This window comes from Carcharhinus amblyrhynchos, chromosome 5 (genome assembly GCF_965287045.1).
Source record: "Carcharhinus amblyrhynchos chromosome 5, sCarAmb.v2.hapA, whole genome shotgun sequence".
NCBI classification, from domain to species: Eukaryota; Metazoa; Chordata; class Chondrichthyes; order Carcharhiniformes; family Carcharhinidae; genus Carcharhinus; species Carcharhinus amblyrhynchos.
Genome location: NC_137328.1, coordinates 100,119,433 through 100,263,611, shown reverse-complemented (window position 1 = coordinate 100,263,611; position 144,179 = coordinate 100,119,433). Strand labels below are relative to the sequence as shown.

The 144,179-nt window shown below is 43.2% G+C and overlaps 2 protein-coding genes across 2 annotated transcripts; both read right to left on the bottom strand.

The window, feature by feature from the left end:
- Positions 1–68,832: 68,832 nt before the first annotated feature.
- On the bottom strand, positions 68,833–95,839 carry crhbp (corticotropin releasing hormone binding protein). The gene is made up of 7 exons (XM_080189318.1): positions 95,541–95,839; positions 94,704–94,794; positions 93,195–93,352; positions 89,499–89,709; positions 84,331–84,473; positions 77,359–77,476; positions 68,833–70,673 (listed from the first exon to the last, which is right to left on the bottom strand). Exons 1-7 carry the CDS (start codon positions 95,619–95,621, stop codon positions 70,516–70,518), a joined length of 960 nt encoding a protein of 319 aa, XP_080045444.1. The 5' UTR covers positions 95,622–95,839; the 3' UTR covers positions 68,833–70,515.
- Positions 95,840–109,723: 13,884 nt separating this feature from the next.
- s100z (S100 calcium binding protein Z) lies at positions 109,724–136,413 on the bottom strand. Its single transcript, XM_080189729.1, has 2 exons — positions 136,270–136,413; positions 109,724–109,885 (listed from the first exon to the last, which is right to left on the bottom strand). The coding sequence occupies exons 1-2, from the start codon at positions 136,408–136,410 to the stop codon at positions 109,724–109,726; spliced, it is 303 nt and encodes a 100-aa protein (XP_080045855.1). The 5' UTR covers positions 136,411–136,413.
- Between the last annotated feature and the right edge of the window lie 7,766 nt (positions 136,414–144,179).

Below are 144,179 nucleotides of genomic sequence, written 5' to 3'. Positions count from 1 at the left end.
TGGCATGCTTGGTTTCATTGGTCAGAACATTAAATACAGGAGTTGGGATGTCTTGTTGAAGTTAGACAAGATGTTGGTAAGGCTACACTTGGAATATTGTATACAGTTCTTGTCACCCTATTATAAAAAGGATATTATTAAGCCAGGAAGAGTGCAGAAAAGATTTACTATGGTGTTACCCGGATTTGATGGTTTGAGTTATAGGAAGAGGCTGGACAGACTGGGACTTTTTTCCCTTGAGTGTAGGAGGCTTAGAGGTGATCTTATAGAGGTCTATGAATTAATGAGGAACACAAATAAGATAGATAGTCAACATCTTTTCCCAAAGGCAGGGGAGTCTAAAACTAGAGGGATAGGTTTAAAGTGAGAGGGAAGAGACACAAAAGGGTCCAGAGAGGCAACTTATTTTCACACAGAGGGTGGTGAGAGGCTGGAACAGGCTTTATTCCAATTAAATCAAATCAAGTCCAGTTCAGAGTTTCAACAAGTTGAGACATTCCCGATCCAAGCTGACAAGATAGGGCTTTCACCTCCTGTCTTGGGCTTGATCTACATGACAAGTCTCACAACACCACGTTCAAGTCCAACCAATTTATTTGATAGTAAACCCACAAGCTTTCAGGGTTTGCCCCTTCGTCAGGTGAGTGGAAAGTTCTGGCCTCAGACAGATGCTATCAAATAAATTGGTTGGATTTTAACCTGGTGTTGTGAGACTTCTTACTGTGTTTGCCACAGTCCAATGCTGGCATCTCCACATCTTGATCTACACAATCCAAGCTGATTGGAGTAGGCATAGCTCCTCCTCCAAGGCTAAAAGCCAAGATGACACTCTTAAAAATTGCTTCAAATGAAGCTAAAATGTAACTTAATGACTTTAACCAAATACAGTAGTCAATACTACACTCAATGTTAGCCAAAAGGCCAAGAGAGAATGAGATAGGAAGGGAAACACTGAAGTAGTGTTTGGAGTTTAACTGTCCTTTCACAGCAGCTCCCCCACAAACCACCTTCTGGCTGCAGTGACTGCACCTATGCAAATGTGACCTGCAACCACCAATCACATTCGCCGCGCTGCTCCCCTCACCTGGGGCATTTTAAATATCTTTTAAAATCATTTAGATAGTAAATGCATTTAGATATTTGCATGGGTAAGGTTTTTATAGAGGGATATGGGCCAAAAGCGGGCAATTGGGACTAGCTTAATGGTAAAAACTGGGCGGCATGGACAAGTTGGGCTAAAGGGCCTATTTCCATGCTGTAAACCTCACTGGCTCTATGACTCATTTTCTGCTTTCAGTTCAGATTTCTAGCATTTCCAGGAGTTTGGTTCTCTCTCTCTCCTCCTCCCCTTGTCTCCTCATACTCTCATCTGCACTGACACGGACACCATCTCCCTCTTCCTCTGCCTCCCATTCTTCCTCCTCTTCTCACTTTCCTCTCCCTTTCCTTCTACCTCTCCCTGTGACTCTTACTCTCCCTCTCCCTCTCCCCCTGCCTTTCCTTCTCCATCTCACTCTCCCCACCTCTCTCTCTCTTTCTTAACTCCTCATTTCCAATCTGCACTAACACTCAAATTAATCATTAACATCTCATACCCACCCCTCAAATGTTGGCATTCCAATTTTTCCACAAAATTCATTTCTAACACTTACAATTCTGAAAGAAGAGACACGCTACTGAAGCTTTTCATCCTGCACTCATTAGGACAGATTTACAAGAGCACCAAATCCCAACAGGAGCAACAATTTATACTGCATGAGAGGAAGGTGTTGATTGGTTGGTAAATGTGGTCTGATTGATAAAGATGCACCAGGGAATAGTGAACTGCCAAGTTTTTGTTTCAATTCAAGTCACTCAAATAAATCCTGATTGGTAAAAGCATTGCTATGGGGAATGAACCAGGGAAGGGTGTCCCCCAAGTTTTTGATTAGTTGAAAAGGTGCAATATGTGGACATGCTCCTTCTGTCAGGGTTTTATATATGAATATATATAGCTTCAGCATGGGAATATGAGTCATACTGTAGCCCTAATAATAATCTTAAATTATAATTCTCTGCTTATTATCTTTCCGGGAGAGGAGAGTGCAGAAAGTCAGAGCGTTACAGCTGGGAACTGGAAATGACCCTCCAATGTTAATCACTCTGACTCTGAAAAGGCGGAGAACTTTGGAGATCAGCAGCGAGGTAGATTGCATTGCCATTAGTGATGGAGTGGTGGAGATCTCCTAGATGCTCAGTGACAGAAGTGCCTCTCCTACTGCCACTTGATACAAAACAGTGTTCATGTTGCTTTGCAGTCTATTGTAACTGAAACACGAACAATTGCACAATAATGACTTTGAACCTTTCCTCCATTTCAGTTCTAACTCATATCTTTCATCGTCCACTGGATCCTCAACAATGGCAGAAGAATTGGAGCAGGAAGAAGACACAGATGAGGTTGTGCACTCTGAGAAAGCACCACTGGACAGCTCACGTGCACTCTTCACCAATGCACATATCTCAGTTGGGTTCCCAAAGGTATTAGCTACATTATTTTCTTTTTAGGATGTTCCTTGGGACAGGGGATGAGTTGCCTTCACTCTGGTTTGATAAGTTGTTAAGTCCAATGTCTGATCCGTAGATGTATGCTCAGTGGGCATGTTTGATTTCTTTAGGGATGATTTGAGGATATTCCTAAAGCAATCCTGCATCTCTCCAGGGAGTTTCCTGGCATGACTCATTTCAAGCAGAGCAGTTACTTCTGGAGCAACTGTAATTAAGATCATAATATGAGGCATATGAACAACCTCTCCCACACAATGGAGCTGGTCTGAGTGATTAACCCCTCAATAGTGGGCATGTTGGCTTGGGAGAGAATGCTACTGTTGGACTGATTTTCATGCCAATGGATTTGGAGGATCTTAAGAAGGCAGTGTTGGTGGTATATCTCCAGTTGCTGTTGGTTGTCCAAGTTTCAGAAGTGTGGGGATCACTGCTGCCTGGCAACCAAAACCTTAATCTTAGGTTTGAAACCTTGTCCTCTAATGCACTTTTTCTAAATCAGTTGAAGGGCAAGCTGGCTAGCTGGAGGCGATGATTGAATTAATCAATGTCTTCATTCAGAGAATGGAATTTGCAAGGTCCTAATTTTTCAGATTCTTGTCATTTACCTTATTTAATGGAAAAGAAAACAATTCCTATTTACTATGTTAGAATGGATAGACAGAAGTTTCATTAAAGAACCTTGTGAGTATGGATCCAATGTTTATTAATAGAACTTAATAACATATTTATTCATTTTAGTGATGGCGAAAGGTTGGAAAAGGTAGGATTGTTTCCTTTGGAACAGAGGAGGCTGAGGAGAGACCTAACTGATGTATACAAAATTATCAAGAGGTTTAATGGATAAAGAAGCCCAATTCTCTTTTTTATATACTGAAATTTATGCTGCATGACAGAAAGGTGTTGGTTGTTGGTAAGTGTGCTCTGATTGGTAAAGATGCACCAGGGAATAGTGAACTGCCAAGCTTTTATATCAATTCAAGTCACTCCAATAAATCCTGATTGGTAAAAGCATTACCATGGGGAATACACAGGGAATGGCTGTCCCCCTGTTGGGATTTGGTGTTCTTGTAAATCTGTCCTAATGAGTGTAGGATGAAAAGCTTCAACAGTGTGTCTCTTCTTTCAGAATTGTAAGTGTTAGAAACACAACTAGGGAGCATTGATTCAAAGAGAAATCCTTTCACTCAGAGGGTGGTAAAGATCTGGAAATCACTGTCCGAAAGGTTGGTAGAAGCAAAAATCTCGTAACATTGAAAAAGTACTTGGACATGCACTTGAAGTGCTGTAACCTACAAAGTTATGGAGCAAGAGCTGGATGGCTGCCTGTCAGCTGACACAGGCATATTGAGCAGGATTTCAAGGCCTCCTCATCCCAAAACCGTGAAATTCCACCCAAGGTCAAAGGACCTTCCTATGCTCTGCCCCTCATCTGCTCAGATGACCTCGGCAGCAGACTAGTAAAATTCTGGCCAATGGGCCGAATGGCCTCCTTCCTTGCTGTAAAGTCCTGTGATGCTATGATTTTAATTCTGGTCTGCATCAGGAATGGCTGGCGATATTTACAAATTGACAGAAGAGACAATGGGTTCAAAATCCCACAGGCAGCATCACATCACCTACAGCTGATATAATATGTAAAGAAATAGCTTGCCAGATGTCCCTGCAAGAATAGATTAAAATCTCAAGTAGTGATACCCCAGTGAATTCAGGGCAGATAATTATTTTAACTTCCTAAGCATCTGGTTCCCACCAAAGGATATAGCCAACATCACCCACATAAAGATTTTTGTTGGACAGGGAGCCTTCATGGTTCAAAAATCCACAACATCTCAAGTGCAGGTATTTAAGGTTATAAAAAATTCATAGAAATCTTTGATTTTACAATAGAAGCAGAGGTTCAAGAAAAAAGACTCATGAAATGTAAGTTAGCCTACTTTTAATTTTGGATGTTTTGTTACTTGGGGGTGGCACAGTGATTAGCACAGCTGCCTCACAGCTCCAGAGACCTGTGTCCAATTCCCAGCTTGGATCACTGTCTGTGTGGAGTTTGCACGTTCTCCCTGTGTCTGCGTAGGTTTCCTCCGGTAACTCTAGTTTCCTCTCAAAGTCCGAAAGATGTGTTGGTTAGGTGCATTGGCCATGCTAAATTTTCCCTTCGTGTACCCCAACAGGCGCCGGAGTGTGGCGACTAGGAGATTTTCACAGTAACTTCATTTCAGTGTTAAAGTAAGCTTACTTGTGACACTAATCAATAAACTTTTATGTTTATACTATTCAAAATAAGCTTAGGAATTTTGGGAAGAATAGTGTTACAATCATGAGGTTTGCAAGATGCTTAGGGACTTTAAGTTTAAATTCAGGGTAAATAAAGGGGGTTATGTAACTGGGTCTACAGTCTGCCTGACAGTAAGTCTGGATGGTTTGATTGTTAGCAATCAAAAGAAGGTTTAGATTCTTTAACTAGAAGATGGTGCAAGGTATTTATGCTTGGAAACAATTGCAGGGATTCTGAGTTTGACATGAGTGGTAGCCCCCAAAGTCCCCGAAAGGTGTTGTATACAATGGATTGTAAAAAGTTGTGTTGCAAAATTTCCATGTACATCTAAAATGAAAGGGAGTTGAAGTCAAGGCAAGCTAATTAGCATTTATACCTAGATATGAGGCTGATTTGTTTTAGATACCCAAATGGAAAGAGGGCAGAGGAAGCCATTTTTGAGGTTGGGTTACAGACTTCCCCACAAACCAATGACTATCACAGGCAGGCAAACGTTCTGTGTAGTCAGCAGAGACAAAAGACTAGTTGACTTTGTGAGGTATCACAGACTAGTATTGGCAGGAGATGGTCTCTAGTTGAAGAGATGCATCTTATAGCCAATTATAGGTTATGGAAGATTTGTTCTGGCATGGCCCAGAGGAAGAAAAATCATCGGAACAGGTTTCATTATTGGTGTTCAATTTAAAAAGCCCTGGAGGCAGTCAACCAAAATTATTCCTGGCTGCAGTGGGGAGAAGGGAATCCACAGGAGGCTGGAGAAACTATAAACTGTTCGCTAAAAGGACTGTAATTGTGGGGAAAATCCCTGTTGTGAACAAATCAGTTATTGATTAATTTAATTCAAGATGGAAAATCTAGTGTGGTTTGAAGATGTTAAAATGAGGAGCACCAAGCACAAAGCTAAAGCAAAATATGCGGCAATAATTTCAGCAACAAATTTTAAAATATGGTCCAGAAGTACGTACATTTCTATTCACCAATTTTTAGGGTCTTTAAAGATTCGCAACAATTTTTTTCCTCCTCCGTTTTTCAAGGGTCGCTGACACCCAACCCTATTTATGATCAACACAATGCAGAAAGTAAATTATGTTTATCAAAGTCGCTAAGAAAAGCAGCCTTGGTACATGTCACTGTTTTGAAGCTTCAGTCCTCGTGATGTTATTATCAGTGATAGCAAGGCTTTGTTGCAGGCTTGTTTCAATATTACTTAGTGTGAACGTAACATTCCCAGATTTAAAACTGAGACAAGCAGGAACCACTTCTTGCAGGGGTGGTGAGTTTGTGGAACTTGCTGCCTCATTGCGCAGTGGAATCTGAATCGTTGAATGGTTTCAAGAAGGAGATAGATATATTTGTAGTAAACAAAGGGAAAGAGGGATATAGGGAACAGCTGGGGAGGTGGATTTGAGACCAGGGAGAGATCAGCCATGATCTGATTGAATGGTGGAGCAGGCTCAAATGGTCGAATTCGCCTACTTCTGCTCTTAATTCTTATGTTCCAAACATTCAAAGGTTAAAGAAAGTCACTGGCCATTGTCGTAAAACCCCAGCACTTCTAACATTCGAAGGATCTGAGGGCAGTTTGCATACGCAGTGCAAAACAATAGGACTAGGGGGCACAGCCTCAAGATAAAGGGGAGGCGGTTTAGAACGGAGTTGAGGAAGAACTTCTTCACTCAAAGGGTGGTGAATCTCTGGAATTCTCTGCCCGTTGAAGTGGTGGAGGCTGCCTCGCTAAATATTTTTAAGATGTGGGTTGATGGGTTTTTGATAAGAGAGGGGATTAAGGGTTATGGGGAGAAAGCAGGAAAGTGGAACTGAGCAGCGACAGATCAGCCATGATCTTATTGAATGGCGGGGCAGGCTCGAGGGGCTGGATGGCCTACTCCTGCTCCTATTTCTTATGTTCTTATGTTATGAATAAAATCATCGTTTTACTTCTTTATAATACAATTGGTATTAGGGAGAAGAAAGATGAATGCTAGTGTATTCATTCTTGCATCAAGGTAATATTTATTCATGGGTTAAAGATTAAAGACTCCTTTACAGTGGCATTTTATAATCTGGTGATTTGCTTGTTTTCAATTTTATTCTTTTGTGCCCTTAATGCCATTCAGTCAATTTTCTATTACAGACATAATAGTGAAGAGAAATGAAGAACTGCAAATTTACAACACAAGTTCTTAACTGCTTCAGGCTATGGCAATAAAATAATTTAGATAGCTTTCCTCTTTCTTTTTTTTGATCTAGTTGCACTTTGCACCATCTTCTCAGTTAAAGAATCTAAACCTTCCTTTGATTGCTAACAAGCACACCATCCAGATTTACCGTCAGGCAAACTATAACCCCCTTTATTTCCCCTAAATTTAAATTATAGTCCCATAGCATCTGTTTTACTACATTCTGACCTTTTGAACAGACATGCTGGGACAATTGACTGTTCATCCTGATCCTCGATCAGTCTTATTTTAAAACTGGCAATAAAACATTTACTTCAAAATTTATTTTATTAACTTGAAGCTGATTGGAAAATCAAAGGTCAAAGCTAAACATTTCCTTAATAATAAACCTTCTGAGCTGCTCCATAATTTTTTATATTTAAGTCTTCGACATCCATATTGTGCAAAACAAATTGACCTACTTTCCTTCTTAAAGCTATTGTGGGTAGGATTTTCTGAGGTCCTGCTGAGGTCAGGGCCTGAAAATATCGCTATGGGGTGATTGGTCCCAACTCCGTTGCTGCCGTTTTGGGCAGGCAGGTTTGGGATCTGGTGAAGCTATGCCCCCATGAGGCAGCCAGCCAATTAGATTCATTAAGGGCCTTGTTAAGGCTACTTAATGGAGGCCAGCTAAGATTTCCCAGGGGCAGGCTGGGGTGCCAATGTTCCAGGTAGGCCTCAAGGCCCTCCCAGCCAGTTTGAATGGGGAAGCAGCCAAAGGATGTCTCAAAGAATGACTTCTCTCCCTGTATCCCACTATAGGTGTGGCCTGGCTGCTTTTTGTATTTTTTAAATTAAAAACTGTTGAGGGAACAGCTTCAGAAGTAAACACCCTCTCAGTTATTTACATTTTATGGCAGGCAAGTGCTCTTCTGAATCTGGAAGAATAAGTAGTCTCACAACACCAGCTTAAAGTCCAACAGGTTTATTTGGTAGGACAAACTTTCAGAGCACTGCTCCTTCATCAAGTGAGTGCCTCATCACCTGAGATGTGGGATAGGGATGTGGGTGGGGAGACAGAATGAGGCAGGGGGAGTGGTGTGGGTGGGGACAGGGGTGAGACAGGGCGAGGGGTGGGTGGGGGAGGGTATGAGGCAGAGGAGAGAAGGTGAGATGGGGGAAGAGGCGAGATGGAGGCTAATGAGGTGATTGGAGAGAGTACTCTCATCCCACAGGGATCCCCCACTCAGTATTCCAGTTCGCTCACAGTCATTATTAAAGCTCTCAGATGAAGAATGTCCACCATATGGAGTTCAGCTAGAGCCTGTGTCTAGAGCCAGCTGGAAATCATCACGATTTAGAGTTGGAGGGAAGAGATGAAAAATTAATAGACAGAATAGTTTTTCAATTGCTTGTTTTTTTCAAGTTTGTGGCTTCATTTTTACTTTTCGTTTTTAACCATTAAACTTCTTCGTTTTTAACCATTTAACTTCTTCACTACACTGTTGTTTTATAGATATATACAGATGAGAGAATGGGTAGAGGTTGGGGGCCTCTACTGAAAGCTTTGAAATATTCTTTTTTCCTATGGAAACAAGTTAAATACCAAATTCTAATCCCAATGTGATCCCACATGGAAATTCTAACTCTCTGAATAAAGAACCAGCTACCTAGTTTGGGTTTACTTTGAACTAGTAACATTTTGTGCATTGACACAGCAATTAGAGAAACCATTCTACAGTGTCTGTGCATTGTTATTTCCTCACCCAGTGTTTGTTTGCTGTTGACTTACTGCTCAGTTGAATGGATGTTAGCCACAAGAAAGCTAGGTGGCAGCACTAGCTGATAAATCTTCCCAGAAAGGGCACATCATGTACCTGATGCCTCGTGATGTTGGTACCTGTCCGAGTTTGATAAGGATGCTCCTGGAAGTTATTGGTCTGCATTGGTCAGTGGAAAACCATAAAAATGCTGACTCCTAACCCTGGTTCTTCTGGTTCCTGTGTCTTTAGGAAAAAACTAAGACTATTGATTTCACTATGGTATACTAGTAATTGTTAGAGATGAATATAAAATGTGGTTAACATAAAATTATGATTCAAGAAACAGAACTAGGATCTTGTGACTATACAACAGCAAACAGACATAGTTTAAGCAACACAGGATGGGGCAAGGATGAGGGGAGAATGAATGTTATCTCATGGATACAAACTAAGCAGGACAAAAACCTACGATTCGGCATATTGCCAAACCACATTATGGGAACAACTGTGGTTTTAGTCACAAACACAGAATATAAAATTCACTGATGCTAACAGAACTATGGTCAAGGACAGTGAAGAAACTGCCTATTGTGTAGGGATAACACCAGACGTGCAGTGTGAAGTAAGACATGTACACCACATCTTGTAGGAATGTAAAATGTCCAGATTGTGAGACAAATGGTAAGCAAGATGTGTTGTTTCTGCAACTGAGTATATTTTCTAACTATCGGGGGATAAAAGTCACTGAGATAGTAGGGACATCAGCAATTAAGTTAGCAGAAGACTGAATACAGCCGGTCTGACCTGGACTTGTTAACAGTTCTCCAGGGAACATTGGTAAGACAGATGAGTTCCCATGAGAACTAATCAAGTAAGGATATTGAAACAACCCTACAATATGCACTCTTGCAATAACAGGAAAATATGGTTAGAGGGGAGCAGAGGGGCTTGGGACATGAGCCAACATACAGCACAGCCTGTGGCTAGGGGCACCTTGAGCCAATAGGGGAATGACAACACATAAATGGGATAGGGACCACCAATTAGGGGAGAACAACGTACTGTGTAATTGATCAATATGCTTGTAAAAATAGTATAAAACCCCTGCTTAAACTCGATGTAAGGTGTGCCTATTTTTTTTGGACACCCGGTCTTGCAAGAACGTTAAATGAAATATCTCGCTCCTTCGGAACTTGACTCGACTAAATTGTTTGACTGTGAGCTGTGTTTCTCGCAACTGGGGGCTCGTCCGGGATCCTAACATCCCTGGTGGGACGGTCACCGGTGACGACTGGGAAGACGCGGCCTGTTCCTCATTGAACGGTCCCAAGTACTCGTCGGTGGGCCTCTCCGCCAGCGGACTGTTGAGAATCCTAGGAAGGTCGTTCCAAACGAGTAAGGGGGAGACGATAGGCACCATTGTGGTCGGGCAACTCTGTGCACGGACCAAGGTAAGAAAATTGACTTTTAAGTCTTGCCTTGGCAACCGGGTCATGGTAGGTAAACCATGGGAAGTGGGGGTAGTAGGACAAAGTCCCCCGGGAAAGTTGCCGGGAATCCACGGAGAAAGGGTGGGGCCCCAGGGAACATCCCTCCAGAAAGTCCTTTGGGATGGATGTTGGAAGATTGGGGTTATAACACTAGTACTAGGGATAAAGATAGGAAAACTATGATTGAATATTGTTGTTTTGTTTGGGTAAAGGAACCAATCCAAAGTCCGTCCGTCTGTCTTCTGGCCAAAGTATGGTTCGGATGAGGATTGGGTCTGCCAGACCCTTAACATATATGTGAGATGGAAGCAGCCGGCGTCCCAGAAAGAAATTGACTATGCAAGTTGCTGGGTAGGAGGAGGAGAATATTGGTTATATCCCATGGATATAATAAACAAGGAAAAAGAAAAGGATCCTCCCACTGCCCCTCCGCCATCATGAGACGTTCTGAACCACTTACCTCCACCTTACCCTCCTTTGGTGGATAACCAGAATCCACCGGACAATGATGTTAATTTAGTGGCTGAGGGGGAGGTCCAACAACACCTGTATAAGATGAGGGAGCAGAGGAAAGTAGAATAAGGGAGGTGCCCCTGGAGGCACTGGAGTTTGTGGATGGGTCACAAAGTATATAGATGGATCACCATGAATGGGATGGACCTACAATTGGTCCGAGCAGGAAGAGTAGAGGGAAGTATGTCAGCACAAGTGGCGGAACCGGTAACCCTGACATAGGCTTTTACTGAGGTGTGGGGAGAACGCTAATAGCAGTTATGTATTTGGAATTATGCATGACTATATGACTGTTTGAGGGAGAAAGGGATTTGTCACGACATGAGGCACCCGAATCAAACATGGTCAAATTTATTAGAGGCCAGTGAGCTCCCATCAGTAAAGGGTTAAAAAGAGACAAGCAGGCTGACTCTGTGTGGTACAGAGAGAGAGAGAGAGAGAGAGGGCTTAACTGTGTAATCGAGAGCCTCATGTGATGTAATAGGTGTAGCCAATCAAAGTGAATTGCTTCAAGTTTAATAAATTACGTAGGGATCGGACAGAGATTTGAGTTCTGCCAAGTGGGAAAGGTGGCATTACATTGCATCTTAAAGTTGTAAGGAGAGTTAACCATTTAGGCACACAGTAGATTTGATTTTGTACTTGCCTGTGTTGGTTACAAAGGCAGAGCTGTAGAAATAATTAATCATGTAGATTGCACATTAGAATGCTTTCAGTATTTCTTCGTGCATCTGTGCTCCAAGTGATAACATCCAGTTGTGTGCTCTTGTGGAATGTTTTGTTTTATTGTACCAGAATTGTAAGAATGTACAAGGATCTTAATTTAGTGGGGATGTTTAAAGGTGATAAAAATAAATCTTATTTTGGATTTTCTGAATCAGGCTTTTGTTAAATAAACTGCTGTACTTTGACTCACAATTAGTCTCAGAGGTATCATTACCTACAACAATTGGTGCCGAAACCCGGGATCTGTTTACGGGTCCGGTTGAATGGCCACAACCGGAGCTCCAGAATAGATTACCGAATTTAAGGGAATGAATCAAAGTGCAGTAGGTGCTCATTTGTGATGAAAGAGTGTGAGAGTGTGTAAGAGGTCTGAACTGAACACATACAGACAAGGAGGCATCTGTCTTTACACCCGGCCTTAGACCAGTTGTTAAGAGGGGTAGCCCCCCTACACGAAGGTCAGGAGTTTGAAGTGGGTGTAAAGGCTAGAAAAGGATGCCTGGGATGTGATGTTCAGATGTGAGTAAGAAAGAATCTGTCTGAGTGATCGCCGGAATAGAAGGAAAAGCCGGCTTAACAGTGTGAGCTTAAGGGTGTAATGCTCACGAGTGTAAGTGGTGGTACGGAAGGCACTGATCACCCCTGACAGGTATCACCGGACTGTGATAAGAGCGACCTAGGGGTGGGATCCATTTCACCCGCTAGATCAACAATGGAAATGATTGGAAAAAAAAGGACAGAACTAAGAAAATTGGAATTCTCTTAGTTTGAATTAATTAAACAGGTTTAAACCAGATTAATTGAACACATCTCAGTCTTGGGTAAAAAAAAAATGGGCTGACGACAAGGAGAGAATTAAAACGTCAGAATCACAGATTAGAGAGTTAGAAAAGAGAAACCAAACAAAGAAAATAGCAGTATTGTTAATACATCAGTTAACTGGACTAATTGAACAAGTAGTCACTTCCACTAAGAAGTGGAGGGAGGATAAAAAGATTAAGGAATCAGAATTCAGAGTATGGGAACTGGAGAAACAAAACCAAGTGTTAGAAGATTACTGCAGGGGGACATTACCTCCCTACCCTGGCAGTATGACCATGAAACTCACAGCGCCTGGGGGCGACTTTGATACTGAGGAGAAGGTCTGCAACCTTGCTCCGGTAACGAGGAGAGGAACAGTGAATAATCCATTGACCAATTTAAATCCTTCACACCAGGGAAAGACATCAGATCCTAGTGTCACTGGGAAAACTCCAGCCCTGGAGTTCAAATGCCAAATTTTGGTATTATCATTGTCCCACAAAGTATTTACAGTATTAGATATAGCTAACGAGTTCTCGTCCATCCCCTTGAACTTTAACTCACAGGATAAGTTTTTCTTCACAGTAGGCGATAAGCAATATACATGGACTCGATTCCATAATAGCCTGGCCATATTTCACCAAGCAATGAGTAACTTCTAGAACAGTTGGAACTCTCAAAAGGGAGCACAATCTTGCAGTATGTAGACAATATTTTGATAGCCTCTAAAACTCAAGTGGAACTTCACTTTAGACAGCATTATACTCGATCTTGAAGCACTTGGAAGATCAAGGGTTAAAGGCAAATCTGGAAAAGGTCCAAATAGGAAAGACACAGGTGTTATATTTGGGACATTTAATATCCCAAGGGATCAAGGAGATGCCCATGGACAGGCTAGCCAATGAAATAGCAAAAGAGGCAGCCCTAAACCCACAACCAATCAGGATGCAGGCCCTTATTCCCCTAATGCCCCGTGGATCGAATCCAATCTTTACAGAAGAGAAAAAAGAGGAGCTGACTGAGATGGGAGCTAGGGAAACTGAGGAAGGAAAATGGGTACTGCTGGATGGAACAAATAGTGCCTAGATATGGTTTGGTAGAGAATGTAGATTCTGATCAGGGAAGCCATTTTATATCAAAGGTGCTTCAGGGGATAATGAAAGGATTAGGAATATCATGGGATTTTCACACACCTTGGTATCCACCCTCCTCTGGACGAGTGGAAGAAATGAACCAGACCCTTAAAAAGCATTTATCTAAGCTAATAATAGAAATGAAACTCCCTTAGACCAAGTGCTTACCAATAGCACTTTTGCGTACTCGTACAGCTCCTTGAAAGGATTTGGGTTAATCCCCCTAAGAAATGCTGTTTGGACTGCCTTATATGGGAGCAGCTGGGGAGTTCCTGAAATGAATGATCAATTTGTAAAGAAATATATACTGGGTCTGTCCTCCTCTATATCCTCCCTTAGGAAACAAGGATTATTGTCGCAGCCTCCACCCCTCGACTTCACGGTACATACAATCCGACCAGGAGATTGGGTCCTGGTAAAGTCATGGAAAGAAACTAAGCTGCAACCGGAATGGGAGGGATCATATCAAGCACTCCTAACAACTGAGACAGTGATCAGGACTGCTGAGAAGGGGTGGACGCACCACACGAGAATCAAGGTAAAACCCCCGGACAATTCTACAACGTGGGCTGTCGAGCCTACTAGAGAACTTTTGAAGCTGAAGTTTAAGAGACTTTAAATAATTAACTGATTAGTAGCGACGCGAGCGCAGGAAAGAGAATTGTTTATAACTGTGTAACTGTGTTCTCCCCTGACAAGTTAAAATGGGTAGAAGAGATTGGTCAGTTTTTCTAACTCTCCTCATAATCCAGGGAGCCTTTACGAGCTTATATGGAGATACCCCTGATGAAATAATGGAGGCTAGCAGTACCCCTATATTTACAATTACGATCCCGGATCTCCCTACACCACAAGTAATGGAGACTGACCCATGTTTCCTGGTGCCTTGTGGGGACTTGGAAAGTCAACGACAGTACTCGATCGAATCCCTACAATATTATGTGGAAGGAAAATGTCCTAAGGGTGAACTCCCTTCCATAATATCCCTGCATCAGGAACGTATGAAACCAGGACCAGAATGCCTGGACAAGAAATGTAACCCTATATATATAACAATAAAGGGAACCAAGTGGACCGAACCATTAGGGAGTTATATGATAAATGAGACTGGGATACTAGAAGGAGTGGGGGGGGAGGAAATCCTTCACCAACAATTATATCAGGCAGTATTCGGAATCAGAGTAAAGAGTGAAGGGAAAAATAGTATACTGAGGTGTTGTTTTTGAATCAATGTGGATAAAAATCTGGAACAACCCACCCAAGAGGAAGGGGCTTCTCACCTCAACCCAGGGGTGGTAAAAATAGTAGAGGCAAAAGATCTGAGACAAACCCTGGGAATAGAGACTGGATATGAGGATACTAATGCCTGGGTAGAATGGGTTAAATACACTGAAAAAAGTTTAAATAAAAGCAATTGCTTTGCCTGCGCATCCGGAAGGCCGATAGCTCAAATAGTACCCTTTCCCCTAGGATGGAGACACGACGAAGCGGGTATGGAATGTATGTTGGCCCTATATCAAGAAAAAGTAGCAAGGGGCAACCCCAACTGCACATCTTTATCCCTAATGTTCCCTTCCATGGAAATAAAGAACTTGAAAACTCCTCCTCAGTTTCTCGCCGCCGTTGTGAACCAGGCTTCATGTGTGAACCGACAAGGGGCGGGGTTAACTCATAGTGTGGGGCAGTTAGAATCATGCCTAGAGACCAGAAGCATCACGGAAGACGGGACGGGAGGGAATTATTCATCACTAAATGTCCCTAGGGCAGATTTATGGTGGTATTGTGGGGGAAGGGTACTGAGACCAATTCTGCCCCCCCGGTGGAAGGGTACATGTGCAATTGTCCATTTGGCTATACCATTTACCCTGGCATTTGAAAGATCCAAGACAATTAGAAAAAACAAGAGGTCTGTAATGGGAACCTCTTTTGATGAGAAAATATACCTGGATCCCATAGGAGTACCCAAAGGAGACCCTGATGAATTCAAAGCTAGGAATCAGATTGCAGCTGGATTTGAGTCTCTACTTTGGTGGGTAACTGTTAATAAGAATGTGGATTGGATAAATTATATATATTGTAACCAACAGAGATTCATTAATTATACCAGAGATGCTATCCGGGGAGTGGCTGAGCAACTAGACGCCACTAGTAGAATGGCGTGGGAAAATTGAATGGCGTTAGACATGATATTAGCAGAAAAAGGAGGTGTGTGTGTGATGTTGGGAGGACGGTGCTGTACATTCATCCCGAATAATACGGCTCCTGATGGCTCAATAACACGAGCATTGCAGGGATTAACAACACTGGCAGAGGAAATAGCAGAAAATTCTGGGGCAAACAACATGTTCACTAACTGGTTGGAATCATGGTTTGGAAAAAGGAAAGGGATGGTAGTGTCTATATTAACTTCCTTGGTAATTGTGGCAGGAGTACTGGTAACGGTAGGATGTTGTATAATTCCTTGTGTGAGAGGTCTAGTCCAGCAACTTATAGAGACAACATTAACCAAGAAAATGTCAGTTGTAGACCATGGGGAAAAGATGAACTTATTGGAATTGGGAAACGAAAAGGACAGGTTGGAGGAGAAAATAGAGAAAATGCTCCAAGAATTCGAAGCATAAAGGAGTATGTTCACCACAAATTAGTATAAAGAAATAGGGGGGAATTGTTAGGGATGAATATAAAATGTGGTTAACATAAAATTATGATTCAAGAAACAGAACTAGAATCTTGTGACTATACAACAGCAAACAGACATAGTTTAAACAACACAGGATGGGGCAAGGATGAGGGGAGAATGAATGTTATCTCACGAGAACAAACTAAGCAGGACAAAAACCTACGATTCGGCATATTGCCAAACCACATTATGGGAACAACTGTGGTTTTAGTCACAAACACAGAATATAAAATTCACTGGTGCTAACAGAACTATGGTCAAGGACAGTGAAGAAACTGCCTATTGTGTAGGGATAACACCAGACGTGCAGTGTGAAGTAAGACATGTACACCACATCTTGTAGGAATGTAAAATGTCCAGATTGTGAGACAAATGGTAAGCAAGATGTGTTGTTTCTGCAACTGAGTATATTTTCTAACTACCGGGGGATAAAGGTCACTGAGATAGTAGGGACATCAGCGATTAAGTTAGCAGAAGACTGAATACAGCCGGTCTGACCTGGACTTGTTAACAGTTCTCCAGGGAACATTGGTAAGACGGATGAGTTCCCATGAGAACTAATCAAGTAAGGATATTGAAACAACCCTACAATATGCACTCTTGCAATAACAGGAAAATATGGTTAGAGGGGAGTAGAGGGGCTTGGGACATGAGCCAACATACAGCACAGCCTGTGGCTAGGGGCACCTTGAGCCAATGGGGGAATGACAACACATAAATGGGATAGGGACCACCAATTAGGGGAGAACAACGTACTGTGTAATTGATCAATATGCTTGTAAAAATAGTATAAAACCCCTGCTTAAACTCGATGCAAGGTGTGCCTTTTTTTTTTGGACACCCAGTCTTGCAAGAATGTTAAATAAAATATCTTGCTCCTTCGGAACTTGACTCGACTAAATTGTTTGACTGTGAGCTGTGTTTCTCACACTATGGTATACTAGTGATTCACTTCCACTTGGCAGAATGGATGTCAATAGGGTAGTACTTGCCTCAGAATGGGGCCAGTAGTAATACCGCCATGTATTTCTGCCATTCTTCCATTAGAGAACAAACAAAGAATCATTGAAGGGCAGCACAGTGGCACAGTGATTAGCACTGCTGCCTCACAGCACCAGGGAGCCAGGTTCGATTCCAGCATTGTGTGTCTGTCTGTGTGGAGTTTGCATGTTCTCCCTGTGTCTGTGTAGGTTTCCTCCAGGTGCTCCGGTTTCCTTCCACTCTCCAAAGATGTGTGGGTTGGCTGAATTAGCCATGCAAAATTGCCCCTTAGTGTCCAAAGATGAGTAGGTTCCATGGATTAGCCATAGTAAATGTGTGGAGTTACAAGGATAGGGAGGGGAGAGGACCTGGGGAAGATACTCTGTCAAAGAGTCGTTGCAGACTCAATGGGCCAAATGGCCTTTTCTGCACAGTTAGGATTCTATGATTCTATGTTACATCATAGAAGGAGATCTTTCAATCCATCGTGGATGTGTTGACACTCTGCAAAAGCAACTCACCTAGTGCTATTCCCTTGCCTTTTCCTTGTAGCCCTGTACCTTTTTCCCATTCAGATAATGATCTGATTCTCTTTTGATATCCTACCCTCAACAACACTTGGAGGCAGTGCAGTCCTATCACTTTTGCTTCTTTTGCTCATTATTTTAAATCTGTGCCCTCTGGTTTGCGATCCTTTTGCAAGCTCTCCCCTGTCTATTCTGGCTCCTCATGATTTTGCATACTCCCTCTCAGTCTTCTTCTTTTCCATGGAAAAGAATCCCAACTTCTCTAGTCTATCTTCATAAATGAAGCTTCTGGTAATGTCCTAGCTACATTAGGAGTTGTGGGTTTTAAACACAAAAGAAAAAGATGTGGTTGCACATGTAGATTCAAAATAACAACAGATTTATTGTAAGAGATGTTGCTTGTACAGAGTAGAAACGAAAGCAGGAGCTGTGAAACATCACTATCAAATCATGTGACCAGCTCTTAAAGCAATCATGCAGCCACTTATATATATAACATCTGGTCATATATATATAAGAACATAAGAACATAAGAAATAGGAGCAGGAGTAGGCCATCTAGCCCTTCGAGCCTGCCCCGCCATTCAATAAGATCATGGCTGATCTGTTGTGGCTCAGTTCCACTTTCCCGCCCTCTCCCCATAACCCTTAATCCCCTCTCTTATCAAGAACCCATCAACCCGCTTCTTAAAAATATTTAGCGAGGCAGCCTCCACCACTTCAACGGGCAGAGAATTCCAGAGATTCACCACCCTTTGAGTGAAGAAGTTCCTCCTCAACTCCGTTCTAAACCGCCTCCCCTTTATCTTGAGGCTGTGCCCCCTAGTCCTACTGTCTTTTTTGAGCGGGAAGAGTCTCTCCACCTCTATCCTATCCATCCCATTCATCATCTTATACGTCTCAATGAGATCTCCCCTCATTCTTCTAAACTCTAACGAGTACAAGCCTAGTTTATTCAGCCTCTCCTCATAGCTCAATCCCCTCAACTCCGGTATCAGCCTAGTAAACCTCCTCTGCACTCCCTCCAGGGCCAAAATATCCTTGCGCAGGTGCGGCGCCCAAAACTGCACACAGTACTCCAGCTGCGGCCTCACCAATGCCCTATACAGCTGCAGCAAGACCTCCCTACTTTTATATTCAATCCCCCTCGCTATGAAGGCCAGCATCCCATTCGCCTTCCTGACCACCTGCTGCACCTGCAAGCTGGGTTTTTGCGACTCATGCACAAGGACCCCGAGGTCCCTCTGCACCGTCGCCTGCTGCAGTTTTTCGCCCCGTAAGTAATAGTCCTTCCTACCATTCTTCCTACCAAAGTGGACCACCTCACACTTGCCAACATTAAATTCCATTTGCCATTTCCTGGCCCATTCGCCCAGCCTATCTAGATCCTTCTGCAGACTCTCCACACCCTCCGCACAATTTGCCTTTCCCCCAATCTTGACCTGGATGAGGAAGTAGAGGGATGGGTAAGTAAGTTCGCTGATGACACGAAGGTCGGTGGTGTTGTGGATGATCTGGAAGGATGGCAAAAGTTGCAGCAGGACATAGATAGGATGCAGGACTGGGCGGAGAAGTGGCAGATGGACTTCAACGCGGATAAATGTGTAGTCGTCCATTTTGGCAGAACCAACGGGATGAACGAGTACACTATCAAGGGCAGAAGTCTGAGTAGTGTTGAGGAGCAGAAGGATCTTGGGGTCCGGGTCCACAGGACTCTTAAATCGGCCTCGCAGGTGGAGGAGGTGGTCAAGAAGGCGTATGGTGTACTGGCCTTCATTAATCGAGGGATTGAGTTTAGGAGTCGGGAGGTAATGCTGGAACTTTATAAGACCCTTGTCAGGCCTCATTTGGAGTATTGTGCGCAGTTCTGGTCGCCTCACTATAGGAAAGATGTAGAAGCTATTGAAAGGGTGCAGAGGAGATTTACAAGGATGTTGCCTGGACTGGGAGGCATGCCTTATGAAGTTAGGTTGAGGGAGCTGGGACTCTTTTCCCTGGAGAGACGAAGGTTGAGAGGCGACCTGATAGAAGTTTACAAAATGTTGAGAGGAATAGATAGGGTGGACTCTCAGAGGCTATTTCCCCGGTTTGAAATGGTCGCTACGAGAGGACACAGATTTAAGGTGCGGGGAGGGAGGTTCAGAAGTGATGTTAGGGGTAAGTTTTTCACTCAGAGGGTGGTGAGTGAATGGAATCGGCTGCCGTCAGTGGTGGTGGAGGCGAACTCGCTGGGGTCTTTTAAAAGACTTCTGGATGAGTATATGGGGTTTAATGAGATTGAGGGTTATAGATAGGTCTGTAGGTTGGTAGGTGATGATGTGATCAGCGCAACTTGTGGGCCGAAGGGCCTGTTTGTGCTGTAGTGTTCTATGTTCTATGTTCTATCTCTTCTTTTACTTCTGCAGTCATGACAACAAATTACTATGAGGTTATACATGGGATCAATAATACTCCAGAGATAGTCCTATGCATTATTAATCATCAATAAGGAAGTTGATCAGTAGGACATCTATTCCTCTTCAGTTGTATAGGATGTTCAGGAATTTCACTGTCCTTGACCCTAGATATATGATTTTGGAACGTCAATAGACACTTCTTTTCTTGGAACTAATTCTGCATCATTCTCATGTAGTATAATAGCAAAAATACAATCATCAGGCAACTCAGATTCAACTAACTTTTCTGTCATAATATTCATAGAAACATAAAAACTAGATGCAGGGTTAGGCCATTCAGCCCATCAAGTCTGCTCCACCATTCGTGGCTGGTCATCAAATTCAATATCTGGATCTCCCATTCCCCCTTATCCCTTGACCCCTTTAGCCCCAAGAGCTATATCCAATTTTGACTTAAAATCAGACATTTTGGCCTCAACTACATTCTATGGTAGTGAATTCCACACATTCACCACCCTCTGGGTAAAGAAATTTATCCTCACCTTAGTCCTAAAAAGTTTACCCCTTATCCTTAAACTATGACCCCTTGTTCTGGACTCACCCACCATTGGAAACATTCTTTCTGAATCTAATCTGTCTAACTCTATTAGAATTTTAAATGTTTTGACAATATCCCCTCTCACTCTTCTAAACTCTAGTGAATATAATCCTAACAAATTTAGTCTCTCCTCATATGATGGACCTGCCATCCCAGTACTCAGTCTGATAAACCTTTGCTGTACTCTCTCTATAGCAAGGACATCCTTCCTCAGATAAAAACACCAAAACTGCACACAATACTCCAGGTGTGGCCTCACAAATGCCCTATACAATTGCAGCAAAACATCCCTATCCCTACACTCAAATTCTCTCGCTATGAAGGCCAACATACCATTTGCCTTCTTTACTGCCTGCTGTATCTGCGCATTTACTTTCAACGACTGATGCACAAGGACTCCAAAGTTTCATTGAGTATCCATCTCTCTCAATTTATACCCATTCATGTAATAATCTATCTTCATATGATTGCTACCAAAGTGGATAACCTCACATTTATCCATATTATACTGCATCTGCCATGCTGATGCCTACACACTCAGCCTATCCAAAATACGCTGAAGCATCTCTATATCCTCCTCACAACTCTCTCTCCCACCCAACATTGTATCATCTGCAAATTTGGAGATAATACATTTAGTTCCCTTTTTCAAATTATTACTATATAATGTGAACATTTGGGGTCTGAGCACAGATCCCTGCGGAACCCTACTAGTCACTGACTACTGACTGACTATTCACAACACTAGGGACTAAAGAAGTTGATTCTTCAGGAGATGATTCTGATAACTAATTTTGAGATGACAACAATTGTTCAGCATGGCACTGTCCCACTTTCCTTGAATGTGAGCATCCAGACCGGGCCACCAGAATTAGCTATGTGTTAATCCCTTCATCTGGACAATACCAGGATGTCCTTATATAGTTATTCAAGAACTCTTCCACTCAAACTGAGAGGAATGATCACTTGGATTCCCTACAATAGACACCCATGGACGGTCAACTCAAGTTTCCTTGAGGGTTTCAAATCAGAATGCATACGATACATTCCAGATATAGTTCCTTTCAATACCTTATCCATCACCTTCCCCATCATGGGTTCATTTCTGGTATGTTTCTGAGCTTGGGAAACTGTCACAGTCTACTCACAAAAAATAAAGAATATTAGCAAGGCTTGTTGTATCTGCTCAGTGGATAAAGATAAGTGTGATAATGCATCAGCATTAGCATGGTACTCTGATTGGCGATACTTCAAATTGTAGGAGTGTGCAGAAAACATCGGTGACCATCTCTGTAATTGACTAGCAGCTAAGAAAGACGTGCGTTTATACGGTCCAAAAATAATACTTAAGGGTTGATAATCAGTCAGTAACGTGACCATATAAATAATGATGAAATCTCTGTACACCAGAAATTGTACTCAATGCTTTTTCCTCTAGCTGAGCATAGCTAGATTCAACACCAGTCAGAGTACATAAAGCTGAAGCTATTGTCCATTCTTCCCGCACAGGCATAATATGTGAAACTACAGTCCGTACTCTGTAAGGTGAAGCATCGCAAGCATGCAGTAATAGTGGCTTCAGGTTAAAATGAACCACTTCTCATCCCCATAAACCTCTTCTGCACTCTCTCCAATGCCTTTACATTGCTAAATAGCATGCTGATAGCTGACAGGCAGGCAAATAACACCATGCAGGAGCCACAATGAAAAACAAATTTAAAAACTGATTTCCTCATTGAATTGTATCCATATTTTATAAATACCCACAGACACTGAATTATCCACTCCCCCACCCCTACAGTTTGTATTTTACCTCATAAAATATAGGATAAATTACCTTCTTCACTCAGCAATCTGTCTTACTTTAAACTATGAGATCAAAGGTTTATGTATGCAGTTGTTTGAATGATATCAACAAAGCTGAATCTTTTATGTAGTTCCTCAGACTCAGCCAGATTCACCCCCAATCTCATTATTTTAATCCACAGGAAAGCTATTGGTCTCGGTCACCTAGGCCCTCTATCTTTATTTAGTCAGGAGACTAAAAGGTTGCACATTCCCTGAATGATGCTCACAATGCCTACGCCTCTGATCACCCTCAAGCGCTGATCAGGTGCTTAGGAGAAAGGTCACAAGTTCCGACGTGCTGTTTTAAATCAAGCTGCATAATGAAAGACAAAGGAAAGGTAGGCCTTTCTTATACTCCTCTGTTCCCATGTTCAAAACTTCTGGCAATCAGAGGTTGGTTACTCCCTGCATGGTTTGTTCTTTGACTGGTCAAAGGCGATATATCAACATTGAATTCTACAGTGCGGAAGGAGGTCATTCAACCCTCAAGTCTGCACCGACCACAATCCCACCTGGGCCCTATCTCCATAACCTCATGCATTTACCCTAGCTAGTCTCCCTGACACTAAGGGGCAATTTAGCATGGCCAATCCATCTTTGGACTGTGGGAAGAAACTGGAGCACCCGGAGGAAACCTATGCAAACACGAGGAGATCTTGCAAACTCCACACAGACAGTGATCAAAGCCAGGAATTGAATCTGGGTCCCTGGCGCTGTGAGGCAGCAGTGCTAATCACTGTGCCACTGTGCCACGATGTCCTGTTTGACTGTTACAAGACCCCCAAACATTTCAAATGGCTGATAAGGATTACACAGGTGCATCTGCAGCTGCTTCAAGACCTCTTGCTCCTCTGACCACAGTGATAATCCCAGCAAATCAGAAAAAGTTTAAAGATTTCCTTAATGAGGTCCTGCTTTCTCTTGATCATCACAGATATTGGTTCCATTGAAATGTTTCCTGACTCCTTATCATTGTATGTTCTGAGTCATGTTGTTGCCTAACCAAGTCTACTTGAGGCAAATAATTTGGGTGTTGGCCATATCCTAACATGTGACCCTGTCCTGCTATACCTATCAGTTCAGAGAAAAGGGGATTGGGCTTCTGTATTTCTCAGGTTGGGGTAAACACAGTAAAAAGTCTGACAACACCAGTCCTTTTGGTATCTTGTCTGCTTTCTTGCATCTCTGTAAAAACTTGATGCCTGTGTCGATATGCGCAATCTTCTTGGAGATCTGTCTGCTTTCTTGCGTCTCTGTAAAAACTTGATGCCTGTGTCAATATGCGCAATCTTCTTGGAGATCAAGATCTCCAAGAAGATCTCCAAGAAGATTGATCTCCAAGAAGATTGCGCATATCGACACAGACATCAAGTTTTTACAGAGATGCAAGAAAGCAGGCACTGGTGTTGTCAGACTTTTTACTGTGTTTATCCCAGTCCAACGCCGGCATATCCACATCATTTCTCAGGTTGTACAGAACCAATCCTATTGTGTACGTATCCCTATTTCCCAGACAACAATCATGTTTCACCAGGTATACCTATACTAGCCCCCTCATTATACAAGTATTGATAGGTAGACATGCCCCTGAGATATTTGCCAATTACCCAAGAGAATTTCCCTTCTGAACTTTCTGAAGGTTTTCTTGGGCCTGTTCCACCAACCAAGAACCAGATGTCACATATACATCCTTTTCAACAGCTTCCATAGAGTTATCCTTTTACAATTTAATTTGTTTTGTGTACATGTTTTCCAATCCTCCCACCATGCCTTGTGAATGAGCAGTCATTACCAGATCTTTCTATAGTTCTCCCTATTGATCACTTCATATAATATTTTATTTAGTCTATTTCTAACATGTTTCAATGACTGGTCCCAAATAGACAAAGCTAAGCTATAAACAAGTGATGTCTAGTTGTTACAGTTGCAGCATCACAAACCTTATCCTACCCGCCAATGAGAATAATGGCGGGTGAAAGTGTAGAGGGTATGGTCACAAGTTGAGAGACATGGACAGTGCTTCAGAGGAATGAGGAGTGTGAAAAGAATAAGCTTAAAGGAGAGAGTTGGCAGAGGAATATAGTAAGTTACAAGAGGGAAGCTGTATGTTGCGAACCTGGGTTTGAAGAATTGAGGTTGGAATGCTCTGTCTCTTTGTGGGCCTGCCTGTGGCGAGCTGAGATTGCTGCTTGAGTTTTTATGAGCTGCAGTGAATAGTGTGATTGCATTTTCTTTTGTGTGAAAGCTGACAGGCCTTTTTTTTGTGCTTTGGGCTAAGAATGTTTTCGATGATCAGCCACAATTAAAATGAATGGTGGAACAGGCTCGAAGAGATAAATGGCCCATACCTGCTTCCAATTTCCCTGCTTCAATGTTAAAGTTTATTTATGAAAATTAATTTTTTTCTCTAGTTTTTGAATACTGGAGAGACAGCAATTGTTTTTATTTAAAGAAAGCATGTGCTATTTTCTTTGCTTGTCTGTGGAATTTTTGTAGATCACATTGTGTGTTTCAAGCTATAAGATGTTTTCTCCCCTAGAGTGTGATTTTGTGGTCATAGCATCTGCGGGTGTTTAATGAACATCAACAATGAGATTTGTGTGCATAAATTGAAAGGGAAGCGTGATTGATCAAGGAAATGTTTTAAATTATAATGCTCTAGTCGCAATTGCTGGCTGGAGTGACAACTCAAGAATATTTTAATAAACATGTGGGAGTTTCATTCCAGATTCAAATTCAGACATGTGAGAACAGGGCTAATTTTTCTAGTGTTTGATAGTATAACCTGGAATTTGGGATTTTTGAGGTTAATATTATTAATCTTGGGTTAGAAATATTTTATGATATGTTCTGCCTTAAATCTGGAAGAAGTGGGAACAAGTGTTTGGAAAAAAATAAAAACAGGTTGAACCTCATTTTGCTTTTCGTGGGCTATATTCCTCTCTTGGTTATAAAACAAGAAGATTTGGGACAAGAAAGGGGAAGTTGATGATGTCTGTTTGGGAGTTTTGCTCTGCTCCCTTTTAAACCTGCAGAGAAATTAGCCCTTTCTCCTCCAGCATCTTAGCTCACCACGCAAAATTTAATTTGTTGGAAATATATGTGTATTAGCTTATTAGGTTGTTCTTGCAGGCCTCACTTTGTCACCCTTACCCCTTGCCTGAGGTGTGGTGATCCTCAGATTAAATCACCACCAGTCAACTCTCCCCCTCAAAGGAAAGGGCAGCCTATGGTCATCTGGGACTATGGCCACTTTACCTTTTACATTAGGTACTGTGACAGGGAGAAATCCTAATAGGTTAGTAAAGATTTTCAAACCATTAGACATTAAGACACTGACAGAACTACCCGTATTGAGGTAAATTACTTTTAAACAAACTTACAAGCTAACAAGAAAGCAGTTTACAACATATGAAATACAATAAGAGATGTAAACAAGTAATTATGATTTTAAAACACATATGCTGAAATTTTGAATGCATTAATGTATTTTTAAGAATCATTGTTTACTTTTGCCAAAGGCAGATTGCTGCAAAGCATCATGGTAAAGGGTTTTAGGACAAAGCCATATTCTAAGGAATAATGAAACCTTGGAAATATGTAAGCTTTATCAGCAGAGTTTCTAATGGTGGAACATTCAGGGCAACTTTATTCACTGTTCAGATAAGATGGATGCATGCATGCCTGGACGTGGGATCATTTGACTTGACTGTAACCTGGAGGGAAATTTGTGGGAATGTTAACTTTGAACTTAGTGGCCAGGCATCTGATTATTATGGGACACAGGATGTTGAGTTAACCAAAATGGGAAGATACGTCCAGATTTTTTGACAAATGAAATACCATTATGCCAGAAGATCAGGTAAAATTGGTTGAAGTAAATGACTAGTATTATTGCTGATTTGTGTATAGTGAAGATGATTGATTCAAAACTAATGAAAGGGGGATGTATTTTATAAGAAAGTGTATAATTGATTTATCTTGAACTGTATACTTCAGAACTTATCAGAAATGTTCTGGCTACTCTGTGCCTGGAAGGGCCTAGGACTTTTCGATAATTTCTCCCTACGATCGTTGGTCAAATAAAGTTATATCTTTAAACTGAAATATTGGCTTCATGAGTCTTATATTGTCTGAAATTTCTGGCAGTACCTGACCACCTCGAAAACTCCACCAACAGGCACTATGAAATTTTAAATTACTGAATTGTCCAATATGCATAGGGAAATTAACCCATTCCATCCTGAGCAGAATGGATCTCTTTCTGTTGTTTACAAGTGACTGCAAGTACAACAAAGTTTCCAGCAGTTTCAAGAATTCTAGAATTTATCTGAAGCATAGCTATGGGCCAATAGCTTTGCCTTTTCAAAGAAACTAATCTTCATTCATTTAGTTCATTTGTTATTTCCCAAAACTAGGACAGAATTTTCCAGCCCTTCCCGCCTGCGTGATATTCAGGCTTACCAATATTGACCATCCCAACCTTGGCAGGTTTCCTGGCGTCCAGGTCAGCGAGCCATACAAATTGCTGCTGGCTGCGGTGGGACAGGAAGATCCTGCCGGTGGCCAATAGCTCGCTGTCTCTGCTGCTGGAAAACCCTTAGCGGGGGGCCTGGAAAATACCAACCAAAGCATTTGAGAAAAGGAGGTCTGATGTATACACATTAACCAATGAGTTTTAGATATTTCAAAGTTAACAAGGCTAAGAGAAGTAAATTGGAATTAAGGGATTAAATTCATGTGAGCCGAACACATAAGGAAAATTTAATGGAAATTTAGAGGAGTCTGAAAATGTTTTTAACAAGAAACAGTCTAGGTGGTTTATGCAAACAAAGCACAGAGTGAGATAAAGGGCAAAAATTTCCTAAAAAATAGCAGTGTCAGGTTGTGGCTGAAAACCAATGTGTTTCTCCCCAGAGAAACAGCTAGATTTTCTTTCCAGATCTTGTGACTCTTCATCAAAAAAAGCAGGAGGTTATGTTTTGCACTATCATTCTTGAGAGGCGGGGCCTAAAGATGCCAGCAAATTAAAGTAAAAAATTCCCTTATGTCCCCACCCATGGACATCACGACCCGTTGCAGAAAAGGGGAACATCCCCAACTCTCAACAACAGAGGGTCAACCTACCCCCCAACACTTAATGAATAGGCCATCCTCTCCATCGTTGCCAGCAGGCATCAGACCTCCATCCCGCACCCCCCCTCCCCAACAATCCTGACATACACCCTCCTCCGCCCTCCCCTCCACAGTTATGCAGGCACAACCTGTCCCCCAAATCCCACCATTGCTGCCCTCCCCTCCCACATAATGGGAAGCCTTGCTCCTTGCCCCGTCTCCAGACCCTGGCCCTTGGCAATGCCAATGTGGCAATGCCAAAATGGCACTCCCCCTGCCAGATTGGCACTGCCAGGGTGCCAGGGCACTGCCCAAACATGTCCCTGACCACTAGAGAGCTACATTGGCCTCCGCACCCCAAGCTTGGTCATCTCAACTGCTGGAGAGAAGCTGTGATTCCTGTCAGTGTGACATCCCAACAGAAGGGGGAGCATATCAGAGGTAACAGAATTAAGCTGTTTAAGAATATTTAGATTTTTCAAATCCATGGTAATCAGGGTCATACCCTCACTAGGGTGCGGGGGATGGGTGGTGGGGAGGAGGATATCTTTTTGAGACCTACCAGCCCAAATCCCGTTCTGGCCCTCTTATGAGAGTTTGCAGCCACAGCGGGATAAGCACTCATGGGAAACAGGCCCTGAAAATCTCCCCCAAAGTTAACTGAACACATTTGTCAGCTCACCAACTCTGTGTTATGACTAAGTGAGGAGGAATAATGACTCCTCCATCAGGCCACCCCAATTCTGACTGTAACAGCGTTTGTTGTGGGATTTAGAAGGATGAAAGGTTTGCGGTCAGTGTCTGTGGTTAACTGTTCATGTGCTGATTGCAAATAATTGAGTCTGACTGACATTCCTGAATTTTAAAACAAAATGGGCTTAACTTTTATTGAGTTCAAAACCCAATCAGATAAACAAAACTAAATATTTAAAAAGGGCAATTTTGAAGCCCACACACAGACAAGCATGGAAAATGTACATGTTATACACTAGGTCATTAGTTTCTTAGCTAAATTAAAGTTCAATGATAGAAATTTTAAAACAAGAGCTGACAGTTCATGAATCCTTTTCCAGTCACTGATGGCAGGGCAGGTTTGTCTTTAAATTCTAGGGTAGGAATGTTATGGCCGTTCAATGCTGGTGGGATGGAGTGAACGGAGATTTTGCTGGGTGCCAAATTCTCTGACCTTGCTAAGCGGGAGAGTGGCATGAACAGCAGGTAAGCTCACACCTTAGAAGATGAGTTGAAGCCCAATGGAACTGCAATTTGCTTTGAAAAGCGTAATACATCTCTTCCTGAAACGGTGATTTTTTTGCATCTGAGGTTCCTTTCAATGGAAATACGCTGGCCGGAATTCTCTGACCATCCACGCCGACGAGATTCTCCAGTCCTGCTGGCAGTGCACCCCCATCCATGGGCTTCCCACCAGCATGGGGTGACATCAGTGGGAATTCCCTTTGACAGTGGTGGGACGAGAGAATTCTGCTGCTAGCAAACAATGCGCCACCTCCCACTGGTGGGAAACATGCAGCTGGGAGGCCAGAGAATCTCACCCCTTATCTTTCTTGTGATTTTTTAAACTGGAAGATAAGGCCTTACTTTGGGAGAGGGGCAATGGGAGCTCCTTAACGGGGATGAGGAAATGGCTGAGGCCTTGAATAATTTTTTTGCTTCGGTCTTCACGGAGGAGGACGCGAATAGTTTGCCGGGTGTTAACGATGGAAAGATGGTAGGAGTGGAGGGCCTGAATGAGATCATTGCTACTAGAGAGGCGGTGCTTGACAGACTAGAGGGACTGATGGTGGACAAGTCCCCAGGACCGGATGGAATGCATCCAAGGGTTCTGAAGGAAATGGCAGAGGTGATAGTGGATGCCTTGGTGATTATTTTCCAAACATTACAGCACAGAACAGGCCTTTCGGCCCATGATGAACCTCGCTGGATTCCGGAGAAGTGCCGGAAGATTGGAAAACGGCTAATGTTACGCTGCTGTTTAAAAAGGGTAGCAGGCAAAAGGCGGGGAATTATAGGCTGGTTAGTTTAACGTCTGTTGTAGGAAAAATGCTTGAATCCGTAATCAAGGAGAAAATAGCGAGGCATCTTGAGAAGAATTGTTTGATAGAGCAGATGCAGCATGGTTTCGTTAAGGGGAAGTCGTGTCTGACGAATTTATTGGAATTCTATGAGGATGTGTCTAGTGCGGTGGATAGAGGGGAACTGGTGGATGTGGTGTTTCTCGATTTTTAGAAGGCGTTTGATAAGGTGCCGCACAAAAGGTTGTTACAGAAGGTTAGGGGGCATGGAGTTGGGGGTAGGGTGTTAGCGTGGATAGGGGATTGGCTGTCAAATAGGAGGCAGACAGTGGGGGTTAATGGGTGCTATTTGGATTGGCGGTTGGTGACTAGTGGAGTGCCCCAGGGATCGGTGCTGGGGCCTCAGCTATTTACCATTCATATAGATGATCTGGAGGAGGGAGCTGAGTGTAGGGTGTCGAAATTTGCTGATGACACAAAGATAACTGGAAAAGCAAATTGTGCGGAGGGTGTGGAAAGTCTGCAGAGGGATCTAAATAGGCTGAGCGAGTGGGCAAGGACCTGGCAGATGGAATACAATGTTGGCAAGTGCGAGGTTATCCACTTTGGTAGGAATAATAGTAGGAAGGACTACTACTTACAGGGCGAAAAACTGCAGCATGCTATGGTGCAGAGGGACCTGGGGATCCTTGTGCATGAGTCGCAAAAGCCCAGCCTGCAGGTGCAGCAGGTGGTCAGGAAGTCAAATGGGATGCTGTCCTTCATGGCGAGGGGGATTGAATATAAAAGTAGGGAGGTCTTGCTGCAACTGTACAGGGCACTGGTGAGGCCGCAGCTGGAGTACTGTGTGCAGTTTTGGTCGCCGCACTTGCGCAAGGATATTTTGGCCTTGGAGGGAGTGCAGAGGAGGTTTGCTAGGCTGATACCGGAGTTGAGGGGGTTGAGCTATGAGGAGAGGCTGAATAGACTTGGCTTGTACTCGTTAGAGTTTAGAAGGATGAGGGGATATCTCATTGAGACATATAAGATGATGAAAGGGATGGATAGGGTAGAGGTGGAGAGGTTCTTCCTGCTCAGAAAGGGCAGTAGGGCTAGAGGGCACAGCCTCAAGGGGGGAGCAGTTTAGAACAGAGTTGAGGAGGAACTTCTTCACTCAAAGGGTGGTGAATCTCTGGAATTCTCTGCCCGTTGAAGTGGTGGAGGCTACCTCGCTAAATATATTTAAGACACGGGTAGATAGGTTTTTGATAGGCAAGGGGATTAACGGTTATGGGAAGAAAGCGGGAAAGTGGAACTGAGCCACTTCAGATCAGCCATGATCTTGTTGAATGGCGGGGCAGGCTTGAAGGGCTAGATGGCCTACTCCTGCTCCTATTTCTTATGTTCTTATGTTCTTTATTGCTTCATTTGCAGCTTTTCCAGACTAGGTACTGTTTCTGTCTTTAGCAGCTCACGTTAAAGAGATTTTAAAATGATTACTTCATTCACATGAACTCTCTTAATTGGGATAGTCATTGTAAAGGGTTTGGAGGGGGCAGATTTCTTGAAACGTATCCAGGAGAACTTTTTATGTCAATATATAGAAGGTCCAGGAAGGAGTGGCGGTGTGCCTGATCTAATCCTAAGGGCAGAATTTTCCAGAAAAATGGCAAGGTGCGGTTCTGACTGAAAATCGACGTATGTGTAAGTTTTTCCTCCAGATTTTCTGACACTTGATCAAAAAGAAGCAGGAGGCCGTGTATTGCACCCTCATTCCGGAGGGGCAAGGCCTAAAGATGCTGGTAAGACCAATTCAATTTTAAAGGACACCCTGATTTCAAACCCCCTCCCCTCATCATCGCCAGCATCAGGGCATCAGAGCCCCCTTCCCCCTGTCGTACAATGTAGGCATCCCCTATCCCTTTCCCCCATGAAATGCAGGCATTCCCCCGTGCCCCAACCCACCCCGGCAACCTAGGTATCACTCCCTCCCTGCCCACCACTGCCGGCCCTCCCACCAAATAATGGGAATAGCCCCAGAGGCCCCGCCTCTGGGAGCGCCAGCCTGCCAGTGCTAACATGGCAATGTCAACCCAGCAGTACCAACCAGGGTGGGGGGTGTTTAATGATATTAAAATACATGCAAATGCATCTTCATTGATGGCAAAAGTGGGCTGAAGAATTTGCCCGGTGTCTTTTCTTATTTTAAAAAAAATCTCTTTTAAACACTTCAATGCACGTTTGATCAGCTGGTGAAATTAAAGATTGATGTCACTCATAATCACATTGTCATAATAACTGTTAATGCTTGGAATACAGCTTGAAAAAAACACTTCATGCAGGAATGGGTTTGGCCCTGGCTGAGGCCTTTTCATACTTGTGGCTCATTCATCAGGCCAGTAAGAGGCAAAGATGGCTCCACGGCCCACTGGTGAGTAGCTGCCAGGCTCCTGACAAAGCAGGAGGCCAATCTGATGCTGGTTCTGAAAATGACCCCTAAATGGACCTTAGACTCTGTCCAACTACTTGCAGTGGGATTCCCACGGCAACCTGCCCATGGGAAACTGGCCAGGGGGCAGGACAGAGCCTGGGGACAAATGAAACAAAGAATGAAGTGAATATCCATCCCCTAGCATGGTGACACAGTGGTTATCACTGCTGCCTCACAGCACCAGGAACCCAGGTTCGATTCCCAGCTTAGGTCACTGTTTGTGTGGAGTCTGCATGTTTTCCCTGTGTCTGCGTGGGTTTCCTCCAGGTGCTCCGGTTTCCTCCCACAGTCCGAAAGACGTACTGGTTAGCTGCATTGGCCATGCTAAATTCTCCCTCAATGGATGCCAGAGTGTGGCGACTCGGGATTTCACAGAAACTTCATTGCAATGTTAATGGAAGCCTGTTTGTGACAATAGTAAATAAACCCCCACACCACAACTGCCTCCATTTCTGCAGCAAAACTCAAGCTTTGGATTCCGTTCAATAAGATAGCAAAGGCACCAATATAAGTTTCCCTTTGAAATTAATGTGATGGTTAAAGGCTATTACCAGAATAAAAAATGTATTTCAACCATCATTTTATTAAAGTCATAAATGTTGTTTAAATTATCATCAGTCCCTTGGCTGCCTGGCAATTATTTTATCAGATCATTTTTAAAAAATACTCGAAATAGTTTCGAACATTGATAAATGGGATTTGGAGGTGGTAGCAATGTGAATGTAATTATGAGCTCCAGTATGTTGGAACTTGTACAGAAAGACACAACTTGTTTCTTCATTCTCACAAGATGTTACAATCTTGAGTATCAGAAAATTGCATGTTAAAATATGATATTACCACAGAGTAATGAGGCCCTTTTTACTGGAACGTTGCCACCAGTGTTTGGCTCAATCTGCTTCTGCTAAGACAGGCAATACATCAGCACAAACAGTTCAACAGTTGAAGCTGTGCAGATAGCAATTAATAAGTCCATTCCACATAGACAGTGAACCAAGGCCGGAATTGAATCCGGGTCCTTGATACTATGAGGCAGCAGTGTTAAATACTGTGCCACCGTGCCACCCCACTTGAGGAGGACCTATGTTTTACTAAGCTCGGTGGGAAGCAGCTCCGTTTAGCCCCTCTCTCTAGCAGTGTGACGAAGATGAAGAATTCACTGTGTGGAAAACCACAAAAGCAGACTCATTTTCTACCTTTCTGTGACATTGTCCAATCCCTGGTTCGTGACTGGAAGCTTCAGTGTTTTTGTTACACGATACCATTTGGGATTTCTGCAGGCACCCATTTGTGGAACCCTGCAAGCTCTTAAAGAGACGAAATGAATGTCAGATAAAAAAAACAATGTGAACAAATGGCAAAACACATTCCTCAATGTGATTTCAGTTGAGTTTGAAACCAATTTGAATCAAGTGGAAAATGCCATTTCCAGTAATTAAACTGGTGCAGGTGCACAACTAATGATCCTTTTGTTTTGCCAATTCCCTGAATGGTTGCTGCAGTACAATTAACCTCTTAATTAGCCAGGAACTGAAATGTTAGACTAATCATGAGGAGGAAATCATGGAGCCCTATTTTCCAAACACTAGTCTTTTTTTTACAGTGACTTAAACTACCTGTTGGAAAATAGGCTTTCCATCACGGTTTGTGGGAACCAAACATCATTGGGTGTCCTGGCCATTAATTATCCTTCAACTATCAGCATCCAACTAGATTATTTATTGGGTGGCATGGTAGCACAGTGGTTAGTATTGCTACCTCACAGCGCCAGGAACCTGAGTTTGATTCCTGGCTTGGGTGACTATCTGTGCGGAGTCTGCACGATCCCCCCGTGTCTGCATGGGTTTCCTCTGGGTGCTCCATGTTAAATTCTCTCTCAGTGTATCTGAACAGGCACCAGAGTTGGGGATTTTCACAGTAACTTCATTGCAGTGTTTATGTAAGCCAACTTGTGACACTAATAAATAAACTTTAAACTTATTTCAATTGCTGTTTATGGAATCTTTCTGTGTTAAAATTGACTACAATGTTTCCGAAGTTTAGAACACTGGCTACAGTTCCACTATTAGCTATCAAGAATTTTGATATGTCTCATGGTTGTGGAAAGCTCTATTTAAAATATGTTTATTTTCTCCTTCACAAAAACTTATTCCCAAAAATAGCTGTAATATTGCACTGTAGCAGCAAACAGAGTTGTGCGCAGATTACTTCTTGAATCTCCCTGGGAGAATTGGTTGCTCTCACCAGGAATACGGACCTCGCTACAGATAAATTGGCTGCCATGTCTCCTACACTACAGAAATAATTTATGAGTTGGCCCATGGTCTCTGCATTCCACACCACCCCACCTCCCAATTCCCTGGCTAAAAGTTATATGTTTATATAAGTTTATATCAAGGAGGAAATAAACATTTTATGTGACCTCGCCTTCAAACACATTAGTCGGGGAGCATAAAATCCAGTCCTATACTTCAAAAAACACTTCATTGACTGTAAAGCGCTTTGGGATATCCTGAGGTTGTTAAAAATGTTATATAAATATCTGTCTGTCCTTAATTCCCTCTTCTCTTCCACCAATTATTATACCATCAGATTAAAGCAACTCTATGCTTTTTTTATAATGTTATTTACACTGTAGATTATTCATTTAATTATTTCTGTCCTGCACCAGAGTATTCGGTCTTTCATCATGATGTTGGCAGCGTGCTAGGATTTCTGCTCACTGCTGGAATAATATGTCAAACAGTTATAGAGTGATTAAAACATTAATCTTGGTTTAGCGCTATAAGTTATTTTCTATGATCAAACAGCTAATGCCCTATCATCACATCAAAGATTTGACACATTGTTGAGAAACACTGAATGCTGAGATAAGGCTAAATGAGATTCGTTCGTCCCTGCCAAACTCTCCCCTCAGTGAACACAACATTCTCTTTGGATTTGATTAATGCCAAACCTTCAAGTATCTTGATAAATTAATCCCTTTTTTTTATTCATGGGATGTGGGCATCACAAGGCCATCATTTGTTACTCGTCTCTAATTGCCTTTGAACTGAATGGTTTGTTAGGCCATTTCAGGACACATTTAAGATTTAACCACTTTGCTGTGGGTCTGGCGTCATATGTAGGCCAGGCAATGATGACAGGTTTCCTCCCCCAAAAGGACATTACTGAACCAAATACGTTTTTACGACAGTGGTTTCTGGATTGCCATCAGACTTTTAATTCCAGGTTTATTTTTAATTGAATTCAAATTTCACCATCTACCGTGGTGGATTCAAACCTTGGTCCTCAGAGCATTACCTGGATCTCTAGGTTACCAGTCCAGTGACAATAACAAAACTCACCACCTCCCTTCGAGGTGTACTTCTGGCACTACATTGCCAAATTCAATGTGTGACTCAGAAGTTCACTGTGTCCATCATATTGGGTGAGGACTATTGAATTCCTGTTCTGTGGTTCCAATTATAATTGCTCCAGCATTGGTAGCTGTGCCCACGTCCCAATAATCAATTACAGGTCACTTCCTTTGAGTCGATTAGTTACCCATCCATTGACTCTTATTAACTAAAATTGAAAGTGTGTGAGTTTGAGGTGAATTTAGTTTCTTTTCCAGAGTTTTTTGCATTTCAGTACAACCCATCCATTTTTGGGAGTTAACAGTTACCACATACACTCTGCTAGCAAGGACATAATTAAACTGATTCTCAATAACACCAACAACTTATATTTTTTATGGTGCCTTTAACGTAATGAAACATCCAAGGCACTCCCAAGACATTATAAAAGAAAGTGTGAAATCCAGCCACATAAGGAAATATTAATTCAGGTTGACTTGGTCAAGCTTGGTCAAAGAGTTAGGCTTTAAGGAGAGTATTGAAGAAGGAAAGTGAGGTAGACAGGCAGACATGTGCAGGGAGGGAATTCCAGAGTTATGGACCTCAGCAACTGAAGACACAGTCGCCAATGATAGAGTAATTATAATTGAGATTGCATTGTAATTGGATTACATTCTGGAATTGGAGATTGACATTGGGGTTCCTGCCTGCTTTCTCCTCTATGCATGTCTGAGCTCGATAGCATCGATAATATGTGCAACTTATCACAGATCTCCGGCCTAGTTTCTACACAAAGGAATGAAGACAGACTTGGCTAAGAGTAGGCGGGGAAAAATACATTAAAAGGTAAAATGACAGATCAACAGTGGCAGACACTTAAAGATTTATTTCATAATTCTCAGCAAAAGTGTGTTGCATTGAGAAAGATGTAGGCTGAATCATTCATATGGTTAACTATGGAAGTAAAGGATGATATCAAATTTTAAGAAAAGAGATGCAATGTTAACGAAGATTAGTGGCAGGCCCGAGAATCGGGAACATATTAGAAAAAAATAGATAATGAATAATATAATGAAGTGGAGGAAAATAAATTAAATGAGAGTAAATTAGCAAGAAATTTTAAAACAGACAGTAAACTTCTACAAAAAGATTAAAATGGAGAAAGTACCTGAAGTAAATATTGCTGCCTTAGAGGATAGGAATTAATCACGGGAAACAAGGAAATTGCAGAGACTTTTGAACAAAAATGTACATCTGTCTTGAAGGTAGAAGACACTAAAAGCATCCCATTAAAAGATTAATGGAAAATCAAAGGAAAAAGAGAAGGAGGAACTTAAATCAATTATTATCACTAAAGAAAGGCAAACTAAGGGGCTAAAGGTTGACAAGTCCCCGAGATCTGATGGCTTGCAAAGTAGCTGTAAATTAAAGATTCATTGGTTGTTGCAGTGTGATGGGGAAGGTTAGACTAAAGGTCCCACAAAGGGTTAACTGTAATAGTAGATGATTTCATAGAAGGAAGTGACATATACTGATGTGATCTGAGAGTCTAGGAGAAAGCAGCATGGAAAGAAACTAGTGTAAGGGATGTTCTCATAACTATGTTACAATAAAGTTTGAGTTTTTTGTAGCTGTCAGTCTTTGAGAGTTGAAACAACTCCAAAGCAACAACACAATATAATTTAATAGCAAGCAGCACGAAGACGGTGATAGAAAAATCTCTGCCCCTGTCAAGTGTTAACATTTCCAAAAATACTTCACAGAACTCAGCGAGGCGCTACATTAGTTGTTATACCAAGACAATGAATGATGTTGAGAGGAAACACTTCAGAAGTTATTCAAAAAAAAATCAAGGAGGGGTTGACTTCAGCAGAGATATTAACACATTACAAACTGGAATTATCCATAATAAAGATGCAGACACATCCTGTACATAGCCGGACACTGTACTTCTTTGAGTAGAGATGGACAGCACAGACAGTCTGTTACACATCACCTTCATTAACGTATACAGCGAAGAGATACCATATGCTGGAATTCTACTGGCATGTCCAACCTGGAATCGGGGTGGGCGAGGTTCACAGAACAGAATTCTCCATTGACTTTGGGAGGGATCTTATGAGCCTCGAGCGGGTAAGGTGGTAAAATTCTGGTAACAGTGATCAAAAAGGAAATATTAATTGTCACATAGGCATGCAAGAAATTTGCTGATTACGTCTTGTAATAGAATCAGACCCTAAATTTTTAGGGACACAGTTGAATTCAAAAGAGCTTGCAGCAATGCCAGTCATAGAATCATAGAAACCCTACAGTACAGAAAGAGGCCATTCGGCCCATCGAGTCTGCACCAACCACAATCCCACTCAGACCCTACCTCCATATCCCTACATGTTTTACCCACTAATCCCTCTAACCTATGCATCTGAGGACACTAAGGGGCAATTTAACCTAACCCGCACATCTTTGGACCCCGTGGGAGGAAACCGGAGCACCCGAAGGAAACCCACGCAGACACAAGGAGAATGTGCAAACTCCACACAGACATTGATCCAAGCTGGGAATCGAACCCAGGTCGCTCGAGCTGTGAAGCAGCAGTACTAACCACAGTGCTACCGTGCCACCCAACTGTGCTACTGTGCCGCACAGGGAATAAGCAATCTCTGGAAATCACATGACTCTCTGAATCTTCCCCTCGGCACTCTGGAGGGAGCTGCTGTACAACCCTCTGCCATGTCGCACCAGTGATGGCCTGCCACACAGAGGTGGGCTAACTTACAAGGGGAAGAGTGATCAATTAACCAAATTCCAATGCTCCAATCCATACAACATGTAACTCCTCCTTCTTCGAGGAGGAGAACATCCATCACAATCAGAGAGGACATGAGAAGATGGGAAGGGAGTTACTATTTGTCTGATCTCAGATGGATTTGAAGAGTGGGCATCTGAGCTTGAAGGGGTGGAACAGAACAGAGACATTGGTGCTGGGAAGCTCAGCATTTGGCTTCAAACTAGTAAAGATTCATCCATTCATCAAACCTAAGGATCAAAAGTGCCTCCATGTTGGAGACAGTTGGTGTGTACCTTCCCATCTCACTTGTAGGCACACCCAGGAAGAAACCAAGGTCTTTGGAAGAGGATGAGGACTCCCTATCAGGCTTCAGCCACAGCCCAGAGATGAGCCAGGAATGGAAAAAGAGAGCTCCTATTGATTGCCATCTGTCACCTCACCCTAAGGACCCCTCCATATTCTTTCATTTGACCATTAACAAGAGGAATTCCTAAGGGATGCAAGGAAGCAAAATGGGCTCTACATAATTTTTTCAATGTTCATCCCAAAGGCTGGCTCAGTAACATCACTCTTACTGAGTTGCTGGGTCCCGAAGGACACAACTGCCAGACTGCATCATATGAGGAAGCAACCTACTTAATCTCATCCTTCGATGGTTGGCTGTTACAGAAAAGTCTGTTCGTGACGACCTTGATAAAAGCGACTGTTCTTACCACAGTTATCCAATAGAAATCACAGATGACCCACAGATGGCTAGGTTTTTATGAGTCACATATACTAAATTTAATTTTTAAAAATCCTACGTTCCCTTAGACAGCCCTTTATATAAGCATATCCATTTAAAAACCATCCACCACCATTCTGTAAGCAAGAAACTAAAGCACTTCACCTTTCCTCTTAACATTTTAGCAAAAAAAACTAAAAGGTCAAAGTGCACATGCAACCATTATATGAACGTGAGAATCAAAATCACATGGGCATTTTTATTTGTTAATCAGAAATGCAATTAACTACACATAATGTCTATAAAGTTAAAGTTCATTTATTAGTCACAAGTAAGGCTTGAACTGCGATGAAGTTACTGTGAAGTTCACCTAGTCACTGCACTCTGGCACCTATTCGGGTCAATGTACCTAACCAGCATATCTTTCAGAGTGGGAGAGGAAACTAGAGCACTTAGATGAAGCCCACACAGACATGGGGAGAACGTGCAAACTCCACAAGCATACTGGCCCAAACCAGGAATTGAACCTGGGTCCCTGGAGCTGTGAGGTAACAGGGCTAACCATTGCGCCACCATGCCACATCTGGATTTTTATTTAGTGGTTGTGGAAGATGGTGAAATGCAGCTAAACGTGACAAACTGTGACAGTAAAAAACAAAGAACAAAGGAAATTACAGCACAGGAACAGGCCCTTTAGCCCTCCAAGTCTGCACCAACCATACTGTCCAACTGAAAGCCCCCTACATTTCTGTGGACCATATCACTATATTCCCAATCTATTTATGTATTTATCGATAAGGCCCTTAGAAGTGTTGATTGTATCTGCTTCCACTACATCCCCCGGCAACAAGTTCCAGGCACCCACAATCCTCTGTGTTTTACTTGCCCCATACTTCTCCTTTAAACCTTACCTCTCGCACCTTAAACCTATGCCCCCTAGTAATTGACTCTCCCGCCCTGGGAAAAGGCTTCTGACTATTCACTCTGTCCATGCCTCTCATAATCTTGTAGACTTCTATCATGTCACCCCTCAAGCTCCGTCGTTCCAGTGACAACAACCCAAGTTTCTCCAACCTCTCCTCATAGCTAATGCCCTCCATACCAGGCAACATCTTGGTAAATCTTTTCTGTACCCTCTCCAAAGCCTCGACATCCTTCTAGTAGTGTGGCGACCAGAATTGAACACTATATTCCAAGTGTGGCCTAACTAAATCTGCAACATGACTTGCCAATCTTTAACTTCAATGCCCTGGCTGATGAAGGCAAGCATGTCGTATGCCTTCTTGACTACCATCTCAACTTGCATTGCCACTTTCATGACCTATTCACCTGTATACCCAGATCCCTTTGCCTATCAATACTGTTAAGGGCTTTGCCATTTACTGTATATTTCCAATCTGTATCAGACCTTCCAAAATGCATTACCTCACATTCATCCGGATTAAACTCCATCTGCCATCTCTCCACTCAAGTCTCCAACTGATCTATGTCCTCTGACGGTCCTCATTGTTATCCGCCGTTCCACTTTGTGTCATCCACCAATTTACTAATCAAACCAGTTATATTTTCCTCCAAATCATTTGTATATATTACAAAGAGCAAAGGTCCCTGAGAAATGCCACTTGTCACAGCCCTCCATTCAGAAAAACATCCTTCCACTGCGACACTCTGCCTTCTATGACCGAGCCAGTTCTGTATCCATCTTGCCAGCTCACTTCTGATCCCATGCAACTTCACCTTCTGTAACAATCTGCCATGAAGGAGCTTGTCAAAGGCCTTACTGAGGTCCATGTAGACAACATCCACTGCCCTACCCTCATCAATCATGCCTAGAAAAACTCAATCAAGTTAGTGAGATATGAACTTCCCTTCACAAAACCATTCTGCCTCTTGCTAATACATCCACTTATTTCCAAGTGGGAGTAAATCCTGTCTCAAAGAATCCTCGCCAATAATTTCCCTACCACTGACATAAGGCTCATCATAGTAGCAGATCTGCTGCTATGAGTAGCTACAGTCAGCAGTGGCAGGTCACTGGTTAACATACTGGACAACACAATCTATATATTGGTTGACGCCCTAAGGATGAAGGAGAAGTTTTGTGAAAATAGACTGAAGGCACAATTATCAGCCAAAAACTAGGCCTCTATGAGGTGATGTGAAGCATGCAAGAAATCACTGTATAATAACTTTATAAAACCCAAAGAACTTTATTGAGAGGATGTCTCCACGCATGGGAGAGTGTGGGACTGGAGGATATAGTTACAGAATAAGGAGGTGCTCATTTAAGATGAATTTGAGGAAATACTTCTTCTCTCAAAAAGGGGTGAATCTTTGCAATTCTTTACCTCAGGAAGCTGTGGGGGTCAAGTCCTTGAATCTTTTTAAGGCTGAAATCAATAAGGTTTTTAATCAAGAGGGGAATTAAGGGTTACGGAGTGAAGGCGGGAAAGTGGATTTAGTGAGTGTTAGGCCTTATTAAGTTGCGGAGTGGGCTCAAAGCCCTGAATGGCCGAAGCCCATTCCTATTTCTTATGGGCTTATGATCATATTAAATATCCTCTCTCTTCTAAAGAAAGCTCCCATTGTACCATTCTGGGCTGACAAGTGAAGGCTGTTAACTTGGCTAAGGGTATCTCTCAAGCACGAGGACAGAAACAAGATATTGCTAATCCTGATGAGGGGGAATGGGAGGTGACCTATAGAGCCATAAGATGACTCCATGCACTTCCAACAGAAATAGGAAGGATTGCTTTGAATATTTTAATGGACGATGGACAGCTGAATAAATGTAAATATTAACTTTGAAATGTTCTCTCCTGACTTCTTGAACTAACCAAGGCATTAGCTTGGAGCCAGCTTTGAATCACCTCAAGAAACTCTCTCCCATCCTAAGTGATTTTTCCCTCTGGAGGATCTGTTTATATATTTTGGCCGGAGTGAAAAGAGTAGCTTAGTTCTCAAGGGTGTTCTGGCCAATATTTATCCCATTCTGAAACTTAACATGGGCTATCTGCTCATTATTACATTGCTGTTCTTGGGATCTTGCTGTTACACATCAAAAGAGGTCAATTGGTTGAATCAAACTTTGGCAATGATTTCAAGTTGTGCAAGGTGCTATTAATAAATGCAGTTTTTCTTCAAATATTTTTTCTTAAATATTGATCAGAACACCCAAGAGAACTAAGGTTCTCTTCACTTAGAGAGATCTTTTACATTCCCCACCCACCCCAAGAGGACAGACTGGGGTTTCGGTTTAATACCTGATCTGAAATGCAACACTTCTTACAGTGCAGCATTCCCTCAGTACTGTACTGGATAGTAAACCTTGATGATGTGCACAAGACTCTGGAGGGTGGACCTACATCATAGCAAGAAACCCAAAGCAGGACATGTTCAACTACAGCAAGATCTGGACAATATCCAGGCTTGGGCTGACAAATACCAAGTAACATTCAAGTCACCCAAGTGCCAGGCAATGACCATTTCCAACAAGAGAGAACCTAACAATTGCTCCGTGACATTCAATGATATTACCATCACTGAATCCCTCAGTATCAACATCCTGTGGATTACCACTGCCCAGAAACTGAGCTAGACTAGCCATTTGAATATTGTGGCTACCAGAGCAGGTCAAAGGCTAGGAATCCTGTAGCAGGTAACTCCCCTCCTGACCCCCTAAATCTTGTTCACCATCTACAGGCACAAGTCAGGACTGAGATGGAATACTTTCCATTTATCCAGTTGAGTGCAGCTCCAACAATACTCAAGAAGCTCCTCAGCATCCAGGACAAAGCAGCCCGCTTGATTATTACCCCTTTTACAAACATTCAATCCCTCATAGAGTTGTACAGCACAGAAATGTTTCTTTGGCCCATCGAGTCTATGCTGACAATAACTACCACTAAAGTTGTGCTAATTCCATTTTCCAGCATTTGTCCCATATCCCTTCTTGCAGTGCATTCAAAAGCTAGGAATCCTGTGGTGAGTAACTCACTTGACTCCCCAAAGCCTGTCCACAATCCACAAGGCACAGATCAGGAGTGAAATGGAATACCCTTCACTTGCCTGAATGATTGCAGCTCCTACAACAAACAAGAAGCTTGACACATCCAGGACATGCAGGCCACTTGATTGCTACTCCTTCCACAAACATTCAATGCGCCCATCATTGATGAACAGCGGCAGCAATATGTATCATCTACAAGATATGCTACAGGCAATTATCAATGCTCCTTAGGAAGCAAATTCCAAACCCATGACCACTACCATCCAGAAGGACAAGAGGAGCAGATACCTGGGAACACCACCTCCTGGAGGTTCTCCCAAAGTCTCTCACTATCCTGACTTGGAAATGTATCACCATTCCTTCACTGTCACCAGTCAAAATCCAGGACCTCCCTCCCGAACAGCACTATTGGTGTACCTACACCTTTGGGACTGCAGCATTTCAAGAAGGCAGCTCACCACCACCTTCTCAAGTGCAACCAGGGATGGGCAATAAATGTTGGCTTAGATAGCAACACCCAAATCCCATAAATGAATAAAAAAAGCTGGAGCACTTTAGGACTGGGGTCTCCAGAGGACACCTGCCCAGATCATCAAAGGCAATAGGGGTTCGCAGTCTGCAAGCTGCCTCTAACTCTGCTCCAAGCATCAGGGCTGCACCTGGGTGTAGTAGTTGGAGTGAGAAAAATTAATGTGTGAGATCACTATGGGTGGCATAGGTTTTCACTCACTGTAGATACCATGCTCCTTTGTTAAAATATTTATTACTCATGACAATGGTCTCATAATTCTAATGTGTTGTGCACATTCATTATGTGGTCTCTTACTGCAAGGATGACCCAAGCTCCCAGCCCATGATTGCCTCCCTTTGTAAGTCTCAGATTCACATAATGTTCAGCAGACTCATGTTAGTTCCTCACCCCTTATGTAAGGTCAGGAAGACATGATGTCAAGCTCTTTCATGAAAGTGGCTACACACTGAGTTTTGAAATTTGGAGATTTGCAACTCACCATAGAGTTATGTGGGCTCATGTGACTTGGAGGGTTTCAAGCTATGTTGAGCTGTACTCATTGTGAGTGTAAAAGCGCATGAACTGCCCCTGTACAACCTCCACAACTCTATGGTTGTACAAAGTGTCTCCGTCAGGTGGCAGCCACTACACATTATGCAGCTGATGCAGAGAGTGTGTTGGTGTGCTGTCTTTCACTTTCCACAGCAGCTGCTTCCAGCTTTAGCTGCTGACTTTTGCAAAGTTTAGGGCTTTCTGATCCCTAAGGGAGGTGATGGCCTAGTGGTATTATTACTAGATTATTAATCCAGTGACTCAGCTAATGTTCTGGAGGCCTTGGTTTGAATCCCAACATGGCAGATGATGGAAATTGAATTCAATAAAAAAAGTCTGGAATTACATATCTACTAATGACCATGAAACCATTGTCAGAAAAACCCATCTGGTTCACTAATGTCCTTTAGGGAAGGAAATCTGCCATCCTTACCTTGTCTGGTCTACATGTGACTCCAGAACCACAGCAATGTGGTTAATTCTCAACTGCCCCCCCAAGAGCAACTAGACATAGGTAATGAATGCTGACCCAACCAGTGACACCCATGTCCCATGAATGAACTTTAAAAAAAAGCCCTCGCGGGTTTGATGTCTGTGGCCAAATACTGAGCTTGGTTATGATGTTACTGGTTGTAAAGGCCTTTCCAATCACTGGCATGGCACCAAAGGGCAGGAGAAGTATGGGTGGGTACTTTGCCTCAATCTTACTCCTGCTGGAATCCTGTGGCTACTAGTGTGTCCTGGACATATTCTCTGCATCATGATATTCCAGTAATACATAACCTACATGGTTAGGTCGTGCATCCAATAAAAACATCTCAGTAAAGTTTCCATGAGTTCTATCAGCTGAACCTTCATCTCCATATTGAGAAGCTAATGAATACCAAGGTATCCCCTGAAAGGACGCTGGAGTTCAGCCATGGTCTCCTCTCACATTGCCACACACCAGAAACATTGGCCAGAATTTTAGGTGTTTTGAGCGGGAGGGTGCCCGATTTGACAATTTGTGAAATTGTACAAGAACCCGGCAGGCATGCAGTCTGACATCATCACACACTTGCACGATAGTTCACTTAGTTGGCACACTCAGGAGACCCAAGTATGCCCACCAACAATTAAGCAGGCAATTAAACCCATTAAGGAGTCAAATTAAATTGATTTTATGTGGTCCATCCATGTTTATGGAGGGCGGGTCAATCAGCCAGGCAGCCGTTACCTTTTCACTTCTACATCGATCCAGGGTGGAATGAAATGTCTGGGATGCAAGTTAATTCAAAAAGCATTTGGGCACCGAATACTGAAGCCAGGTATTGGACTGTGCTGCACAGACACACAATTTGCTGCTGTTTTTTAATCACTGTTTAATGTAGAGGCCTGCAGCTCACTGAGACAGTTTCACGGCAGCTGTCCACCTTGAAGGAACGCAACAATAGTGCCAGGCAATGCCTTCCCTTTTCCCGACACTTGCCTTCTTCCCACCCTTCCCTTTCTCAGACCGTGTTTCACTTTGGCTGCCTGTTAATTGACCAAACAGTGTGAGATGGCATTGTCGGGTCGATCATAGCCAGCAGAACGACCTTATCCTGGCCTGTCCAGTGTGCACGCAAACTTCAGTTCTTTGTTCCAGTTTCACTTTTAAGCTCCATTGTTGATTCAGGGTCTCAAGATGGTCATGTGGCATTTTGACTTCCAGTTCACCTTTGATCCTCCCCCTGTAATCGTTCATGTTCTTTTGATCATTCTGGAAGCCGACAATGGGCAGATAGACTTCTGTCCTATTATTCTCCAGTCTCCCCCGGTGACCCTGGAGTCCGTAGTTATTGTTGCAGACATTCCTGCCCTCCCACTGAACCCATCACTGTTGATGTCCCCATGCCTCAGGTGAACTTTGCCCCTCCCCATCTTAAAATGAGGTGCACGGTCACATGTAGAGGCACCCCACCCACCAAGAGAGATTTGAGTGTCCCCATTTGATTACATTTTCTCCATTTGCTGGTTGCAAATATTGCAGATGCCTCCCCTGAACATGCTTATTCCATCAGCTGCCATGTAACAAGCAAGCCATCCCCAGGGCCACCATGTGTGAGGCACTGACCAGACCTTGTACACCATGCTGTGCACAGTCCCTATTGAGTACATAGGCTTTGCCCCTTCCTGGAGTGGGACTATGACATGAGTGCCATATATAGCTTGTAGCATTGTGCCCCCAGGACTGACATGAATTTCTCAACCTATTTGTCCTCAGTTCCTGTGCTGAAGAGTTTTAATTATGAAGACAGATTGGATGGACTGTTTTCCTTGGAGCAGAAAGGCCTGAGAGGAGACATGATTGAGATATATAAAATTATAAGGAGCTTGGATAGAGTAAACAGGAAGAAACTTTTCTCCTTGATGGTAGGATTGATGTCTTGGGGGAATAGATTTAAGATAGGGGGTTTATAGGGGGAATGCAAGGAAAAACTTGTCACCCGAAGGGTGGTGGAAGTCTGGAACTCACTGCCTGAAAGGTTGGTGGAGGCAGAGACCCTCATAACATTTAAGAAGTATTTAGATGTGCACTTGTGCTGTCAAGATATATAAGGCTATGGGCAAGTACTGGAAAATGAGATTTGAATTGTTGGGCGGCTTGTCTTTGACAAGTGCAGGCATGATGGGCCAAAGGGCCTTTTTCTGTGCTGTACAACTCTACACCTCTGTGTCTCTATGATGGAGGCCTCCATGACAATGACAGTCTGACACTCAGCCTCCTATTTCCTTCAGGAGTGCACACAGCATCCCTTGCACCTTGCACCCCTTCCATCCATGGGTCTCTGTGTAACATTTCCCTCTTGGCAAACCTTGCCAACTCCCTCGTCATGAGTCTGAGTGCAATTCTTCCCTTTTCTATTACCCTAACGCCTCCACTTTCCCTAATCTTGGATCTGCAAGGAACCTCTTCCTCTCACACTGTACGAAGCATACTCATTCCCCTCCCAAGTCTGCCTTCACATCAGCCTCCAGCTCCCCCCTTTCCAGTCATCCCTCTGCCTGCCATCTATCTACTCCAAAGCTCCTCAGTTCCCTTCACCCTAATGTCAATGTCAACACCCTCCTCAGCCCCATGCTGGTCTCTGTTGGTAGAGGGCAGTCCTTTCTGCAAATGCCACCCCCCCACCCATGAACTTATAAATTAGGAGCGGGAGTAGGCCACGTGGCCCTTCAAGCCTGAAGGCTGATCTGATTGTAACCTCAACCCCACATTCCCTTCTACCCCAGATAACCCTTCACCCCTTGCTTACCGAGGATCTATGTAGCTCTGTCTTAGAAATATTCAAAGACTTTGCTCCCACTGCCTTCCTGAGAAAGACAGTTCCAGAGACTTACAACCCCGAGGGAAAAAATTTCTCCTCATCTCTGTCTTAAATGGGAGGCACCTAGTTCTAGACTTTTCCTCTAAAAGAAACATCTTCTCCACATCCATCTTGTCAGGACCCCTCAGGATCTTATGAAAACATAGAAACTAGAAGCAGGAGAAGGCTGTTTGGCCCTTCGAGCCAGTTCCACCATTCATTTTGACCATGGCTAATCATTGAATTCAATATCCTAATCCTACCTTCCCCCCATATCCCTTGCTCCCTTTAACCCCTCGAGCTATATCTAATTTCTTCCTGAAATCAGGTAACATTTTGGCCTCAACTACTCTCTGTGGTAGTGAATTTCACACATTTGCCACTCTCTGAGTGAAGAAATTGTTCCTCACTTCAATCTTAAAAGCTTAACCTTTATCCTCAAACTATGGCCCCTAGTTCTGGACTCCCCCCACCAATGAGAACATTGGCTGCGATTCTCCCAAAAGCGCTGAATTGGCAGGATAATTGTTCCAGATCCCGATTGTTTTGTCAGTTCAGCTTCTCACCTGAATCTCCACACTCTGTGCACTGCAGAGGTCTTACTTGTGAATATTGTTAAAAACCCCGTGTGGGGGGGTGGGCTTATTCGCACCGGAGTCTGACAGTTCTGGAACTCCGCGCACGCGCAGTGGCCCCGATCTGTCAGTCGCCCCATTTGCTGGCCTGCTCAATTGCTGGCCAGCCTGGGACTCCTGCAGCGCTGCCCCTCCAACCCCACCCCATGGCCCAATCGTGGACCCCCCTTCCCAGGAATTCCCAGGCCAGCCCTGACTCTCCACATCCTGGAGCGCCCCAATGTACAGACCACCCCTCACCCTCCCAGCAGTGGTGATCCCTCCACACCTCCCCCATCTGGAAGACACCGCCCTGCTGATCCCCTCAGGATCAGATCCCCCCGCCCCGGAGGCAGGGCCCAGGCCCCATCCCCCAGCAGACCAACCGCTCCACCACCCCCCCAGTCCATTCCAATCACTCCCTCCCTCCATTCCAGACCAATCCTGTCTGCAGGACCCCCCACCTCACCGATTGCCCCAGGCTTTGCCCACAATAGGCCCCGCTCACCTTGGCAGTGCCTGATACCTGATGAGCAGTGCCATGGTGCCCCCGGGAAGGGGCACTTTGCCCTTTGGGCACTGCCAAGGGGCACAGGCTGGCACTGTCGGGGGCACTGCAGCCCCACTTCCCAACCCCTGGGGGACTCTGATTGTACCCCCTTTATTCCAGTGGAGTCTCCAGCTAGTTCCCTGAACGTGGGGAGCTGGCATGAACCCTGCCGGAATGAATTCCTCCTGGCAGGGTGGGAGATTCAATCAGGACCTGAAAATTCCAGATAATTAGATTAAAAAGATATTCAGAACAGAATTAAGTTACTTACCTGTCTTCCCATCGGTTTGCAGCATGGTCTGACCAACCACTGTTCTCCGGCTCTGGGAGATGCACATGCATTCCTGGCACATACGCAAATCCTGGTTCAACGCCAGAGACGCACAACTTCTACCCTGACCTGCCAGAAAAGTTGTAGGTCGCGATGGGAGAGTTGTGGCCATTCTTTCTGAATCTACCCTGTCTAACTCTGTAAGAGCTTAAAAGATTCTATGAGATCCCCTCTCGCTCTTTTAAACTCCAGTGAATACAATCCTAACTGATTTAGTCTCTCCTCATATGACAGACTTGCCACCCCAGGAATTAGCCTGGTAAACCTGCGCTGCACTCCCTCTGTAGCAAGGGCATCCTTTTTCAGATTTGCTATTTTCCAATCCAATGGAACCTTCCCTAAATCTAGGGAATTTTGGAAAATTAAATCCAATGCATCAATCATCTCCCTCGCTGTTTCTTTTTACGATCCCAGGATGAAGTCCATCAGCCCCAGGGACCTGTCCGCCCAGACCACCAACTATTTACTCAGTGCCACTTTGATGGTGACTGTAATTTTCTTCCTTTCCATTACCTGATTTTCAACTATTTCTGGGATGTTACCTGTATCCTCGGCAGTGAAGATCGAGGCAAAATACCTGTGCAATTCATCTACCATCTCCTTATTTTCTATTATTAGTTCCCTACACAGTGAACGGACCTGTCCCGAGACTCACAGCACCCACTGCGAGCTCCCTGCTTATCACCAACAGCACCCACCGGGAGCTCCCTGCCTGTGACCCACAGCACCCACCGGGGGGTCCCTGCCTGTGACCCACAGCACCCACCAGGAGCTCCCTGCCTGTGACCCACAGCACCCACTGGGAGCTCCCTGCCTGTGACCCACAGCACCCACTGGGAGCTCCCTGCCTGTGACCCACAGCACCCACCGGGAGCTCCCTGCCTGTGACCCACAGCACCCACTGGGAGCTCCCTGCCTGTGACCCACAGCACCCGCTGGGAGCTCCCTGCCTGTGACCCACAGCACCCACTGTGAGTTCCCTGCCTGTGACCCACAGCACCCACTGGGAGCTCCCTGCCTGTGACCCACAGCACCCACTGGGAGCTCCCTGCCTGTGACCCACAGCACCCACTGTGAGTTCCCTGCCTGTGACCCACAGCACCCACTGGGAGCTCCCTGCCTGTGACCCACAGAACCCACTGCGACTTCCCTGCCTGTGACCCACAGCACACACTGGGAGCTCTCTGCCTGTGACCCACAGCACCCATTGGCTGCTCCCTGCCTGTGACCCACAACACCCACCGGGGGGTCCCTGCCTGTGACCCACAACACCCACCGGGGGGTCCCTGCCTGTGACCCACAGCACCCACTGCGACTTCCCTGCCTGTGACCCACAGCACCCACTGCGACTTCCCTACCTGTGACCCACAGCACCCATTGCGAGCTCCGTGCTTATCACCAACACCATGCACTGGAAGCTCCCTGCCTGTGATCCACAGCACGCACTGCGAACTCTGCTTATCACCCACTGCACCCACTGGGAGCACACTACCTGTGACCCTGTAGCACCCACTGGGAGCACTCTGCCTGTGACTCACAGCATCCACTGTTAACAAGCAGCTCTTGTGACCCAAAGCACCCTCTGGGAGCACCCTGCCTGTGACCCACAGCTGGTAATGTGAGCACATTGCCTGTGACCCATAGCACCCACTGGGAACACTCTGAGTGGGATCCACAGCACCCACTAGGAGCACACTGCCAGTGGCCCACAACAGTCTTAGCTAACTCAGCAACTTTGTCATTGCTCATGAGATGAAGCTTTGTTGTTACAGATAATCACTGACCAGACGGAGTATTACTGTTTCAGGTAATCGCTGACCAGATGGAGTATTACTGTTACAGGTAATCACTGACCAGATGGAGTATTACTGTTTCACGTAATTGCTGACCAGGCAGAGTATTACTGTTACAGGTAATCACTGACCAGACAGAGTATTGCTGTTTCAGGTAATCGCTGACCAGACGGAGTATTACTGTTACAGGTAATCACTGACCAGACGGAGTATTACTGTTACAGGTAATCACTGACCAGACGGAGTATTACTGTTACAGGTAATCACTGACCAGACGGAGTATTACTGTTACAGGTAATCACTGACCAGACGGAGTATTACTGTTACAGGTAATCACTGACCAGACGGAGTATTACTGTTACAGGTAATCACTGACCAGATGGAGTATTACTGTTACAGGTAATCACTGACCAAACGGAGTATTACTGTTACAGGTAATCACTGACCAGACGGAGTATTACTGTTACAGGTAATCACTGACCAGACGGAGTATTACTGTTACAGGTAATCACTGACCAGACGGAGTATTACTGTTACAGGTAATCACTGACCAGATGGAGTATTACTGTTGCAGGTAATCACTGACCAGATGGAGTATTACTGTTACAGGTAATCACTGACCAGACGGAGTATTACTGTTACAGGTAATCATTGACCAGACGGAGTATTACTGTTACAGGTAATCATTGACCAGACGGAGTATTACTGTTACAGGTATTCACTGACCAGATGGAGTATTACTGTTACAGGTAATCACTGACCAGATGGAGTATTACTGTTACAGGTAATCATTGACCAGACGGAGTATTACTGTTACAGGTAATCACTGACCAGATGGAGTATTACTGTTACAGGTAATCACTGACCAGATGGAGTATTACTGTTGCAGGTAATCACTGACCAGATGGAGTATTACTGTTACAGATAATCACTGACCAGATGGAGTATTACTGTTACAGGTAATCATTGACCAGACTGAGTATTACTGTTACAGGTAATCACTGACCAGATGGAGTATTACTGTTACAGGTAATCACTGACCAGATGGAGTATTACTGTTACAGGTAATCACTGACCAGATGGAGTATTACTGTTACAGGTAATCACTGACCAGATGGAGTATTACTGTTACAGGTAATCATTGACCAGATGGAGTATTACTGTTACAGGTAATCACTGACCAGATGGAGTATTACTGTTACAGGTAATCACTGATCAGATGGAGTATTACTGTTACAGGTAATCGCTGATCAGACGGAGTATTACTGTTACAGATAATTGCTGATCAGATGGAGTATTACTGTTACAGGTAATTGCTGACCAGACAGGGCATTACTGTTTCAGGTAATCAAAGAACAAAGAAATTTACAACACAGGAACAGGCCCTTTGGCCCTCCAAGCCTGCACCGGCCACGCTGCCCAACTTAACTAAAACCCCCTACCCTTCCGGGGACCATATTCCTCTATTCCCATCCTTTTCATGTACTTGTCAAGATGCCCCTTAAAAGTCACTACCGTACCTGCTTCTACTACCTCCCCCGGCAACGGGTTCCAATCACCCACCACTCTGTGTAAAAAACCTGCCTCGTACAACTCCTTTAAACCTTGCCCCTCGCACTTAAACCTATGCCCCCTAGTAATTGACTCTTCCACCCTGGGAAAAAGCTTCTGATTATCCACTCTGTCCATGCCTCTCATAATCTTGTAGGTTTCTATCAGGTCGCCCCTCAACCTCTGTTGTTCCAGTGAGATCAAACCAAGTTTCTCCAACCTCTCCTCATAGCTAATGCTCTCCATACCAAGCAACATCTGGTAAATCTTTTCTGTACCCTCTCCAAAGCCTCCACATCCTTCTGGTAGTGTGGCAACCAGAATTGAACACTATATTCCAAGTATGGCCTAACTAAGATTCTATAAAGCTGCAACATGACTTGCTAATTTTTAAACTCAATGCCCAGCTGATGAAGGCAAGCATGCCATATGCCTTCTTGGCTACCTTCTCCACCTGCATTGCCTCTTTCAGTGACTTGTGTATTTGTACATCCAAATCCCTTTGCCTATCAATACTCTTAAGGGTTCTGCCATTTACAGTATATTCCCTGTCTGTATTAGACCTTCCAAAATGCATTACCTCACATTTTTCTGAATTAAACTCCATCTGCCATCTTTCCGCCCAAGTCTCCAACTGATCTACATCCTGCTGTATCCTCTGATGGTCCTCATCACTATCCACAAATCTACCAATCTTTGTGTCAGCTGCAAACTTACTAACCAATCCAGTTACATTTTCCTCCAAATCATTTATATATATTACAAACAGCAAAGGTCCCAGCGCTGATCCCTGAGGAACACCACTTGTCACAGCCCTCCATTCAGAAACAACCCTTCCACTGCTACCTTCTGTCATCTTTGACTGAGCCAGTTTTATATCCATCTTGCCAGCTCACCTATGATCCCATGTGACTTCACCTTCTGCACCAGTCTGCCATGAGGGACCTTGTCAAAGGCCTTACTGAAGTCCATGTGGACAACATCCACTGCCCTACCCTCATCAATCATCTTTGTCACTTCCTTGAAAAACTCGATCAAGTTTGTGAGACACGACCTCCCCTTCACAAAACAATGTTGCCTCTCACTTGGAAATAACACTTATTTCCAAGTGAGAATAAATCCTGTCTCAAAAAATCCTCTCCAATAATTTCTCTACCACTGATTGAAGCTCACTGACCTATAATTACCTGGATTATTCTTGCTACCCTTCTTAAACAAAGGAACAAAGATTTCTGTCAGGTCCCAGAAATTTCCTCCCTTGCCTCTTTTAGCATTGCAGTGTATATCCCATCAGGCCCTGGGGACTTGTCTACATGAATGCTTTTCAAGAACTCCAATACCTCTTCCTTTTTGATCTCAACATGACCCAAACTATCTACACATTCTTTCCCAGATTCATCATTCACCACGTCCTTCTCTTTGATGAATACTGACACAAAGTACTTATTTAATATCTCACCCATTTCTTCTGGTTCCATGCATAGATCCTCCCTTATCCTTGAATGGGCTAACCCTCTCCCTGGCTATCCCCTTGCTCTTTATAAATGTATAAAAAGCCTTGGGATTTTCCTTAATCGTGCTGCCAATGTTTCTTCTCTTTGGCCCTTCTTACTCCTTGCTTAAGTTTCTTTCTACTTTCTTTGTATTCCACACTTGCCCCATGTGTTCCCAGCCTCTGACCAGATGGAACATTACTGTTACAGGTAATCATTGACCAGATGAAGTATTACTGTTACAGGTAATCGCTGATGAGACGGAATATTACTGTTATAGGTAATCGCTGACCAGACAAAGTATTACTGTTACAGGTAATCGCTAACCAGGAAGCGTATTACTGTTACAGGTAATCGCTGACCAGACAAAGTATTACTGTTACAGGTAATCGCTAACCAGAAAGAGTACTACTGTTACAGATAATCGCTGACCAGACAAAGTATTACTGTTACAGGTAATCGCTGACCAGACAAATTATTACTGTTACAGGTAATTGCTAACCAGGAAGAATATTACTGTTACAAGTAATCGCTAACCAGGAAGAGTATTACTGTTACAGGTAATCGCTAACCAGAAAGAGTATTACTGTTACAGGTAATTGCTAACCAGGAAGAATATTACTGTTACAAGTAATCACTAACCAGAAAGAGTATTACTGTTACAGATAATCGCTGACCAGGCAAAGTATTACTGTTACAGGTAATCGCTGACCAGACAAATTATTAGTGTTACAGGTAATTGCTAACCAGGAAGAGTATTACTGTTACAGGTAATCGCTAACCAGAAAGAGTATTACTGTTACAGATAATCGCTGACCAGGCAAAGTATTACTGTTACAGGTAATCGCTGACCAGACAAATTATTAGTGTTACAGGTAATTGCTAACCAGGAAGAGTATTACTGTTACAGGTAATCGCTAACCAGGAAGAGTATTACTGTTACAGGTAATCGCTGACCAGACAAATTATTAGTGTTACAGTTGGACTTTGTTCCAGCTTTCAGAATTTCACTGCTGTGATTTGCTTTTGAGAGCAAGCACAGGGAACATCACTGATTGTTCTTGAATCAATCACTTGTTAACGGCCCTTAACTGACTTAATGAGCCATCAAAACACCTCACAGGATGAGAAAATTGGAGAATTATAATCATTATGTTGACATTACCGTTCGTTTAATTTGAAAGGAAGCTCTTACGTGTACAAGATGGCTTCAGGCTGGAATAAAAGGTCAATTTAAAGATTGAAAACGATCAATGACTTGCGAATAAGAATCTTCTCCTGATTTCCAGGCCTTGCATGTCCATTCCAAACCATGACCACCCCAGCTATACTGAATGCACAATTTGTCCCCTAGGGTCCTGCAACCATTGTTCCAATTTTTTTTTGAGAAAAAAATTAGTAGCTTATTTTAATGATCTTATTTCCTCCATCTTGTCTGAACTGCCATTTTGGAATGAGTACTGCAAGCAGCTATTCATTTCCTGTGACCCTTTTGTAATAGTGCAACAATCACCAATGTTTGTTTTAAAAGAAATAATAAAGTTTATTCTCACCACTGAGTCCCTGTTCTGCTGTATATTGATTTTAAAATCATCACCCTTGTTACTCTTTTCCTGCCTGCCTCTGTGATCTTCTCCGACCTTATTCCTGGTTTATAATCCCGGTTCCATGTGTGCCATTCCTTCTGCCACCTTCCACCCCATTAGCAATCAAAACTACAATCATTAGTCTCCATATCCCAGAAGCCCAGCGTTGCCCCATATTTTGGGCATATTATTTCAAGTTGTTATTTTTGCAAAAATACATTTTAATAAAGCTATTAGATTTGGGGTGGGATGGCGATGCTGTTGTTAGCACTGCTGCCTCACAGCGCCAGGGACCTAGGTTTAATTCCAGCCCCGGATCACTGCCTGTATGGAGTTTACACTTTCTCCCTGTGTCTGCGTGGGTTTCCTCCGGGTGCTTCGGTTTCTTCCCACAGTCTAAAGATGTGCTGGTTGGGTGGATTGGCCACGATAAATTGACCCTAGTGTCAGGAGGATTAGCGGGGTAAATGAGGAATAGGAATAGAGCCTGGGTGGGATTGTGATTGGTATAGACTCGATGGGCTGAATGGCCTCCTTCTATACTGTAGGGATTATATGTCTTCTTATTACAGCTCTCTCCGCCTTCATGAGCCTCCTCTAAACCTTGCTCTATAGCCTTTCATAGCCCTGCTTTCCAGCGCCTGCTCTTGTGGCCTGTCATCTTTCTAAAGCACCTTGAGATTTTGTGCTATATAAATTAGGTGCTATATAAATGCATTTGCTGCTGACAGAAATAATTCATGACCTGCATTTATGTATATGGCAGGTGGTGTAATTTGAATTCAATAAAAAAAACTTGGAATTAAGAATCTACTGATGGCCGTGAAACTAGTGTAGATTATTGTAAAAGACCATCTAGCTCACTGGTGCCCTTTAGGGAAGGAAATCTGTCATCCTTACCTGGTCTGGCCTACGTGTGACTCCAGACCTACAGCAATGTGGTTGACTCACAGCTGCCCTTGGGCAACTAGTGATGGGCAATAAATGCTAGCCAGCTAGTGACACCCATGTCCCATGAATGAATAAAAGAATATATACATATGTACAAATGACTTAAAATGTAGTTCATTTCTGAGGTGAATACCAGATAGTGAAGTGATGGCTGATTAGATCAATGCAAAAGGTTTTGTTAGGACAGCAGACTGTTCTTCTTCCGGTGGTTAATATAGACTGTAGCATTTAACATGTCCCCTAGGAGTCGCCTTCGAGAGTGCCCCCAATAACGGCAGCATCATCAACCAGGTGGGATAGGAGAAAGTACAAACTCACAATCTCCCCACTGTGTGCTCCTTCATTAATTCACCTCCTGTTTACAAGTGCCAACTTGTTCCTCTATCTGCATTCCATTTGACTTAAAAATACATTTTGCTAATAGCAGAATCAAGCAGTGACTAAAATACTTGTGACGCCTGAGACTCACTCTCTACACGCTGACTTTGAAAGCCCTTTTATCACTCAACAACAAGCGGTTATTTCCTCGTACTGATTTGCAGACAGGAATCCACACTCAGCACTAGCAAGCATATTTTGATTCCATTCGATTACAGCGTGTGAGAAACAATATTTTTTTCCAGTTTACTGGAAACAAGCCGCTACAAATTGTTTTGGAAAATGGAAGTAATGGTAACACTATTCCCCAGCTGTAGCAGATTCCCTTTTGGAAGAATGGATAATTACTGCAGCATAAGGATTAGTTCCTTTTCAACTTGGGGGTACGAAGTTATAATATTATCAGAAGAACTACAAAGAAATGTTAAAGAAAGTCCCTCCAAATATTTCTGACTTTGTTTCTTCAGAAGGACCTGACAATGGCTGACGTTAGTCCCTCTTTTGAAAAATCAAACACACTCTGGAATTAGAATTCTATCTTTCATTTAAACCAAGTGGATTTGAATATTGGTTGAAAAATCTGATCATAGAATCCTTACAGTGCAGAAAGAGGCCATTTGGCCCATGAGTCTGCACCGACAACAATCCCACCCAGGCTCTCTTCCCTAACCCCATGTATTTACCCTGCTAGCCACACTGACACTAAGGGACAATTTAGCATGGCCAGTCAACCTAACCCACACATCTTCAGACTGTGCAAGGAGACTGAAAAACCTGGAGGAAACCCACACAGACATGGGGAGAATGTGCAGACTCTACAATATAGTGACCCAAGCTGGGAATCGAATCTGGGTGTCTGGCGCTGTGAGGCAGCAGTGCTAACCACTATGTCACCCATTGTTGTGGTAAAATGTATATGTGCTGAATAACATCCCCAAGTGCTGGTTTGCATGATTGCAGTTTAAATGTTACATATTAGGGTGCCTAACTAATCTCTCCTCATAGCTCAAATGCACTGACAAAGGGTCATCCAGACTCAAGATATTGGCTCTATTCTCTCTCCACAGATGCTGTCAGACCTGCTGAGATTTTCCAGCATTTTCTGTTTTTGTTTCAGATTCCAGCATCTGCAGTAATTTGCTTTTATCTTAATGAGATGCTTATTTGGTTGTAAATACACTGCAATCTCTCCAGTCTGGAATTATATTGGGCAGCATTTTATGGTTCCCTCACTGGTGAGTTTGTAAGGGGGTGGGGTCCACACCCCACCTCCCAGCCAACCCCCACCTCTCCACAGAATGATAATTTGAGCTGTAAGGAGAGACTTGGATTGTTTTCTTCAGAGCAGAGAAGTTTGAGGGGGACAGTGGCACAGTGGTTAGCACTGCTGCCTCATACTACCAGGGATTTTGGCCTCCAGTCACTGTCTGTGTGGAGTTTGCACATTCTCCCCATGTCTGCATAGGTTTCCTCTGGGTGCTCTGGTTTCCTCCCATAGTCTAAAGATGTGCAGATTTGGTGGATTGGCCATGCTAAATTGCCCCTTAATGTTCAAAGATGTGTAGGTTAGATGGATTAGGCATGGTAAATGTGTGATTTGGAATTCTCCCAGAAACCTTCTAACTGCCAAATTAGTGAAAAAACTGGAGTAAAAATCCAGCTGTTTTTTCAGTGGGACTTTCAAAATGAAGCTCGCACACTCTGAGCGTCATAAAGAGTCTGAGCGTGAGTCACGCTAAAGATCAGTGAATGGGGCCTATTCCTGCTGGAGAGGCCAGCAGCATATCTCTGAGTGGACCACTGCGCATGCACCGACCCGTCAGCGGTGGGATTGGCACATGCGCGGTAGACCCACATGGCTGGCCTCCTATCACTGGTCAGCCTTGTGACACTGCACCGTTGCCTCACTGATCCTCCTCATGGCCCATTTGCTGGCCTTCTGGATGTGTCTGGGCCAGGCCCAGCCCCGTCCGCCTCGATGCCACTCCCCCACTAGTCTTGATCTCTTAACCACCTCCCCCCCACCCCATCTCCCCCCCCCCCCCCCCCCCCCCCCCCACCAAGTGGTCCTAATCTCTCGATTCCACCCCCACTGGCAGCCCTGACCCCTCTCACCCCACAACCCCAACGCCCCCCCTGCAGATCTGACCTCCCCATCAGTCCCAGCCTGCCCCCATCCCGATCGCTGTCCTCCCTTCCTCTATCACCACCGACTGCAGGGTGGCAGCGGCACCGCCCCATCCTCCTCGCACTGCCTGATGCTCGGTGGGCAGTGCCAAGGTACCCCCTGGGTTTTTGCCACTTTGCCCAATGGGCAGTGCTGGGAGCTAGACTCGCACTGCCAAGCTGGCACTCACCTGACGAAGGAACGGCGTTCCGAAAGCTTGTGGCATTTATTACCAAATAAACCTGTTGGGCTTTAACCTGGTGTTGTGAGACTTCTTGCTGTGTTTACCCCAGTCCAATGCCAACATCTCCACATCAAGCTGGCAATGCCCAGAGGGCAACCACTTTATTCCCAACCTCCTGGGGGGGAGGGGGGGCCCCACAGCACCCCACTCCCTCCCCCTGCCCCCCCCACCCCCCACCCCCAGCTTCGCTCCAGCGGGGTTGGACCACCAGTTCGCCACTAGTGGGGAGCTATTATAAACCCCGCTGGAGTGAAACACTCCTGGCCAAGGGTGGGGGAGCAGGGGGTGCGGGGAGAGGCTAGTGGGCCTGGAGGCTTCAGTCCTGAGCCCGCTGATAAGATCTAAATGAGAATCTGCATAATTTATTCAGCTCTGTGCTGATTTCTGAAACCAGGCAGCCGGAGATGTGCAGAGGCCATGGCGCCTGGTGGGAAGGTCGCTACATGGCCTCTGCTTAGGTCTCCCGGCCCACTGCACTACAAATACAGCATAGCTGGAAGAATCATCCCCTTGGGGTTACAGGGAAAGGGCAGGGGAGAGGGCCTGGGTAAAATACTCTTTCAGAGAGTCAGTGCAGACCCGATGGGAGCAACACAGCATGGGAAACAGGCCCTTCGGCTCAACGAGCCCGCGCCACCATTTCAACATTGTGAGTCCCCTCTCCACCCATGACCCTTGTCTATGCTTATGGCACTCCACATTGGAAACCAGATTGAGGGGAGAGTAATTTAGGGGCAATTTGTTACACCAATCAGCCTAAGAGCACATCTTTGGGGTGTGGGAGGAAACTGGAGCACCCGGAGAAAACCCACGCAAGCACGGGGAGAATGCGCAAACTCCCGCAGACACTGGCCCAAATCCACGTATCTGCACGGCAAACAGTGATAGTCACTGAGCTGTCGTCTTGCCCAGCATCTGGTCCAGTTTAAGCGTACACTAACGACATGAAGCACTAGGCTACTCTCGAAACATCCAAGAGCAGCCCACGCACAACCCACCGTGTGTATGCCCCTCGTTAGACAACAAGGCGGACCAAAGCACCTGTGGATTAAAAGAGAAAAACATCAATAACATGCACATCTTAAGCAAACATTCAAGGGAATCCCCAGAAGCTCAAAAGTAAAACAAGTGAGCCAGAAAATATGTTGGAAGGTCCATAGGAATCAATTGATTCCCAGGGACGTCCCAAGGCTCCTGATCCTTATTTAAAACAGTCTCCTATATCCCGCCATCTCCAACCCGCTCATGTGCCTGTCTAAGTATCTCTTAAACAACTCCAGCATGCCTGCCTCCACCACCTTGCTTGGCAGAGCATTCCATACCCCCACAACCCTCTGTGTGAAAAACCTCCCTCTAACATCCGAATTATACCTCGCCCCCCCCTCACCCTAAGCCCATGATCCCTCGTAATGTGTGTTTCCAATCTAGGAAAAAGCTTATCACTATCTACTCTATCTATACTCCTCATAATCTTATATACCTCTATTAGATCTCCCCTCAGTCTCCGTCTTTCTAGGGAAAACAGCCCCAATTTGCCCAATCTTTCCGCATAACCCAGTCCTTCCATACCAGGCAGCACCCTGGTAAACCTCCTCTGCACTCTCTCCAGGGTCTCCATGTCTTTCCGGTAGTAAGGCGACCAGGACTGGACGCAGTACTCCAAATGCGGCCTAACCAACGTTCTATACAACTGCAACATTAGACACCAGCTCTTGTACTCTATACCCCTTCCTATAAAGGCTAACATACCATAAGCTTTCTTCACAACCTTCTCCACCTGTACTGCCACCTTCAAAGACTTGTGCATTTGCACCCCCAGGTCCCTCTGCATTTCTATAGTCTTAATAGGTCTACCCCTTATTATATAACTCCCCCCTACATTATTTCTCCCAAAATGCATCACCTCACATTTATCAGGATTAAATTCCACCTGCCATTTATCTGCCCAATATACCAGCCTATTTATATCCTGTTGTATTGCCTGACACTGCTCCTTAGTGTCTGCCAGTCCAGCCATCTTAGTGTCATCTGCAAACTTGCTGATCACACCATGTACTCCCTCTTCCAAGTCATTTATGTATATTACAAATAGAAGAGGTCCCAGTACTGAGCCCTGAGGCACACCACTAGTGACAGGCCTCCAGCTAGAAAAAGACCCTTCCACTACTACTCTCCGTCTCCTATTACCAAGCCAGTTATCAATCCATCTAGATACCTGTCCTTGTATTCCATGAGCCTTAACCTTATCAACCAACCTACCATGAGGGATTTTGTCAAACACCTTACTAAAATCCATATAGACGACATCAACGGCTCATCCTTTGTTGACCGCTTTTGTCACCTCCTCAAAAAAATTCTACCAGATTCGTAAGGCAAGACTTCCCCTTAACAAAGCCATGCTGCGTATCCCTAATCAGATCGCAACGCTCTAAATGCTCATACATCCTATCCCTAAGAATCCTCTCCAACGACTTCCCTACCACTGACGTCAAACTCACCGGCCTATAATTACCAGGGTTATCCTTACCACCCTTTTTAAACAATGGTACCACGTTCGCTATCCTCCAGTCCTCTGGGACCTCACCTGTGTCCAAAGAAGAGACAAAGATTTGCGTCAGAGGCCCAGCAATTTCATCTCTCGCCTCCCTAAGCAGCCTAGGATAAATGCCATCAGGCCCCGGAGATTTATCAGTTTTAATGCTACCTAAAAGCTCTAACACTTCCTCCCTCATAAAGGATACCCTTAGGACAGCACTCATCTTTTTCCATTAATTTCCTAAAGTAGACAGAGTTGTGGTCACTGTTAGCCACATGTTCACCTAGTGCAACCTCAACCACCTGACCCGGCTCATTGCCCAGAACTAAATCTAGTATAGCCCCCTCTCTAGTCGGGCTATCTATATACTGCTCCAAGGACCCTTCCAGTATACATTTTACAAAATCCTCCCCGTCCGAACCCTCAGTTCTAGGCACCTTCCAATCCACCCAGGGAGATTAAAATCTCCCACTACAACAACCCTATTCTTCCTACACCTATCCAAAATGTCTCTACATATACCTTCTTCCACTGCCCGCGGGCTGTTGGGTGGTCTATAGTACACCCCTAGCATAGTAATCGCTCCCTTCCTATTCCTCAACTCCACCCACAGCAACTCAATTCCTAACTCCTCTATATCATCCTCCCTCTGCACCGCTGTGATATGCCCTCTAACTAACAACGCCACTCCCCCACCTCTTTTCGACCCTCCTCTGTCACGCCTAAAACACTTATACCCAGGAATATTTAGCGGCCATTGCTGCCCTTCCTTTAACCACGTCTCTGTCACTGCCACCACATCTAAATTCCTTGCGAACATTAAGGCCTTAAGTTCATCCGTTTTACCTGTCACGCTCCTCACATTAAAACAGACCTCCCTCTACACTGTCGGGATTCTCTGATTAGATTCAGAGCTTTTCTTTTAACTCAGTAGGTGGTGGGAATCTGGAATGCATTGACTGGAAAGGGAGTGGAGATCTGAAACCTTACAACCTTTAAAAAGTATTTGGATGAGCACTTGAAATATTATAACTTTCAAGGATATGGGACAAGCACTGGAAAATGGGATTAGCCCTACTTCAGTGGCAGTTATTGTCAGTGCAGAGTTGATGGGCCGACTCTATGACTCCATGACCATTGGACAGCACACCCACTCTCTCCCCAATTGAGGCCCTTAAGTGATAATTATCACTTCTTTCCTGGCCTCAATTTTCAGGCTATCAGGAGGAGTTTCGAGGCAGTGGGAAAATCTGGCGTCACCCTGCTTGGGCCTCAGGTGGGAAATTAGTGGGGGCGCGGGTAGGAAAGCATGTGGAGGGGCACCTCTCTCACGGGCACCATTACCTCCACCATACACGTGTTCTCACCCAATGCAGCCTCTTCATCAAGACCCCCAAAACCCTTACTTCCCAGGGGCCCTCCCCTCCTCTCCTTGCTGTGAGTCCCCTCCCACCAGATGATCCCCTCTTACCTGGTCCTGCACTTTGGGACTCAGAACCTGAATAAGGATGTGACCCCTGCTGATTCTTTGGATGACTCAACCATCTGAAAAATCACACCCTTTGTTTGGAGACACAAGTAGTCAAGAAATGTTTGAAACAAATCCACAAGCAATTTGTGGATTGGTTTTAATACAGTGCTTTAAGAGCAAATCCTGGAAAGTACAGCTTTTGCATAAACAAAACACTTTTTATTATTGTTTAATGGTATTTTGCCACTATGCTTCAAGTAAATATTTGTGTCTGTGATGGTTCTTAGGTTCACACACATTAATCTGTAATCTAGAAAATTACAAAATCCAAAAGTGAGTTGTTCCCAAGAATTCCAGAGAGGTTACAGTGTTCTGTAATTTTTTTTGATATTATGGGTAAAAGAATGGTATCTTATAAATTCTTGCTCATCAAATTCTGCTGACCAGTATTTTATTGGAGGGTTCAATCCATTTATTTTAGACAGTTCAATATCTCTGTCAAAATGGGAATGAGACATAATTGATTTGGACACATTGAACCTTCACAACATAACATTGCCAACAGTAATTTTGACCAATATATTGTAAGTGTACCTTGTGAAGCATTTGTTTTCTTCGAAAGAAAGGCCAAACAAATTAACTGTTGCTGATTTGAATTCTTGAGATTTTCTGTAGATCCCTCATGGCCCTTATAAAAGAAAACATTATTTTCTCCTTGGAATCGATTGAGAAAATGCTTCTGTACAAGTGACTGCATTCGTCATACAACTGACATTTAGTAACAACGGAGGAATTATTAAATGGCTTGTGAGGATGTGATTAAAGTTAATTACAACCAGCAAATGTAGGATATTGTTCTTGATTTTTATGACTTAGCCTTACTGTCTCCCATATGTTAACTGAAAAATATCTCACTGGCTGGTATCTGGCATCTCTTAGTGTTATTAATGGGATTCAGTCATGGAATCATAAAGTCATACAGCACAGATATAGGCCCTTTGGCTCACCATGTCTATGCCAACCTTCAAATACCAATCTACACAAATTCCATTTATCAGCTCCTAGTCCATAGTCCACTATGCCTTGGTGATTTAAGTGCTTATCCAGATGCTTCTTAAATGTTGCGAGAGTAGCTGCCTCCATCATCCTCTCAGGCAGCACGTTCCATTTTCCATCAGGCTCTGGGTGAAAGAACTTTTCCTCAGGTTCCCTCTAAACCATTTACTCCTCACCGTTAACCTATGCCGTCTGGTGTTAGACATCTCTGACGCTGGGAAAAAATTTTTACCATCCACCCTATCTATGCCTCTCATAATTCTGTACACCTCTATCAAATCCCCCCTCAGCCTCCTCTGCCCCACAGAAAACAAACCCAGCCTCCCTTCATAGCTGAAACTTGCCATCCCAGGCAACATCCTGGTGAATCTCCTTTGCACCATCTCCAGTCCAATCATGCCTTCTACATGTGGTGACCAGAACTGCACATAATCCTCCATCTGTGCCCTAACCAATGTTTTACAAAGTTATACCAAGACCTCCCTGCTCCTATCTTCTATGCCCCAACTAATGAAAGCAAACATTCAGCATGCCTTTGTCATTACCCTATCTACCTGTGCTGCCACCTTCAGAGTTCTATGGACTTGTACATAGAACATAGAACATAGAGCACAATACAGGCCCTTCAGCCCTCGATGTTGTGCCAAGCTATGTACGAACCCAAGATCAAGATACCCAACTCCTTATCATTCTGGTGTGTTCCGTGTGCCTATCCAATAGCTGCTTGAAAGTTCCTAAAGTGTCCGACTGCACTATTACAGCAGGCAATGCATTCCACACCCCAACCACTCCCTGAGTAAAGAATCTACCTTGGACATCCCTTCTATATCTCTCACCATGAACCTTATAGTTATGCCTCCTAATAACAGCTACATCCACCTGAGGAAATAGTCTCTGCACGTCCACTCTATCTATTCCCCTCATCATCTTATAAACCTCTGTTAAGTCGCCTCTCATCCTCCTCCGCTCTAAAGGGAAAAGCCCCAGCTCCCTCGACCTTTCCTCATAAGACCTACCCTCCAAACCAGGCAGCATCCTGGTAAATCTCCTCTGCACTCTCTCCAATGCTTCCACATCCTTCTTATAGTGAGGTGACCAGAACTGCACACAATATTCCAAATGTCGTTATACCAAGGTCCTATATAGTTGCAGCATAACCCCACAGCTCTTAAACTCAAACCCCCTGTTAATAAACGCTAACACACTATAAGCCTTCTTTATGGCTCTGTCCACTTGACTGGCAACGTCCAGAGATCTGTGGACATGAACCCCAAGATCTCTTTGTTCCTCCACATTTCTCAGAACTCTGCCGCATTCAAGTTTGTCCTACCAAAATGAATCACTTCCATTTATCAGGGTTAAACTCCATCTGCCACTTTTCGGCCTAGTTCTGCATCCTATCAATGTCTCTTTGCAACCTACAAAAGCCCTCCACCTCACCCACTACTCCGCCAATCTTGGTGTCATCGGCAAGATCACTTTGTTCCCCAATACTCCCCAGGGGCCTATCACTCATTATGTATATCCTACTCTCATTACACCTCCCAAAATGCATCACCTTACATTTATCAGGATTTCTCTGTAGAAGAAAGGAAGAGTCAATCTCAGGAATGTCTCTCTGGATGAAATCTTGTACTCACCCCCATGGCAAGTTTGGTGGTAGGAGGGCATTTAATCAGGTGCAGAGGTGTCAAGCTGGGACTCTAAACTCCTGCCTCCACCCCAAATAAATCCAACATGGGAAGACTATGTGGACAATTTATGCCCCCTTGAGGGTCTTGTTTGGCTGCTGTTGGTATTAACCCAGTGGCAGGTAAGGAGCTCAGCATGTGACCAACATAACAGGTAAACCCAGGCAGGTTTGCTTCCCTGGGGAAATTCCTTGTTCAAAAGCATTCAGTGGCCTGATCGAGGAACCCAGGAAGTGGAGTTGAGGCGGTGCCTGCTGAAAGCCACCTCCTGCCCCTACTGTTCTGGTATTGCCACTGGATTAGTAAATTTGCAGATCTAAAGTAATGCTCTGGAGATACTGCGGGAGTGGAGGGGGTGGTGGGGGCTGGGGGTGGTTGGTGGCAGGTGGTAGAGGAGCGTGGGCGGTGTCCTGGGAGGTCAGGAGGAAGTGATCTCAGTATCGGGGCTAAACCGGGACCGGTGGGATGGCGTACAGGAGAGTTGGAACTCCCAGGTCCCTAATGGGGGGCGTGCAACCAAGTCTGAAAGGGCCTTCAGATTGAGGAACCCTGTCACCCCACTTCCCACCCGGGAACAACTTTTCAGTTTCCCACCATCAAGGCACCCGCCCGTATAAAAATTGAGGCTGACGGGATAAGACCCTCAAGTGGCTATTAAGAGGCATGGGTGGCCTTCCTGTCTGGGCTTGGCCCACTCTACCATAAAATCGCTTCTGGGTCAAGATTAGTCAGGGTAAATTTGTGGGGATACTTGGATAGTGTAGGCAGGCGGGCGGGCCGGGGGGGTGGTGGTGGGAGATTGCGAGGGAGGAAGAGCCTCATTCTGTACTGCAATGATTCTATGGTTTTATGAATTTTTAGCGTTCAGTATGAACAACCTAACAGTGCAAATGAGATGGGGTGGAGATCAATGAATGTGGGTTTTGTGAGAACAACAGGGCAATAATGTCATAATATTGAGTGATTTGAATTATTGCAAGATAATGTACATGAACAAAGTAGGAAGCACTCTTCTGATCAGTCACAGAATAGTAGTAAATGGTCCCATGTTACTTTAAAAGACCGCTTGATAAATCAGTATGTCTAATAAATAATTATTAGCTTTAGTCTGAGAAATTAGCATTTCGATATCACTTAGAAATGTCTAAATTAATGAAGGACAGCCAGTACAAATTTGTTCAAGGCAAGTCATGTTCAACTATTTTAACATAGTCCAGAATTTTCTGACCCCTGATCCCAGTGGTGGGTTTTCCAATGATGGAAGCAGCTCACTGTCGGCTGCTGGCAGGGTCTTCTGGTTCTGCCGAAATCAATGGCCATTCGCATCATTCAATGGCCGCACTACCGTGGGACCTGTCTGGGAGAGGGGGCATTACCTTTAGAAAACCTGGGGATACCCCTGGCAGGAAGAGCTGGAAAAACCAATCCAGAGTTTTTTTGAAGGAGTAACGGATTGAATAGCAGCTGTAATGTCTCTAGCTGTTAGAAGCTGTTTGGTATGATTCAGGTGGGATTTTACGACCTTGCTTGTCCCGAGACTGTAAAATTCCACCCAAGGTCAATGGACCTTTCTATGGTCCGCCCCTCGCCTGCTCCGATTCCCGTGGCGGGTTAGTGATGGTAAAATTCCGACCAATGCCTCACAAGACACTCATAAACATTCACGCATTGGGTATAAGGGGAAATGCAGCTGCATGGATAGGAAGTTGACTAACAGACAAGAAACATAATTGCTTGGGGAATGAATAACACGCAGATTGGAGAAAGAATGGAATGGTGCATGCCACGGGTCAATATTGAGGTCGTTTTTGTTTTTAGTATATTTACATGATTTGGATTTGGGTGTAAGAGGTCCAATTTTCCCTCAAAATGCTAAATACATATTTGGGCTACAGAGCGTGAAATTGCCATGTTACTATTATATGGATATGCATGTGTTCAGCATTTCAACCAGGGAAGGGAACAGCGGGGAGGGTTGGTGGGGGTGGGCTGGATTGTTTACTTTGAGTTCGGAATCTTTGCAATAACACTCTGCAATGTAATTTCAATGTTAAATTGATCTGGTGATACAAGTACAGAAGGGCAACTCTCTTCCACATGATACACATTCTCTGCACTTTTTTTGAATAAAACTTTCATATTAATGACGGGACTATTGGAAACAAATTGAGATCTGCATTAATCGCCTACTGGCTAATGAACTTTCCAAAACTAAATGTTGCGAAATCCATCAAATAAAACATGCAGGGTTGCAGCTCAAGATATTATAGCGTGACCTGAGAGCAGTAATGTAAGTGTGAATTACAGGAAATTAAGACAAAGTCACGGCTAATGATACCTGTTGTCAACAAAACAGTACATTTGAAAAAAATTACATGATCTATAATATTTTATTTTGTCTTTGGATTAAATATAGATGATTAAACTTCAATACACAGATTCTCATGTCACTAAAATATTTATTGAAAGGATTTAATTATGACAACATACTAAGTAATGATATAGAAACATAGAACATAGAACATAGAACATTACAGTGCAGAACAGGCCCTTCGGCCCACGATGTTGTGCCGACCAGTTAAAAAACAATGACCCACTAACCTAAACCAATCCCTTTTCGTCCATAAACCTATCCACGGATCTCTTAAACGCCCCCAAACTAGGCGCATTTACAACCGCAGCAGGCAGGGCATTCCAATCCCTCACCACCCTCTGGGTAAAGAACCTACCCCTGACATCCGTCCTATAACTACCACCCCTTAATTTAAAGCCATGCCCCCTCGTGCTAGCTTTCTCCATCCGAGGAAAAAGGCTATCACTGTCCACCCTATCTAAACCTCTAATCATCTTATATGTTTCAATAAGATCCCCTCTTAGCCGCGTTCTTTCCAGCGAAAACAACCCCAAATCCCTCAGTCTCTCCTCATAGGACCTCCCCTCCATACCAGGCAACATCCTGGTAAACCTCCTCTGCACCCTCTCCAAAGCCTCCACGTCCTTCCTGTAATGTGGGGACCAGAACTGCACACAGTACTCCAAGTGCGGCCGCACCAGAGTTGTGTACAGTTGCAACATGACGCTGCGACTCCTAAATTCAATCCCCCTACCAATAAACGCCAAGACACCGTATGCCTTCTTAACAACCCTATCTACTTGATTCCCAACTTTCAGGGATCTATGTACACATACACCTAGATCCCTCTGTTCATCCACACTATTCAAAGTCCTCCCGTTAGCCCTATACTCAACACATATGACTAAATAATATTAAAATAGCTAATTAGAAATGCTGTATTGGTTAGTTTAAGGGAGAAGGAACTATCCTTTCACTCTTTTTGAATGAGTAGTTTTCACTTAGTAGCATACAGAATGGGTGGGATAGTGGTCTGGTAGTCTAGGGAAACCCAGAGTCTTTGTTTCCTCATATATATTGGAGCTTTAACACACTGGATACATTCTAGTCAGCCAGATGTGGAGGCCAGGGGACCAGGTAGGTCCAGTCTTTGGCAGGGGAAGTTTCTGATCCAAGGCATCAGACCCTAGAGGGGGAAATTTGTTTCCTGACCCTGACGAGGGAGAAGTCTGAACCTTGACCCAGGGGGACCCAACTGAAGTGCAGCCTGATCTCCAATAATGGGAGAGTTCCAATCTCTCAGACTGGTAGGGTGAGGGGTGACTGGTCATACAGTGGTTTCAATTCCCTGAGCCAAGGAATATCTGATTCCAAAAGGATTCTGAATGCAATCTCCATCCCAGAGTAGTCTAACCCCGTCCCAGGTGAGGGGATGTGGGAATCTGATCCTCAAACTGCATAGGGTTCTAACCCAGGGAACATTTGTTTGGAGATGGTGGGGATGTGATAGTTGGTGGGAGTTTGTCAAGGTTGGGGTGTGGCAGGGGAAGAGAGGAAGCAGTACATATTTAAAGTGTTTATCTTCCTTCTGGGAGGGGATTGGTTGCCAACCTCTTCCGGCCATAATGAAATCCAGAATTTGTCGAGTTGGAGCCAGCGTTCTAGCGCAGTGGGAATTTTTGCCTATCTCACCCATGAACTATTACCCAATCCCATCCTTTTACCTGGGTTAAAATGAGACACTTGGCCTTTGAAGTCAATAGCCTGAATGTGAATGTCTTTTGCTTTTGAAATTTTAATTTAAGTTTGATCTCTGAACAAAATAAGTTGCTACCTCATTATTATTAACCAATGCGGTGTCTTTGACACAATTGTTGAGGGACTGGTGACCCTTCCTCTGAAGGATTTTAACACTATCCAAGTATATACTGAGTTTACAATTTCCACCAGAACAAAACAAAATGACCACTCCAGCATAGCGCAGAATAATGATATTGCTGTCAATTAATTATCTTTATTTATACAATATTTGATCACCTCACAAAAATGTTTTATACAGTGCTGGTGGTCTGGTGTGACAGAATCATTTCTAAACAATAAATATAAAATAAATGTAATTTGATTTCACAATTGAAATAAGTAGAAGCTTTAGCAAGCGAGGGAACACTTTTCTGTTGGCCCTGACCACTCCAGCTGCTGCTCTTACTAAACATTTACTGACTAATTGACTGGCAACACCTCAGGAATCCACCACAGGATTAATCAATCAATCAATGAGGGAGATAGCTCAGCAGCTAACTGGCAAAGTTCTAAATAAATGAATTCACAAAGTAGTAACAGATGTCCACTACAGATCCCAAAATGTATTTTTGACAGAATTACAGCGTCAACACAGCTTTGCTCCCTCAATGAGAGAGTGGGAGGAATCCGGACAGAGGAACGCACTCAATCAGCAGCGTAGCAAAAATCCTCAACCCCGTTTTCATTCTGTTTGTCCAGTTCATGCTGTCCCAGCTGACGGTACTCAAATGTTAGGCGATTTATGTACTTGCCACTGGACACAACACGCACCACCGTGTTGTCACAGCCGATCTTCACCTGGGCTGTAATGAAAAATTAAATTACTTTCAACTGGTCCTCAAAAGAATCAAAGGCAACCGCTATGAATCTGACTGCAGTGGCCAATTATAAAAATTCAAGGCAACCAGGCAGAGTTAACAAGGTTGTGTGAAGGAGAAATCATGTTTAACCAAGTTATTGGAGTTCTTTGCAGGAGTCACATGTGCCATGGATAAAGTGGAACCAGTCGATATGCTGATTTCCAGAAGGCATTTGATAAGGCGCTGCATCATTATTGTGGAAACTAAAAGCTCATGGCGTAGGGGCTAACAATTTGGCATGGATTGAAGATTAGTTCACATCTGCACAAAGGCAATTTGCATGCCTGGGTAGCTGATTATTGTGGCAAAGTCAATGAAATTAAGACAATAGGTTCTCTTCTCCAGACACAAAGATCATCAGTCACCTCCCCTATTCAACAGCAGAATATCTTTATTTATACAATATTTGATCACCTCACAAAAATGTTTTATACAGTGCTAGTGGTCTGGTGTGACAGAATCATTTCTAAACAACAAATATAAAGTAAATATAATTTGATTTCACAATTGAAACAAATAGAAGTGAACTGGAAGTTGTTCCTGTGGAGCAGGACGGAGAGGCAGCGATTTGGGCGTGCGTGGAGGTCGTGATTAAGGTAATTTTAAAAAAAAAATTTTAACTTTTTCTTTATAGTTTAAAGTTGCGAGCAGCGGTGGGGTTTTTTTTCTTTTTTTAAGTTAGCTAGAAACCGGAAGTCGTCATTAGGAGGCTTACCGGTAGTTGTAGTTTTTTTTTAACTTTATAAGGACTTACCTCTGAGTATCGGCCTCATTGTTCCTGTGGAGCAGGACGGAGAGGCAGCGATTTGGGCGTGTGTGGAGGTCGCGATTAAGGTAATTTAAAAAAATTTTTAAACTTTTTCTTTATAGTTTAAAGTTGCGAGCAGTGGTGGGTTTTTTTAAGTTAGCTAGAAACCGGAAGTCGTCATTAGGAGGCTTACCGGTAGTTGTAGTTTTTTTTGTCCCTCTGACCCTATAAATTGGTACAGAGAGGATACCCGATCCTCTACGCAGGTAGAGTATCCCACCCTCCCCCCTCCTCTAACCTAATAATAAGTGTGTGGGAAGTTTTTTTCCCCTCCTGGAAATTGTATCACAGATGGCAGTTCAGGCAGTACGCTGCACCTCCTGCGGTATGTACGAGGTGAGGGACACCAGTAGTGTTCCTGCTGATTTTACCTGCAGGAAGTGTGTACACTTGCAGCTTCTGGAGGATCGTGTTAAGGAGCTGGAGCTAGAATTGGAGGAACTCCGGATAATTCGGGAGGTTGAGGCGGACATTGATAGGAGTTACAAAGAGATAGTCACTCCTAAAAATGAGTCTTGGGTAACTGCTAGGAAGAGGGGTAAGAAGCAATCGGGGAGACAATCCCCTAGGGCTGTTCCCCTCCAAAATAAGTTTTCTGTCCTGGAGGCTACAGTTGAGGAAGAATCAACTGGAGATAGCCAAAGGGAGCAGGTCTCTGGAGGTGAGCCTGCTGTGAAGGCTCAGGTGGGTAGGGGAAGTAAAAGATTGGGCCTGGTGATTGGGGACTCCATAGTTAGGGCGACAGATAGGAGGGTCAACAGTAATGGAAGGGACTCAGGGCTGGTGTGTTGCCTCCCAGGGGCTGGGGTCTGGGATGTTTCAGAGTGGGTGTTTAAGACTCTTAAGGGAGAGGGGAGTCAGCCCCAAGTTCATGTGGGGTTACTGTGTGCAGTTTTGGGCGCCGTACTTACGCAAGGATATTTTGGCCTTGGAGGGAGTGCAGAGGAGGTTTACTAGGCTGATGCCAGAGTTGAGGGGGTTGAGCTATGAGGAGAGGCTGAATAAACTAGGCTTGTACTCGTTGGAGTTTAGAAGAATGAGGGGAGATCTCATTGAGATGTATAAGATGATGAATGGGATGGATAGGATAGAGGTGGAGAGACTCTTCCTGCTCAGAAAGGACAGTAGGACTAGGGGGCACAGCCTCAAGATAAAGGGGGGGTGGTTTAGAACGGAGTTGAGGAAGAACTTCTTCACTCAAAGGGTGGTGAATCTCTGGAATTCTCTGCCCATTGAAGTGGTGGAGGCTACCTCGCTAAATATTTTTAAGATGCGGGTTGATGGGTTTTTGATAAGAGAGGGGATTAAGGGTTATGGGGAGAGGGCGGGAATGTGGAACTGAGCCACGACAGATCAGCCATGATCTTATTGAATGGCGGGGCAGGCTCGAGGGGCCAGATGGCCTACTCCTGCTCCTATTTCTTATGTTCTTATTATGTTCTTATGACACATGACATAGGGAGGATAAGGGAAGGGGCTATTAAACAGAAATTTATGGAGTTGGGGTGGAAACTTAGGGCCAAATCAAACAGAGTGGTTATCTTGGGACTCTTGCCTGTGCCACGGGATAGTTTAGAGAAGAACAGAAAGAGGGAAAGTTTGAACTCGTGACTGAGGGGATGGTGCAGGAGGGAGGGGTTCAGGTTCTTGAACAATTGGGGCTCATTCTGGGGAAGTTGGGACCTCTACAAGAGTGATGGTCTACACCTGAATCAGAGGGGAACCAATATCTTGGGGGAAAATTTGCAAAGGTGGATCAGTACCCGGAACTTTGATGTTGTGGCCATTTCAGAGACGTGGATAGAGCAGGGACAGGAATGGTTGTTGCAGGTTCCGGGGTTCAAATGCTTTAGTCGGAGTAGAGAAGGAGGTAGAAGGGGGGGAGGAGTAGCTTTATCAGTCAAGGACTGTATCACAGTGACAGAAAAGAAGTTTGATGAGGACTTGTCTGTTGAGGTAGTATGGGCTGAGATTAGAAATAGGAGAGGAGAGGTCACCCTGTTGGGAGTCTTTTATAGACCTCCTAAAAGTTCTAGAGAGGTAGAGGAAAGGATTGCAGAGACGATCCTGGACAGGAGTGAAAGTAATAGGGTAATTGTTATGGGAGACTTTACTAATATTGATTGGAATAGCTATAGCTCTAGCTCGTTAGAGGGGTCAGTTTTTACACAAAGCGTGCAGGAAGGTTTTTTGACGCAGTATGTAGATAGGCCAACTAGAGGTGAGGCTATATTGGATTTGGTGCTGGGAAATGAGCCAGACCAGGTGTTAGACGTGGAAGTTGGTGAGCATTTTGGTGATAGTGACCACAATTTGGTTACGTTCACCTTAGTGATGGAAAGGGACAGGCATGAACCTCGGGGCAGTAGTTATAGCTGGGGTAAGGGTAATTATGAGGCTATTAGGAGAGAATTAGGGAGCGTAGGTTGGACTAGGAAACTACAGGGGCTGGGAACATCCGAAATGTGGAGTTTATTCAAGGAGCAGCTACTGCGAGTCCTTGATAAGTATGTCCCTGTCAGGCAAGGAGGAAATGGTCGAGCAAGGGAAGCGTGGTGCACTAAAAAAGCTGATTCGCTGGTTAAAAGGAAAAAGGAGGCTTATGTCAGGATGAGGCTTGAGGGCTCAGGTAGTGCACTGGAAAGCTATAGATTAGCCAGGAGGGAGTTAAAGAGTGAGTTAAGAAGAGCTAAAAGGGGACACGAGAAGACTTTGGCTGATAGGATTAAGGAGAATCCTAAGGCTTTCTTTAGATATGTTAAGAATAGAAGATTGGTTAGGGCAAGATTAGGGCCAGTCAGAGACAGCAGTGGGAAGTTATGTGTGGAACCGGAAGAGATTGGAGAGGCACTGAACAAATATTTCTCTTTGGTATTCACGCAGGGAGACGTAAATGTAGTTGTGGAGAACACTGGGTTACAGGGTTGTAAACTGGATAGTATTGCAATAGATAAGGAGGATGTGCTAGATATTCTTGAGGGTTTGAAAATAGATAAGTCCCCTGGGCCGGACGGGATTTACCCTAGGATTCTCTGGGAGGCAAGAGAGGCGATTGCAGAGCCTCTGGCTCTGATCTTCCGGTCGTCGTTGGTCACAGGTATAGTGCCAGAAGACTGGAGGATAGCGAATGTTGTCCCATTGTTTAAGAAGGGGAATAGAGACTTCCCCGGGAATTATAGACCGGTGAGTCTTACTTCTGTTGTGGGCAAAGTATTAGAAAAAATTATTAGGGATAGGATTTATAGTTATTTAGACAGTAATGAATTGATTGGAGATAGTCAGCACGGTTTTGTGAAGGGTAGGTCGTGCCTTACTAACCTTATTGAGTTTTTTGAAAAAGTGACCAAAGAGGTGGATGGGGGTAAGGCAGTTGACGTGGTATATATGGACTTCAGTAAGGCGTTTGATAAGGTTCACCAAGGAAGGCTTCTGCAGAAATTGCAGATGTATGGGATTGAGGGTGATTTAGTTAATTGGATCAGGAATTGGCTAGCTGATAGAAGACAGAGGGTGGTGGTTGATGGAAAGTATTCGTCATGGAGTTCGGTTACAAGTGGTGTGCCTCAGGGATCTGTTTTGGGGCCACTGCTGTTTGTAATTTTTATAAATGATCTGGATGAGGGTATAGGAGGATGGATTAGTAAATTTGCTGATGACACCAAAGTCGGAGGAGTGGTAGATAGTGAAGAGGGGTGTCATAGTTTACAGAGAGACTTGGATAAGTTGCAGAGCTGGGCCGAGAGGTGGCAGATGGAGTTTAATGCGGAAAAGTGTGAGGTAATTCACTTTGGCAGGAATAACAGATGTGTAGAGTATAGGGCTAACGGTAGGACTCTGAATAGTGTTGACGAACAGAGGGATCTAGGTGTATATGTGCATAGATCCCTGAAAGTTGGAAATCAAGTTGATAAGGTTGTTAGGAAGGCATACGGTGTCTTGGCGTTTATTGGTAGGGGGATTGAATTTAGGAGCCGCAACGTCATGTTGCAACTGTACAAAACTCTGGTGCGGCCGCACTTGGAGTATTGTGTACAATTCTGGTCCCCACATTATAGGAAGGATGTGGAGGCATTGGAGAGGGTGCAGAGGAGGTTTACCAGGATGTTGCCTGGTATGGAGGGAAGGTCCTATGAGGAGAGACTGAGGGATTTGAGGTTGTTTTTGTTAGAAAGAAGGCGGCTAAGAGGAGAGACCTTATTGAAACATACAAGATGATTAGAGGTTTAGATAGGGTGGACAGTGATAGCCTTTTTCCTTGGATGGAGAAAGCTAGCACGAGGGGGCATAGCTTTAAATTAAGGGGTGGTAGTTATAGGACGGATGTCAGATGTAGGTTCTTTACCCAGAGGGTGGTGGGGGAATGGAATGCCCTGCCTGCTGCAGTTGTAAATGCGCCTAGTTTGGGGGCGTTTAAGAGATCCGTGGATAGGTTTATGGATGGAAAGGGATTGGTTTAGGTTAGAGGGTCATTGCTTTTTTCTTAATTGGTCGGTGCAACATCGTGGGCCGAAGGGCCTGTTCTGCGCTGTAATGTTCTATGTTCTATGCTACAGATGTTGCCTGCTCCAGCTTGGAAAAGTCCTGACATAAAGAAATTCTGGGCCCACAGCCAGTATCAGAGGCTGCAGGTCTGCCTACAAGAGGTTGTAGATTCCCTTTTGTAAAATGGAGTCAATGCGCAAACTTCCTCTGGGTTAGGTTCAGGTAAGAGGAATGCTTCTGAGAAACCCTGGGTGGAGATGACCTTAAGAACAATTCCATCCCCACCTCCTCCTCCCTCAGAGAGCAACTTGTCTTCTGTTTTGCCTCTGCTCCATCTCTCTCACATGCTACAGTCCAAGAGGAATAGTAGCTACAGGACCCATGACTGAGAGCAAGTCTAACCAAGACACCAAGCCTTCATGGTGTGCAGCACCACTCCCTGTCACTGTCATCAACTTTAAACCACTCTGCAAACCACCAAACACTTCAACAAACTCATACCGAGTCAATTTAAATTATTCAGCAATTAGTGTGTGAGAATTGGATTAAAGTTATCAGACACTGATCTTCTATGCAGTGAACCAAAGTCATTTGACCTAGTTGTTAGATCAAAAATCTCCCTCATACTTCAGATTCATTGGGCAGGCATAAATTAACAAGAAATAAAATTCTGACAGCAAAGATTGGAATAAGACAAAATTTAACTAAAATTGTTGAGATTATAGAACCACAGCATCGAAGGAAACCCATCACACCTCTATGAAGGAGTTAACCAATTGCCCTACTCAACACAGTTGGCAAAGTGGCACAGTGGTTCGCACTGCTGTCTCACAGCACTCCAGGTTCAATTCTGGCCTTGGGTGACTGTGTGGAGTTTGCACATTCTCCCCGTGTCTGTGTGAGTTTCTTCTGGGTGCTCACGGTCCAAAGATATTGCAGCTTAGGTGGATTAGCCATGCTTAAATTATTCCTTGGTGTCAGTGGGATTAGCAGGCTAAATACCTGGGGTAACAGGGATAGGGCCTGGGTGGAATTTTTGTTGGTGCAGGCTCGATGGGCAAAATGGCCTCCTTCTGCACTGTAGGGATTCTATGATTCTATAGTTGTTCTTTCATGATCCAAATAAGTATCACAAATAATCAGCACAGCATTAATCTGCCAATTAATAAACTGCAATAAGTCTGTACATGTATATTCATGAACATGTATATTCCATACATATATATTTATTTCTTTTTAAGAAGTGTCTTTCCAGACATGGAAGTATCATTTTTAAAGTTGAAGCATCCTGTTAGCTCACCCGTGGATGGCTAGGTTTATGGAACTAATTTCGCTTACCTGGTCCACTGAAAGAGTAGCAAATGTCAGTCACTGGATGCATCCTGCTGGGGTCCAATCTATTCCCTCCTAGAAGCTGCACATAATCAGTTGCTCCACCACAGCTTTGAGCAGGTATCTAATGCAGATAACACAAGGAAATCTGTACAGCTCATTCATTCGTAGTACTCTACACAGGGTATAACCATAAAGCCGGAGAAAATGCTCTACTAAAGTCCACATTCGACGGGAGATAAAGACTTTGAGCATGTCAGTTTAGCTTGAATGTAAGTGTAAATTTTAGTCAAAAGGCATTATTTTGTTACAAAGAACAAAGAAAATTACAGCCCTTTGGCCCTCCAAGCCTGTGTTGACCATGCTGCCTGTCTGAACTGAAACGTTTTGGGGACCGTATCCCTCCATTCCCAACCTATTCATGTATTTGTCAAGACGCCCCTTAAAAGTCACTTTCGTATCTGCTTCCACTAACTCCCCTGGCAGTGAGTTCCAGGCATGCACCACCCTCTGTCTAAAAAAACTTGCCTCATGTCTCCTTTATCCTTTGCCCCTTGCACCTTAAACCTATGCCCCCAACTAATTGACTCTTCCACTCTGGGAAAAAGCCTCTGACTATCCACTCTGTCCATGCCCCTCATAATCTTGTAGACTTCTAACAGGTCTCCCCTCAACCTCCCTCGCTCCAGTGAGGACAAACCAAGTTTCTCCAACCTCTCCTCATAGCTAATGCCCTCCATACTAGGCGTCCATCCTGATAAATCTTTTCTGTACCCCCTCCAAAGCCTCCATGTCCTTCTGGTCGTGTGGCAACCAGAATTGAACACTATTCCAAGTATAGCTTAACAGGTTCTATAAAGCTGCAACATGATTTGCTAATTTTTAAACTCAGTGCCCTGGCCGATGAAGACAAGCATGCTGTATCCCTTCTTGACTATCATCTCAACCTACTTTGCCACTCTCAGTGACCTGTGTAACTGTACACCCAGGGCCCTGTGCTTATCAACGCTCTTAAAGATTCTGCCATTTACCGTATATTTCCTATCTGTATTAGATCTTCCAAAATGCATTACCTTACATTTGTCCAGATTAAACTCCATCTGCCATCTCTCTGCCCAAGTCTCCAACTAACTGATATATCGATATCCTGCTGTATCTTCTGACAGTCCTCATTACTATCCACAATTCCACCAACCTTTGTGTTGTCCGCAAACTTACGAATCAATTTTCCTCCAAATCATTTATTTATATTACAAACTAAAAGAGGTGCAAACAATGATCCCTGAGGAACGCCACTAATCACAGCCCTCCATTCAGAAACACACCCTTCCATTGCTACCCTCTGTCTTCTATGACCGAGCCAGTCCTGTATCCATCATGCCAGCTCACCTCTGATCCCACGCAGCTTCAAATTCTTCACCAGTCTGCTATGAGGGACCTTGTCAAAAGGCCTTACTGAAGTAGTCAAAATCCACAGCCCTGCCTTCATCAATAATCTTCGTCACTTCCTCAAAAAACTCAATCAAGTGAGACATGGTCTCCCCTTCACAAACCATGTTGCCTCTCGCTAATGTCCACTTATTTCCAAGTGGAAGTAAATCTTGTCCTGAAGAATCCTCTCCAATAATTTCCCTACCACTGATGCAAAGCTCATCCTTGCTACCCTCCTTAAACAAAGGAATGACATGATTCTGTAGAAACCAACAACTTGTAAAAATAAATTTGAATTTCTAGTGAATGGCTGAAAAGATCATATAACATAAATCCAAATGACTTTGATTGTAACATGCAAAATAAAAGCAACATTGAGTTAAACGCTATTTTAGTGGGCAACTTATGCTCTAAACCACATAATATCTCCATTTAACATGTAAAATGACTGAAAATCTCCCAGCTAATGACTTATATATTAATCAGTTTTTTTGTCCTGACATCTCATTCTCCAGGAACCAGTCCAAGGTGATTCTTAGCTCCTTTTTTCCTTTTCAAGTTGAATAATTGCTAATCCCCAAATTTTCAAGGTGTGGTTTACCCTGGAGATCCTTTCTTCCAGCAAAAATTGGATGACTCTTTTAGCTTTGCTTAAACCTTCAACCTGAATCTCTTCCATTTGAGTGCAAGCTCCTTCTGGTGTCTTTTGTGGTGAACATAGAAACATGCTGCCTTTATCTCTCAGCTCTTTTCTCTCAAATTCTTGCAGACTGACCCTGCTTGTGAGGTTCAGAGATATTGTTATAAAACCTGCAACCCCAAACCTACAATGGCTTCCCTAGGACTCTTCGCCTCTCAAAGTACCTCTCCCTGGCAACATGAAACACATGGGTATTGTATCCAGATAGAAATGCTAAGTAGTATTCCCCTAGACCCCAGCTTTATTCTATTTTGGAATTAAATAAACAATTTATGTCAAATCATTTTTAAAAATAAGGTATTCTTATTTCTCTGGGACCAGGAGACACAATATCGTTAGCACAGCCACTCATTGTTTCCCCCTTCCCCCATCCCCTTTAATTACATCAGGCTTCTTGTCTGCAGTGCAGGCCAGCAGGTCACATGACCCTCTTCGTTGCCCCAATTTTGCCCCAGGACACAGTCCCAAAACACAACCATCTTACAAACGTCATACTTGTAACAATGTTGGTTGATGATTACTTTGGATGAAATGAACCCATCTTTTAATCTTGTATTTGCTCTAAAGACATATGAAGTCTCTCTCCTTGGGTGAGGTACGTGTGGAATTACGTAAGTCAAACTTCACGTTTTAGTCCACTGGGTACACGTTGGAAACAATGTTCCAGACGTCATATCTGTCAGGGGACGTGCAATGATTCTACAGGAGATTCATGTTCAATCAGCGGAACACAACAGGTAGGTTGCCATGGGAATAGAGATGGTAGCAAGGTAAAGACTCTATCTGTATTGAAACAGCTGTTTGCTTTTCCAGTTATACTATACGGCTTTTAGAAATATGACGCCGTTTTTGGCTTTGCATCAACGTAAGCTGTGAAGTATAATTCAGATGTCAAATTGGGTGAATTCAATTTATCAAGGTGGTCTGAGCCCACCTCCAGGGGCTGCTTTTGGCTTCTCACCAGCAGCAGTATAATTCACAGAGGAGAGTTAAAATTGTTTTCTTAGCAGACAGCCAGCTAACATTTGGATGCCTGTAAGCAAAGTTTTGCGTATGCTCGCGAATTCACACAAATCCATTTTCACTGGCCAGAGAATGACACTGCACCTAATGATGCCTTGTCATTTTCAATGTCTATCTCCAACATGGCGAGGAGCTAAATCACGGTTTATGTGATTGTGGAGATTAATAGTGCATTCCTATCTAAAAGAATATGTATTGTGGATGTCAATTAATATACCTTTGATTGGTGAAGCCAGGCAAAAAGATACATGAAACTACTGAGATATACTTGTACAAAATTAATATATTGCCGAATTGTGACACGTGCTCATTTTAATACATGCATTGGACCATTATTTTGTAAAGGTCATAATTGTATACATACACAGGGAATTGTTAAATCTTCTCCATTTGGCTTATTTTTCTGCGTGGGTGTTAACATTTCACTCATCAATTGAAAAATGAAACATTTTCCATTTTTTGCATCAAGTATTAGCAACAAGCACTCAAGGTTAAGTATAGTCATATGTAAACAGATTATAGCTGCATTCATTCTGCCATCTCTATTCGATCCTAACTTAATGCCTTTATCCCAGTGGCAAGAAATATTTGCTGGTATCACATTTTCCTTCCAATTTCAACAAAAACATCAATAACAACTTGTATTTATATAGCACCTTGAACATAAACACTGCCAGGACTGCGCAGGAGCGTTATAAGGCTCTCAGAAGCATAAAGAAGATATTAGATTGATGAATGAAGTTGCATGGGATTAGAGGTGAACTGGCAAAGTAGATACAGAATTGGCACAGTCATAGAAGACAGAGGGTAGCAGTGGAATGGTGCATTTCTGAATGGAGGGCTGTGACAAGTGGCGTTCCTCAGGGATCAGTGCTGGGACCTTTGCTGCTTGTAATATATATAAATGGTTTGGAGGAAAATGTAATTGGTGTGATTAGTAAGTTTGTGAATGACACAAAGGCTGGTGGGTTTGGGGATAGCAATGAGGACCATCAGAGGATACAGCAGGATATAGGTAGGTTGGAGACTTGGCCGGAGAGATGGCAGATGGAGTTTAATCCGGACAAATGTGAGGTAGTGCATTTTGGAAGGTCTAATAAAGATAGGAAATATACAGTAAATGGCAGAACCTTTAAGAGTATTAAAAGGCAAAGGGATGTGGGTGTACAGGTACACAGGTCACTGAAAGTGGCAACACAGGTGGAGAAGGTAGTCAAGAAGGCATACGGAATGTTTGCCTTCATCGGCTGGTGCACTGAGTTTAAAGATTGGCAAGTCATGTTGCAGATTTATAGAACCTTAGTTCTGCTGCACTTGGAATATTGTGCTCAATTCTGGTCACCACACTACCAGAAAGATGTGGAGGCTTTGGAGAGGGTACTGAAAAGATTTTCGAGAATGTTGCCTGGTATGGAGGGCTTTAGCTATAAGGAGAGGTTCGAGAAACTTGGATTTTTCTCACTGGAACGATGGAGGTTGCGGGGTGACCTGGTGGAAGTCTACAAGGTTATGAGGGGCATGGACAGAGTGGATAGTCAGAAGCTTTTCCCAGGATGGAAGTGTCAATTACTAGGAGGCATAGGTTTAAGGTGCGAGGGGCAATGTTTAAAGGAGATGTACGAGGTAAGTTTTTTTACACAGAGGGTGGTGAGTACCTAGAACTTGCTGCCGGGGGAGATAATGAAAGCAGATACGATAGTGAGTTTTAAGGGGCGTCTTGACAAATACGTAAATAGGATGAGAATAGGGGATTTTAGTTCAGACAGGCAACATAGTTGCTGCAAGCTTGGCGGGCCAAAGGGCCTGTTCCTGTGCTGTACTTTTCTCTGTCCTTTATTCTTTTCTTATAACCAAAGGTTTTGTCAAAAAGGAAGGTTTCAAGTGGCATCTCAAAGAAAGAAAGAGAGCTAGCGAGACGGAGAGGTTCAGCGAGGAAATTCCATAACTTAGGTCTTCGGCAGCTGAAAGCACAGCTGCCAATTGTGGAGCAACTAACATTGGGCATGCTCAAAAAGCCAGGGTTAGAGAGTTGTGGGGTATAGGCGATTACAGAGATAGTGAGTGCAATGCCTTTGAGAGAGTTCAAAGCAAGGATGTAAGTTTTAAAATTAAGACTGCTTAACCAAAGGCCAATGTAGATGAATGGGTACAGGCAATGATGCGAACGTAGGTGAGTACAGGTGTGATGCTAATATAGGTAAGTGAGTACAGGCCATGATGCGAATGTAGATGAATGAGTACAGGCGATGATGGTAATGTAGGTCAGTGAGTACAGACAATGATGCTAATTGCGGTGACTTGAATACAGGCGAAGATGCCAATGGCAGTGAGTGAGTACAGGCGATGATGCTAATCTAGGTGAGTGAGTATAGGTGATGATGCTAACGTAGGTGAGTAACTACAGGCAATGCTGCTAATGTAGGTGAGTGGGTACATGGCAATGTTGCTAATGTAGATCAGTAAGCACAGGCAATGATGCTAATGTAGGGTCAACGAGTACAGGCAATGGTGCTAATGTAGGTCAATGAGTACAGGCAATGCTGCTAATGTAGGTCAGTGAGTACAGGCAGTGTTACTAATGTAGGTGAGTGAGTACAGGCAATGATGCTAATGTAGATCAGTGAATACAGGCAATGATGCTAATGTAGGTGGGTGAGTACAGCGATGATGCTAATGTAGGTCAGTGAGTACAAGCAATGATGCGAATATAGGTGAGTGAGTACAGGCAATGATGCTAATATAGGTGAGTGAGTACAGGCAATGATGCTAATATAGGTGAGTGAGTACAGCGATGATGCTCATGTTGGTGAGTGAGTACAGCAATGATGCTAATATAGGTGAGTGAGTACAGGCAATGATGCTAATATAGGTGAGTGAGTACAGGCAATGATGCTAATATAGGTGAGTGAGTACAGGTAATGATGCTAATATAGGTGAGCGAGTACAGGCAATGATGCTAATATAGGTGAGTGAGTACAGCGATGATGCTCATGTTGGTGAGTGAGTACAGCAATGATGCAAATGTAAGTCAGTGAATACAGGCGATGATGCTAATCTAGGTGAGTGAGTACAGGCAATGATGCTAATGTAGGTCAGTGAGTGGAAGTCATGTAAGTGAGTTGGATTTGGTAATAGTCAGGACTCGGACAGCAAAGTTTTGAATGGCCTCATGTTTAGAAGGTAGAACATGAGATTATGGACAGCAGTACACTGCAACAGTCAAGTCTAGAAGTAACAAAATTCTGAATTGGGTTTGGATTCAGGCAATGTTACCCAGATGGAAATAGGTGGCCTCAACAATGGCAGGTCTGTGTGATCAAAGGTTTATCATGTGGTCACGGTTCAACCTCAGGCAGTTGCCAGGGAGAGTGATGGAGATGCTGGCTCAGAAACTGAGTTTGCAGGAACAGCAAACATCTTTGTAACCTCTATGGTGAGACTGGCAACTTAATAGGAATTAGCGTGAAATATGGGATGATTTGATGACTTGTTCCCAGGTTTTTGTGGGCCACCATTGAGATAACTTAACATTCCAGCTAACGTCCCATTACCCTGATCCAGAGAAAGCATCTTTATAATCTCTGAATCTCCTCAGTCCCTGAGAAATTTTGTGACCCTTTTTCATCCATTGCCTGTTCCTAAAATATACAAAATTATGTCATCTGAAAGGTCTTCAGATTTTGCAGGATCCAGCAACATACTTTTCACAATGCTTTTGAAGTCATAATTAACAATATAAAAGCTACACACATGAAAATAGTGTATGATGCGATAAATTACACAAAATTAGAATTCAGCCATAATCCTCTGTGGATCATAATTACCTGTAAGTCATTGAAATGTCCCAGGGTCAGCTCAGAGATAATGATCTCGGTTGGGTAAATGATGGAAAAGCTGCAGTTTCTCTTCTGATGAGGAACAACCATTGTGAATCTCCCATTAGAAGTCTGTGAAATCACATTGCAAGCTGTGTGGAAGAGCAAACAAGATTTAAGAGCCAGAACAGATACAAAAATGCAAACTCTTCAGCTCCTGAAAGTTCTGCAGCAGAGTTCTGCTTTAGAGTCAGAGAGTCATAGAGCTTTGAATGCCAACCTTTTATTTCAGCGTTATTTGATTTTGCCTGTTTGTGCTGTTTTAGATTCCTCTTCATGATAATTTTACTCATTTTTACCAGTCCATTCGCTGAACATGGTGTAAGTGAGCTTCCCTCTTTGGATCCTAGAATCCCTATGGTGCAGAAGGAGGCCATTCAGCCCATTGCGTCTACACTGACCACAATCCCACCCAGACCTTCTTCCCGTAACTCCAATCCCCCAACACAAGAGTCAATTTTAGCATGGCCAACCACCTAACCCGCACACCTTTGGACTGGTGAGTAGTAGTGAGAAGTGGATCAGGGATGTGTTTCATCAGGTTCCTCCCAGTTCCCCATCTGGTGACACCTTTTCCTTCCAATATCCCTTGTAAAAAGATATGTAAAAGGCAGATATGCATTTTGATATATTTTGTGACATCCGTGTCATGGCAGTGCTGGATGCCACAGATACCTGTTGGTGCTGGAGCCCAGCATTGCAACAGGAGCAGAGAGAAATCCTTTGCATTTTCAAAATCCAAAATGCCTGTAAAGTCAACTGATTGGATAGGCCAGAGAGAGATTCCAAATGTTTTAACAACATTTTGAATTTGAGGCCCAATGCAGGCAGGCTCCCTAGGGTGACCTGGGCATCCTCCCAAAAGGGAGTTAATGGCTTGTGTAATTGGCCCAAATGAGGAACACATCCATTTGGCAAATAAATAAACTTCGTCAAGGGAGTAAAATGTGAGCCAAAGTATTCTAAAGACACTGAAGTACTTTATTCCTATCTACAATTTAGCTAAAGTGAAGTGTTAACTATAATACATAAACAGACGTGGGAATACTGGTTGGGCCCTCTGTAGGGTAATATTCCATTATGATTGATATATGGGAGTGCAAATTGAACATCGCTGTGGCTATTCTTTGGGGATTAAATTTAGGTTGTAGTCTCTTGCACCCAATGTTTCCTGACATATTGCTGGCACTTGAAGTACTACTTACTGAATAGCTCCCACACAGAATCTATTAGTACCTTTGAGACGCTGGATTATTCCCTAATCTTATGAACAATGCTTTAAACAATAACCTCAAACAATTAGAGTTAATGACCAAACAGGGAGAACATACAGTTAATGCCAATTGCAATGTTGAAAGGATAAATGTGTTGGAACACATTTTCTGGCAACAAATCTCATAAGCCTATTCTGCCACAATTCTCTCTGCTGTATTCCTGTGTCTGAGGGGAGCCAACAACATACAATTCTCAGAATACATTTGCTCAACTTGAGCCATGAACTGATTAATGGTTGTGTAATGTTCAAAAGACATCATGCATGAAGCCATACTGAGTTCTCGTTGTGCTAACTAGAGCACGTGACAGCTACTTAGAAAGCTTGTTTTTCTTCTAGGCTGTGGGGAGAGCATCATCATATATTTTAGTTAAAGCATCTTGTTTTAAATGAAGTCTTGGTTGACAATCAATTCTCAAAGATGAGGTCTTATGAGGTGCAAAGCTAGGCAGATTTTTAGGGGACAGGAATTTGGGTCAGGATCCAATGTGGGCTGAAATAGGATTACAAACACACAATATGTGGAGAAAAGTCATCCGTCAATGATTTACTCCTAATTGGTCAATTAGTGGGCAGAGAGCAGGCTTGCCTTCCAAATAAAGATGGCAGGCAGGGTCTGGAAGATGGAAGGCCAACAGGAGGTTCTCCAGCTTAGAAGGAGATGAAGCCTGCAGTTCAGGTAAGAGATTGCAGCTGGGGGCAGTCAGCTAGAGAAGGCCATAAAAGCCTGCCTGGAGCACTGGCCTCACATTCGGCTACTGGGAGGCCTTCCTTAGGCAGCTGGCCTAAGTTTCTGAGTGTGAGGGGCACCAAGGTCAACTGGAAAATTCCAGTCAGCTTCTGACAATCGGTCGAAAGTGGCCATTTTAAACCTCTTGATTGGCTACCAGCCCGCTGCATGCTGGCCACAATTCCACCAAGAGAAAAAGTGACCTGATTGGCAGAATGATCCTGGTAAACGAGCACACAATGCAAATTATTGTGTCCATCTGCCTCTGCGCTTGACCCCATCTAGGAGGACGAGGGCAAAAATCCTACCCAATGTCGCAGAGGGGGTATGCAGCCACAGGAAGAGACCCGAGAATCAAGAGAAGTTGGGTGTCAGAATGCATCTTGAAAACTGGGATGAACCGCTGCTAGTTGCCCTCCCCATGGGCAGTGAGATAATGGGAGAAATAAATTGTCCCACTGGCAGAAATCCTCAGCTCCATCATGATTGGGGAGTTGGAACGTTCTGGAGGATGCTTACATGAATATAACAGTGGGACCAGCGTACGTAGGCTCCCTCATTGCTAAATTGGTGCGCTTTGTGCCTGGTTTATACCTGACTTGGCACTATACATACCAATTTGTGTGCTGTACTCTTTGGCTAGACATCCAGTTTGCATCGTCTTTATTTATAATAAGACAAAATGAACATTTTTGGTAAAATGTCAACATCCTACAATTTTCCCAGCTCAGTTTAACATTTTCTTTAAGAGAAAAATAATCTAGCAATTCCTCTGTAAAGCATTACAGAGGTTTTGTGGATGACAAATGGCACCCTGTAAATTATTTTTTGAAATATAATAATGTGTATAATATTCATATTTATTATCATAACCTAATGAATTCAGAATGATCAAACGCTGCATGTGTGCGCATTTTTAAAGCTCCCAATAGCTGCCTCTGCTACTGATGTTAGCCTAATAATGCCATTCAATTGATTTATGGTGTCTGACTAAAATCTAGATGCCACAATTTTTCATGGGGATTTGCTATGCCTGTTCAATGGAATACGGATGTCCCAATCCTTCCTCATTTTTAAATGTTTATCTTATTCATGCTTGAAATGTTCTCAAAATATGTATATTTATATTCCAATTTTTCTCATGTTGTCACAGAGTCATGGATTTGTTATCGCTCAGAAGGAAGCCGTTTGGCCCACCATGTCCATACCGGCTGTCTGAATGATCAACTTCTCTAGTTCCACTTCTGCCTTCTGCCCATAACGCTGCCACATTCTTCCTTTTCAGATAACAATCTAATTCTCTTTTGAAAGCCTCAGATGAAGCTACCTCCGTCACGTCCTCTGGCAGAGCATTCCAGATCCAAACCGCTTGCTGAGTGAAGAAGTTTTTCCTCATATCACTATTATTTCTTTTACTAATTTCTTTAAATCTGTTTCACCTCATTCTTGAACTCTTAACGAGCGGGAACAGATTTTCCCTATCCACTCTATCCAGACCCGTCATGATTTTTAATACCTGCATCAGTTCTCAGCTCAATCTCCTTTTCTCCAAGGAATATAGTCCCAACTCCTCCAATCTATCTTCAGAACTGGAGCTCCTCATCCTTGGAAACTCTCTTTTCTGCACCCTTTCTTAATGCCTTCATGTCCTTCTTAAAATGCATCATACATGACTAGATGCAATACTCTAAGGTGAAACTGCTGACTCACATGAATTCAATAGAACCTCTGGGCTTTTGTACTCTCTGCCCCAATTACTAAAGCCCAGGATACTGTTGGCTTTATTAACCATTCTTTCAACCTATCCCTCCATTCCTGTATCTCTTTAGAATTGCCCTTTATTTTGTGTTGTCTCTCCATAATCTTCCAACTAAATGAATCCCCTCACACACTTCTCTGCATTGAAGTTCATCTGTCTGTCCAATCCACCAACTTGTCTATATCTTTTTGAAGTTCTCCACTATTCTCCTCACAGCTCACAATGCTTTTAAGTTTTATATTCTCCACAAACTTTGAAACTGTGCCCAGTATACCAAGGTCATTAATATATATCAGGAGAAGCAAGGGTTCCAACCCCCTCCGAAGATAACTATTATAAACCTTTCTCCAGCATGAAAAACTATTTGTTTCCCGTCATTCAGCAAATTATGTATCCATATTACTCCTACCCTTTATATTCCGTGAGCTATAACTTTGCTCACACATCTGTGTGTGGCACTATATCAAACATCTTTTCACCATATCAACAGCACGGGTGGAATTTTACAGCCTTGCTCATCCCGACTGACTTGTACATGTGTTACCATTTTTTCACTGGTGCTTGATCAAAAACTAGGGAATTTCCATCATGTGCCTGTTGCCTTTGCTGTTCTAGGTAGTAGAGGTTGAGGGTTAAGATAAAAGATGTCCTATTCTGTAGTTAGAACATACTGCAACAATGGTATGCCAACGGTGGAGGGAGTGAATGTTTAGGGACATAGACTAATGGTGCTATACTACAGACAAATCTAATGTAGAATGCAGATTTTGTACCTTCTTAACAATGCATACAGATTGGGTGGAACCTGGAAGTTCAGGAGGAATGTAAAATGGGTAAAATATCTGACTTCAATGAAAAGGAAATTTGGTGTTGTAATGGCAGAAATCCAAACGTTGCCCGCTTTATACCCCTAGAGCGTTAATGGGAAGGAATAGGGACATCATAAAGTTTCATTTACATGTCTGTGTTGATTTCAGCTTGAATGGCAGTGTGACTTTACAACTGGCCTCAGCCTCATGGGTTAGGAGGGGGGCGGGGTGGGGCAAATAAAAGCTAGCATACCCACTTGTTTCCTATCCAGTGACCCACCTTATGTGGGAACGTCAGGTAAGACTGTGGTAATCTTCCCTCCCACAAACACACATGTACAGTTAAATAACACTCACTGTCTAAGACCACAGTGGTCCCTCAGCTGAAGCAGCCATTGTTAGGGATGCTGTATCCCAGCATGAATGCATCAAGAAACAGCAGTGAGAAATGTTCAGAAAGAAAAGAATTTACTCTGAAAAGACATCATGGTAATTTATCACTTCTAAATGTCATGCAAAAATATTCCTTAAAATCTTTATACTTACGGAAAGGATTGATTAATTTCCTCACTGTGAAGGAAAACCCATTTCCTGGCGTGTGAATTCTGAAGAAGAGCATTGCCACATTCTGAGAAGATTTGATTATTGTCCTGATTTTGTTGCTATCACAGAAATCAACGTAACGCTCTGAGGTGGAGAGGGGGTGATCTAATGTGCTTGGAAACTTCTCCCCCTTCAATATCCAGCCATCAAAGACCTGTGCATCAATACAAAATGATTTAGTAGAATGGAAGGAATAGAAGCAGACACTGCTGGAAATACTCAGTACATCAGGCAGTGTCTGTGGAGAGAGAAATAGGAGTTAACCTTTCCGGTCTATGACCTTTTCATCAGCCCTAATGGAAGACCACCCACCGGAAATGTCGGGATGGATTTAGTCATCATGGTGGGGACCCAGCAGAAGGTAATCCCACTTCAGTGGCCTACAGGGTCCAGGACTGTATCTTGCAGGTGCTAGCTGTCCATTTTAACGATGGTCACCCATTCCTGGCTGCCTGCCACATCCTCGCCACTGGCCAGAGGGCATAACTGCAGGAAGAGAAAGGTACACCACGCACTACCCAGTGGGCTGATAAAATCCAGCTTCTCTCTCTCTCTCTCCATAAATGCTGCTTGACCTAATGAGTAGTTTTCATCAATTTCTGTATTCCTTGTTTCAGATTTAAAAGCACCTGCAGTATTTTGCTTTTGTGACAAAAAAGGAGCCTGTATTTAGATGTGTAGAACACTTTTCACATGGCTTAAGGACATTGTGGGCAGGATTTTCTGGCCATTCTCACCCCCAAACCCGAAAAATCCTGCCCAAGGTCAACTGACCTTCCCATGGTCGACCACTCGCCCGCTCTGACTCCCTGATGGGCGGGACGGTAAAATTCATCCCCACGTGTCGGAGCAAACTCGATCGGCCAAAGGGCCTTTTCTGCACTGTATGATTTTGTGATTCTATGATCTTAAAGTTTCAAGTTTATTTATTTATCATCTCAGCCCTAAATGGTCAGCCCTTTGTACTGAATCTCTGCTCCTGTGTTTCTGATTCCCAGACCAGTGTCTCAGTGTCTACCCTATCAAGCCCCTTACAAGAATCCTGTATGTTTCAATGAGATTGCCTTTCAGTCTTCTAAAAAGTGTAAAGTTTATTTATTGGTGTCACAAATAGGCCTACATTAACACTGCAATGAAGTTACTGTGAAAATCCCCTAGTTGTTACACTGCAGCATCTGTTTGGGTATGCTGAGGGAGAATTTAGCATGGCCAATGCACCTAACCAGCACATCTTTCGGACTGAGGGACGAGACCAGACTACCCAAGGGAAACACATGCAGACACGGGGAGAACGTGCAAATTCCTTGCAGACAGTGACACAAGCTGGGAATTGAGCCCCGGTCCTTGAAGTTGTGAGGCAGCAGTGCTAACCACTGTGCCACCCTCTCAAAACCAATGGACTGTGTTGACGTCAGTCACTGTTGCAATATTTCAAAAGCCAGTTAAAACAATAACAAAAAGAACAATTACTGAACATTTCACATTTAACAAATGCAGGAAACACAACCAGTCAAGTCAGCATCTGAAAGCAAAAGATGGCATAATGTTAAATTCATCTTTTTTCACAAAAGTTTGATCAGCCTACTTTTTATTTCCAGAATATTCTTTTTTCTCCAGTGATAACTGATAATATTAATGAAATCTGTATTGTTCGTAAGCAAAATGGAGTCGGTTTGATACCTTTGATGTTGTATGCACTCTGAGATGTTACTTATTTATGCATCTGGACTATTTTTATTGTTTTAGGACAAGTCAGTCACAGTTACACAAGTTTTACCATCTTTATTGCTTTTCAGATAACTATGCACATATTCCCAGATCAAGGCCGATTTCAAGATCAAGATTTCCTCTTTATTTCCACCTTTTTTGCTTGTTCAGAAGAGTAAGGAATGACTGGACGATTGTGCCGTCCACCTTGTGCAGTGTTTTCTCTCATGTCTTGACAATCTGTTTCTCTAATTATTTTACTTCCATAGTGATGCCCTCCTCTTGTTGCATTTCAGCAGCACCTTCCAACCCTGTACACTGTGAAGGTTAGGGCAGTAGATGCATGGGACGACATTGCCTCCAATTAACACACTATCTTGACTTGGAATTATCACCATTCCTTCACCTTGGTCAAGTCAAAATCCTGGAGCTGCCTCCCTGATAACTTTGTGGGGCGCCTTTTGTGTTTACCGCAGTGCTTCAAGAAGGTGGCAGTAAATCCTGGCCTCGCCAGCAATGCTCAGTCCCCAGAAAGTGGCATTTTACCGTCATGCTAACTTTTTCCCATTGTGCTTTCCTCCTAACCTGTCTCTAGGTCTTTCACTTGCTCAGCATAATCACCACTGTCTCTCCCCTCTTTCTGGCTGATTTTTTTAAAATCACTGTGTATCTCTCTCATTCTACAAATGCCTCTTAACTCTCATGACAGACAATCGCCCATTTGCTTTCTTTCGTCTTGAGCATATGTTTTTCATTCCATTTTTTGCCGACTTCTTTCCAGAGATCTTGTCAGTGTGAAACGGAGCCTGGCAGCATTATGCAGCTGCTTTGTCCAGCTTCAGGCAGATGCCTTTTTTTTTGCTCTGTGGCCCTGCTCCTTCTATAAACTCTGAAATAAATTACCCTTTCTTTAAACACAAAAAAACCTTGGAAGGCAGGAGAAGAGTTACACAACGTTTGGTTTTGAGTAGGAAAAAGTAATGAGGAGCTGAAGCTAACAGCAAAGTAAACCAGCATGTTGATCTTGGATCCTGGGGTGCATTGGACTGATGTGCTGAGGCTGGATGTCACTCAATGGGTTACTTCTCAGTAATAGAGGAAATTATGGAACATGTCAGGAAGCAGTGATTAGGTTTTAAGAGCTTGCTGTTTGGATGAAGAACGAAAGACCAAAGGAGGCAAATAATTTCATGCAGATTCCTCCTGAGAAAGAACAGGAGCATTTTTAACCTAATCACTGGACTGAAACATGTTCAGGTTGGATGCCTGTTTTACACCCTGCTCGATCTTCATTGAAGTCAATGGAGAGAATGATCGAGCAGAGTTTAAAATGGGCATCTGACTTAAAGCACTCAGTTTACACCCAGAAAACCAGGTTCAAATTGCCCCACATTGTGTTAAGAGACTGTAATAATCAAAAAGGGGAAATTTAGAGGTACACCGAGTCTAATATTATTGTTTAAATGGCAAGAAAGATTTGAATGGGGAGAGGAAAGCGTGGATCCCTGAAGGAAGGTTACACTTGTCCATCAGAAACATCAGCTGTTTTATTATCCAGCAATGCATGAATTATCACCAGAACTTTCCCTAGGGGATTATCCTGATCTTAAATGGACCTGGGTTTTTGAAGAATGTTGAAAATTAAGGAGTTGAAAATAAATTATGACATGAAAGAGGAATCAGACCTTCCTTGAGACAACTTGAATACTGAAGAAATTGTGAGGGATCCATTTAAATTAGAGGACATAGTAAGGCCTAGAACCATCAGTAGGTAATAAAAAAACTACAAAGAATGGAACCATGAAACTTTGGAGCTAACAGTATGAATCAGGTTAGGCTTTGTTCAATGGAAAATAATAAATATTTGAAACAGCTCTGTTTGTTAGAGTTTGAATGATTTTTCTGTAAAGTAGCAAATTTTTATATGCTTACCTTGAGGAAGTCTCCACTTTGACAGTCTATGTTGACATAATCATATTCAAGGGAGATAACCTCATTCGGATTGCCAATGAAGAAAATACCACAATGGAGCTGTGGCTGATCAGCACTGAATGTGAAATGTCCTTCCACACTCAGCATGTCGATACATTCTGCGGATGGAAGCATTGCATTAAGCTAACCAAGGCTACAATTACATTTCCTAACAGCCAGATTTGATGCTTCCAAATTAAAAGCCTAAAAATGAAAACAACGCAACTTTTGTTAACGGTCATTTGAATAATCTGCTGATAAAGACAGTAACTTTAATACAGATTGAGAATTGGTGAATAGCCTGTCATCTCACCAGTGAGATGACAGTTTTAATTATTTTAAATTATTGTGACTGTTTTGCACATCACAGCAGTGACCTGCTATTAAAGAGTAGGCTTCACCATCAATCTTCTTTTCAACAAGTCAAACTCTTACGTAGCATAGATAATGATTGTATAATTCGGAAACCGGACTGGAGGTGTTATTACGCTCCTCACTTCTAAGGAAACCAAACTCAGAAACAGTTCAAATAGTTGTATATGGTACCATGGACTATTGATATTAATCCAACTCTTGTCATCAGGACCCTTTGTTTACAATCATTTATTTACTGTATTCCATGAACATAAAATTAAGGGATGCTGGAATTATCAAGAAATTGTCAGTGGTTATAAAAGTCTTGCTGATGGTGAGGTGTTTAATTCCCAAGGGGTGTAAATATTTCCATCTACCTCCACAGCCTAAGAATCTCATTTAGGGCTCTTCACTCCAAACTAACCTGAGCCAACATGGTACTTGCAAAGTTCCAACTGCTGGCATAATGTGGCTGATTCCATCACATTACAACTTTAGAGGGGCATATAGGAGGTGGGCGGGTGGAAGGGCTCTTGCCAGCTTCATCCTGCCACACCTCATTTCCACCTGTAGCTGCCTTGACCCTCTCATCCCATGCAGATTTCTGTCTAAACTACAATTCAGAGTACGTTCCCTATGCTGTTTTTGCAGGCTGAGGCCAGGAGACGTGCAAATGCCATCTACTCCAATTTGGAAAATATATGGGTGCCGGCCCCCAACCAGACCCGGTGATCGGATTTGGAGTTAGATTAAGAATGCAAACAAGCGAAGATAAAGATAGGTCACAGTTCACAAATAGATTAAATTTGAATGGACACCCCCCCCCACACCCCATTGTCAAGTCTACATGATAAACCAAAACGGACAAAGTTATAAATCATGTGACAAAACAATGAGCAGGTTTGGTATTTAGTTTAATATCGCATAAAATATAACCAAGCAGTAGCAATGCCAACACTTCCGGGGGTGAATTGCTGACTGCAGCTTCTGAACCTGTGTTTGTTTCTTAGTTTATATAACCCGTGTTCAGGGGACATGACTCCTCCCAAGAACAAGCCAGCCTTGTCACCGTGAACAGCAACACAGCTTCTGACTCAGTCAGACCAGAATACTCACTCAGATTTCGGCTGTAAACATAGTCTTGTGGAAGTTCCCGTTTCAGCTCCGAGTTCAGAAGCCCTAAGGTGTCCTCAAGTATTTCATTTTTCTTTAAAAAGTTGGAAATAACACGTTAAGTATATGCACACATCTGTGTAATTTAAAGAAGGAAATATATTGTAGGGCCACGTGTGGTGAAAATCAAAGGTGAGGCACATAGTGTGCGGAAAGCAAGCTTTCTGTCACAAACTTTGGACCAAATGTATCGAAGTGGATTTCTTAGAAAGATGTTTGAGGTAACTCCGAGTCCTTGCTCCCTGTAGCTTCTGTCTATGTAATTTGAAGGAAACCAATCCCCCTGCCCTTCAGATCAGCAATATTTAATCAGTTTTATCTATTTTGTAGAACTTGTTTCAGGTTTTGTTTTAACAACCCGGTAGAAAGGACGCCTGTGGGACCCTGCGTTGATAATTTCAATCCAACATAAACTCAACACTCCGGTTTAAAAAACAAAGCTTTTCCCTTATCAGAAGTTTCTCATTCCCCTTTAAAGGGGTCTTGGCATTCCGCACACTTCACTAACCTGGGCGCAAATATTAGAAGGAACATCGAATTGGGAATGCTTCAATGGACAAGTGCATCTTGCGATAGTTATCAATTGAAAATGAAAGGGAGGACAGCTTTATTTTCAACGCAGAACGGGAACGAAAAAAAAACATCGAAATATATACAGCTAAAACAAATTCTTATCACTGAAATAAAGACTAAAAAGAGACAGACGACTATTTGGATGAACTCATGGGTGGAGAGAGGAATTTCTGTCTTCCAGACACTGACTGATGGTAGTGTCCCCACCTCAATGTATCTGGCTTGTCCCTGGAGAGTCAGCAGCCACAGCAGCAGGACGTGTAGCGGAACCTTGAAGCCAGAAGACATCTTTCTTTCTGTCTGTCTCGGCGTGTTAGCAGCTTGCGGTCACTGACGAGTATTGAAGTACATGATTGAAGTTCGCCTTTTATACCCGGTTGAAAGCTGTCTGTAATTTATGCTGTGAGTATAAAGTCACCGATAACAATCGAGTTACCAGGGTCCCCTATCGCTTTTACCTAAAGATACGTGAATATGACGGTGGCAGAGCACGGATTCTCATTATCACATTGACTGAGAGAAAAAAAAACTCAACCCACATGTTCACTTTGGATGCAACATGACACCAGAGCGATAAAATGCAACAGCAAGCTTCCATCAACATACCCAATAAATTAAAAACACAACTTTCAACTCCCACCCTGGAGACTTTGGCCATATTCCACTTTCTAGCTAGCGCTCTCCTCTGTGCTTTTCAAAAAAAAATTTAAAACAATGTCAACATAATTTGAAAGCTGGGTGCTGGAAATCTGAAACAAAAACAGAAAATTCTGGAAAAGCTCAGGTCTGGCAGCATCCGTGGAGAGAGAGGGACAGAATTCATAGAATCCCTACAGCACAGAAGGAGGCCATTCAGCCCATCAAGCCTGCACCGACAACAGTCCCAACCTATCCCTGTAATCCCACCTATTTACCCTAGCTAATTCCCCCTGACAATAAGAGACAATTTAACATGGCCACTCAACCAAACACACATATCTTTGGACTGTGGGAGGAAACTGGAGCACCCGGAGGAAACCCATGCCAACCTGGGCTGAATATGCAAACTCCACACAGTCACCCAAGGCTGGAATTGAACCCTGATCTCTGGCGCGGATGTATCACAATTTGGTATGGCTCCTGCTCTAATCAAGACTGCAAGAAACTACAAAGGGTTGTGAATGTAGCCCAGTCCCTCATGCAAACCAGTCTCCCATCTATTAACTCCATCTACACTTCCCTCTGCCTCAGAAAAGCAGCCAGCATAATCAAGGAATCCACACACTCCAGACATACTCTCTCTTCCACCTTCTCCCGTTGAATAAAAGGTAAGTCTGAAAACGCATACCAACCAACACAAGAACAACTTCTTCCTTGCTGCCATCAGACTTTTGAGTAGATCTACCTGAGTTGATCTTTCTCTACACCCTAATTATGACTGTAACACTATATTCTGCATCTTCTTTCTTTCTCCCCTATGCACACTATGAATGGTATGCTTTGTATAGCGCATGAGAAACAATACCTTTCACTGTATGCCAATATATGTGACAACAATAAATCAAATCAAATCAATGGTACAAATCAATATCCAAAAGAATTCTCAACTAATATATCGAAACTGCCTTCACTTCAATTGACAGTGAAAAGTTTTTATGGAGTTAGTTAGTCTAGAGGTTTTAAAAATGTGTTTACTTTCTGAATACAACCATAATTGTCTTTCAGTATCAAAAGCAAAGTTCCTAAATTTTTTTTAGAAAAAGTTAAACCAGTCTTTGGAAAACATAGGCAGGATTGCCATGAGCTGGGCTCAAATAACAGGCTAACTTCTTCTTTCACTCCTAGTCCCAATCTATTTCCAGCCTCCAAACTACGGTTGTTGTTTCTGTAAACTGGGTTAGCAGGAATCAATATCAGTTCTTCTATTTAACTGTAACGGACTTCCCAAATCCAACTTTCATACAAACTAGCATTGTCATCTCATAATAACAAGTAGAACTATGACAATCTAACTGAAAGTAAATCCCAGAATATCAATCAAACATTAGAATCCATATGATTTAACGCATTGTGGTTCCCAATTGTGTAAAAATAAGGTAAGACTTGCACTAATGTGAGACATACTGATTAGGTGCTTGGCCATGCTAAATTCTCCTTTAGTGTAGCCAAAGAAGTAACTCCATTGCAGTGTTTGAAGTCACGAGGTTACACTGAGACTTCATCTGAAGCAATTTTTTAAAGTGGCATCTTGACCTTTTGGCTCTGATGCAAATGAGGTCAAGCCGTGGAGAAGGTGCAATGCCTGCTCCAATCAGCTTGGATCATGTAGATCAAACCCAAGACAGGAAGTGAGAGCCCTGTCTTGTCAGCTTGGATCTGGAATGTCTTACTTGCTGAGACTTTGAATTGGACTTTGGAGTATTTGAATTGGATATATAAACAAAAAGAAACTCCATTGCAGTGTTAATATATGCCTATTTGTGACACTAATAAATAAACTTTAAACTTAATTTACCAATCTCAGCACATCCCAAGAAACTTTACAGCTGATGGAGTGTAATATATGAAATGTGACAGCCAGTTTGTACACAGCAAGTCTCCACAAATAACGATGAGTTCATGATCATAGAACGTTTTTTAGTGAGGTAAATTGAGAGATAAATCAGAGAATCACAGAATCAAACAGTGTGGAAGAGGCCCTTCAGCCCATCCAGTTTGCACTGGCACACAAGAAACACCTGACCTCCCACCTAATCCCATTTACCAGCACCTGGCCCATAGCCTTGAATGTTATACAAAAACAGAAAATGCTGGAAAGTCTCAGCAGGTCTAACAACATCTATGGGGAGAGAATAGAGTTAACGTTTCCAGTCTAGGTGACCCTTCATCAGCAGATCATCATCCTTCCATCCTTGAGCCACTCATGGAACTGCCATTGTCACCCAATGAGTGGGTTACATCCACACAAATAAAGAAGAATGTATACCTAACACAATTCACATAATGCGGGCGATTTTCCCAGCCCACTGCACTAGCTGTGCCTGACCCCATAGCACTGCCCAGTGGGGAAAGTGGCAATGCCCAAGGGGAGTGCCATGGGAATGGGGCTTAATGGGGAAAATCTCTATTGAGACTTTCCAACATTATGTATCTTTGTTTAAGTTTTCAGCATTTGTGGTATTTTGCTTTTAGCTTTGAATGTTATGATGTGCCAAGTGTTCATCCAGGTACTTTATAATGGATGTGAGACATCCTGCCTCCATCACTGTCCCAGGCAGCACATTCTAGACTGTCACCACCCTCTGGGTAAAAAAAGTCTTCCCTCACGTTCTCCCCTAAATCCCCTGCCCCTCACCTTGAATTTGTGTCCCCTTGTGATTGACATTTCAACTGAGGGGAACAACTGCTCCCTATCCATCTTGTCCACGCCTCTTATAATCTTGTACACTTGGATCAGCTTGCTCCTCAGCCTTCTCTGCTCCAATAAAAGCATTTCAAGTCTATCCAACCTCTCTTCATAATTTAAATGTCCCATTCGCAATAACCCCACACTTCCAGCCTCCCAGTTGTTGGCCAGCTTGTTCACTGGCCAATACAGCAACTACTGCAACACTGGCAATGTGACCCCACCCATGACAACGCCCCCCCCCCCACCCCACCCTCCACTGGCAGCCCTGATGCCATCAGCAGGCTGACACCCACCCCCCCAACCCGATGGCCAGCCCCGATCGTTGGCCTCCCTCCCTCTGTCACTGCTGAGCTCAGAGTGGCAGCGGAACCCCCTACTCCCACCAATCTCACCCAGAGGCTCCGCCCCCATGGGCCCTGCCCATTGGGCCCCACCCCCTTGGCACTGCCCGAAGCCCAGTGGACACTGCCACTTTGCCCAAAGGGCAGTGCCAGATAAATATCTTTGGATCAAGAGGGGGGAGACATTGGCCAGAGACTGAAAAGGGGGGCAGCTAAAGTCTGCAAACTCTATTTGAACTACAGTAACCTGAAGCCTAAAATTGGCTTGAAATGGTTCAGCTTACTTAGTTACAAAGGAAATGTTGTAAGTTATAAGCCCTTATTTAACCAGAGAGTATTGAGGTAATCCTACCCAGGACTTTTGGCAAGGGCCAACGACAGAAAGGTACGAAATAAGTGAGGAAGTTTGAACTAACAATGAAGAGACGGCATATCTGGGAAGAATAACAACAGGATAAGAGTGAAAACTTTGGGACCAGCTGCAGTGAAACTCCAGAGACTAATCACACAATTGGAAAACTCTACGTTGGCAAACATGGAGACAGAGACAGAAAACAGACACCTGGTCAATGTAGTTCTTTTCCTTGGATAATATCTCTCATATTTTGTGATTACTCAGGAATTGCCATGGAAACCAAAGGGAGTACATTTCAGATGCATAGCTTTGATACAAATTACATGATTTATGTTGTACACTGCCGATAAATAATAAAGTGAATTACTAGTAGAGAGAAGATTGCCTCCTCTTTGTATTGAGCTAATAACCATTGCCTGTAAGATATGGACAACAATGGAATGTGGGTCTTGCTGGCAAAGTCTCCATTTGCTGTCAATCCCTCCTAATTGCCCTTGAACTGAATGGCTTGTTAGGTTATTTCAGAGGGCCATTAAGAGTCAACTGTGTTTCTGTGGATGTATTACATGTGGGCCAAACCAGGCAAGGAAGGCAGATTTCCTTCCCCAAAAGACACTAGTGAACCAGATGGGTTTTTACAACAACTGATGATAGTTTAATGGCCACCAGTATTGAGATTGGCTTTCAATTTCATATTTTATTAATTGAAATGCTATTAGTTGCAGTTAAACCCATAATCCTGGAGCATTAGCCTGGGCGTCTGGAGTATGAGTCAAGTCACTCTACCACTATGTCAGCATCCTCCCTTCATCCCAAAGAATGAGGGCAATAAATTACTGAGTGTAATTTTATGGATTGTGGAGTGTGGGAATCCAGTGAAGAGCAAGTCATAGATAAGATAGTGTTCCATCTGTGCCAGATGCAGAGAAAAAAGCAGATAAAACTGAGTCATAATATGGGGGCAAACTATTAATGGATGAGCGCATTAGGTCACCAATCTGACAGGCGGATACATAAAGCTGTGGAACATTGTCATTCACTAATCATTGAAAATTTAACCATTCTACAGGTCAAAGGAGTATGTCAGAATTGTATTTGAAGAGAAAAGTAGGAATATGTTTTGAAGAATTGCTTTATCAGGCAGGAATGGTGTCTCACACAATTTGTGAATTAGTCTGTGAGAGTCAGGTTATGTTGGATTTGAGATTCCTGGAATGTGGAGACGTCTTGTCAGCTGTCCTAGCATACCCTCAAATCCAATCTTTTACTCTTGCTCTAAAAACTGAACGCTAACTCTTTAAAACTCTCTAATAATGTTCTGATCTTTCTCTACACCCTAGCTATGACTGTAACACTGCATTCTTCAATTCTTCACCTTCTCCTTTCCTCCTCGCCTATGCGTTCTATGAATGGTATGTTTTGCACGTAAAAAACAATACTTTTCACTGTATCTCAATACTTGTGACAATAATAAATCAAATCAAAGATTTGGTGTTTAGCAATTGACCAAAGCTAGTTACTAAATTGGAGGTAAATATTTAAAGAAGTGTTGCTAATGTGCTAAGAAACCTGCACAGACCTTTGACTTAAATAATCTGGCATCGCAACTTTTATCGTGGCTAAACTATTAATGATATAGTAATTTAAACCTATTGAAAGAAAACATGTGACAAAAACATGACCTACAGAAGAGATCAGACTTATGAAATGTCTTCATGAAAATCTTGGCAGTAGATTAAGCCTTACATTGAGCAATTTGAATTGAATTAAATGGACCACGTTTCACAGTTGGCTCAGAATTTTATATGTGAATGTTTTCTTTAGTTTAGGAGCCTGGTGAAATCAGAAATCTGGCACTCAATTAGGGTATACATTTGTTCTGAGTCAAAATCTGTAGGGGGTTATGTCCTAAATTTGATTCACTAGAGAGCAGCCTCACATGCTTTGAGGGCATATCATATATTCTGAAACATGCTACAAGATGAGGTGGCCAGGTGGCATAGTGGTTAGCACTGCTGCCTCACAACGTCAGGGACCCAGGTCAATTCCAGCCTTGGATGACTGTCTGTGGGGAGTTGCACATTCGCCCTGTGTCTGCATGGGTTTCCTCAGAGTGCTCCGGTTTCCTCTATCAGTCTGAAGATGTGTAGATTAGGTGGATTGACCATGCTAAATTGCCCCTTAGTATCCAAAGATGTGTAGGTTAGATGGATCAGCCATGTAAAATATGCGGGGTCATGAGCTTAGGGTGGGGGAGTGGGGATACTGTGACAGAGAGTCAGTGCAGACTTGATGGGCTGAATGGCCTCCTTTTGCACTGTGGGAACTCTAAGTTTCTAAGAACCATTTAAAAGGAGAGTTGGAAATTGTTTGCAGTGTGGCTGGACTATAACCAATAAGTTGGTGTGGGCAAAGTTCATCCAAGTTGAAGAAGTCCTTCAGTGCTTTATGCCTGACAGGCAATAGATTTTTGCAGAGCTAGCCTTGGGGAAAGATGGACATCAATCTGATTCAGCAGCTTTATTGGTTATGAGTAATTGCTGCAGAACTTTCTGCACTGCTGCTTTAAAAAAGTTTAACAAAACATTTGCCATTATAATTCCAGGAAGAACGAATTGATCTGCTTCTCCCGTGCAGGCTTTGTAACCCTCACAGCAAATATCACCACCCTTCATATAAATGTCATAAGAGCATGATAAATGCACAATAAAACATTTATCTTCAAGTTTCTCAATTTATATGAGCAGCAGCGCAATTGTGCATTTGATATCTGGTTGCTAACATCTGTAATCCTTATGAATAAATCAATCGCACACTTTTATGTGGAGAATTCTAACCAAAACTCTTCCTCTTGTACTCTACTGTTGAACTATACAGGTCAGAAAAATTATTGATCCAGCTTCTGGTTGGTGCTGAGAGAGCTAGTTTCTGCTAGGGATGCAACTTCAGGGCTACAGTTGGGCTCAGCATCCTTAGGTTGGGGACGGAGAAAGAAAATCAGCTAAAAAGTTCCTACTGTAAATCAATATGAAATGTCACTTATCTGAGAGTACAAAATAAGGGGTAAAGTTCTTAATGGAATGCAGGAGCAAAGGGACCTGGGTGCATAAGTGATCATTGAAGGTAGCAGGATAGGTGGACAGAGCAGTTAATAAAGAATATTCTGGGCTTTATTAATCAGGGAATAGAATACAAGAGTAAGAAGGTTATGCTAAACTTATGCAAGACACTAGTTAGACCTCAGCTGAAATATTGTGTACAATTATGGGCGCTACCCCATAGGAAGGATGTGAACACATTGGAGAGAATGAAGAAGAGGATTACAAGAATGGTTTGGTGGAAGTGCATGTCATAAACTGAGGTATGCTAATAATTTCAAGATCAATACCCTTGTGAATTCCCATCCTGTATTGTTGATGGGTGAAGCTCCCTTCTGCTGCTTTGTTAGCTTATAATTTACTTCAAACAAGTTCTGCAGTAACATTGAAATGCTAGTCATAGAACCCTTCAAAGTTTGGGTTCAGCGTTCCTTTTATATTTCAAACATTGCTGTCAAAGTGTCATCTTTCATTTTTTTGGTAAATTATAAAATATGAACAACAATCACATTTCGCTAATGCCCTTCGCTTTGAGCCAGTGAAGTGGAATGTTTATGTTGACCTTTCATTTGTTCATTATTCTATCCATCTTCCGAAAGGCACTCAGTTTCTATGCCACACGTTTAATCTGTTTTTTTTAGCAGACTATAGTTTAATCCGCACCTATTTATCTACAGAACATGACCAACAGCAGCACTGCTGGTAGTTAATCCCTGTCACTTTGAAGACTGACTAAAATCTAACAAAAAAACTAATTATATCCAGGTTGAATGTTATAAAGTCAATTCACTTGGACAATAGTTATTCTCAAATACATGTAAAAGTGAAACAGATTCCTGGGGTTATTCTCAGTAAATGGAATGACGCACTCTACAAATCTGATTTCATATTGTAAAGTATAAAAAGGCGAACATTGCCTTGAGGGCAGACAGATACTGATGTGTTCAGTGGCATACATCACTTCTAACCTTTCAATATCTGGCCATAACAGACATTGTTGAATATTGATTTGTAGGCTATAGAACACAGTGAGTGCAACAAATGGCATTCGAGAGATTCCTCTCCATACAGAAGTGGCTTTGATTGTAGATGTGGGGAGCCAGCTCAAGTGATGAGATTACATGATGCACTGAAATGTCAGTGGGTACGTTTTGCCCACCCATCATACTGTGTGGTTGAAAAAAAACTTCAAATTAACCTAGGATGATGATACTAAGGAATTTAAAAGAATCTGCAAGTTTACATTCAACAGCTGCACGAAACAAAGCATGGATTTAATGGCCAGTTGCTTAATACATTGCAACCCATGTAACTCGTGTTAGACGCAGTGTGAGGGGCCTGCCCACCACCTACTTGGCCATCCTTGCCCTCACCACAAATTTACCAGCAGCTGGGGGTGGTGTTGGGCAGCCCAGCTACAAGGGGTCAATTGGATTTAACTGGTGGCAGAAGAGGTCCATGCCTGAGACATTGCAGGGCCCCCAAAGTGTCACCTTCTCCCAAGTAACCCCTCACCCATGTTCTGTCAAATCTCAGGCACCCTCCCTCGCCAACTTCCCTTCCAAACCTTGGTGACCAGATGGCCCCCATTTTGCCAAGACAGGGCTGGTTTTTCACTAAATGCGTCGGTATCTGATAGTTTTCTCCTAAGTTTCTCAAATGTGCCACTTTTCTGCTCTGCTGAGTCCCCTCCCCTTTAACCTGCTTCTTGAGTTCCATTTACTGTCAGCAAACTGAAAAACTCCTCTTGTGTTACACTGTGCTGCAACCTGGGCAATGGAGTGCCGCCCAGTTGCCAACCATTAAACCCTACAAGTACAGAAATCCATTCACTGGCATCTGGAGCTCAGGTCAGTCTCTAGGTGATGGCAGAAGATTGGCAGCATTGCCAGCCAACCACATGCAGCACTTAATGAAGTCAGGTGGCATCCATCAGTATGCTGCCAATCAGCACTGAAAAGGTGACAAGCATATTTGGTTGAGCCATGGCATGATTTACCCCCATCTCATTGAATGATTGCTTGCTTTCCTCCTTGTGGCCTTGGGTGCAAACAAATTCTCCCGCACAAGGTGAGTTCGCCAGCTGAAATTCCAGTTTCTGATGTAAACATCTCTTGTTAAGCCAGGGTGACAATTAAAACAAACAAGGCTTTTCAAAGCAGATGAATCTTAACCTTTGTGCACTGCACGTGAAGTCAGAGTGAAACGGAGTGTAGCTGAGGAAACTGAGTACAGATTTGGAGTTTGGTGAGTGGTGGAATAGGGCACTTGGTGGCACAATGGTTCGCATTGCAGCCTTACAGCAGCAGGGACCTGGGTTCAATTCCCGGCTTGGGTCACTGTCTGTGTGGAGTTTGCACATTCTCCCTGTGTCTGCGTGGGTTTCCTCTGGGTGCTCCAGTTTCCTCTCACGGTCCAAAAGGCATACTGGTTAGGTACATTGGCCATGCTAAATTCTCCCTCAATGTACCTGAACAGGCGCCAGAGTGTGGCAACGAGGGAATTTTCACAGTAACTTAATCGCAGTGTTAATGTAAGCCCACTTGTGACTAATAAATAAATTTTAACTTTATGTTTAGGAATTCAGTGAAGAGGGAAAGGGAGCGTTTGTTTCCTTTGTTATATTTCACACTCGGTAGGAATTGGCTCTTACTCTATTACTGGGAAAGTAGCTGGTTGTTTGGCGAGTAACTGGTGAATGGTGAACTTCTTTCCTAAGTTTTAAAAAAATACAAAAATTGGTGATAAAGTTAATAAAATATATAAAAATGTAACATAAATAAGTGAATAAAACAATTCAGCAATTATTTAAAACATAATAAGGTGATGTGTCAAGACTGCAGCATGTGGGATCTCCTGGATAACATTGTGATCCTAGACAAACATGTCTGCAGTAAGTGCTTGCGGCTTGAGGAACTTTGGTTCAGAGTCATTGAACTGGAGGCTGAGCTGAAGACAGTGTGACACAGTGACTAGGATTTTCACAATAACTTCATTGCAGTGTTAATTTAAACTTTAAACGTTAAACTTTAAACCTTAAGTGTAAACTTCAAACTGTAAACATTAAACATCAGGGAGAGAGAGAATGACCCGGCAGCTTTGTATCAGAACTCAGTCATACTAGTTAGGATACAGTCTTCTGATTTAATCAGTGGTCAGGACAGAGGTTGAGTGAGTGGGCAAAAATCTGGCAGATGGAGTATGATGTGGGAAAATGTGAAATTAATCACTTTGGCAGGAAGAATAAAAAGACAGGGCGTTACTTAAATGGAGAATGATTGCAGAATTTCAAGGGTGAGTCCCAAAATTTAGTGTGCAGGTACAACATGTAATCAAGAAGACTAATAGAATGCTAATATTTATTACAAGAGAACATGAACATAAAAGTGCAGACATAATGGTTCAGTTTACAGAGAATTGGTGAGATTGCATCTCAGATACTGTGTACAGTTTTGGTCTCCTTATTTTAAGGATGGAACTGTGTTCGAGGAGGCTCAGAGGAGGTTTACTTGATTGAAACCTGGAATGAGCAGGTTGTGTTAAGAGGCTAGGTTGGACGCTCTGGGCTTCTTGCCACTGGAATTTAGATGAGTGAGGAGGGGGTGACTTGATTGAAGTATATAAGATCCTGAATCATCTTGATAAGGTGGATGTGGAAAGAATGTTTCCTTTTGTGGGTGAGTCGAAAATGAGAGGGTACTGTTGTAAAATTAGGAGTCGCCCTAATAGGACAAGAAGTCATGAAGGTACTTTTCTCTCAGTGGGTAGTGCAACTTTGGAATACTGAATATGTTTAGGTGGAGGTTAAGCAAGGGAATCAAAGGTTATCAGGTGTGGATGGGAATGTGAAACACAAACAGATCAGGCATGATCTTGTAGAATGGCAGAGCTGGCTTAAGGGGTCAAATGGCCTACTTCTGCTCCTATTTTGAATGTTTGTAAGGAGTAGAGGTTCTGGAGTCTTGTGATGAATGAAGCCTTGGGGTTCAGCTTTTTTTGAGACAGGGAAGTGTCAGTGAAATAAAAGTCTGTAGTTTGTAACTTCTGCCTGCAATAATTGGGTGTCTTTAGAGTTGTCAACTGGCTCTCCCCCAGACTCCTGCCATTGGTCACCCAACACGTCAATCATCACAGAGCCCTGCCTTCTCAAGGTTTTCTCAATGTGAGCTTGTTCTGATTTTTGAAAGCCTTGTCACCCTGCCCCAACCTCCAAACACTTACAAAGTTCCAATCCATTGCTGATTGCCTGCTCAAGCCCCAAGTGCAGGACCAGCAATTCTCTCAGGCCAGACTTACCATCCCTGAAAGGCAGGAATCCTGATTCTGACAAAGGGTCATCCATACTCGAAACATTGGCTCTATTCTCTCTCCACACTTGCTGTCAGACCTGCTGAGATTTTCCAGCATTTTCTGTTTTTGTTTCAGATTCCATCATTTGCAGTATTTTGTTTCTATTCTGACTCTACCTTGTTAAAAGCCATCAGCAGTTAAATAACTGCAGGCGAGCTGTTCCTCCCGTGGCTGAGCTGCCCCTAACATTTTATCCACAGATGAACAACATGGAATCTCATTTAGTTCAATACTGGTGACCATGAAACTACCGGATTCTTGTTCAAACCCCTCTAGTTCACTCATGTCCTTTGGAAAAGGAAATCTGACACCCTTACTCGACCTAGCCTATATATAACTTCAGACCCACGGCAATGTGGTTGTCACTGCAGAAACACTATGACTTCCAGTGGTGGCTACCACCACCTTCTGAAAGGCAAATAGAGACACAGCAATAAATGCTGATCTTGGCAATAACAACCAAATCCCATTAATGAATAAAACAATTATTTCTCATTTTCTGATATTTAACGTTGAAATAAATTTGAAATATCCTTGACCATGGAATGTGTTAGCAATGTGCTTCCTTGAACTTTGTCCTTTACCGATGCCATAAAAATAATAGGTGAGGTGACTCACTCGTAATAACACCCAAAGATGCTCTCGACAATATCTGAATCAGCTGCGTTATTTAAAATGTGGAATTCTTTATTGCTGATCCACTTGAATTGCCGGCTTGCAGGTTTGTTTGTTATTCTGTTTGCCTGTGGATGATTCTCAGCTTGGATTGCCTGAGAAATAGCCAAGCTTTTTTTCAGCTACACCATAGGCCAGTTGGAACCAATGCAGAGAGATAAGTGGAGCCCATTACACAAATAGTGTATACTCTATCTGTCATTCATCCTATCTGAGAATGTCTGATGAGTGCATTGGCGATTAAACAAAGAACTTACAAAAAATGCAATTCATCTGCCCATTTATCACACTGCCAAGGTAACCAACTTGAACCATCAAGTTAATAGGTTTGCATCAGACTTAATAAACGTCCCTTATACAGTGTTTATGAACTGTACTTTCAGATGTATATAATTTTGTTTGGTTAGAGAGCACAATACTCCATCCTTCTCGTTTAATTCTGGGCACAGGCGCATGGACAATTTGATTGTGATTGGATCACAAAATAAACTTCAGTTTCTGCACATTAATAAGTGTGTGGTCATCTGAACAGATGCTGCTGTTAAACAGTTCCTAATTCAGCATCGTGAAGGATAACTTGCTTGTGCCATCCTCACAGCTGTCATAGAGCTGCAGTGTGAGATATTTTACAGTAGTGATGATTAAAATGGCCTCCTGCACAGTATTTATGCAGCAAGTGGCTTCATTTCCTGTTCGTGCCTTGATACTTCCATCTTTTACTTTTTGTGGAGTTAGGAATCAAACCATTCCATACCAGCTCCAGGAGGCGTTTAAAGCCTGGGGTATGCCATTAACTTGAAACATAATTTAGAAGTTTTATTTCAGGCTGGTGAGAAGCTTGAAAACCAGTGTCAGCTTTGCACACCCTCACCTCTAACCAAGAGGTGAGTTTAAGCCCTACGCCAGGATATATGGTACATAAGTTATGGCTGACGCATCAGTGCAGTGCTGAGTGTGTAGTGCATTGTTCGCAGTATAACATGCTAAATTGAGATTCTATTTTATGTTAAATTATGGCATTAGCCAACAATGATCTAAAAGTTGTCCTGCTGTTTTGAGTAATGCTGTTCCACCAATCAGGAAAGAACTGATTAACTGGTCACTCATTGGCTGCTTGCCAGTTGTTAGTCTTGCATATTTTTTGTTTCAATACTTTGAATAATAATGATTAACAGTAAATTAAAAATATGTGCAATTCAACCGGAATTTCAAACTAACTCATTGAAAGGTGAAGAACACTAATTACTCAGCTTATCCCGTGCGTGGGAGGCATTCATTATGTGGCGGATTGTATAGGTTCAGATTGCTGACTGGGAGAATTGTCTACAGGTGGATATATGAAAGAAGCAAAGCAGCATGCCTTTGATTTCTTAATCCACATATCCAGTTTGTAAGGCTCCCAACTGGCAGCATGCGCTCATTAACAGTAGATGAATAAGTGTGTATAAAAGTTCATGACACAAGAATGGAATAAATTTAATATTTCACAATTCGTCTCACTGCATCATCTACGTAGAAGATAAAATCCTATTTCAAGTTTAACTTTTAATAAAATTTTAGTTGGGACAGGCAGGAACCACAATAGATCATGCTATATTCTACATTCCCTTGATTATTCTAACGTTATTATTAGCATCACAAGTAGGCTTATATTAACACTACAATGTGAAAATTCCTTAGTTCCCACACTCCCGGCGCCTGTTCGGGTACACTGAGGGAGTTTAGCATGGCCAATGCACCTAACCAGCACGTCTTTCAGACTGTGGGAGGAAACTGAAGCACCCAGAGGAAACACACACAGACATGGGGAGAACGTGCAGACTCTGCACAGAGAGCGACCCAAGCCAGTAACCAAACCCTGTCCCGGGCACTGTGAGGCAGCAATGCTAACCACTGTGCTACCACACCACCCACTCTTTATGACTAACTGAGGGAGAAGTTATCAATCATTGCACTCTGGATTTTAGGGCATTTTTAAATATAGACTGATGTAAAATAACTTTAAAAACACACATTTGTGCAACTTGTTGACATTTTATTGCCTTCAAACTGAATCATATATTCGTACTTACAAAATACATAGACATTGAAGTTATAGCAGTTCTACAAAGAAAAACAGACAGGCTTGTATCTTTTTTTTAAACATGTTCACCAGATATCTGTTTAAGATATGTTTAGTTCTATTAGGCTGTGCCTTTTTTTCTAAGCTGTTCTTCAAAGAAATCATTGCAGGCAACAGTCAGAGCAGCAACCAGAATAACAAATTCATTGAAATCCACCTCATTGTCTCTATTGGAATCGAGATCTTTCATGATATTGTCCACGAGGCAGGGATCCTTCTGAGCCTGGAGAAAGAAAGGAAAAAGATAATTAGACACATTTAACTTAATCAATAGTACAACTCATTGAAGACAATTAATGTCAATCATACAGCATTTGTTTAGATACCACTATCCCACACAACACAGTGCTGAATTGGGAAAAACTGATTACAATAGCATAGGGAACAAAATGTATAAATTAATTTTAAAATGAAAATTTGGCTCCAACACCTCAGTTGCAGTTGGGTAGTCCGTCTCATCCCTTGTACATTATTAAGTGTCACAAAATATACCCAGGTAGGGAAATGCTTGAATTCAAGCTTTACCCAGCACTTAGACAAGATCTGCATCAAAATGAAAATAGCTGCAGGGTTAACAAATTAAGATTTGCATAAACAAATGGTCCAATGTTAGGAAACTGTTCACTGAATTATTTCATTGGGTATCTCCAAAAAAACTATGCTTTTAAGCATATCAGGCATTTACTTTTTAGTTGATAATCAGTAATTTTCTTTTGAGATCAGTGATTTCCTTTGCCTCCAATTGTTCAAAAGAATAGGCAGGATTTTGTCCTTTAGCTTCATGGGAATGGGAATCACACGATATTGTGAACTGTTACCCAGCAGTTATTTTGAGGTGCCTCTCTCCAATTTATTAAAACCTTTACATTTAAAAATGTCTTCAGCAGCTGGGCCACTGCATTGGAGTGGGAGGACCTCCACTGGGCTGCCTGATGCTACAGCTGTGACCAGGCAGGTGCGGAAGGCCACAAAGCCTGCCTGGAGTTGCTGGACGCTGGTCTATAGTTGGGAGGCTGCCACCGTACAGCTGGCCTGGTTCCTGCTGCTTCTGGGGTCCCATAGTTGGCCTCTGGCATTGGGCCTAATAAGGCCTTTGAGGAGCCTTAATTGGCTAGCTGTTGTTTGTGGGCAGGCAGCCCAAACTGTCTGTCCCCCAATTCCCTGCATTGTAAAATGACTCAGGGTAGAATGGTGCCAGCGAAACAACATACTGGCCAGGCTGTGAATTTTCACACCTAGCTGCCTCCTCACTCACCCCAATCAGGGCCTTAACATCCTGCCAAAAAACATTTAGCAACAAAGTAGAGTATTGAGAATAGAGAGTAGGATGGACTTTACTTAAACAATTGCTCTGAAATCTGTTTACTACACACTGAAATAATGATGTATAAATCAGATAGTTGGCCTGCTTTGAAGAAATTTCAATTATCAACACTATCTGGTAACATTTTCAGTTCGTTCATAGAATCAAAGAGCCATGGAACAGTTCCAGCACAGAAGGAGGCCATGTTGGCTCGTTGCAGAAGGAACTCAGCTAGTTTCACTCCTATACTGTTTCGACATAACCCTGCAAATCTCTCTCACAGGTCCTTATCCATTTTCTTTTTGATTGAATCTGCCTGCCCCACCCTCTCAGGCATTGCATACAATTTCTATCCACATGCTGTGTATAAATGTTTCTCCTGATGTCACCTTTGCTTCTTTCATCAATCAACTTAAGAACATAAGAACATAAGAACATAAGAAATAGGAGCAGGAGTAGGCCATCTGGCCCTTCGAGCCTGCCCCGCCATTCAATAAGATCATGGCTGATCTGTCGTGGCTCAGTTTCACTTTCCCGCCCTCTCCCCATAACCCTTAATCCCCTCTCTTATCAAAAACCCATCAACCCGCTTCTTAAAAATATTTAGCGAGGCAGCCTCCACCACTTCAACGGGCAGAGAATTCCAGATATTCACCACCCTTTGAGTGAAGAAGTTCCTCCTCAACTCCGTTCTAAACCGCCCCCCCTTTATCTTGAGGCTGTGCCCCCTAGTCCTACTGTTTTTTTTGAGCGGGAAGAGTCTCTCCACCTCTATCCTATCCATCCCATTCATCATCTTATACGTCTCAATGAGATCTCCCCTCATTCTTCTAAACTCTAACGAGTACAAGCCTAGTTTATTCAGCCTCTCCTCATAGCTCAACCCCCTCAACTCCGGTATCAGCCTAGTAAACCTCCTCTGCACTCCCTCCAAGGCCAAAATATCTTTGCGCAGGTGCGGCGCCCAAAACTGCACACAGTACTCCAGCTGCGGCCTCACCAATGCCCTATACAGCTGCAGCAAGACCTCCCTACTTTTATATTCAATCCCCCTCGCTATGAAGGCCAGCATCCCATTCGCCTTCCTGACCACCTGCTGCACCTGCAGGCTGGGTTTTTGCGACTCATGCACAAGGACCCCGAGGTCCCTCTGCACCGTCGCCTGCTGCAGTTTTTCGCCACGTAAGTAATAGTCCTTCCTACCATTCTTCCTACCAAAGTGGACCACCTCACACTTGCCAACATTAAATTCCATTTGCCATTTCCTGGCCCATTCGCCCAGCCTATCCAGATCCTTCTGCAGACTCTCCACACCCTCCGCACAATTTGCCTTTCCCCCAATCTTGGTGTCATCAGCAAATTTCGACACCCTACACTCGGTTCCCTCCTCCAGATCATCTATATAAATGGTAAATAGCTGAGGCCCCAGCACCGACCCCTGGGGCACCCCACTAGTCACCAACCGCCAATCCGAATAGCACCCATTGACCCCCACTCTCTGCCTCCTATTTGACAACCAATCCTCTATCCACGCTAACACCCTACCCCCAACTCCATGTCCTCTGACCTTCTGCAGTAACCTCTTGTGAGGTACGTTATCAAATGCCTTCTGAAAATCCAGAAAGACCACATCCACCGGCTCTCCTCTATCCACCTCCCTAGACACATCCTCATAGAACTCCAGTAAATTTGTCAGACACGACTTCCCTTTAATGAAACCGTGTTGCGTCTGCCCTATCAAGCAATTCCCTTCAAGATGCCTCGCAATTTCCTCCTTAATGACGGATTCTAACATTTTACCTACCACAGACGTTAAACTAACCGGCCTATAATTCCCCGCCTTTTGCCTGGCACCCTTCTTAAACAACGGCGTAACATTAGCCGTTTTCCAATCTTCCGGCACTTCCCCGGAATCCAGCGACGTCTGGAAAATAACCACCAAGGCATCCACTATAACCTCCGCCATTTCTTTCAGAACCCTCGGATGCATTCCATCCGGTCCTGGGGACTTGTCCACAATCAGCCCCTCCAGTCTGTCGCGCACCACCTCTCTAGTAACAGTAATGTCATTAAGACCCTCCAGTCCTACCACCTTTCCATCGCTGACACCCGGCAAATTATTCACGTCCTCCTCCGTGAAGACAGAAACAAAAAAGTTATTCAAGACCTTAGCCATATCCCCATCCCCTACCACTAGGTCCCCTTTCTCATCCTCTAATTGGTGTCCTTTGATTCTCAATTCTTCCACCAATGGGGCTGCGTTCCCTCTATCCATTCTTGATCCACATGATTTTCCTCGAATCATAGAATCCCTATAGTGTAGAAGGAGGCCATTCAGCCCATTGAGCCTGCACCAACCGCAATCCCACCCAAGCCCTATCTCCATAACCCCATGCATTTACCCTAGCTAGCCTCCCTGACACTGAAGGGCAATTTAGCATGGCCAATCCACCTAACCCGCATATCTTTGGACAGCGGGTGGAAACCGGAGCATCCGGAGAAAACCCACGCAGACATGGGGAGAATGTGCAAACTCCACACAGACAGTGACCCAAGCTGGGAATCGAACCCTGGGTATGAGGCAGCAGTGCTAGCCACTGTGCCACCGTGCCATCTGTTCTTTTTTGTTCTCACACTGATAGAACATAAATTGTATTGTCTGCTGGCTGGCAATCTTTTGATAGGATTTTAATAGGATTGCAGGTCATTAAAATCCAGCCAGCAAAAAATCACATCTGCCCCACATTCCTAACCAACTCATAGCCTGGAGACAGGCTTGGGGGTTACACGAGTTGAGAGTGTGCTGATGTAACCATTTTAAATAACAGCCCATGTTTTTGCAGAGCTTCTGGATGATTCAGAGTGAATCAGTATCATTGAGAAAGAGAAAATGGAACTGAGTTATGATAAATTGTCACACATTATCATTAACCACTTTAGATGCTCATCAATGTGCTTCGCATTTCAAACATTTCTCCTAAATGAAGTCATAAATTGCCATTGGGGATAAGAGCAGATAAAGGTATACTTTGCTCAAATGATAATATTCTAATAGTGATTTAACTTGATCAACGTAACAGCTTTAATGGCTGCCATTAATTTGACAGATGAAGACAATTATTTAAATGCATCATCTGCTATTATTGTGAAGAGTTATCTGGTTTCTGCTTTTTTGGTACTTTAAGAAAAAATTCTTCTATTGGAAATACAAACCTATTCCACTGTTGGAATCATTACAAAGTACACCAAAAATTATGCACAAGTATGTATTTCTGGTGTCCCTGTTTTCCTTGATATCAGAGAGGGAGTGAAAATTCAGCTGTCCTTATTCCCTGACTCCACTCCGTTTTAGATTGTGGGGACAGAATCATTTAAGTATTTGGTGGAGGGACTTATTCTTAGAGGTGTAATTGAGGTGCCCACACAATGCCACTCCATTGGGTGGAACCAGAGAACTGAGCAAGCCCAAGGAAGGGACAGTTCTATTTTCTTCCCCTTGGGAAGGCTTCATGGAGCAAATGATCCTTCCTTACATGTTCCTGTGGGTGTCGCTTGCTCTGGTATGAATGGTGTGAGTTTTATCACTGTAAAGATGCATCCACCATGAGTGTGAAGCTGGTTCGGCTAATGTGGTGCACATTGACTTCTAGAAGTCCATTCGATAACATGCCATATAATAGATTTGCTAACAAAGTTGAAACTTGTGGAATAAAAGGGACAGTGGCAGCTTTGATGCAACACTGGCTGAGTGACAGAAAACTGACAGTGTGGTGGATGATTGTTTTTTGGACTTGGGAAATGTACATAAAGATGTGCGGGTTAGGTTGATTGGCCATGCCAATATACCGAATGGCCGCCTTCTGCACTGTAGGATTCTATGAGACTCTCAAACCCTTCCCCCTCCTGAGGAGCGTGAAGGACTCCATTTCCTGTTGACTTTTATACAATTACTCTTCAAATGTTTCTGCGATGAGCCATCAAAATGTACTTGACTACAACAGGCATGGTAATCAAATTCCTCTAGAATCTACATCCGGCAAGGTTTTTTTTAGGAACTGTTTACCAAGTCAGAGTAGAGAGTCGAAGAATATACTGAAAGGCTGCAAAGAGCCATGTCTCTCTCACTCTCTCTTGGAAGTACTTTGCCCAGATATTGCAGAGTAAACATTCTGAGAAGCAATATCTACTGCAAAGCAAAATGTTTTGGAGATTAGGCCTGTAAATTTTCTCTATGCAGCTATACCCAGGAAGAATAAAACAGCCACAGTATGTGATCACTGCATTGAGACCACTGAAATGACATTTTACTGTATATTTCTTCATTATTTATCTTCTCTATGAACTGTAAATATTTTTAAGTCTATCCTTTTATTCTACCATTTGTATTAGTGCGTGCCAGGGCAGGGGGTGGGTGTGGGGAATGTGTGCGATGTAAGAATGAGGGTTACAATTTTTCTAGTTTTGTTTTACTTTTGGAAGTAGGGTCAAGAAACTTACCTTGTTCTTTGATTTAAACTTGGAAAACCCATCTGATTAATTCTTCATAATCTGCAAGCGTGCATAATAGGACTCCCACAGTATTGACAAAGCACATACTCAATTGTTAAATTCGCAACTAGACTCTGTTATAGCTATTACTGTTACTGCAGTGATAAATTAGGGGAATCAATTTCTACCCCTCCTCATGTGGCTTATCAGATGCTGTAATAAACCAGCTTGCTTTGTACCTGTACATTGTCTCACTGCATAAGATTAGGTAGGTAAGGTTGTGAAATATTTTGGTTCACAAAAAGGCAAGATATATTGAGGGTCGGTCGAATGGATTTTTATTCATTTACAGGATGTAGGCACCATTGGCTAGGCCGATGTTCAACACTTTATATTGAGCATAATTTCAGAAGAAATTATGTTTAGCTCAAAAGGCAGAATTGCTGTAAACTGCAAAACATCAGAGGGCAGCACACGGGCACAGTGGTTAGCACTGCTGTCTCAATGCCAGGGACCCTGGCTCTAGTCCCGGCTTGGGTCATTGTCTGTACGGAGTCCGCACGTTCTCCCCGTGTCTGCATGTGCTTCCTCCGGGTGCTCCAATTTCCTCCTACAGTCTGAAAGATGTGCTGGTTAGGTGCATTGGCCATGCTAACTTCTCCCTCTGTGTACCTGAACAGATGCTGGAGTATGATGGCTAGGGGATTTTCACAGTAACTTCATTGCAGTGTTAATGTAAGCTTACTTGTGACACTAATAAATAAACTTTAACTTTAAAAATAAAAGAAGTGATTTTCAACTGTTGGCCACCTTTTTATTCCTGAAAATCAGGGTTGGCTGGGTTGAAGGGTGTGGGGGTGGGTACGGGATTTGGGGTAGGTGATGGTTGCTAACTTGATGCCCCTGGTCTACTGCATGCAATTTTCAAGCTTCCCTCTCAAAGGGCAAATAACATGCAAACAGAAGGTAGGCTGCAGCTCTGTTACACTGTTTATAGGTCGCCAATTGCCATTTTCAGGAACAAATGGCCGCACTGTGGCACTCTGAACACTCTGCCCATTTGTCCAGGATCTTAAAAGGGAAGATTGATAGCCGCTCAAAAAAAATCAGCCCAGCAAACTTTAATTTATTTTTGTTCTGCTGAAGAAAATCACTTCACCACTTCCAATCTGTTCCTCGCTAGCAAATGCATTGCCTGAATACACTGTGTACCTGCCTGCGTAGGTAACCTCAGCTTGAGCACCAGCAGTGTGAGTTGGCTGACTAAAAATAAAATCATTTATTTTAATTACTCTGTAGGTTAAGTAATGACATTGGCTTCCTAATTTAGTGGACCTGTAGTTCTATAGAACTGGTTCTATAAAGCTGGTTTGAGTGCCGATCCTTACTTTCACTGATTATCAGCAACAGTGATAGTGAAACCACTGGACTGGTGTAAAAACCCATCTGATTCTCTAAATGTCCTTTAGGGAAGGAAATCTGCCATCCTACTCTGGCTTGGCCAATTATGTAAGTTCAACCCACATTAATATAGTTGATTCTGAGCTGCACTTAGGGTGGCAGGGTGGCATAGTAGTGCTGCCTCACAACTCCAGGGACCAGGGTTCGATTCCAGCTTCGGGTCACTGTCTGCGTTGCGTTTGCACGTTCGCCCCATGTCTGCATGGGTTCCTTTCGGGTGTTCCAGTTTCCTCCCACAGTCCAAAGATGTGAGGGTTAGGCGGATTGGCCATGCTAAATTACCCCTTAGTGTTAGGGGAATAGCAAAGTAATATGTGGATAGGACCTGGGTGGGATTGTTATCAGTGCAGGCTTGATGGACCGAATGGCCTCCATCTACACTTCACAGATTCTATCTTTCCTATGAAATGACCAAAGAAGCCATTCAAGTGTCTGAAGGTCAATAAATCAGATTCCCACATCCTGTGGCTCAATAAATAATTTTTTAAAAAGTCTAATCTTAGAATCAGTTAGGCTGCAAAAAGAGCAAGGAAGTTACACAACAAAGAAGAGAAACACAAGAAGGAGAGCAATCAAAACAAGCAGAGACCATGGACCTGATTCTCCACGCTCCCTGCGGTGTCTTTCGCAGAAGTGGACGGGGAGCACCATTGGCTGGCGGCAGTGGTGAGATCCTCCACTCCCACCGCTGTCAGTGGGGTTTCCTGATTTATACACACCCTCCCCTGCCGCCGGGAAACCCGTGGCAGGAGTTTGCCATTGGCAGGATCAAAAGACCCCGCTGGCTAGAACGGCTGGAAAATTCTGGCATATACTGGTGCCATCTGATTGCACTGACATGGTTTGCCAGAATTGGGTTCCTCAGCTTTTTGCTTGTGGCAAAAAACCTCACACTTCTGTTCAGGTCTAGCACACAAGTTACTTTAACAGCCATTCTAACTTGTTGGTCTCAACAGATATTTTAGACCGACAGTATACTGTACCAAAGACTGACTGTTCGCTATGTATTCATTATCAGATACTTAGTCCATTTTATATTGTATTTTTGACAATAACTTGGCTTCATGGACCTGTTTCCCGATCTCTGTCAATGAAGTACAGTAACCACAAAACAACAACAACTTGTATCCATATAGTCCCTTTAACTCCATCAAACACCTAAAGGAGCATTTTTAAACAAATTGTAACGCAGCGCCACACGAGGAGCTATTAAATCAGATGACCAAACGTTTGATCAAAAGGGCACATTTTAAGGACTGTCTTAAAGGAGGAAAGTGAAGTAGAGAGGTGCGGGAAGGGAATTCCAGAGCCAAGAGCATAGGCAACTGACAGTGTGGCCCCTTGATGATGGAGCGATTAAAATTGAGGATGCTGCATGTAACGGAATTAAATGAAAGCAGATATCTCAGAGGGTTGTAGAGCTGGAGGAACTTGCAGAGATGTAGAGGGGTGAGACCATGGAGAGATTTAAAAACAATTTTAAAATCAGGACCCTTGCCTGACAGTAAGTATAGGGGATGTGAAGTGAAAGAGACATGGTGTGATGTAAGACCTGGGCAGCAGAACTTTGGATACCTTTAAGTTTCTGGAAGGTAGAATGTGGGAGGCCAGTCAGGAATGCATTGGGATAATCATGTCTAAAGCTAACAAAGGCGTGTTGGGGGATTTCAGCAATAGGTGGACTGAGACAGGGATGAAGTCAGAAGTTCAAATGGATCACCTTAATGATGGTGCAAATATGTGTCTGGAAGCTCATCATGGAGTCAAATATGACATCCAGGTTGCAAACAGTATGGTTTAGTCTCAAACTGTTTCCAGAGAGGGGGACAGAGTTGGTAGCTATGCAACAGAGCTCGGGGAAGGGGGTGGTGGGGATCCAAAAACAATGGCTTCAGTTTTCCCAATATTTATTGAAAGGATGTCTGATTAAGCAGTCTGATAATTTAGCGATGGTGGAGGAGTCGAGTGGGGTGGTGATGAGCTATACCTGGGTGCCATCAATATACATGTGAAAACTAACGCTGTGCCTTTGGATGGTGACGCTAACAAGCAGCTTTTTTTTATTCATCCATGGGCTTCACTGGACAAGCCAGCATTTATTTTCCATCCCGAATTGCTCTTGAGAAAGCGTTGGTGAACTGCATTCTTGAAGCACTGTTATCCATAAGTTGTAGGAATATCACAATGCTGTTAGGGAGAGAATTCCAAGATTTTGACCCAGCGACAGTGAAGGAACAGTGATATATTTCCAACTAAGGATGGTGAGTAACTTTGAGGGGAGCTTCTAGGCGGTGCTGTTCCCAGGTATCTGCTGCTCTTGTCCTTCCAGATTGTAGTGGTCATGGGTTTGGAAGATCTAAGAAGCCTTGATACATTCCTGCACTGCATCTTGCAGATGGTACACACAATGCTGCCACTGGTCATTGGCGGTGGAGGGAGTTGACATTTGTGGAAGGGATACCGATTAAATGGGCTGCTTTGTTCTGGATTATGTTGAGCTTCTTGAGTGTTGTAGGAGCTGCATTCATCCAAGCAAGTGGAGAGTATTCCATTCCATTCCTGACTTGTACCTGTAGATGGTGAACACACTTTGGAGGCTCAGGAGGTGAGTTCCTCACTGCAGAATTCCTAGCCTCAGAGGCTAATAAAAGTAGCCACAGCATTTATTTAGTTAGTCCGGTTCCTTTTCTGATCAATGGTACCTCCATGATTTTGAAGGCGAGCAATGGTAATGTCATAGAATATCAAGGGGCAATAGTAAGATTCTTGTTTGTTGGAGATGGTCATTGACCGGCACTTATGTGGCATAAATGTTACTTGCCACTTAGCCCAACCCTGGATATCGTCCAGGTTTTTCTGCAGAGAGGGAATCGGACCAAGGAGAGATTTTTGCTAGACACCAGCAAAGGAAGAGAAGTATTACAATGATATACAATGAATACAATTAGATGAAAAAGAATAGAACCAGCTGAGAGCAGTCCAACCCATCTGGATGACAGTGCAAAGGTGTTGAAGGATGATGATAGGATTGTCTGTGTTAAATGTTGCAGACAGGTCAGGAAGGATGCAAAGGGAAAGTTTACCTTTGTCACTGTTACGTAGGATGTCATTTGTGACTTTGATAAAAGTCATTTCAGTACCATGGCAGGTACAGAAACTTGATTGGAAGGAGGAAAGATGAACACAGGTTTTGAAATAACCATCTGTTCAAGAACTTTGCAGAGAAAAGGGAGTTCAGAGATGGGGCGCTTGCTTTTAACAATAATGTCAGGATTCTCCTAAAAATAACATTGAACTTATCATTGTTGAAAGCTACTGTCCCATCTCCAAATTCACTTTCCTCTCACTATATAAAGAGAGAGAGGTAGAGACAAAACAGAGAATTATAGGGCAGTCAGCCTGACACTGGTATTGAAGAAAATGCTAGAGTCCATTATAAAATATTTAATAGCAGAGCACTTGGAAAATAGTAGCAGGATCAGACAGAGTCAGCACGGATTTTCGCAAGGGAAATCCTGCTTGACAAACCTACTGGAATTCTTCGAGGGTGAAACTAGTAGAGTTGATGAGAGGGAACCAGTGAATGTGGTTTATTTGGACTTTCATAAGGCTTTTGACCAAGTTCCACATAAGTGATTAGCATTTAAAATTAAAGCCCATGGGATTGAGGGTGGTGTATTAAAATGGATAGAAGGCTGGCAAGCAGACAGGAAACAAAGGGTGGAATTTTACCGGTACGTCTGTCCAAGTTTCGCGTGATCCCGCTGAGGCCAATGGAGAATGCCGTTCTCCGAGCCAAACCCGCCCCCTGAATCGGGCTGGCATATCAGTAAAATTCCAGTCAAAGAGTCTTATTCCAAGTGCAGGCAATAACTGGTGGTGTATCACAGGGAACAGTGCTAGGATACCAGCAATTCTCAATGTGTATTACTGATTTAGATGAAGGAACTTAATGTAATATTTCCAAATGTGCAGATGACAAAGCTGGGTGGGATAGTGAGCTTTGAGAAGGGTGCAGAGGCAATTCAATGTGATTTGATCAAATTGAGTGAGTGAGCAAATGCAGGGCAGATGCAGAATAATGTGGATAAATGTGAGCTAATCCACTTTGGCGGCAAAAATAGGAATCATTACAGATTGAGAGTGAGAGGAATGTGCAACAAAACCCGAGTGTCCTTGTACACCAGTCGCTGAAAGTAAACGTGCAAGGACAGCAGGTGGTGAAGAACGCAAAAAGTATGTTGACCTTTATAGCGAGAGGATTCAAGTACAGGAGCAGGGATGTCTTGCTGCAGTTATACAGGGTCTTGGTGAGACCACAGCTGGAATAAAGTGTGTAGTTTTGGTTTCCCTATCTGAGGGAGGATGTTCTTGCTATGTGGGGAGTGCAGCAAAGGTTTGCCAAACTGTTTCTTGGGAAGGTGGGATTGACATACAAAGGGAGATTGAGTCAGTTGATATTATATTTGCTGGAGTTTAGGAGAATGGGTGGCGGGGGGTAGTGAAATCTCATGGAAACCTATAAAATTCTAACAAGACTAGACAGGGTAGATGCAGGAAGGATGTTCCTATGGTGGCAGTAACCAGGAGTCACAGTCTAAGAATACAGGGTACACCATTTAGGACTGCGATGAAGACAAACTTCTTAACCTGGAGAATGGTAAGCTTGTGCAATTCTCTACCACAGAATGCAGTTGAGACCAAAACATTATGCTCTCAAGAAGTTGTTAGATATAGTTCTTGAAGCTGAAGGATGTGGAGGGAAATCAGGAACGGTTACAGAGTTGGTTGATCAGCCATGATCGTAATGGATAGCTGAGCAGCCTCGAAGGGCCAAATGGCCTATTCCTACTCCTAGCTTCTATGTCCCTTTGTTTGCATTCCAGGACAATCTTGGAACAATCTTGGCAGTTTTTACAGATGTGAGCAGGAGCTGATAGTGCTTAATGTGTTCAAATCACATTTGATGTTGGATGGTTAAACCAATTAATTGTCTGCCATATTCTTTCATGTCGTCGTCCCTTAAACTTAAGGGAGCAGAGATGAGGATCGTACCAGGATAAAATATTGAGAGATGGTTAAGAATGATGTTGGTTGATTTGACTTGCCCTTCCATTTCCATTCTTCTGCACAATCTGGAGAAACTCTTCACTTCCATTCAGTCCCTCTCCTGACAATCTAAGTTCAGGATCTCATTGTGTACAAATTGATGGGTGAAAACAGAGGTTAAACCTCTTCACTAAACACAAATAGACACAAACAGACCATCTCACATGTTATAAAAATAAAACACCACTGCCTGGAATTTCCATTGAAATTCTCCAGCGGGAGATTGGCAAACCACTTGAGTGATGTTGTTAGTGGCTAAAAATGGTTGTATATGTGATTTTTCCAGGATTCTATCACTATCCTTAGAGATCAGAAGAACACCACAGTTCAAGATCCATCTACTAGATGCTCTTCTGTCCATTCTTGTCTGAAGAATCACGATTGCAAGATTTAGTTGGCAGAAATTAATTTTGGCTCATTTATTAATATAAAATCATTTTTATTTCTGTGCCACTCTTTTTCTCCTGACCATATTAAACTGCTCATTTCAATAATGCTTATGTGCAGAGTATCATAGCGATGCAACACATTGAAGCATTAATGCTTAGGTTTATTAGGAGGTCAGGTTTTGCCTCAACAAGTTTGTGAGTGTTTAATAATGCATGGGTTAATCAGATTGCCAGTGCAGATTTGTTGAGTGGCATGGTGTGTTGGACAAATTTAAGAGGATTCTTTCAAGGTGACTGAGTGAACTAATGAAGGGAACAAAGTGGGTTTTTCTTCATTTAAGTAATACTCTTTTTTTAATCTTCCTGTAAAGGCGAACAGCTTCACAATTTCCCCATGTTATACTCCATCTGTCAGACTTTTGCCCATTCTCACCCTATTTATATCCATCTGCAAACTCCTCATGTCCTCTTCACAACATATTCTCCTACCTATCTTTGTATCATCTGCAAATTTAGTTACCATGCCTTAAGTTCTTTGATATAAATTATAAAGATTTTATGCCTCAATACAGACCCCTGCAGGACTCCACTCGTCACATCAGCCAATCAGAAAAAGACCCAGTTATGCATACTCTTTATTTCCTGCTGCCAGCCAATGTTCTATCCATGTTAATGTGTTATTCCCTACACAATGAGCTTTTATTTTCTGCAATAATCTTTGATGTGCCACCTCATCAAATGAGTTCTGGAAATCCAAGTCTAGCTCAAGCACAGGCTTCCCTTCATCCAAAGCATGTTACTCCTTTAAAGATCTCCAATAAATTGGTTAAACGTGATTTTCCTTTCACAATTAAAAGCTGACTCTTCCCAATTTCCTTGAGTTTCTCTAAGTGCCTAGCTATAACCTCCTTAAGGATTGATGTTAACCTCTTCTTCATGACAAATGTCAAGTTAACTGGCTGTTTTCTGCCTCCCTCTCTTCGTGAATAGTGAATTATACTTCGTGAATTATACTCACTACTTTCTAGAAACTAGCAAATAGTGGATTATACTTCGTGAATTATACTCACTACTTTCTAGAAACTAGCAAATTTTGGAAAATTAACACAACACATCTACTTCCTCATTAGCCACTTCTTTTAGGACTTCAGGATGAAGTCCATCAGGACCCAGCGACTTTCAAGCCCACACTCCGTCTGTTTGCTAGTACTGCTAGTGATTGTAGTTTCACCATGTTCCTCTCTCCCCTCCACCTCCTGGTTTACATCTATTACTGGAACTTTTTTTTATATCTTCTATAGTGAAGATGGAAGCAAAATATTTGTTCATTTCATCCTCCATTTCCTTATTATCTATTATGAACCCCCTAGTGTCACTCTCTAGAGCAGGGTTTCCCAAACTTTTCCAGCCGTGGAATCCTTTTGATCTCCTAAGAGGATGGAAGGATCCCATGAGGAACATTCTAATTGTGCTCAAAAGCCAAAACAAAGTAAAATTTCGTGCAATAGGTACAAACATGCAATTTATGAAAGCCTTTTTTTATTTCTTAGACTATACGTTCACTATAATTGAAAAGTCTTTTCATTAAAAGTGCTCCTTTGATTCAAGTGGGAAGCGTGCTGCTAGAATGCTGGACTCTCATAACGGATACACTCATCCTCATTCTCTCACTCATCCCTTTCTCAAACACACTCAGTGGGGAACCCTAATCTCGAACATCAGTGCTCACTTTACTGTTTAAATACATGTCAAAACACTTGTATCCATTTTTATGTTTCTAGCTAGCTTCCTCTCGTATTACAATTGCTTTCTCCTGATTCACCTATTAGTCATTCACTGCTATTCTTTATATTATGACCAGTCACCTGACTTGACACTTAACATTGTGCAGTTATATGCTTCTTGGTAAGTTTGATGTTTTCCTTAATTTCTTTAGATAACCGTGGATGGTGGCTCCTCCACTTTAAAGTTTTTCTTTGCAGTAGGAATATACTTATTCTGAATATTCTGAAATATACTTAGGAGTATAATATCAAGGGTAAGGCACTTAGCAGTGTAGAGGATCAGAAGGACATTGGGGTCCGGGTCCATAGGACTCTTAAATCGGCCTCGCAGGTGGGGGATGTGGTCAAGAAGGCGCTAGCCTTCATTAATTGAGGGGCTGAGTTTAGGAGTCAGGAGGTAATGCTGCAACTTTATAAGACCCTTGTCAGACCCCACTTGGAGTACTGTGTGCAGTTCTGGTCGCCTCACTACAGGAAGGATATGGAAGCTATTGAAAGGGAGCAGAGGAGATTTACAAGGATGTTGCCTGGATTGGGTGGCATGCCTTATAAGGATAGGTTGGGGAAGCAAGGTCTTATCTCCCTGGAGAGACGAAGGATGAGAGGTGACCTGATAGAGGTTTATGAGATGTTGAGAGGTATAGATAGGGTGGATTCTCAGAGGCTATTTCCCAGGGCTGAAATGGGCACTACGAGAGGACACAGGTTTAAGGTGCTGGGGAGTAGGTACAGAGGAGATGTCAGGGATAAGTTTTTCACTCAGAGGGTGGTGAGTGAGTGGAATCGGCTGCCGTTGGTGGTGGCGGAGGCAAACTTGCTGGGGTCTTTTAAAAGACTTCTAGATGAGTACGTGGGATTTAATGGGATTGAGGATTATAGATAGGCCTGGTAGGGAGGGATATGATTGGCGCAACTTATGGGCCGAAGGGCCTGTTTGTGCTGTGGTGTTCTATGTTCTATACCTCAAATCTCTGCCACCGCTCTCTATTGATCTATCCCCTAGCTCAGTGTTCTTAGCCACATAGAGTCATAAAGGTTTACAGCATGGGAGTAGGCACTTCAGCCCAACTTGTCCATGCCGCCCCTTTTTTAACCCCTAAGCTAGTCCCAATTGCCCACGTTTGGCCCATGTCCCTCTATACTGATCTTACCCATGCAACTGTCTAAATGCCATTTAAAAGACAAAATTGTACCCGCCTCTTCTACTATTTCTGGAAACTTGCTCCAGATCTCACCACCCTATGTGTGAAAAAAATTGAACCTCTGAACCCTTTCGTATCTCTCCCTTCTCACCTTAAATCTATGTCCTCTAGTTTTAGACTCCCCTGCCTTTGGGAAAAGATATTGACTAGCTGATCTATGCCCCTCATTATTTTATAGACCTCTATAAGATCACCCCTAAGCCTCTTACGCTCCAGAGAAGAAAGTCCCCAGTCTATCCAGCCTTTCCTTATAACTCAAAGCATCAAGTCCCAATAGCGTTCCAGTAAATCTTCTCTGCACTCTTTCGAGTTTAATAATATCCTTTCTATAATAGGGCAACCAGAACTGTACACAGTATTCCAAGTGTGGCCATACCAATGTCTTGTTGCACTTAGTTACAACAGAGTTGCACTTATTTAATTTTGAAATACTAGTTTTAGACCCACTCTTCTTCCCTTCAAACTGAACCGCAAGGATCTACGAAAGATTGTGAATGTAGCCCAATCTATCACACGAACCAGCCTCCCATCCATTGACTCTGTCTACACTTCCCATTGCCTCGGCAAAGCAGCCAGCAGAATTAAGGACACCACGCACCCTGGACATTCTCTCTTCCACCTTCTTCCTTCGAGAAAAAGATACAAAAGTCTGAGGTCATGTACCAACCGACTGAAGACAGCTTCTTCCCTGCTGCTGTCAGACTTTTGAATGGACTTACCTTGCACTAAGCTGATCTTGTTCTACACCCTAGCTATGACTGTAACATTACATTCTGCACTGTCTTGTTTCCTTCTCTATGAACGGTATGTTTTGTCTGTATAACGTGAAAGAAACAATCCTTTTCACTGTATGATAATACATGTGACAATAATAAATCAAAAATGTAAAATTCAATCATACTGTGGTCGCTGATAACTAGAGGTGCCTTTACTCTGAGATCGTTAATTAATCCTGTCACATTACACAATACCAAGTCTGATATAACCTTCTCTGTGGTTAGTTCCAGAACGTGCTGCTCTAAGAAACGATCTTGAAAGCATTCTATGAACTCAACAAGCAGGTTACTACTGCCAATCTGATTTTTCCAGTTAGCGTAAAGTCACCCATGATTATTATTACCGTCCTTTATGACAAGCACCCAATATTTCTTCTTGTGTAATTGGTCCTACATTATAAATGGAGGGCAGTTGGGGATGGACGCCCCACTCCATGAATAGAAAGATCACAATCAAAAGAATTGTCTGTAACATACAACCACCATGATAGTTCCTTACCCAGCCACTTTATATCCTAAAAATAAAACTGATAATTTTACATGGTAAAATAAAGCAATAATCACAAAATAACAAATGCTCCCGTTAGCTTTGTCCCACCACACCCTTCAAGAAAGAACATCTCAAGAACCTTTGGAAATGAGATTACAATCCTTGTCCTGTTTATCCTGTATCTCCCTGACATCTAGATGCACAACATAACAGCTCAAAAGCAATCAAACTAAATACAGCCAAGTAAAATCAGATAATGCTATAAATACACAACAGGCCAGGCAGCATCTGTGGAGAGAGAAACCAAGTTCACATACTTCAGGTCAATGACCTATCGTCAGCACTGGAAAAGGTTCAAGATCAAAGGATTGAAAGCAAAGTCAGGTGGAGGATGAAAGGCAGGAGAAATTAAAAGGTAGAAGAAATGGTTGTGCAAGGTGAAAGGGTGGGGGGGGTGGTAATGGGACAAGTAAAGAAACAAGGGATGGGGTCTAGAGGAAGGTAACCAGCAGCTACAATCAAAAAAACCAAACAAAATGCGAGCAGTTTATAAACTGAAACTTTGACATCAGTGTTGAGCCCAAAAGTCTGTAAAGTGTCTCATCAAAACAGGAATTTTCTTTTTTCTTTGTTTCCTCCCCACTTTCCCTGCTGGTGTACTTGTTTTAAGTCTGTCGCATCTCTAACTTGTTCCAGTTCTGATGAAGGGTTAGCAGCCTAAAACTTTGGGCAGGATTTAATGTCCTCACTCATCCTGAAAGTTCAATGGACTTTTCGTGGTCCCTTCCTCGCCCGCTCTGATTCTCATGACAGACGAGATGGTAAAATTCTGGCCTTTAACTCCGCTTTTCTCTCCCCAGTGTAGAGATGCCGGCGTTGGACTGGGGTAAACACAGTAAGAAGTCTCACAACACCAGGTTAGAGTCCAACCAGTTTATTTGATAGTAACCTTACAAGCTTTCGGAAACAGTGTTCCTTCCGTTTCTGAAAGCTTGTAAGATTACTATCAAATAAATTGGTTGGACTCTAACCTGGTGTTGAGAGACTTCTTACTGTGTTTCTCTCCATAGACCAGGCCAGACCAGAGCACTTCAAGCATTTTCTGCTTTCAGGGGAGTGGCGCTAATAAATTGCTCCTTTGGAGAGCTGGCACAGATATGATGGGCCGAATAGCCTCCTCCTATGTGGCAACAATTTTGTGATTCTATTTCAGATTTCCAGCATCTGCAGTAGTTTGCTTTTGTAAAGATACGCAAGCTAAACTTCCCGAAAAAAATCATAATCACCAGCAGCCTTTGTATGACCAGGGGTTACAATGCACATATACCAGAAAACATTTCATTTTCACATGACCAATCTCTGCCTCAATGTATTAAACCATCTCTAATAAATGGCTGATTTTAATCATTTACTTCAGCAATAATCCTACTGTCTCACCCTTAAACTGCCAACTCTACGTCCAACAACATGTCAACCAGAAATTGCAAAAGTTGTGTTATTTCTTTTTGGTAAGGGCATTAAACCTGGGGTGCTGCAAGATCCATTATAAGTCATCACCTAATTGAATGAATGAACATGCTCAAGGGACTGACTGGCCTAGTCATGTTCTTATGTGCCTAACCTTTATATTATAGTATTAGTGCTTCCTAGTTACAGCTCTGGCATGACTGCCTAATAATTGCAAGCAGCCCTTGGGCTCCCACTCATAAATTCACAACTTTGACTTCAATTTCATCCTCCTGCCAACTCTGTGCCTCTTGGCCCAGTCATACCTTCACCAGGCCTCAGCTGTTCCTCCTCCAAGATATCAGCAATAACCTTAATAAGTGGTGCAATTATTATAGAGACAATTCAGGACAGCAATAGGTGCATCCTACTAGAACTAATATACAGCTAGCCGATTGCTTGTGCTGATACTTGAAGTGAGTGGGCAGACACACTCGTTTTACAACCCAGATGCAGATGCCACGTAGGAAATAATATCTGGCCACTGATTTACAGTGATTAAACAAACAAATTCTATTTTTATTGTATAGTGCAGGAGACAGGTCTGGATTTTAGTAGCCCTGGGGAAATTCCCTTGACTTTATAGGAGAGGAATTCTGGAACTTGGCAGCACAGTGAGGTCATTAAAGCGGGTAATGTTATGTAAGGGGAAATTTGGGGGGCTTGCCAGAGGGGATAGAATATCAGCTTGACAACTGCAGCTCCTGATATCATGCATTATTTTATTGTTTCCCCTGAGCATCTTTGTCCTTGAAACCGGTGTACATAACCCTTGCTCACACTACACGATCTGGCTGCAGCTTATTGAGCCATGCTGTTGAGCAAATGTACCAAGGCCAAGTAACATGAATAGGTTTTTGAGAGAGGCTGAGGCCTTCAGATAAAACATTCAATTAAGCTCTGTTACAATTCACTGATACGTGTAATCCTAATATTGGGGAATATGGATGCTTTTGAATTTTATTTTAAGTGTGTGTGTATGTCAGTTTGTTAAAAAAGAAAGGAAATGAATTTTGGATGTTTTGGTCATAATTTATTGATCATAAATTGATGACATGTTTAGAAAGTGTTCCATTACTATAAACGTATGCACAAGAAATAAAGAGCAAGTATTGACCAAATGGCCTGCTGAGGCTGCTCCATCATTCAATACTATCATAGCTAACCTTGGGCTTCAATTCCACTTTCCCACCTGCTCCTTGTATTCTTTCCTTCCCTGAGAGAACAAAATGCTTTGCATTCCAGCCTTAAAAGGCGGGGAATTATAGGCCGGTTAGTTTAACGTCTGTTGTAGGTAAAATGTTAGAATCCGTGATCAAGGAGAAAATAGCGAGGCATCTTGAGGAGAATTGTTTGGTAGAGCAGACGCAGCACGGTTGCGTTAAGGGGAACATAAGTCGTGTCTGACGAATTTATTGGAGTTCTATGAGGATGTGTCTAGGGTGGTGGATAGAGAAGAGCCGGTGGATGTGGTCTGTCTTGATTTTCAGAAGGCGTTTGACAAGGTGCCTCACAAGAGGTTATTGCAGAAGGTCAGGGGGCATGGAGTTGGGGGTAGGGTGTTAGCGTGGATAGAGGATTGGCTGTCAAATAGGTGGCAGAGAGTGGGGTCAATGGGTGCTATTCGGATTGGCGGTTGGTGACTAGTGGAGTGCCCCAGGGGTTGGTGTTGGGGCCTCAGCTATTTACCATTTATATAGATGATCTGGAGGAGGGAACCGAGTGTATGGTGTCGAAATTTGCTGATGACACCAAGATTGGTGGAACGGAGAATTGTGCGGAGGGTGTGGAGAGTCTGCAGAAGGATCTAGATAGGCTGGGCAAATGGGCCAGGAACTGGCAAATGGAATTTAAGGTTGGCAAGTGCGAGGTGGTCCACTTTGTTAGGAATAATGGTAGGAAGGACTATTACTTGCGTGGCAAAAAACTGCAGCATGCGACGGTGCAGAGGGACCTCGGGGTCCTTGTGCATGAGTCGCAAAAGCCCAGCCTGCAGGTGGTCAGGAAGGCAAATGGGATGCTGGCCTTCATAGCGAGGGGGATTGAATATAAAAGTAGGAGGTCTTGCTGCAGCTGTATAGGGCATTGGTGAGGCCGCAGCTGGAGTACTGTGTGCAGTTTTGGTCGCCGCACTTACGCAAGGATATTTCAGCCTTGGAGGGAGTGTAGAGGAGGTTTACTAGGCCGATTCTGGAGTTGAGGGGGTTGAACTATGAGGAGAGGCTGAATAAACTAGGCTTGTACTCGTTAGAGTTTAGAAGAATGAGGGGAGATCTCATTGAGACGTACAAGATGATGAATGGGATGGATAGGATAGAGGTGGAGAGGCTCTTCCCGCTCAGAAAGGACAGTAGGACTAGAGGGCACAGCCTCAGGATAAAGGGGGGGGCGGTTTAGAACGGAGTTGAGGAGGAACTTCTTCACTCAAAGGGTGGTGAATCTCTGGAAGTGGTGGAGGCTGCCTCGCTAAATATTTTTAAGACGCGGGTTGATGGGTTTTTGATAGGCAAGGGGATTAAGGGTTATGGGGAGAGGGCGGGAATGTGGAACTGAGCCACAACAGATCAGCCATGATCTTATTGAATGGCGGGGCAGGCTCGAGTGGCTAGATGGCCTACTCCTGCTCCTATTTCTTATGTTCTTATGTTCTTAAATGTATTCAATCCACAATCCTCAGGGATAGAGAATTCCAAAGATTCACAACCCTTTGAGTGAAGCAATTCCTCCTCATCTCAGTCCTAAATGATCAGCTCCTTGCACTGAATTCCTGCCCCTGTGATTTTGATTCCCAGACCAGTTTCTCTAAGTGTCTACCCTATCACACCCCTTACAAGAATCTTGTATGTTTCAGTGAGATTGCCTCTCAATCTTCTAGAAAGTATAGAGTTTCTTTATTAGTGTCACAAGTAAGCTTACGTTAACACTGCAACTAAGTTACTGTGAAAATCCCCTTGTCACCACGCTCTGGTGCCTGTTTGGGTACAATGAGGGAGAATTTAGCATGGCCAATACACCTAACCTGCATGCCTTTCAGACTGTGGGAGAAAACTGGAATACCTGGAGGAAACCAACACAGACACAGGGAGAATGTGCAGACTCTGCACAGACAGTGACCCAAGCCAGGAATCGAACCTGGGTCCCCGGTGTTGTGAGGTAGCAGTGCTAACCACTGTGCCACTGCACTGCCCTAGGCTCAATTTATTCAGCTGCTCATCATAGCCTCATCTTAGCTATGGACCAATTTAGTGAACCATCACTTCACTGCCTCTGGTACAAGTTTATTCTTCCTTCAATATGGAGACCCAAACTGCACTCAGCATTCCAGATGTGGCCACCCCAAAGCATTGAAATATCATAACAAACCTCCTTATTCTTATATTGCCAATCTCTGTAGAAGGAAGTTGAAGGCGTTTGCCTTCCTAATTGCCTGCTGTACCTGCATGCTAACTTTCTGCCTTCTTTGTGTGAGCACACCCAAGTCTCTGAATTTCAACAAGATTCACATCTTTTAAAAAATATTCTGCATTATTATTCTTATAAGCTAAAGTGAATAACCATAGTTTTATTTGAAAGATCTTAGCGTGTTCTACTCTCTGCCATCAGTCTTTTGAACGTACTTACCTTGCATAAAGTTGATCTTTTTCTACACTCTAGCTATGACTGTAACATTACATTCTGTACTCACTCATTTCCTTCTTTATGAATGGTATGCATTGTCTGTATAACGCGCAAGAAACAATACTTTTCACTGTATGTTAATACATGTGACAATAATAAATCAAATCAAAATCAAAGCAGATGCATTCTTTAAATACATACACCTGACTATTAATGTATCTTGAATACATGCCACAACCATTCAAACATTCTGTATAGAGCTTTGAATAAATTCAATAATGGAAGCATTCTACCTGCCATAGTTAAAGGGATTCAAAGGCATGTATTATATTCTCTGGATACTACAAAGGCAAGTTCCATTGCAAACAATAATGCAAAAAGGGTTGCAGGAATTAGCAATTGTGGATAGGAAGTGTGGGTTAAGATTTTTCATGACATGTGAATATAAATTGTAAATCAAAAGGGCAGAGTGACAACAAGGACAATAAAGATATGCATTTCTTGGAGGTGCTGCCGTGAGCTGAAAGCAAGACTTATTCACGAAATTATTCAGATTTTGATTAAAATCTTGCTATTGCAACTTTGCAAACCAGAAACATGAGTTTGACCTTCTTAAGCTATCTCTTAGCCATGTTAATTCTTTTCCCTTCTCATTGAATCCCAACATTCTTCCCATTTTGCCAGAGGAATCAATGAACAACTAAAGGAGCAGTGTAGACCCTTCCCTTTATATTAATTTGTTTTGATTTCAGCAACAACAAAACGTTTGGAAGTGCAGCATACAGAGCGGCCAGTGATTGTGATGTGCGGAGACATCAGTGTGATCTGCACGCCAGCACTACCAAGAAAGTGGTGATCGCCTGCCGAAGTGCATCATGTTCACAGTGTTGACAAACAGCATTATGAAATGAATGTTCTGTGTTCAAGGTTCAGCTAACAAGTATCTGAACGAGTCGGATTCCAACGAGCGACAGTTGGCATTAATTATCGATTTATTAAGATGGCAAAGACAAAAGCTGTCCAAGATTAGTGCATTTTTACAACACAGGCCCTCCTTGACTCAGGGGCTCATGGTGATTGCAGACGGGTGCCCTACAGTGCAGCACAGTGGCACAGTTGTTAGCACTGCTGCCTCACAGCACCAGGAATCTGGGTTCAATTTCGGCCTCGAGCTGTCTGTGTAGAGTCGGCACATTCTCCCCGTGTCTGCATGGGTTTCCTCTGGGTGCTCTGGGTTCCCCCCACAGTCCAAAGATGTGTGGGTTAGGTGAACTGTCCATGCTAAATTTAACCTAATGTCAGGGGGATTAGCAGGGTAAATTAAGTTTATGGGATTAGGACCTGGGTGCGATTGTGGTTGGTACAGACTTGAGGGGTCAAATGGCCTCCTTCTGTACTGTATAGATTTTATTCTATGATTCTACTTTATGTCATGTTTGTGAAACTCCAAATGCCCATATTCAGTGACACTGGCTGACGTCTGCTTGTGGACAAAACAGTGTTTAGGCACCAAAAACACACAGAAAATAAAAGGGACAAGTTGACATTGAACTACATATCCTGTTTTAGTGTAATCACTTGGCAAAATACCTGAAAAAGTGACAAAATGTAACCCAAGAATACAAAATACTGACCGATATTTAAGGTTACAATTTTGTGAAGGTCTGTCCAGAGCTACAGACCTGATTGCAGTTGTCCAATGATGATTTTGGAAGCTGTCTTCAAGCGCGACTCATGGCCCTTACAACTCCCACAGCAAAAACCTACAAAATTAAACTGGCGGCCTCATAATATTTCATCCCAAAGGTTACATCCCGTTGGTGGGGATCTTTTTTCTGCTGACCACAATGGGTAAAGCAAAGACTCTGACAACTGGCCAGATGTAGTGCTGAAGACTGGTGCTCCCAGATTAGCTTCAATCCAAGATATCCCAATACAGATACAACACTTGCACCAAACCAACAATGTGGAATATTGTTCAGTTATGTCCAATCCCCCCCAAAAAACAGGATAAATCCAAACAAACCAATTACTGCCCCATCTATCTAATTGCAATTAAAGTATTGCAATGTGTCACCATCAGTATAGTCATGCGGCACTTACCAATAACCTGTTCTCCAATGTTCAGTTTGGGTTCCATCAAGACAACTCAATTTCAAATCTCATTTCAGCATTAGTCTAAAGATGGACAAGAGAAATGAATTCCCAACTGAATGAGATGAAGGCAGTATTTGACCACATTTGTGACATCAAGAAATCCTAATAAAATAAAATTAAATGGAAATCATGGGGAAAACTCTCCACTACTTGGGGTCAAATCCATCTCAAAAGAAGATGGTTGTGGTTATTGGAGGCTAATCTTCTCAGCTCCAAGGCATTGCTGCAGAAGTTCTTTGGGGTGGAATCCAAGATCAATCATCTTCAGCTATTTCATCAAATACCCTACCATCAACATCTTGGGGTCAGCATTGACCAGAACCTTAAAGTTAAAGTTTATTTATTAGTCATAAGTAGGCTTACATTAACATTGCAATGAAGTTACCCACTCCTGCACCTGTTTGGGTATACTGAGGGAGAATTCACCATGGCCAATCTACCTAACCTGCACATCTTTAACTTGTGAGAGGAAACTGGAGTACCCAGAGGAAACCCATACAGACGCGGGGAAATATGCAAAATCCACACAGTGAACCAAGCCAGGAACCAAACCTGGGCAGCAATGCCAAAGACTATCCCACTGTGCCACCCTGGGTAAACTGTATAAAAAACTATGACTACAAGAGTAAGTCAGATGCTGGGTATCCTGACTGAGTTTTTTAATGTCTCAAATCCTGTGCACCATTCACAAGATACAAGTCAGGAGTGTGATGGAATACTTGCCACTTGCCTGGATGAGGGCAGCTCCAACAACACAGCTCCAACAACATTCAAGAAGCTCAACTCTATCCAGGACAAAGCAGCCCACGTAACTGATGCCACCATTTTCAACATTCACCTCCTCTACCACCAGGTGCAACAAGACTACAAGATGCGCTGCAGAAATTCAACAAGTTGCCTTTGACAGCACCTTTCAAACTCATGAACTCAACATCCTAGAAAGGCAAGGGCAGAAGATATATCGGAACATAGGAATTAGGAGCAGAAATAGGCAATTGACCTCTTTGAGCAACTTCCCCACCACAGAGGTCAAGCTAACTGGCCTGTAGTTTGCTACTTTATGGCTTTCTCCCTTTTTGAATAGGGGCATCACATTAGCGTGTTTCCAGTCCACTGGACAATGCATTGGAACACAATCCCCTGTAAGTGCCACTCCAAGCCACACGTCATCCTGACTTAGAGTTATATCATCATTCCTTCACCGTCACTAGATCGAAATCATGAAACTTCCTTCCTAATAGCACTGTGGGTGTACCACAACACATGGACCACAATAGTTCAAGAAGGTGGCTTATCATCACCATCTCAAGGTAATTGGGGATGAGCAATAAATGCTGACCAATGATCAGTGCATCTTCTCAATGAGTGAGGTTAATTTGTAAATTATTGACTTTTTTTTAAATAATGAGGCTTTCTTAAAAAAAAGAGGTGACAGAAATGTTCACTTTGCCTTAGCTCTAGCTTTACAAACCTTTGTATAAATATCCACTCAGTAAAACCACAGTCAGTGAGACCACAGCCTAAGGTTGGATTTGAGATTTGATTTGACTGCACAAGTAAATGGAATAAACCGAGTGAGTGTACTGTAACAAGTAAGGTTACTCAGACCAGGCTGTTGAAAAACATTGTGCCTTATGAACACAATTTTTTGGTGAGAGAACCAAAGGAAAGGGATTTTTATTTGCTCAGTGAGTTGTTATGATCTGAAGTAACACTAGCTGAAGTGGTGGTGAAGATTCATTGACAACTTCCTCAAGGGAATTGGGTATATAATTGAAAAGTAACTATTTACAGGGAAAGGGCAGGGGAGCAGTGCGAATTGATCAAAGAGGTGATTCAGGCATGATAGGTTGTAGAGACTCCTGTGTGGATGACTCTATTATGGCTGCATTTTACCATTCCTCACTGGGAAGTAGAAGTGATATGGAGATGCTGGTGTTGGACTGAGGTGAGCACACAAACATCAGGTTAAAGTCTAACAGGTTCCAAACAGTAACTCTGATTCTCTCTCCACAGATGCTGCCAGATTTGCTGGGTTTTTCCAGCATTTTCTGTTTTTATTTCAATTTCTAGCATTGACAGTATTTTGCTTCTACTGAATAACTGCTATTTAATCCTTTATAATACCATCCCAGTGCTTAGAGTCTAACACCGGTAACTGCAGAATGTAAGCAATCTTCATGTTAGAGTCACGGGGTAAAAGAGGGAGAGTAGCTGTGGAGAAATCATTCACTGCTAACTGAGAAGGTGAGACAGAGAAAAGACAAGAGAGAGGAGCCTGTTGCACCAAGGTCATCATGCCCTTTCCCCTTTCATGGTCTTACCGCCAGGAAATTCCCCAGCTCAGTCCGCAGAAGGTCCTTCAGTTCGCCCTTGTTGAGTTTGTACTTATCCCCCTCTTTACCGGAATAATTGTGGAAGATGTGGATCAGTGAATCCATGGCTCCCTCCAGCTGAGATGGCATCTTGGCAGAGGTCTAAGAAGCAAGGCATAAGCAGAAACCAGTGCGTTAGTGCAATGTAACTCTACCTGCCTCCTGCACACACAAGCAGTAAGGACGTAAATGCATGTGATCTCTTTGAACGGGGTGGTACACACGATCTAATTACCAGAAAAATATAGCCTCGTAAAATATATCCCTGGCAATAATACAGTAATGCTAGTCCTATTGTATCCACCACCCATATGAATATTAACAGTAGTCTAAAATTGCTACACTGCAGAATGTCTGCAAATAATGAATGTACCGCCACTTCATAAACAGCTTCAACCAGCAAATTATCATAAAAATATGTTCACATAAATATATTAACCAACTGAACATGAAAGCTGAGTAAAGTAGGAAGCAAAATAAGAAAGTGATTACCTTCTGTAGGAAAGGCAGTTAGAATCAATCACCGTGATAATGGACTAACCAGCAACAACTCTCCTCTTCCTCGATTTATAGCTGGGTTGTAACTTGAAACACACCTATTCAGTTGCATCAACCAGTAATAATTAGGAATCTGTTTGATTGGTTAAATACAGAAACACAAACAATTGTCCTCCCAAGATACTGAACTAAATGCCCAGATTAGTGCTGGATCATCAGTTTACTGGATTCAGGGACGTCACCCGTGAGGGTCACAAGCATTAATTTCCTGTCTCGGTACAGCCATGGTGTTCAGGTGAATTACTCACCAACAGGGCTCTCCCGCACATTGTAAGCTAGTATCACAGAGGGCCTTTCATAGCATTTCCAAAGCCCTCCTCACCAAGTTATAACCCACAATTTATACGTTCACTGTAATCCAATGTAAAATCATTTCCTTGCTCATTGCCCTCTAATTTACTAAACCTCCATTGACTGTATTCATTTCTCGGTGTTTGTTATTCTCCCTACTTTGTCTTGTGGCAGCTGTGTCAATCCCCTTGTTGGACATACTTTTTCTTTCCTTTCTGTCCCTCTCTGGGAAATAGATGCATTCAAATATATCACCTATTATAAAACAATATCAATTAAATAATATCCCCCATTTCCTCTCCCTGGCTCCCCTCTTTGTGCTGCAATACATTGCAGCCCTGTAGGCATTGTCCTATTGGGTGTATGTTACTGGCTTTGCAACCCAGAGGTCTGGACTATATCTGGAGACATGAGTTCATATTCCTACCACAGCAGCTGGGGAATTTAAGTACAGTTAATTAAATAGATATGGAAAAGCTAGTATCAGTGATGGTGACCATGACACTAAAATATCATTGGAAAAAAACGCATCTGGTTCACTTACGTCCTTTAGGGAAGGATAATTGTCTTCCTTTCCCAGTGTGGGTCTATGCGTGTTTCCAGACCCACAACAATGTGATTAACTCTTAACTGTTCTCTAAAATGGCAAACCACTCAGTTTTGTTCGTAGGTGACTATGAATGGGCAATAAATACCAGCCTTATCGGTGATGCTGCATATGAAGGAATAAAGAAAAAATACAGCATTAACTTACAGTGCCTTTTAATGGAGCAAAATACTCCAATCTGCTTCACAGGAAGGTTAGCAAACACTATTTAGCACTGAGCTATATGAGGAGATTTATTATTTGTGATTCCAAGTTGAGCTCTCTACAATATATCTGTGCTATCATGAAGACCGACTGGTGGCACAGTGGTTAACTCTCGCAGTGCCAGGGACCCACGCTTGATTCCTGGCTTGGATCACCCCCCATGTGGAATTTGCACATACTCCCTATGTCTGCGTGGGTTTCCTCCAGGTGCTCTGGTTTCCTCCTATAGTCCGAAAGATGTGCTGGTTAGGTGCACTGGTCATGCTAAAATGTCCCTCAGTGTACCCAAACAGGCACTGGAGTGTGGCGACAAGGGGATTTTCACAGTAGCTTCACTGCAGTGTTAAGGTAAGCCAATTTGTGACACTAATAACTTAACTTGAAACTTTATTCCCACCTCTGTAATGTCACTCAATCCTTCCCATTGCTCAGGTTACCTGCTGCGGAACCCCCTCATTCACATCTTTGTTACCTCTAGACTTGACAATTACAATGCACTCCTGGCTTGCCTCCCAACGTATCGCTCACTGCAAACTTGATGCCATTCTGCCCATGGGCTAGCTCTCACCCATCTCTCCCGTGTGGTTTGATCCACATTGGTTTCTTATCAAAGCAACACCTCAGTTTTAAAATTCTCATCCTCAATTTGAAATCCCTCCAAAACCTCACCACCTCTGCAATCTCTTCCAATCCCACAATCTTCCCATGGACCTCTGCATTCCACCAAAACAGGCCTTTTCAGTTATTGGTTTTTAACCTCTCCACTGTAACAGTAAAAAAAGAAAGGTCGGCACTTTTTGTCTTGCACTTATCAGGCCATTTCTCAAGAATACCAGTGTAAGGATATTCTTGCTAAAAGTCCTAATGTGTGCAAGGTGAAAAGTTTCAACATGTCTCTTTTTTTCTGCCAACAACTGCTCTGTATAATACATGGCTGCGTATCAGTTGCTCACCAAAGCCAAAGTTCTGGATGTTCCTCTCTAAATCTTGCTATCTTTCTATCTTGCTTTTCTCCTTAAAACCAAACGCATTAACCAAGCTTTTGGTCATCTGCCCTAACACCTCCTTACGTGGCTCGGTATCATGTTTTGTCCCTGAACACTCCTTGAAAGTGCTTTGGGCTGTTTTATTGTGTTAAAGCTGCTCTAAAAATACAAGTTATTGCTGAAATAGCTGGTATTTACATAATGTGGAGATGCCGGCCTCAGCCAGGATCTAGGGTTCATGTCACCATTTGGCCTGGGCTTGCAAGGTCCTACTAACTGTTCTTGCTGAGACAATTCACACCTCTTCAACCTGTGATTATCCCTCTCTCCACCTGCATTGCCTGTACCTGTAAAGACTTGATTACCTGTAAAGACGCGATTCCAATCTTATCTTGCAATTGAATCTGTGTCTATATGCCCTGTTTGTGGAGCCAACTCTTCACTTACCTATGAAGGAGCAGTGCTCCAGAAGCTCGTGATACCAAATAAACCTGTTGGACTTTGATGTTGTGAGACTTCGTACAGTATTTACATAGTGCCGTTAACATTGTAAAATGTGCCAAGGATTTTCGCAGGAGTGTCATCAAGCAAAAGATATTTAGCAATCAGAAGCTTAATCAAAAAGGTAAGTTTTAGACAATGTCTCAAAGGAGGAAAGAGAGGTAAATAGGCAGAGAGGTCTGAGGAAAGAATTCCAGTGCTAAGGGCCAGAGCTGCTGCAAGAGTATTAGGCTGTCTTTCTGTCTTGCTTCCCCCATCGCTATCGATGATGAATTCAGTAAATTAGCGCTGACATTTGGTCCCCCTTGGCTCCACTCTCACACAAGGTTGTCAAACTCACGGGTGGTCGTGATAGGTGGTCTGCCCTCGCTCCAGTCTCAGCCTCCCACTATTCTGCAGCACAATGTTCCCTTGGCTCCACTCACCAGACTTACACAGTTCCGCAGCCCTCATGAGACTTCAACACCCAGATCACTGCAACATCACCCAGGAGCTTTCTGATTTGTTGAAATTTTTTCGGTAACCAGCAGGAGCAGTGGCAGAGAGCAGGAAAGGGGGGGAAAACTGTGATTGGAGAAGGATCATTGGACATGTGTGGGAAAAGGCAAGGAACAGGAAAGCCAAGACTGCGTGGTCGGTGAGCATGTGGACGGAAACAGGAGGCTGTGATTGGCGAAACAGAGCATCTGATTGGGTGTGGAGTGGGGAAAGGGGAAGCTGCCATTGGTGGATCGATGAGCATGAAGGGGAATTGGAAGATTTTGTTTGATGGATTAACGCGCTTGAAAGGGAAGGGGAGGTTTTGATAAAGGCAAAATATTGTGGATACTGGAATCTGAAACAAAATGCTGGAAAATCTCAGCAGCTCTGACAGCATCTATGAAGAGAAAATAGAATCAATGTTTCAAGTCAGAATGATCTCCAAAAATGTGCGAGTTAGATGGATTGGCCATGTTAAATTGCCCCTTAGTGTTAGGGGATTAGAAGGGTAAATACCATGGGGTTACAGGCACAGGGCCTGTGTGGGATTGTGATCAGTACAGAGTTGATGGACTGAATGGCCTCCTTCTGCACTGTAGGCTTCTATGGATTCTATGATTCTCTGAAGGGTCGTTTGGACTCTAAGCGTTGGCTCTCTTCGCTGGGAGTGGATCAGTGAGCACAGAAGGAAAGGAAAGGAAAGGCTGTAATTGGTGGATCTGTGAGTACAGGGGAAAGGAGAGATTTTGATTGGCAGATCAGCAAGCATAGACGAGATGGGGTTGCTGTTACTGGAGGTTTAGCAAGTGGGTAGGCGGGGCCAGGAAAAAGCTGCTTCAGAAAGTTCCAGAGGTCACATCCATCTGAATTCCTCAGGTGTGTCCTCAGCCTGACCATTTCTCTCCATCATAAGATCAAAAATGGAGAAGTTCACTGATGTCTGCACAATGTTCAGCACCATTCACAAATTCTCAGATACTGAAGCAGTGCATGTCCAAATGCAGCAGGATCTGATTAAATACCGGGCTTGGACTACTAAGTGCCAAGTGACATTCACGCCACACAAGTTCAAGGCAACGATTATCTCCATCGAGGAAGAATCTAACCATTGCACCTTGCCATTCAATGGCATTTCTATTGCTAAATCCCTCCCCCCTATGAAATCCTGGGGGTTACCATTGACCAGAAACTGAACTGTGGCTACAAGAGCAAGTCAGAGGTTAGGAATACTGCGGTGAGTAACTCACCTCCTGACTCTCCAAAGCCTACCCACCATCCACAAGTCAGGAGTGGAATGGAATACTCTCCACTTGCCTGGATGAGTGCAGCTCCAACAACACCCAAGAAACTTGGCACCATCCAAGACAAAACAGCCTAAATGATTCGCACCATATGCACCAACTTCAATATGTGTCCCATGAAAGAATAAATAGATTTTTGTAAATCTGTGGGTGTGGAAATGTCAGGGCACATTTGGAAAGTTGCTCATATCATTTAAAGCTCAATATGGTTTCAGTGAAGGTTTCTGCTGCCCCCTGAAATGCTGCTGCTCTCAGGGATCACTTTATTTGCCTAATGTTTGCATCAGTCTTGCTAATGACTTGACAATGATGAAGAAATTAAAATAGAGATTACTCAAAAGACCAGAATGAGAGAATCATACAATCCATACAGTGTAGAAGAAGGCCATTTGCACCAAAAACAAACGCAACCCCATAAACCCACAGATTTACCCTGCTACTCCACCTGACACTAAAGGGTACTTTTCATAGAAATCCCTACAATGCAGAAGGAAGTCATTCGGCCCATTGTGCCTGCACCGACCATAGGTGCAGGCCCTATCCCCTTAACCTCATGTATTTGCCCTGCTAGTCCCCCTGACATTAAGGAACAATTTTTCATGTCCAATCAACCTAACCGGCACATCATTGGACTGTGTGAGGAAACCGGAGCATCCGGAGGAAACCCACAGGGAGAATGCGCAAACTCCACACAGACAGGCTGGAATTGCACCCTGGTCCCTGGCGCTGTGAGGCAGCAGTGTTAACCACTCTGCCACCATGCTGCAGATATGTGCAGAACTGCAGATATCACGGAAAGCTGTCAGGCTGAAGGAGATCACAAGGAAAAGGAGAAAATGCTGGAAACACGCAGCAGGCCTGGCAGCACCCGTGGAATTAGAAACAGAGCTAACTGCTCAAATCCAATAAGAGCAGTTCTGAAAAAGAATCACATTAAATTTGAATGTTAACTTCTGCTGGATTTTTCCAACCTTTTCTGCTTTTACCAATGTACATCGTAGTATTGGATGATGTTACAGAAGGTGATGGCTCAAATCTAAATGAAGCCCTCAACCTGCCAGATGGAGGGATTGAGAAAATATTACACAGGGATTTTTGTAGCTTCAGAATATTTCCTGTGTAGCCCAAAACAATCATTCAGTTCTCATTGTGAAGATAAATATTCTCGACAATTCAATTGCCCCAAAAGTGAAAGAAAAATAAACAATTGTATTATGAAAATAAAATGCTGTGGATTCTGGAAAGAGGCTATTTGGCCCATCGAGTCTGTACTGACTACAATCCCACCCAGTCCCTATCCCCACAACCTCTCATATTTACCCTGCTTATCCCTTTGACGCTAGGATTAGGTCACATCCATCTGAATTCCTCAGAGGAGTGTCCTCAGCCTGACCATTTCTCTCCGTCATAAAGTCAAAAATGGGTAAATTCTCTGATGACTGCACAATGTTCAGCACCATTCGCAAATTCTCAGATACTGAAGCAGTCGATGTCCAAATGCAGCAAGATCTGGTTAAATAACAGGCTTGGGTTAATAAGTGCCAAGTAATATTCACGCCACGCAAGTTCAAGGTAATTAACCTAAACCTACAAATCTTTGGATTATAGGAGGAAACCAGAGCACCCAGAGGAAACCCACGCAGACATGGGGACAATGTGCAAACTCCACACAGACAGTGACTCAGGGCCAGACTTGAACAGCTAACCACTGTGCCGTCATGCCAAATCAGAAACAATAAATGTTGGAAACACCCTGCAAGTCTGGCAACATCAGAGGGTAGAGAAACTGAGCTACCATTTCAGATTGATGACCTTTCATCAGAACTGGAAAAAACCTTTCCATGGCCAGAATTTTATGCTCCCCAGTGGGTTCTGAGGTGCAGTGGGTACATGATATTTCGTGGCCAAGGTTCCCACCTACTTCAATCTGGTTAGTGATTTTATACTGGAATGAGTAGGATCTCAGTCAGGAAGCCAGTCCTTACCCCAATTATGGCCCATTTAATTGCCACTTAATGGCCATTTCCCCCACCCAGCCTCAATTCTTAAGCTGGCATGCAGATGACAGTTCAAGAAGGGAAGGCCAGGAATAAACAAAATTCAATCTTGGGTGGGTGGGGTATGCAACTCCATCTGAAGGCCTCTAATCTAAGGCCTGGTGGCCACCGGAACTCACCCCTGCCCCAGCCTTTCCTCCAAGATGCTGATTAGCTCTGTATGGTCCTCTGGACATTCCCTACCCTCTCCATTCCACCCCACCCCAGTTCCCTGCCCCTTAGCTGTCCTCTAGCTCCCTGCAGTGCCTCTTCCGGCCACTACAGCACTGTGCCTGGAGGGGTGGGGAAGTTGCCAGTCAAGCTGATTAGTTGGCAGCTCTCCAAAGTAAGACCTCTGCCCTCACTCATGAAGAGGCCCCATGTTAGCCAATCAATGCTCGTTAGGGTGTGAAGTGGCACCAGGGCTGCTGGAGTCAGCTTGGATTTGTTTTCCTATGACAAATTTGGCCCATGAGTCTACTCCCTTTGCTTTTCTAGGCAGTAGGCATTGCAGTTTTTGAAATGTTGAAGAAACCTTGATGAGTTGCTGCCATGCATCTTGTGGCTGGTACACACTGCTGCCACTGTGAGCTGGTGGTGGAGGAAGTGATTGCTTAAAGTGGCAGGTGAGTGTCAATTAAATAAATTACTTTGTCCTTAATGGTGTCAAGTTTCTTGAGTGTTGTTGAAACTGCACTCACGCAGGCAAGGTTCTTTTTATTTGCTTATGGGATGTGGGCGTTGCTGGCTGGGCCAGCATTTATTGCCCATCCCTGAGGGCAGTTAAGAGTCAACATATTGCTGTGGGCCTGGAGTCACATATAGGCCAGACTAGATAAGGAAGGCAGATTTCCTTCCCTAAAGGACATTAGTGAACCAGGTCGGTTTTTATAAT

Coding starts and splice junctions, on each gene's coding strand:
- crhbp (XM_080189318.1), bottom strand. CDS start 95,621: ATGTCTTCTGGCTTCAAGGTTCCGCTACACGTCCTGCTGCTGTGGCTG. Junction 93,353..94,703: donor TGTTTACAGCCGAAATCTGA/GTGAGTATTCTG, acceptor TTCCATCCGCAG/AATGTATCGACATGCTGAGT. Junction 89,710..93,194: donor AAAGTGGAGACTTCCTCAAG/GTAAGCATATAA, acceptor ATTGATGCACAG/GTCTTTGATGGCTGGATATT.
- s100z (XM_080189729.1), bottom strand. CDS start 136,410: ATGCCATCTCAGCTGGAGGGAGCCATGGATTCACTGATCCACATCTTC. Junction 109,886..136,269: donor AGCTGGGGAATTTCCTGGCG/GTAAGACCATGA, acceptor TTCTTTCTCCAG/GCTCAGAAGGATCCCTGCCT.